The 144179-nt window shown below is 36.4% G+C and overlaps 1 pseudogene; it reads left to right on the top strand.

Moving 5' to 3' along the window:
- Positions 1-47295: 47295 nt before the first annotated feature.
- Positions 47296-129599, top strand: LOC123948671 (annotated as a pseudogene).
- Positions 129600-144179: the final 14580 nt, after the last annotated feature.

The following is a 144179-nucleotide window of genomic DNA, read 5'->3' as shown; positions in this document are numbered from 1 at the left end:
CAGTGTACTCAAACTCCTCTGGGGGGAAAAAAACAAAACAAAATAAAATAAAACAAAACAAAATCCCTGAATAGTCCTATACCTGCATTAGTGCACAATATCTGCCATGGCTTTCACATCAAAATATCCCCTGTTCCTCTATAACCTTCTAGATACTGATCTGTCAAAGTTGAGCAAAGTTCTACCTCTGTTACGACACCTTTCGTGACTATTCAGTCAGTTGTCTCTTCCTCGCTACATAATTTATTCTGTAAGATTCACCTGAGACTTAATTGATAACTCTCCTTTTTTGCTTCTTTGTTTTGGTACATGTATATCTCCTGCTTCTGGACTACGGGAATACTTTTTTTTTTTTTTTCTTTTCCGGTTTCAATTCGTTCAGATGGGCACATATATTTTCCATTTGAGCAGTACTACCCATCAATGTATACCCATTTCATTTTACTTATTTTCTTTCTGACCAGTGTGGGTGCTTAATTTGATGACTATTCTGTACCAATTCTTAGAGTACAGAAGGGAGATAAGTATTTCACTCAATTACACTTAGAGTTTTATGTTCACTTCTAGTCACCATTCAGTGAGGCAGAGATAAGAAATGTCTTGCCCACATTTCGGAAGTAAGAGTTTTCTTTTTGTCAACTTTGACTTCTCTTTGGATATGAAGAAAGCAAAAGACAAAAAGAACTCCAAAAAGAAGTCATAGGAAGAACATTTAACTTGCAAACGCTAACCTGTGTCAGGAAAAGTAAAAGAAACAGCAGGCTTCTAGCAAACCAAAGTTAACAAAGAACCTTAGAGAATGGGACCAAATGGAAAAGATCTATGAAAGAAGACAAAACTTTCCTATTTAGAAAAGACAACATAAGGCAATAAAAGAGTGAGGCTTCAGAAGAAGACACTGATTCCTCTAGTACCTTCTAAACTACTACTAGCCGGGGCACCTGGGTGGCTCAGTGGGTTAAAGCCTCTGCTTTCGGCTCAGGTCATGATCCCAGCGTCCTGGGATCGAGCCCCACGTCGGGCTCTCTGCTCCGTGGAGAGCCTGCTTCCTCCTCTCTCTCTGCCTAGTTGTGATTTCTCTCTGTCGAATAAATAAAATATATATATATTTTATATAAATATATATATTATATATATAATATATATAAAATGTATATATATATATATATATATATATATATATATATATATATATAAACTACTACTAGCCAATCTGCTTCACCGAGACATCTTTTGCTCTGGTACCAAGAACCGAAGCACCACAGACCAGAAATGAGATGCAATTAAATGACTCTGCGAATATGCTTACCCTGATTGAAAGATGAACATTCCTGTCACTGCAAAGGAGGCCAGGATTGTCACAGGGTCACAAAGGAGATCAAAGATGGATAATGGGGAAATGTCCCTGGAAAGTTTCTGGGGGAAAAGGGTATCTTCTGATGGAGATACCTTCATGAAGTAGCTACTCCCCCTGAGGATGGAGGGTGTCTGCCCTTGTTGGGTCTAATGATCTCCAAAAGAGAGTTGATACTGTTGTGACAGCTCCAGCTCCAGGGGCTACTTTTGCTTCCAGGTCCAGAATTGTAGCCAGGACTGGGAAGATGGAGACAGGGGAATCACCACAGGAAGCCTATGGGCTCAGGCAGTGCACAGTCCCTGCAGAGAAAAAGCATTGGGTTCACCTGCAATTTCATGCAGGACTAACCTGGGTGCCTGAAAAACAGGAGAGTGTGTATACCCTTCTTGCTTCTTACCTGTGATTTCTCATGTGCTCCCTCCCATCTGCACCTGGAAGACAATATGCTGTGCCCCAAATGTGTTCAGAAGAATAAGGTGTTAATGAAAAGCCTCCAATGAGATTATAGTAACAAGAAAAAGGGTACAACTGTGAGTATAATTCATGGTAGAAAGGGAAATACATTCAATTCTGCAACATCATTGACAGCTTGTCGGAAGGCTGCCCACAACTTCCACACGTCCTGCTTACAGGACACACAGGCTGGGGGATCCAGATGTTACCCTCACACCCTTAACACCACCTGCAGCTTCATGGGCTGGGATTTAGAGGCTCTTATTTATTTATTTATTTTTAAAGATTTTATTTATCTGACAGAGAGATCACAAGTAGTCAAAGAGTCAGGCAGAGAGAGAGGGGGAAGCAGGCTCCCCCTTGAGCAGGGAGCCCGATGTAGGGCTCTATCCCAGGACCCTGAGACCATGACCTGAGCAGAGGATGATTACAGAAATTACCATTCATTCCACTTAACAAGATGAAACGTCATTCCTACTACCAAATGTTTAGGCTTCTGAAATAGAAGTGACCTTAACAGTTCTTTTGAAGTGGGAGCCTGAGCTGAGCGTCGTGGAGGAGTGGAGGACAAAACCCAGGTGTACTTATGTGCTGGATTTCCCTTCTCTAGGGACTCTGACTCCTCTAGAGGCTGTATCTTCTCAGTTTCATGACTTCCAAATATTGAGTATTTTATTTATTTTATTTTATTTTTTAAAATGTTCAGTATTTTAGAACAAAAGTAAAGCTGTTATTCTTACCTCACTCCCCAAAACATACTCTTAATATACAAAAAACAATACTTACTGACAATTTCTTAATAACCTGAGACTGTTATTTGTGTGTCTCTGCAGTAAAAACACAGGATATTTTGCGGGGATTTTTCTGCTTAGAACTATTATGTATGTATCTGCTACTCAAAAATGTTTTTTTGTTGTGTTTTGTTTTGTTTTGTTTTTTTTCAGTGCTATATATATATTTTTTTTAATTAATTTATTTTTTCAGCGTAACAGTATTCATTGTTTTTGCACAACACCCAGTGCTCCATGCAATACGTGCCCTCCCTATTACCCACCACCTGTTCCCCCAACCTCCCACCCCTGACCCTTCAAAACCCTCAGGTTGTTTTTCAGAGTCCATAGTCTCTTATGGTTCGCCTCCCCTTCCAATTTTTTTTTTAATAAACATATAATGTATTTTTATCCCCAGGGGTACAGGTCTGTGAATCGCCAGGTTGACACACGTCACAGCACTCACCATAGCACATACCCTCCCCAATGTCCATAACCCCCTCCCCCTCTCCCAACCCAACCCCCCTCAGCAACACCCAGTTTGTTTTGTGAGATTAAGAGTCATTTATGGTTTGTCTCCCTCCCAATCCCATCTTGTTTCATTTATTCTTCTCCTATCCCCCTAACCCCCCATGTTGCATCTCCATGTCCTCATATCAGGGAGATCATAGGATAGTTGTCTTTCTCCGATTGACTTATTTCACTAAGCACGATACCCTCTAGTACCATCCATGTCGTCACAAATGGCAAGATTTCATTTCTTTTGATGGCTGCATAGTATTCCATTGTGTATATATACCACCTCTTCTTTATCCATTCATCTGTTGATGGACATCTAGGTTCTTTCCATAGTTTGGCTATTGTAGACATTGCTGCTATAAACATTCGGGTACATGTGCCCCTTCAGATCACTGCGTTTGTATCTTTAGGGTAAATACCCAGTAGTGCAATTGCTGGGTCATAGGATAGCTCTATTTTCAACATTTTGAGGAACCTCCATGCTGTTTTCCAGAGTGGTTGCACCAGCTTGCATTCCCACCAACAGTGGAGGAGGGTTCCCCTTTCTCCGCATCCTCACCAGCATCTGTCATTTCCTGACTTGTTAATTTTAGCCATTCTGACTGGTGTGAGGTGATATCTCATTGTGGGTTTGATTTGTATTTCCCTGATGCCGAGTGACTTGGAGCACTTTTTCATGTGTCTGTTGGCCATCTGGATGTCTTCTTTGCAGAAATGTCTGTTCATGTCCTCTGCCCATTTCTTGATTGGATTATTTACTCTTTGGGTGTTGAGTTTGCTAAGTTCCTTATAAATTTTGGATACTAGCCCTTTATCTGATGTGGTTTGCAAATATCTTCTCCCATTCTGTCAGTTGTCTTTTGGTTTTGTTAACTGTTTCCTTTGCTGTGCAAAAGCTTTTGATCTTGATGAAATCCCAATAGTTCATTTTTGCCCTTGCTTCCCTTGCCTTTGCCGATGTTCCTAGGAAGATGTTGCTGTGGCTGAGGTCGAAGAGGTTGCTGCCTGCGTTCTCCTCAAGGATTTTGATGGATTCCTTTCTCACATTGAGGTCCTTCATCCATTTGGAGTCTATTTTCATGTGTGGTGTAAGGAAGTGGTCCAATTTCATTTTTCTGCATGTGGCTGTCCAATTTTCCCAGCACCATTTACTGAAGAGGCTGTCTTTTTTCCATTGGACATTCTTTCCTGCTTTGTCGAAGATTAGTTGACCATATAGTTGAGGGTCTATTTCTGGGCTCTCTATTCTGTTCCATTGATTTATGTGTCTGTTTTTGTGCCAGTACCATGCTGTCTTGATGATGACAGCTTTGTAATAGAGCTTGAAGTCCGGAATTGTGATGCCACCAACTTTGGCTTTGTTTTTCAATATTCCTTTGGCTATTCGAGGTCTTTTCTGGTTCCATATAAATTTGAGGATTATTTGTTCCATTTCTTTGAAAAAAATGGATGGTATTTTGATAGGGATTGCATTAAATGTGTAGATTGCTTTAGGTAGCATAGACATTTTCACAATATTTATTCTTCCAATCCAGGAGCATGGAACATTTTTACATTTCTTTGTGTCTTCCTCAATTTCTTTCATGAGTACTTTATAGTTTTCTGCATATAGATTCTTAGCCTCTTTGGTTAGGTTTAATCCTAGGTATCTTATAGTTTTGGGTGCAATTGTAAATGGGATTGACTCCTTAATTTCTCTTTCTTCAGTCTTGTTGTTGGTGTACAGAAATGCAACTGATTTCTGTGCATTGATTTTATATCCTGACACTTTACTGAATTCCTGTACAAGTTGTAGCAGTTTTGGAGTGCAGTCTTTTGGGTTTTCCACATATAGTATCATATCATCTGTGAAGAGTGATAGTTTGACTTCTTCTTTGCCGATTTGGATGCCTTTAATATCTTTTTGTTGTCTGATTGCTGAGGCTAGGACTTCTAGTACTATGTTGAATAGCAGTGGTGATAATGGACATCCCTGCCATGTTCCTGACCTTAGCGGAAAAGCTTTCTCTTTTTCTCCATTGAGAATGATATTTGCGGTGGGTTTTTCATAGATGGCTTTGATAATATTGAGGTAGGTGCCCTCTATCCCTACACTTTGAAGAGTTTTGATCAGGAAGGGATGCTGTACTTTGTCAAATGCTTTTTCAGCATCTATGGAGAGTATCATATGGTTCTTGTTTTCTTTTATTAATGTGTTCTATCACATTGATTGATTTGCAGATGTTGAACCAACCCTGCAGCCCTGGAATAAATCCCACTTGATCGTGGTGAATAATCCTTTTAATGTACTGTTGAATCCTATTGGCTAGTATTTTGGTGAGAATTTTTGCATCTGTGTTCATCAAGGATATTGGTCTGTAGTTCTCTTTTTTGGTGGGATCCTTGTCTGGTTTTGGGATCAAGGTGATGCTGGCCTCATAAAATGAGTTTGGAAGTTTTCCTTCCATTTCTATTTTTTGGAACAGTTTCAGGAGAATAGGAATGAGTTCTTCTTTAAATGTTTGGTAGAAGTCCCCTGGGAAGCCATCTGGCCCTGGGCTTTTGTTTGTTTGGAGATTTTTGATGACTGTTTCAATCTCCTTACTGGTTATGGGCCTGTTCAGGTTTTCTATTTCTTCCTGGTTCAGTTGTGGTAGTTTATATGTCTCTAGGAATGCATCCATTTCTTCCAGATTGTCCAATTTGTTGGCGTAGAGTTGCTCATAGTATGTTCTTATAATTGTCTGTATTTCTTTGGTGTTAGTTGTGATCTCTCCTCTTTCATTCATGATTTTATTTATTTGGGTCCTTTCTCTTTTCTTTTTGATGAGTCTGGCCAGGGGTTTATCAATCTTATTGATTCTTTCAAAGAACCAGCTCCTAGTTTCATTGATTTTTTCTATTGTTTTTTTGGTTTCTTTCATTGATTTCTGCTCTGATCTTTATGATTTCTCTTCTCCTGCTGGGTTTAGGGTTTCTTTCTTGCTCTTTCTCCATCTCCTTTACGTGTAGGGTTAGGTTGTGTACTTGAGACCTTTCTTGTTTCTTGAGAAAGGCTTGTACCACTATATATTTTCCTCTCAGGACTGCCTTTGCTGTGTCCCACAGATTTTGAACTGTTGTGTTTTCATTATCATTTGTTTCCATGAATTTTTTCAATTCTTCTTTAATTTCCTGGTTGACCCATTCATTCTTTACAAGGATGCTGTTTAGTCTCCATGTATTTGGGTTCTTTCCAGCTTTCCTCTTGTGATTGAGTTCTAGCTTCAGAGCATTGTGGTCTGAAAATATGCAGGGAATGACCCTAATCTTTTGATACTGGTTGAGACCTGATTTGTGACCCAGGATGTGATCTATTCTGGAGAAGGTTCCATGTGCACTAGAGAAGAATGTGTATTCTGTTGCTTTGGGATGAAATGTTCTGAATATATCTGTGATGTCCATCTGGTCCAGTGTGTCATTTAAGGCCTTTATTTCCTTGTTGATCTTTTGCTTGGATGATCTGTCCATTTCAGTGAGGGGAGTGTTAAAGTCTCCTACTATTATTGTATTATTATTGATGTGTTTCTTTGATTTTGTTATTAATTGGTTGATATAGTTGGCTGCTCCCATGTTAGGGGCATAGATATTTAAAATTGTTAGATCTTCTTGTTGGACAGACCTTTGAGTAGGATATAGTGTCCTTCCTCATCTCTTATTATAGTCTTTGGCTTAAAATCTAATTGATCTGATATAAGGATTGCCACCCCAGCTTTCTTCTGATGCCCATTAGCATGGTAAATTGTTTTCCACCCCCTCACTTTAAATCTGGAGGTGTCTTCGTGTCTAAAATGAGTTTCTTGTAGGCAACATACTGATGGTTTTTGTTTTTTTATCCATTCTGATACCCTGTGTCTTTTGATTGGGGCATTTAGCCCATTAACATTCAGGGTAACTATTGAGAGATATGAATTTAGTGCCATTATTAGCCTGTAAGGTGACTGTTACTGTATATTGTCTCTGTACCTTTCTGATCTACTACTTTTAGGCTCTCTCTTTGCTTAGAGGACCCCTTTCAATATTTCCTGTAGAGCTGTTTTGGTGTTTGCAAATTCTTTCAGTTTTTGTTTGTCCTGGAAGCTTTTTATCTCTCCTTCTATTTTCAATGATAGCCTAGCTGGATAGAGTATTCTTGGCTGCATGTTTTTCTCATTTAGTGCTCTGAATATATCATGCCAGCTCTTCCTGGCCTGCCAGGTCTCTGTGGATAAGTCTGCTGCCAATCTAATATTTTTACCATTTTATGTTGTAGACTTCTTTTCCTGGGCAGCTTTCAGGATTTTCTCTTTGTCACTAAGACTTGTAAATTTTACTATTAGGTGACAGGGTGTGGACCTATTCTTGTTGACTTTGAGGGGGGTTCTCTGCATCTCCTGGATTTTGATGCTTGTTCCCTTTGCCATATTAGGGAAATTCTCTCCAATAATTCTCTCCAATAGACCTTCTTCTCCCCTCTCTCTTTCTTATTCTTCTGGAATCCCAATTATTCTAATGTTGTTTCATCTTATGGTGTCACTTATCTCTCGAATTCTCCCCTTGTGGTCCAGTAGCTGTCTGTCCCTCTTTTGCTTGGCTTCTTTATTCTCTGTCATTTGGTCTTCTATATCACTAATTCTTTCTTCTGCCTCATTTATCCTAGCAGTGAGAGCCTCCATTTTTGATTGCACCTCATTAATAGCTTTTTTGATTTCTACTTGGTTAGATTTTCATTCTTTAATTTCTCCAGAAAGGGCTTTTATATCTCCAGAGAGGGTTTCTCTAATATCTTCCATGCCTTTTTCGAGCCTGGCTAGAACGTTCAGAATCGTCATTCTGAACTCTTGATCTGACATATTACCAATGTCTGTGTTGATTAGGTCCCTAGCCTTTGGTACTGCCTCTTGTTCTTTTGTTTGTGGTGATTTTTTCTGCCTTGTCATTTTGTCCAGATAAGAGGATATGAAGGATCAAATAAAATACTAAAAGGGTGGCAAAGACCCCAGAAAAATGCGCTGTAACCAAATCAGAAGAGACCCCAAATTGTGGGGGGCATGGGGAGAAAGGGGATACAAAGAGGTTCAGAAAAAAAAGAAAAAAATTTAAAAAATAAAGCAAATAAAGAAAAAATATAAAAAAGAAAGAAAAAATATATATATTTAGATAAACTAGTCAAAAAACATCAAAAAAGAAAAGGGTAAAAGTTTTAAAAAATTTAGCAGAAGAAGAAAAAAGAAAGAAAAAAAAATTGAATTAACCGCAAGACTAAAGAATCATGGGGAGAAAGCTATGAGTTCTGTGCTTTGCTTTCTCCTCCTCTGGAATTCTGCTGCTGTCTTAGGAATTGAACCTGCTTTCCTTGATAGATGAACTTCGTCCTTGCTGGATATTTTGTTGATATTCTGGGGGAGGGGCCTGTAGTAGTGATTCTCAAGTGTCTTTGCCCGAGGTGGGATTGCACCGCCCTTACCGGGGGCCGGACTAAGTAATCTGCTCGGGTTAGCTTTTGGGAGCTTCTGTTCCCTGAATGCTTTCCGTAGAGTTCCGGAGGACGGGAATGAAAATGGCGGCCTCCCAGTCTCCGGCCCAGAGGAGCCGAGAGCCCGGGGCTGCACTCCTCAGTGCGCCCCCAGAGGACAGCACCCAATCACTCCCGTATCCCCAGCCTCTAGCCATGCTCTGAGCTCAGCCAGCCCGCGACCAGTCAAGGTAACCCCAAGCTGAGAGTTCAGTCCTCAGCTCTGTCTCTGTAGCCGGCTTCTCTGTTCTAATACCTGCGAGCTCTGTGACACTCTGACACCCCCGATCCTTCTGTGACCCTGCGGGACCTGGGGCCACGCTGACCCCGCGTGGGCTTCACCCCGGTTTAGCCTCTGGAGCGATGTCCCTCAGTGGAGCAGACTTTTAAAAGTCCTGATTTTGTGCTCTGTTGCTCCGCCGCTTGCTGGGAGCCAGCCCCTCCCCCCGCAGTCTATCTTCCCGTCGTTTTAGATTCCCTTCTCCGCCAGTCCTACCTTTCAGAAAGTGGTTGATTTTCTGTTTCTAGAATTGTTGTTGTTCTTCTCGTCGATCTCCCGTTGGATTTGTTGGTGTTTGCAATGTTTAGATAAGCTATTGAGCTGATCTCCTGCTCCCTGATGTAGTCTCAGCCTGCTACTTCTCCGCCATCTTGACTCCTCCCTCCAAAAATGTTTAAAGGCACTTCTGAATCATAAATACAAAATATATTGGATTTTAAATCTGTATATAAAATCATCTGTTGTATATAGCAGACTACATGCATTGCAAGCAAATTTTTGTTAATAGTCTTACATCAGGATTGAGCCAAAAATCATGATTTTCTTTGGCATGATTCTTTTTATAAAACCACTCAAATTAGTTATGATTAACATACAAAAAACTGTACATTTAATATACATAATTTGATGAGTTTGATTCATTTTTACTTTTTTGTGTACTTCCTGATCTTATTGTCCTGTCTTATTGACTCTTAGAAAAGATTTTTTTTTTCATTCACCTTGTGTTTTCATGGCAGTTTCCAACATTGTTTTATTGTTATGGGTTTTTAGATTATGAGATTTTTTTCCCCCTTCCAAAATGTACGGGAAAGAGTAGTAGAGTTGGGAAGTTTGTGGCCATCATGACATAGACAGATTTGGGCACCAATCCTCAATTAATGGTAAAAACTAGGGGGAAAAATGTCTTAGCCAAAGAAAGATACAGAGCAAAGCAGGTAAAAAAAGGAACTAAGGAACTAAGCAGGTTCAATGTGCTCCTTTTTATTGTTGTTCATGCTTTTAATACAGTGTTGTTCATCATATTACAAGTGCTTGTTAATATGTCCTGTCTTTCCATTTGAACAAAAGTTCTGTATTCAAACTGTCAGCTCAATGTCCAACATTTAGTAAGTAAGGGTTAAATTATTTTTCCAGTGTAACTGGTAGAAATTAATTTGCTTCAATGCTCTTCTTGTTCTCTCTGCTACCCCTTTTTGTTGTTGTTTGTTTCCATTGTTGAATCTCTTTTTCAGTCCTCCCTATATTTTCATTGACTTTAAGGTGGGAAAGAAATAAAATTTAAAAAGATCATTAATTTATTTGGGGCCTTTCATCATCTTGGTACATCAGCTGGAAAAGGCCAAATGCAAACCTGTTTGCCAAAACAGCTTATGTATTCCTGTCAATTTCTGCTTGCTGAAAACATACATCTTTCACAGCAGCCAGCAATGAAGAGATCTAGAGCCAAAAAGCATGAGTCTGCCTTCCTTTCCAACTCATATCATGTTGTACATTTGAAACCAAGAGCTAAGATGTTTTATTCCTCTCTTATCACCAAAAGAAGCTTAACTGTTTAATGGTGCATTTCAATGCAGGTGATTGGTGAAGCTCAAAGAACCAATATACATGATTTGACCATGAAGTCTTGACATAGTTCATCAAGTTACCTGAAGATGCACTATTTGTAAAAGGAATGATTCACTTAACATCCTTGGAAAAACAAATTCTATAAAACTTACTAATCAAGAAGAAAACAATTAGGCAGCAGGAGTATGTAAATCCCAAGCTAGACCATAGTTCCAACATCCCAATGACCTAAGACTTGTGGTCATAAGGATATAGGTAGTGTATCTATAATCTAACAGTAGCATGGATCCAAGACAGGTGTATGGTGTTCAGCATCCTGTGCCTCTGAGAATGACAGAGCTAAGTTTAACAATGAAAGTGTATTTGACACACATGCAGCTTTAACAATCATGAACTCTCTTCTAGGACCAGTTCCAGTAATTGCACCTAATACACAAATACACAGCAGGGCCACCATGTTTGCTAGTATATTGTGTACTGCTTTTGAGCACACTATTACTGCCTTGGAGCTTAGCAATGGGGTAGTCATAATGCACAGAAGACAGGATAAAAAAGTTTTTCCTAAATATTTTGGCTTTTAAAGATACACACTCTCTCAGACATCCTCTTTCTCTGTATCTGTATATATTATGTATATGTATGTGTGTGTAGGTGTAAGTGTATAGATACAGGTATAGAAATAGATAAATCTGTATCTTTATATCTATATACCTATACTTCTATATCTCTATCTCTATTTTTATATCTATCATCTATCATCTATTTGTCTATTACCTATTTATCTATCTATCTAATTCAATCTATCTATCTAGAGAACCAAGCATCTTGTGTACATTCCAACCTAGGGAACAGGGCCAGTAGAGTTTCTGTTTATAGTTTCATAAATGTAATGTAAGTTGCCATTTTATAATTTTTTAAATTTCCAAATATTTTCTTAGTTACTCTTTTAAATTAAGATGCCTCCAATTGTGTTCAATATATTGTTATCTTCGAGCAATAGTAAAAAAAAATTGATCCAAAATTTTAATGACAGTTATAAATTATTATATTTTAAAAAAGATATTTGTAAATTCACTCAAATGTTTAACACTTAATTTTTATTATACTTATCATTCATACCACTAGATTTCCCCTCTTTTGACTTTTGGTATAAATAAATAATTTTGAGATAAATAATTTAAGGATAGACTTAAGAACATTGTATGGGAATGAATCACTGAAATTTGGAAGAATTAAAATTGAAACAAATAAGGACAGTAACCTTATGTATACACTCAGGAATGTAACTCTTATGGGGCACCAGGGTGGCTCAGTCAGTTAAACGTCTGTGTTTAGCTCAGGTCATGAACTCAGGGTCCTGGGTTTGAGCTCCACATTGGGCTTCTTGCTCAGTGGGGAGTCTGCTTCTTTCTCTCTATCTGCTCCTCTCCCTGCTTGTTCTCTCTCTCTTTCAAATAAAGAAATAAAATCTTTGTAAAAGAAGAATGTAATTCTTATGAGTATTAAAACTGCTGAGACTATATATTAACTTTATTTCTCTTACAACTCTTAGGAACTAGTGTGTAAGTTCAGGTATTAACTTGCCATGTTTTTTCCAGTCTATAGAAAGATATAGGTTATTTTTTTCCAGTATTAAGTAAATGCTTAGTCCAATTTAAATATATAAAAATTGTTACATTAAAAAAGAGACTGTATATTTCACCTAACTAAGCAATCTAATCACCTAATAAAGCTGTATTTGATTTTTTCCCCATACCATTAATAAAGTTTTAATTTATATTTTTGGGGGTACTTGGGTGGCTTATTCAGTTAAGGGTCTCACTCTTGATTTCAGGTCTGGTCATGGTCTCAGGGTTGTGAGATCAAACCCCTCAGTGGGCTCCAAACTGGGCATAAAACCTGCTTAAGATTCTCTCTCCCTCTTCCATTGCACCTTCTCCCTGCCCCCCTGAGTGATATTAGTGGTTCTCAAAGTTTGATCTCAGACCACCCTCAACAGCATCACCTGCAAACCTGTGAGAAGTGCAAATTATTGGAATCAATTCAACACCTGTTGAGTCAGAAATTTTGAGGTGGGTCCCAGAAATCTTTCTTTAAGAAAAAAAAAAAAAAAGACTCTGATTTATAGTATTTGTCTATTTTGGTGGCATAGAAACTCACACCACAGCCAATTTCAAGATATAAATGCAACGTTAGTGAGTACAGAGATGAGAAGTCATTTACACCACTGCCTGTAGATGATGTCAATGCACACTACAGTTTTAAAAGCACTAAGCTGAACTACAGGGAAGTAGGTAACAGGACAGGTGTGGACAGCAGACATATTTGAGTTTGTTGGATAAGCTGTCTGCCACTTCCTAGCTTACATCTTTGGTCTTGGGCAAGTTACATTACTTCTGTATTCATTCATTTCCTTTTCATAAGGGTCAACGAAAGTGTCTGTATAATAGTGTGAGAATTGAATAGAATGGAGTTGTATCCAATACAGGATATAAGTTGTAAAGTCAATACTTAGGGCTTAATTCTCTATAGACCAAAGTCTCCCTACCAAATTCCTTAAACATGTCTAAATAAAGAGATCTTTTTTGGTCAAGCACCAGATGCTACCATTGGCTTGTATTTAGATTGCACTGTATAAAAACTTATTTTTAATACAAGACTAGCATAGAGTGCAGTGTGGCTCAGTCTGTGGGTGGTCCATGAACCGAGTTTAATGAAGGTGCAATTCACACTTTACATTCCTGGACACAATGGATTTAAAATTATTTTTTCTATTGTTATCATCATTGCTGTTGTTGGTGTAGTGGTATTATTATTTTTTGTTGTTGTTGCTTCTCTCTTTTTGGGAATGCAGAGTACAATTTTGAAATTAATTTAAATCCCAAATATTGGGATTCTTTATGCTGAAGTATTTAATACAGTTAAATTAATGCAGTTCTACTACAATTCAAAGGACCTATCATGGATCATTCATATATTCCTTAATATTATTCTTGTGTATGTGGAAGATACATCTTAAAATCTAGACTGAACAGGGTGCCTGGCTGACCCAGTCTGTAGAGCATATGACTCCTGGTCTTAGGGTTGTGAGTTCGAGCCCCACATTGGGTGTAGAGGTTACTTAAGAATAAAATATCTTAAAAAAATAAAAATTAAAAAGAATAGATTTTTTAAAATCTAGCATGAACAGATCTTCAGAAATTCTTGAAAGACCTACACCTCTCCACTCACACAAAAACTTGTCATGAAAACAGTAGCAATGAGAACATAAAACATCCAGTTTCTGCCACTCATTAAGTTCAACACATTTCTAGGAATGATGTTAGTCCATTTTAGTTTTACTACTTTCCCACAAGGACTGCATACAGCTTATCGTTTAAATTTCACCAAATATCCCCATTTCTATATTTCATCCTGACACTCCCAACTGTATAAGTCCTCTTTTAGGGAATGCAGAGTATAATTTTGCAATTAATTTAATTTCAAAATTGTATAAGTCCTCATACAAAAATAAATAAAAAAGTAAATAATTCCTCTTTTACCCTGACATTTGCTTTCTTCAAATATATGTACAAATCCCCACTTCAGTTTAGCTATAAATATGTATTCCCTTTAATCTTTCCTGATAAGGCAGCCTTCCAACCAATTTTGGTGTTCTCATTTCAGAGCTAAATTCAATACATTGTATAATTTAACTCTTATGAGTGAGTTGACTAGATTGAAAATAATGCTTTTTAGTCTGAATTGGAAGGTTTGGGGCACACTTAGAAAACCACTCACTACTGTAAATGTATAATGAAGATTAACCTGAAAGACATTGATTTTTATCTTGTTATATATTCTGAAGCTCACTGGTATTTGAACACTTTCAGTTCCTATGTACCTAAAAGCAATAATACATTTTCCCCCTGGCCTTTAAAGAATTAATGAAGCTTCCAATATCCATCATATTCCAACAAAATCAATAAGCCTTAGGTTTTTAAGGCTACTGTAATACCTGTTAGAGATATTGGCTATTGGGATGTTTCTTGTTTAATCACTGGATTTGATGGCTAATAATTCTCAAGAAACTGAGGGGCAAATACAACAAGGAAGCTTACGTAGTGATTAATCAAGCTTTATAATGAGATTTATATTCATTTAATTTTATAGGGGAGAAATTAGAAATGTTTGCAGATAGCTAATATTCCAGATCACCAAAACCATATAAAAGATAATTTCCAGTAACAGAGACTTCTTAAATTCCATATCTTTTCAACAAGAATTTGAAATTCTTTTATTTTTGTATATTTCATTTAATAACAGAATTTTTAAAAATACTTTAAAAAATACTTTTTCCTAGCCATCAGTCTTACGTACTTCCAACTTCTGTGTCCATTACATGTGAGATGCTGGGTAAGTGACCTTTTAACTAAAAGGCATGGCCTGATTCAAGGCACTGGTACAGAATAATTCTAAAAGACTCTAGTAATGGTAATCACTGGATAGAACCCTTTCACTTTTTTTCCCTTTTTTAATTAATTAATTTATTTTTTCAGCGTAACAGTATTCATTGTTTTTGTACAACATCCAGTGCTCCATGCAATACGTGCCCTCCCTATTACCCACCACCTGAGAACCCTTTCACTTTTATTGCACTGACCAGGTTTGAGAATGTCTAATTCTAGAGAGTAACAGAGCAATACTACGGTTACAATGGAGCAAATGTAGGGTTTCAGCCAGGCTGACCTACATCTGAATCATTCTTTCGTTCTTGCTGTTGTGTGTTCTTGGATTTTCAATGTAAGGGATTATCTGAGTTTAAGCTGCTTCTTTAAAAAAATATATGAATGATATCCTACCCCATATGATTGTTAAAGCGATAAGCAAGTGAAGGGCCCAGGATAGTGATTCGTCCTTGATATATAATTAACAGACAAGAATTGTTAATTTATCTCTGTCATATTGTATATCTTTAAGGAATTGGGGGCAGATTAACCATTTATTTATGTACTTGCTTATGTATATACAGTTGACCCTTGAATGATGAAAGGTTTGGGGCACTAGCTTCCCCTCATGGAGCCAAAAATCTGCATATAGCTTCTGACTCCAGCACAGACTTACCCACTAATAGCCTACAATTGACTAGAAGCCTTACTGATAACATAAGCAGTCAATTAACATCTATTCTGTATATGTATTATATACCATATTCTTACAATAAAGAAAGCTAAGAGAAAGAAAATGTTATGAAAAGCATAAGGAAGTAAAATACATTTTTTAGTACTGTACTGTATTTATAACAAAACATCCATTTATAAGTGAATCTGCATTCAAACCGGTGCTTTTCAAGGGTCCACTGTATCATGCATACATATGTGTTTTTACGGCCATGGTGAACTACAGCTTGTCTTGACATACACTCTACAAAAAAAGTTTAAGTATAATTTACATATCACAGAACTCTAAGTGAATATTTTAATGAATTTTTAAAAATACATACACTCATACATCCATCACCATAATTAATAGAAAATTTCCATTTCTTCAAAACATTCTCTGTGGTACTTTCCAGTGAATCCCTACCCCATGCCTAGTTGCATGCCACCTGATTATCTGCCTATATGGATTATATTTTTCTTTTTTAGAAAAATCATTATAAGTGGAATCCTACAGTAGGTGTTCTATGTTCAGTCTTTCAATTGGCATAATATTCTTGAAATGTATCCACACTATTGCGCATATGTTATTCATTACTTTTTATTGTTTACTGGTATTCCATTGTGCCAATATTCTACTTTTGTCTATCTTTTCAAGAGACTACGCTGCTTCCACTTTGGGGTTATTATGACTGAAACAGCTCTGAGCATTCATTCATGAATCTTGTATGGACATGTTTTGCAGTTCAGGTATTTCAGTAAGCAGAAGCTGAGATGGAGTTTGGAGTGCAAAAACTGTAATGAGGGGTAAAACCTGTGAAATATAAAGGGTTGGTTGGGTCAGAGGATCACGGAAGATGGTAGTGCAGATCCGCTTGCAAAGGAGAAAGGAAATAAAGCAAAATTAGGCAGGGAGAGCCTCAATGGGCAGAACCTGTGCAAAGAATTCCTGTGAGAGGAGTCATGCCCTATTAGTTTAGGTATTTCTGAGAAGCAGGTGCCAGGATAGGATTAGACATACAGGAGATTTATTGGACCTCCTGGGTCAGACGACAAGACTTTTCACTTCTGCCTGGGCCTGATGCAAAATTCTTTCAATGTCAACTAATATATGGGCTGGAACAAATTTCCTAGCTGTGGCACATATATTCCCAGGGATTTTGCTTCCCTCATTGTGGCATGGGATGCAGAATTCAGGAAATTTTCCTAATTTATAGGGGATATCCCAACATGCTCTTAATAATTGGACTGGTAAAAACTTTAGTTATGTTGCAGGTTCCTAGCTAATGATGGAGTTTATATTCCACTTTCTGGGGTCCATGTATTTTACTAAGGCTTCTCATATGCTAATCACTTCCTACTCATCGTGCCCAGTCATTACTTGTCATTGATTTAATAATACAATTTGATGTCCAAATCTCTTCTGCATATTATGACAGAGCAGATGTATCTAGACTTGGTGCAAAACTCTAAATGTGTACTGTTGACAATGCTATGCCATTATGACTTAGTTATTTTGCATTATTTTGTTTTCATTTTGATACACTATATTGAGTTATACTTTAATATAAGTAATTTTTCCAAGTTAAATGTGCAATTAAATAAATTTTGCAAATACATGGTCAGATAATCACCACCACCACAAAAGATATGTAACATTTCTGTAACCACAAAAAACTTTTCCCTTTAAATTCAACCACATTCCCCCTTCCCAGCTTCAAGCAGCCACTAATTCTATCAGTATGGACTTTCCCCAAATTTCATGTAAGTGAGATAATATAATATGTAACCTATTATGTCTGGCTTCTTTCACTTAATATAAAACTTTTGAGATTCATTAAGGTGGTTGCATCCTTTTTTATGTCTTTATCATCTTTTATTGTCTATATTATTCTATTGTCTGAGTATAACACAATTTCTTTACCAATTTATAAATTGATGGTTATACCAAAAAACGTTTACTGTTGTTCCCAGATGATTGATGTTTTTCCATTTTTGACTATTAAGAATACAACTACTGTGAACATTTGCATACAAGCCTTTGTGTAGACATGTATCATTGTGGGAAAATACAAAGGAGTGGAACTGATGAGTAAAATACTAAACATGTGTTTAACTTTCTAGTAAAATGCTGAACTGTTTATCAATTAGTTGTATATGATAGTTCTACTTGGTCCACATCCACACTAATACTTGTCATTGTCAATCCTTTTACTTTTAGTCTTTCTAATATGTGTTGAGGTATCTCATTATAGAATTCATTTGTATTCCTTTGGTGACTAAGGATCATGTTCATCTTTTTGTATACCAGTTTCTTAGATTTGCATCTACTTTGAGTAAGTTTTCAAATGCTTACCCATTTTTTTATTGAGTGTTTGTCTTCTTTGTTATTGAATTGTCAGAGCTCTTTATATATTACAGAATAATTTATATATGAGATACATGCTTTACAAAGTTTCATCCATCATCTGGCTTGCCTTTTCAACTTATTAACAAGGCCTTTTAAAGTATCTTTGCTGACGTATAATTGATGTACAATAAGCTACACATATTAAAAGTGTGCTATTTTATCAACTTTTACATATATATGTGTACACCACCCACAAACACTCAAGAACTATGAAACCATGAAAACAATCAAATAAACACTTCTATCATCCTCCAATTTTTCTTTTGCTCTGTTGAAATCTAGATCTACAACCACCCTTGTCAGCAAGCAATTATTTGATTTTTGCTGTTATACAGTAGCTTGAATTTCCTGAAAATTTATATAAATGAATTCATACTATATGTATGTATTTTTTTCCTGGTTATATTCATTGTTCATAATACTTTTGAGATTCATCCATTCAGTTTTCTGAATCAATACTTCATTATTATGCAGATTATTATTCTATTTTTAGGTATGTAAAAAATTTGTATATTCATGTACATTTTGATGAATATTGACTTGTTTTAAATTTTCCTAATATAATCCAAATTATGGCACCAAAAAATTTTTTTCTAATACAAATGATGGTGCATGAATATTTGCACACAGCTTTTTTTTGGGGGGAGGGGCAGAGGAAGAGGGAGAGGAACAATATTAGCAGGTTCCACACTCAACATGAAGTACAACTGGGGCTTGATCTCACATCCCTGAGATCATGACCTGAGCCTAAATAAAAGATCAGTTGCTTAACTGACTGAGCTACTCAGGCACCCCTGCATACAAGTTTTTTTTTTTTTTTTTTTTTCCTCTATGTGTATATGTGTTTTTTATTTGTGGAGACACGTCTTGGAATAAAATAGCATATGTTATATCATATATATGAATGTGTAACTTTTAAGAAACTCCAATTTTTTTTTAAGTATTGAAACCATTTTACAACAATGATAAATGGGACTCCCTTGTAAATACGTCATATTGTCTTTAAAAAATTTTTAACTTTATAATGAATGTGCACCCATATCTCTTTTTGTGTGCATGTATGTGTGTGTGTGTGTGTGTGTGTGTGTGTGTGTGTTTTCAGATTTGTTTATTTGTTTAACATTGATTTTTCTCCTTTTGGAAAAAAATCACCTTTGTTATTTTAACTGCATTTCTTTAATAATGTTGTGTGTCTTTTCATGTGCATATTGGCCATTTCTATATCTTCTTTCGTGAAGTAGCCAAACAAACCTTTTGCCAGTTATTTAATTGAGCTAGTTCTCTTATTATTCAGTTGTAAGAGGTTTTCATCTATTCTGAATTCATGTCCTTTGTGTGATTTATGGGTTTTGAATATTTTCTTTCAGCCTGTGGATTGCCTTTTTTTTATTATTGATGGTATTTACACTTGATGAAGTCCAATTTTTAAATTACTATTTTTTTTATCTGCTATTTTTGCTCTAAGGTCTAACCAAGGGTAGGAAAATTTTGTCCTACATTTGATTCTAGAAATTTTAGTTTCAGATATTAAAGTTTTGTTTATAATCCATTTTGAGTTTTTTTTTGTATAAATATACACTTAAGTGTACCCTTTTTTAAAAAATGTACCATTTCTAAGTGTGACATTGTGATCCATCCAAGTGTGACAAGTGATCCATTGATGGATCAGATAGTAGTTCTATTCTAGAACCTAATGTTATTCTATATGGTGAATATCATTAAGTTCTATTCTAGAACTTAATGGTATTCTATGTACTTAATGTCTATGAATGACATTAAGTACATTCATAATGTTGTATAGTCATCACCACTATTTCCAGAACATTTTCATCATCCCACACATAAATTTTCTACTCCTTAAATAATAGCTCTTGGGGCACCTGAGTGACTCAGTTAATTATCTGACTCTTAATTTTGGCTCAGGTCATGATCTCAGGGTCATAAGACCAAAACACATCAGACTCTGTGTTGGACATGGAGCTTGCTTAAGAGTCTCTTTCTCCCTGTCCCTTGTGCCTCCAACTTCAACCCCAGACTTGTGTACACACACACTCTCTCTCTCTAAAAATAAAATAAAACAAAATAAATAGAAATTAAAAAAAAATAAAGAGTAAGCCTCCATTCTCTCCTCCTATCAACCCTAGGAACTTTGATTCTATTTTCTATATTAGGAACTTGTCTATTCCAGGTAACTCACATATGTAGAATTATACAATATTTTTACTTAGATGTCTGGCTAATTTCACTTGGCATAATGTTTTCAAGTTTCATTCATTTTATAACATGTATTAAAATTCCATTCCTTTTAAAAGTGAATTAATATTCCATTGTTTGTATATTCCACATTTTGTTCATTCATATTCCCCTGGACATTTGCATTATTTTCAGTTTTGGGGTATTGTGAATAATGTTGGTATGAACACTGGTGTACAAGTACGTGTTTAAGCCATCCCTGCTTTTAATTATTTTGAGTATGTACCTCTAAGTTGAATTACTAAAGCATATGGTAATTCTATGCATAATTTAAAAATAGGCATCCTAATGAGTGTGTAGTACTATTTCATTGTGGTTTTATTTTTTTAAGATTTTATTTATATATTTGAGAGAGAGAGAAAGAGAGCAAAGGTGGGAAAAGCAGATTCCCCACTGAACAGGGAGCCAAATGTGGGACGTGCTCCCAGGATCCTGGGATCATGACCTGAGCCAAAGGCAGATCCTTAACTGACTGAACCACCTAAGCACCCTCACTGTGGTTGGTTTTAATTTGCTTTTCCTTAATAATTAGTGATCTTGATCATCTTTTCTTGGGCTTATTGGCTACTTTTCTTGGACTTGCAGGCTACTTGTGTATTATATTTGAAAAAAAAAAAAGTCTATTCAAATTACTGGCCCATTTTTAAATTGGATGTTGTTACTGTTGTTGACCTTTAGGAATTCCCCATATGTTCTAAATATTGACCCTTACCAGATGTATACTCTCCAGATATTTTCTTCCATCTTGTAGATTCTCTATTTTTGTGTGAATAGTATGAAGTCAGAAGTCAGAGTCAATTTTTTTTGTTTCTATTTCAGATAAGTTGCAGGCCTCTGCATACTTTCCCTAAATACTTCAGTATGTGTATTGTTACCTAATGTTCAATATTTATTTATAAATTCTGTGCAAAATTTACATACATTGAAATGCATGGATCTTATTGCATTTGCTTAGTTTCAAGAAATATATACACCTAGGGGCGCCTGGGTGGCTCAGTGGGTTAAGCCTCTGCCTTCGGCTCAGGTCATGATCCCAGGGTCCTGGGATCGAGCCCCGCATCGGGCTCTCTACTCTGCGGGGAGCCTGCTTCCTCCTCTCTCTCTGCCTGCCTCTCTGCCTAGTTGTGATTTCTCTCTGTCAAATTAATAAAAAATATTAAAAAAAATATATACACCTATTGTAGACAAAATGCCTGTCAAGATACGGAATATTACCATGTTCCAGGAAAGTTTCCCATTGTCCCTTTCCAGTCAGTTCCCACCATCTTGTCCCCACATGTAACGATATCACTCTCTTTTTAACCATTGATTTCATTTGACTTTTCTAGAGCTTCAGAAAAAAACGAAAGAAAAAAGAGAATATGCACTCTTTTGTGCAAGGTTTGTTCTACTTAGACTGATAAATTAGATTAGATTCATTCATGTTGCCCAAACCCAGTAGTCTGCACCTTCATCATGGTGAGTAATATTTCATTTTGTGACTATACCACCCTTTGCTCATCCTTTATTAGTTGACGTTTGGGGTATATTAAATTTTTGGCTGCAATGGTCATTTTGTATAGGTCTTCTTTTATGAATATACATTTTCATTTCTCTTGGATACCTAAATGTCCAATTCCAACACATATGAGTTTAAGTTGTTCCACATTTGGTGTTATTATATTTTTACATTTTGTCCATCTGACACCCTGAGAGGTGTGTAGTAGCATCTCACTGGTTTCATTTCCATTTCCATCATGAATAATGATACTGGAGAGTTGTCCAGGTGGTCATTGTCCATGCATATATCTTTTTTGTTGAAGATGTGAGATAGGAATAGAGGTGTAGTTTTTTGTTCATAGATTGCCCGTTCTTCCAAGATTATTTATAGAAATATTTCCTTTCCCTGTTGGATGGTTATGGTGCCATGATAAAAAATCAAATAGTCATTTTAGTTTGGGTCTATTTCAAGACTTTTTCCTATGTTCTATTTATCTATGTACTCATCCTAATACCAATACCATACTTTCTTAATTATTATATCTTTTTAGTAAATCTTGAACTCAAACTCTGCTCTTCTTTTGTAAGATTGCTTTGTATATAATAGGCTTTTCCTTTGTATATACAATTTAAAATCAGATTTTCAGCTTTTAGTAAATAGTTTTTAAGGAAAATGATTTTTCTTGCATTGAATCTGTAGATCAATCTGTAGAAATTGACATCTTAACAATGTCATGTTTGTCAGTCTATGAATATCATATATTTCTTCTTTCCTGAGGTACAGAACTCAATTATCCTGTATCCTACCTAAAGTTAGAGAGCAGTGACATTGGCCTGACTTTTTCTATTCATCTTTAGTGTCTTCTGCAGTTCAAAATAGATTCAAGTAATACTCCCAAGGAAAGTGCAAAACTAACATGAGTGACTTCAGAACCTTTTGGCAGTTGGCTCAAATCAAGGCTCAGAGCAGCTGGTCAGTCACACAGCGTCAGCAGGACTGCAGCCCTGTGAAGGCCAGGCAGGGCTGGGTGCACCTGTCTCCCAGATGCATCTGGTCTGGAGAAGTGTTAATGACCATCTGGACCAACATGGAGAGAACCCAAAGTGTTCCATTTACTTGGAGTTCCAAAATAACTGCAAATAACCACTTAAGTTGTTTTTGAATATGCCGCAAAACAAATTATCAATCTAAACAGAGAATCGCACTCTCCTCTTAGGGCATGCTGCTTTTCAGAAGCAAGAATCAAGATGGGCAAGTCATGATGTAATAAAGCCATAAGTGGATTTTTCAAATTTAATTCTGAGGTTATTCCTATATCATGGCCATTATGAATAATGCTGTCATGAACATGAGAGTACAGATTTCCCTGAAATAGTGATTTTTTTTAAAGACTTTATTTATTTGACAGAGAGAGATCACAAGAGCTGAAGGCAGCGGCTTAATCCACTGAGCCACCCAGGTGCCCCGAAATAGTGATTTTTATGTCCTTTGGATTCATACTCAGAAATGGGATTGATGGATCAGATGGTAGTTCTATTTTTAATTCTTGAGGAAACTTCATAATGTTTCCATAGTGACTGTACCAGTTTACAATCCCACTAAGGGTGCTCAAAGGTCCCCTTTTCTTCAAATCCTCAATAGCACTTGTATCACTTGTCTTTTTTACAGAAGTCATTCCAATAGGTGTGAAGCGATATCTTATTGTGGTTTTGACTTGAATTTCCCTAATAATCAGTAATATTTAGAATGTTTTCATGTACCTGCTGACCATGTGTATATCTTCTTTGGAACAAGGTTCACTCCAGTCCTTTGTTTATTTTTAATGAAATTATTTTATTTCATTTCGTTTTGTGTTTTGTTTTGTTTTGTTTTCCTATTGAGTTGAATGAGTTCTTTTTTAAAAACTTAATTTTGTTTTCAGTGTTCCAAAATTCATTGTTTATGCACCACACCCATCTTTTTGTCATTGAGGATGATATTTGCTGTGGGTTTTTCATAGATAGATTTTATGAAGTTGAGGAATGTTCCCTCTATCCCAATACTTTGAATCATTTTAATCAGAAACAGATGCTGTATCTTGCCAAATGCTTTTTCTGCATCAATTGAGAGGACCATGTGGTTCTTCTCTCTTCTCTTAATTGATTTGTTCTATCACATTGATTTGTGAATGTTGAACCACCCTTGCATCCCACGGATAAATCCCACCTGGTCATGGTGGATAATCTTTTTAATGTACTGTTAAATTCTATTAGCTAGGATCTTGTTGAAAATCTTGGCATCCATATTCATTAGGGATATTGGTCTGAAATTCTCCTTTTTGGTGGGGTCTCTGCCTGGTTTGGGGATCAGGGTAATAATGCTGGCTTCATAGAAAGAGTCTGGAAATTTCCCTTCTGTTTCTATTTTTTGAAACAGCTCCAGGAGAATAGGTATTATTTCTTCTTTGAATGTTTGGTAGAATTCTCCAAGGAATCCATCAGGTCCTGGGCTCTTATTTTTTTTGGGGGGGGGGTTTGATCACTGCTTCATTCTCATTACTAGATATTGGTCTATTCGGATTGTCAATTTCTTCCGAATTCAGTTTTGGACATTTATAGGTTTCCAGATATGCATCCATTTCATCTAGGTTGCTTAATGTATTGGCATATAACTGTTGATAATAATTTCTGATGATTGTTTCTATTTCCTTGGTGTTAGTTGTGATCCCTCCCTTTTCATTTATAATTTTATTAATTTGGGTCCTCTCTCTTTTCTTTTGGATTAATTTGGTCAATGGTTTATCAATCTTATTGATTAAAAAAAAAACAGCTTCTAGTGTCATTGATGTGTTCAACTGTATCCCTAGTTTCTATCTCATTGTTCATTTCTCTAATCTTGATTATTTCCCTTCTTGTGTGTGAGGTTTGCCTAATTTGTTGTTGATTCTCCAGTTCTTTAAGGTGTAGAGACAGCTGGTGTATTCTGGATTTTTCAGTTTTTTTGAGGGAGGCTTGGATGGCTATGTATTTACCCCTTAGGACTGCTTTTGCCATTTCCAATACGTTTTGGACTGAAGTGTCTTCATTCTCATTGATTTCCATGAATTGAGTTCTTTGATTTCCCAGTTAATCCAAACATTCTTAAGCAAGGTGGTCTTTAGCTCCCAAGTGTTTGAATTCCTTCCAAACTTTTTCTTGTGGTTGAGTTCCAGTTTCAAAGCATTGTGGCCTGGGAATATGCAAAGAATAATCTCAATCTTTTGATATTGGTTGAGCCCTGATTCATGACCCAGTATGTGGTCTATTCTGGAGGAAGTTCCATGTGTGCTCTAGAAAAATGAGTATTCTGTTGTTTTAGGGTGAAATGTTCTGTATATATCTATGACATCCATCTGGTCCAATATGTCATTCAATACCCTTGTTTCTTTATGGATTTTCTGCTTGGATGATCTATTACTGAGAGTGGCGTGTTAAGATCCCCTACTATTAATGTATTCATATCAATATGACTCTTTGTCTTGATTAACAGTTGTCTTAGGTAGTTGGCTGCTCCCATATTGGGGACATAAACATTTACAATTATTAGACCTTCTTGGTGGATAGACCCTTTAAGAATGATGTAGTGTCCTTCTTTATCTCTGACTCAGTCTTTAGTTTAAAATCTAATTTATCTGATATAAGAATCACTAGCCCAGCTTTCTTTTGAGGCCCACTGGCATGAAAGATGCTTCTCCATCCCTTCACTTTCAATCTGGATGTATTTTTAGGTTCTAAATGGGTCTATTTTAGACAACATATGGATAGGTCCTATCGTTTTATCCAATTTGCCACCCTGTGCCATTTTATGGGAGGGTTTAGGATAAAGTATTCTTGGCTGCATGTTCTTCCATTTAGTGCCCTGCATGTTCTTCCATTTAGTGCCCTGAATATGTCTTGCCAGCCCTTTCTGGCTTGCCAGGTTTCTGTGGAGAGGTCTGACATTAGTCTGATGGACCTTCCTCCATACATAAGGAATCTTTCCCCCCTAGCTACTCTCAAAAGCTCTCGTCTAAAATTATGAGTCATCAGTCTTGCAATCAGGTACTTCGAGGTCTTTCTAGATTCTTTCATCTTTGGGGGTGATCTTTCTACCTCCAGGACATGAACACTGGTTCCATTCCCCAGACTGGGAAAATTTTCATGGAGAATTTGTTCAACCATATCTTCTAGTCTTCTTTCCTGCTCCTCCTCTTCAGGGATCCCAATAATTCTGATGTTGGAACATTTCATGGTGTCATTTATTTCCCTAATTCTGTTTTCATGGCTTCTAAGCTGTTCCAGGCCTCCTCCTGATCCTTTTTCTCTATCAGTTTGTCCTCTAGGTCATTAATTCTCCCTCAGTTACCCTAGCTGTTAGAGTATTTAGATTAGATTGGATCTCATTGGTAGCATTTTTAACTTCTTCCTGGTCAGCTTTTGCTTCTGCCCTCATCAATTCCACAAATGGTTTTCTCCAACCTAGCCATTGCCTGGATAATTGTTACCCTGAATTCCCTTTCCAACATACTGTTTATGTCCATATCCAATAGCTCTGATGGAGAGGGCACAGTCTCTGAATTTTTCCTTTGTTGGGTGCTCCTCCTCTTAGTCATTTTGGTGAGAGGTGGTTGAGGGGATGTGTAGCTGAATATATCAGTCATGATCCAGGCAAGGTGCACCCTGGAACGCTTCTGAGCAATCAGAAGTCACCACCAAAGAGAAAGAAAAGAGAAAAAAGAGACAGACAGAGACAGAAAAACAAAAAACGAACAAACAAACAACAACAACAAAAAAAACAGAAGACCCAGCCAGAAAGGGTCCCAAAGGTAAGATTTATAAGTCATACAAACAAAATCAGACAAACAAAATGACCAACAAAAGAAAAAAAAAAAAAAAGAACCCAGTCAAAAACAAATACACAGAAACACTAACAGAAGAAAAAGATAGGAGGATTGTTATAAATCCTTGATGCAAGGAAGGTTATTTTGATTCTTCCTGGGTGTAACTTGATATTGTTGTTAAAGGACTCAACTTTCCAGTGATAATGGGAGATTAAAACTGGTTTATATATAGGGATAGTATTGGTTAGGGAAAAAGAATTACCTTGAAGCTTATATCTATACGTATATTTAAAAAAATAGAAAAGAAAATGAAAAATACAGGTATATGTATGAAAAAAGTTTAAGTTAAAAGGTTATTATGGAATATGTTGTATTAAACCACTAGTTATAATGATAAGTAGGTTAAAAAAATTAAAAAGAATAAGAATAGTGAGAACAAATTAAAAATAAAAGTTGTATCTATGAAATATACAGGTTTTAGGGCAATACCGACAACTAAATATATTGTTTTCCCCTGATATTGGGGTTTTACAGTTTTGTGGGGACACTGGTGGTTGTCCTATTTTTCTATTGGCTGGCTTTCTGGGGAAAGGGCCATGTTGTTTTTCAGTCATTCTTGCTTGGGTTGAGTCCTTCTGCTCCCCATCAAGGGGCTGGGCTCTGTGGAAACCTGTTCTTCAGGCATTTGTTCTCTGGAGGTTTTTGATCTTTGGTGGCTTTTTGCGACTCTTCAGCTTTTCAGAGGTTTAGTAGAAAGCAAAATGCACCCAGACCTCTGTGTCAGAGAGAAGCCTCAGTCTGCTCCCCTCTGGGTGGTCCAGAACACAAAGACTCCCTCTCTGCAAACTCTACTGAGCCGTGCAACCTCCCATAGGTAGTGCATGTCCCCAGTCATCGTCTCAGGAGTTGCCTGAAGCACCCACCTGTCCCTGCACCTTTGTGCCAAAACCATGAGTGAAATGGATCAGGGAGCCCGCTTCTGGTGGTTGCCTCTGTTGGGACTGCTGTCTGGGGTAGTTTCTTCAAGTCTGGGCTGGGAGTGTTCAGACTCTTGGTGGTCCTAGAGACTGCCAGCTAACACCTGCATGGACCACTCTCAGGCACTGTGGAGAGTGTGGTTCGGAGCCCAGTCATGCAGTGAGTGCGGAGTGCAAAAGGCTGTGGTTCTAGAGAGCACCCACCAGACACCCTCAAGCTGCACAACCCTGGGGACTGCAGGACCAGGAACTGGAGGATCTGTCGCAGCACTGTCTCTGGCACAGGTGGTCGCCGGCAGTGGCCATCCTGGGTCCGTGGGCTTAGGCCCATGCCCACAACCTCCCAATTCCACCAGTTGTCCCTTAAGATCTTTTGCTCTTTTTGAGTGCTTTTAACTAGACTCCAAGTCAATGCTGGTCCCCAATCACAGGACACTTCCATATTGAGGTGTTAGTTTTCAATGGGTTGTTTCTGGTGGCTCCCTCCCCCTTCTGTTTATCCTCTGATATCAGTCTGATCATTACCAGTATGCTTTACTTGTCCACTGGCATCTTCTGCCCCCATAGAGATCCAGAAGTGTATAATCCTACATCTCAGGCTGGTTTCATGGGTGTTCAGAGTGTTCTGATAGATAATTAGCTCACTTTAGGGGACCGGTTGAAACACAATCTCCTACTTCTCCACAATCTTGCCCCTCCTCTGAGTTGTATGAGTTCTTTATATATTTTGGATTTTAACTCATCAGATATGTGGTTTGCAAATATTTTCTCCCATTCCGTAGGTTGCCTTTTCATTTTCCTGATTGTTTCCTTTCTGTGCAGGAGGTTTTTATAGTTTGATATAATCCTACTTGTTTATTCCAGCATTTGTTGCCTGTGCTTTTGCCATTACATTTTAAAAAAATCATTGCCAAGACAATCATATAATCCAACAATCCCGCTTCTGGTTATACATAAAAAAGAAACAAAATTAATATCTTGAAGAGTTATCTGTATTCATATGTTCATTGCAACATTATTCACAGCAGACAAAATATGGAAACAACCAAGTGTCCATTGAAGATTAATGAATAAGGAAAGTATGATATATAAAAATGGATATGGGCACAATGGAATATTACTCAGCCATATAAAAGAAACTTTGCCACTTGCAACAACATGATGAAACTAGAGGGCATTATGCAAGACAGAGAAAGACAAATGCTGCATGATATCACTAATATGACAAATCTAAAGAAAAACAAAAACAGAAAAGCCAAACTCATTAAAACATAGGATGATTGTTTCCAGGGGCTGAGGAGTGGAAGAAATGGGGGAGAAGTTGGTTAAAGGATATACAAATTTCAGTTACAAGATAAATAAGTTTTCAGGGTCTAGTGTACCAACATGGTGAATATAGTTAATACCAGTGTATTGTATACTAGAAATTTGTTGAGAGTAGGTCTCAAACATTCTCATTAAAAAAAAAATAGCTATGTGAGTTGATGTTACTTAACTTGATTGTGGGAAGGATTTCTCAAGTACATACATATCAAATTATCAAATCATCACATTGTACACTTTAGATATATTATAATTTTTGTCAACTATATTTCAATAAAGCTGGGAGGAAACATAATTCTGATCTTACTCTCCATAACTCACTAAGGCTCATAGCTCTAATTATTGAACACCAACTCTGTACACCTCACCATCTAAGACACTGAAGATAAGGTTATAAAAACCCATCCCTAATTTTAACAATGCTTCCTATTTATTAAAAGATATAAAGCACCTATTTTAAAAGGTGATAATACACAAGGATGCATACATTAAAGCACCAATATTGACTGCACGGTTTTCACAATGAAATGATTATGTGATTGAGTGGATGACATCATAAGGTAAAATTGTAAGATATAAGATCTTTTAATGTGGATAAGGCATTTTGGGGGGAAATGATTTCTCCTGCATTGAATCTGTAGATCAATTTGGAGAAAATTGGCATCTTAAAATTGTCATTTCCCCAAATGTAAAATGAGGCCAGTCATCCTGCTCCCCTGTCCCCCTGGGATCAAGAGGACCATTGGAGTGCCTGGCAAAGGGAGAGGTGCTGGGAGGGGATGTCACCACCCATGACTCCTTCCCACCATGCACTGGAGCTGTCACTGTTTTCCAACAGTATGGGTCCCATGAATGAGATCCTCCATGCAGATGAAAACTGACAGTTTTCTCAGACACCACAACACCGCTAGTTGGGGTTAAGTATCTTTGGTCTTCAAGGTAACATGTAAGACCTGATGCTGCCAACAATGTGACCTTATCATTCTTAGGATTCATCCTTTCTTAATCTGCTTTGACCAATTCCACTGAATGTTTGACCTCTACTGATTTTCCATCTCACTTAGAGTCCCTGAATACCTGTTCACATATCTACCAGACAATTTTACCTGGTAACATCTATAGCAAATTTCTAAGAACCTACAATGCAAATAGGTAAATTGAAAGTTAATAGGTGAGTTGAAAGCAATTTTCTAGAAATACCATTTCTGTACTTAAAAAACAAGACCTGCTTTTAGACTACTTATAGACTATCTCAAAGCCTGCATTCAAAAGTAGCTGGAATCAGTGTTAAGTTTAATCAAGGGAACAATTTTTTTTTCCCCATTTTATTTATTTTTTTCAGCGTAACAGTATTCATTGTTTTTGCACAACACCCAGTGCTCCATGCAAAACGTGCCCTCCCTATTACCCACCACCTGTTCCCCCAGCCTCCCACCCTGACCCTTCAAAACCCTCAGGTTGTTTTTCAGAGTCCATAGTCTCTTATGGTTTGCCTCCCCTCCCCAATGTCCATAGCCCCCTCCCCCTCTCCCAATCCCACCTCCCCCAGCAAACCCCAGTTTGTTTTGTGAGATTGAGTCATTTATGGTTTGTCTCCCTCCCAATCCCATCTTGTTTCATTTATTCTTCTCCTATCCCCCTAACCCCCCATAAGGGAACAATTTTTAAACAATAATACATTAGCTGAAAATAAAACCATAAATAGAAGAGATGACCCAGGGGCGCCTGGGTGGCTCAGTGGGTTAAACCTCTGCCTTTGGCTCAGGTCATGATCTCAGGGTCCTGGGATTGAGCCCGCATCAGGCTTCTGCTCAGCAGGGAGCCTCTCTCTCTGCCTGCCTCTCTGCCTACTTGTGATCTCTCTGTCAAATAAATAAATAAAAATCTTAAAAAAAAAAAAAGAAGAAGATGATGACCTGGCTTTTAAGAAAATACCTTTGGGGTACCTGGATGGCTCAGTAGTTTAAGTGTCTGACTCTTGGATTCAGCTCAGGTCATGATCTCATGGTTGGGATGAAGCTCTGTGGCTGACTCCACACTCAGTTGGGAGTCTCCTTGATGGTCTCTCTCTCTCTCTCTCCTTCTGACTCTCCCCACCACCCCCACTTGCATGTACAGTCTCTAAAAAAATATAAATATCTGTATCTATATCTATAACTTTAATGTGGGGACAAGTGGAGGATTTGAGGGAGGGAATAAATAAATATTTATAAATAAATAAATAAATATTTATATATTTATATATAAATATATATATATATAAATAAAGGTAGGGACCATGTTCTTATTCATAAGCTCCACAGATGTGACATTCAGTGCAATGAGTCTGCTGATGTTAGGATGTGTAAGATTCTATCTGATTCTCTGTTTGCACCTGTTGCCTGTGCTATCACTCTACTAATATACTTTCAAAAGTTCATCTTGCCAGAGAATTTCAAGATGAAAAGAAGAAAGTATTAAAGTTCCTTATCTGAGGCAGGTACAAAAGTCTCATCAGTCCTCCCAGGAAACACTTTATAGATGGTTGAAGAGGAGGAAATTTCTAGTGTAAAAAGCAAAAATAAAAGTGTAATATTCTAGAATTAATAATTAATCTGGGGATGTAGTATTTTATCTAGATTTAAATGAAATTTATTTCCTTCAGAATTTTAATTTAAAGAGAAATAACATCACCAATTATTTTCTAGCAGCACCATGCAGCACAAGCAAAAAACAACAAAATCAGGGAATTTTATTTCATTTTGTATATTCTTATTTTGATTTTTATTCAAATTGTTACCATATTTAATGCTTGTGAATATTTTGTATACTGACATATGGAGGGAGCCCACTTTGGCTGCATTTCACTTATTGTTTTCCCACTAATAAAAACTATCACTTATTAATTCCTAATGCCAACTGTTTTCCAAGTGTACACATTATTTATTATATAAATAGTAACAATGGTTTACTAATAGGTTTTTAATGAGAAGTGAATAATTGTTCCATTAATAGAAGCACACTACTATTTATTTCTCACAAACTTAATCCTCAACTTGTCTTGCGATCTAGTTATAGGATTCTAAATTCTGTTTATTGGTTTCATTTTATATGCAAGCAATAATCTTATGAATACATGTAAGTTTGCAATCACTGTTTACATGGCTCAAATTGCTGTATTTTTTCCCAATCTTTGGAAATTGATCCTCTAATTATGTGATAATTACTATTCAGTGATGGGGTAATTATAGAGTAATTGTTAAGTCATTATTGAGTAATAACATTGTAACACCATGAAATTACAGGGTAGATAAATGCATGCCAATTTTTACATACTAAAGCACAGTCCAGAAAATCCAATAATTATATTTTATTGCATTTTAGGAAAGTATACAATAGATCCCACTAACCAGTTTCAACATTGATATATATTTAGTGAAATTGCTTCAAAATAAAACCTTTATTACTTTTCAGATGAAATCAACTGGCTTAATTTTTGTGGAAATTTAATGGTGGAGACAGAGAGTGTGATAAGACTTTATGTTTCTTTTTAAATATTACTGTGCATATTACCTTCTACATTTAAGTAAACTGTATTATAAGGCACAAATGAAATTTCTGGAGAAAATAAAAAACAGTGCTATTATTTTTAATGTAGTTATCTGCTGAATTGGGCACAAACTGAAAGAGCTAGCTAAGCTTTTATCATTCTAATTTATATACTATATTTACATACACATTTCCACTTGTAGGAAAGAAACAAACAAAAAAAACCCATGCTTCTGTGGGAAAAGCAGATTCTGAGGGTTCAATTACATACTTTTGCAAGACTTCAATGTCATGAAAGGCAAAAAATTCTTGGGGAATTATTCTACATTAAAAGAGAATTAAATCCATGACAAGTAAAAGTAACAAATTATTCAGCTTATGATTCTGGGCCATAAAAAAATAACAGTTATATATAGTATATTATTGAGATAATTGGGGAAATCAGACTTGGGTTATGGATTAATAAGAAGTATTACATATACGTTAATCTTACTGATTGTGTTCACTATATTCTTTTATGTTGGAGAATATACTTGTTCATTGATGACACATTTCACTATTAACCGGAATGTTCTACTATCTTGGGAAAAATAATGCGTGTCTACACACACACACACACACACACACACACACACACACATTCAAACATACTTATGGAAAGAGAGAAGGAGGAAGGAAAGGAGGGAGAGAGACAGCAGTAATAGTAAATGTCGACAAGAAGGAGAGAGAGAGAGAATTATATAGATGGTAGGTACATAAATGCTCATTGTATTCTTGTGTTAGTTTGAAACCTGAAGAGCTTCCTGGGTGTAATTTGAAACCATCCCCCATATGTGGAGAGCAAGGAAAAACTGGAGAAAGAGCTAGGCCACTCCAGACAGATCAGTAGGTGGCAGGTTTAATACGCAAAGGAACTTACACACCAGGCTTGTCTTGGGGGTGCCACAAAGATGTCTGCACCTGCCCACTAAATCCTTATACGGGGCCTTAACTGGGTCGTTACGTGTATCATCCAGATAGGTTCAGTACCATATTGCTATCTCAAGGCTATGTCCTGGGTAAGCAGATATGATGGCCAAATGATCATACCAGTGGAGAACAGAGCATGCCCATCTGGCCTTGAAAGCGTGAAGCTAGCAATTGTTATCATGAAGCAGATCATACCAGTGGAGAACAGAGCATGCCCATCTGGCCTTGAAAAGCGTGAAGCTAGCAATTGTTATCATGAAGCAGATTCTTGCCTGCACCCTTTAAAAATCCCAGATGCAGTAGCCCAACCACCCAGGGGGAAAACACGGCCAAAGATTCATGCCATGAACTACTGGGTTTCATTTGGGGCAACCCAATAAATATCTGGGCAGCATACTAGTCAGTGCCAAACCAGTCGCTATCCTTTAATGTGACAGAATGACTACAGAGTTCCACTGATAGCCACTCCATATTTCTAGTACAATTGGGTTGGCTCTGTTTAGAGTGATTTTTGTTGTTATTATTCCCAACATGGGGATGCCTGGGTGTTTAAATGTCCTTAACCCAGGGTAAGACACATAAACTCATCCCAAATCTGAACATAGACATCCCTGGCTCTGATAGTGGTATTTCTAGGACCTCTCTGGTCAGCAGTTTGATGAGATGCCTCTGCGGTTTGATTGTCATAAAAAGAATACTATGTCCAGTGTTACTGATAGTCTGTGCCACAGACCAGATTTCTGGATCGGATGAATTAATAGTACTCATTCTAGCTTGTTCTTCCTTAATGTACTGCTTTAAGGCTTCCCAATCCTCTTACTGGAGTGGTGATGCCCACCATGGTAATCCTAATGAGCTGGAGAAGAACACTGACCCACATAACCCAACAGGTGGATTGATTTCTTTGCTGGGCACACAGGTAGGCCCACTGTAGAAAGTTACTTCCACTAGGTGCCCATCCCATGAATGGTCACCACAGGAGCAGCTGAAATCTAGGGTCAAAAGACAGTTATTTAGTAGGAACTTGTATGGATAGGAAGAGTTTCCTCTTCTGTAAAATTTGTACTTGTGGACTGATGCTTAGATGTCAATGTGGCTGCAGCTTTAGGAATGTGACCCGGCTGTGCATACCATTCATGTTGGCCAGGGAAGACAGCACTATCAGGAGTGAGGAGATAGACTGGTGGAGGAATATGCCAGACCAGAACCCCTATCTTCTCTCCTCTTTTAGTAGTGCATGTTCCATTCCAGGTATAATGCATTTCAACAGATCCAGCTTTCAACAGGCAACAGGACCCCGGTGCAGACTGAGTAGTTCCACATCACCTATGAGTATGAAGTAACCCACCCATCCTGGTAGGACATCTAATTATGAATTCCAGTAGGAAATTCCTTTCTCCAGCATGATGGAGTTTGGTGTTCTCAACAGCACATCATGTTGATTTATAGTAAGAGTCAGGGCAATGGTTGTTTTCCACAACTTCTATACCTTTCCAGTATTGGGGATCTCAGCAGAAGTCCCCAGTCTGGCATATACGGAAATAGGCCCTACTCATTCATCATTCAAAATTATTAGAACCTGGGATGATACTTCAGTTATTCTAATCAAGGTGGTGTTACTTGTCAGTCATTTAATCTGCTGCTTTAATATTCTATTTCCCTTTTTACTGACCATGGTCTTTGCAGGTTATACAGGAGATGACACCTCCATTCAATGTCATGTTCTTTTGCCTAGTCTTGTATATCATGAGCTTTGAAACGTGACCACCAATTGCTGTCTGTTCAATGAGAGTGACCATACTCAGCTTCTCTAATCTCCTAATGATGGTAGCCTGCTTTGCTTGGTGACAGGAGAAAGCTTGAATCAGTTCAGGTGAAGTGTTCATACAATCCAAGGCATATTTAGACCCCTCACATCACAGGGAGTGGGGGGTCCACATAATCAATTTGCCAATCGCTCATTGATTGGGAACTCTGGTGGATGGCCCCAGGCTCCTTCTCTAGCTCCTTGGGCATTGTTTGGAACACGTAAGACACAATGTTACTGCATTAACCAAGTCACTGTATTTCAGAAACCATCAGGCATCCTTGGCAATTTGCCATTCCACCACTGCAGTGGCCACTCTTTCTATGTGGCTAATCTGTAGCATCTGTTGAAGAGTCAGTTGCTAGGGCTTGTACCTGAGCTGGAGCATTAGCTTTCTGATTGCCAAGAAGTGTCAGTGTCTCATGAGTCAGGACTTGGAAGACTCTTAGAGCTGCTCTTTCTGGCAGTCCCAAATGCCTTTCCACATATCCTGATCCTATAAGGGATTTTTGGTAATCATCCACCCCTCAGTTTGCCATTGTCCCAGTCATAGTGTTAATCTCTTTCAAACAGCCTAACGGTCAGAGCAATAGTTAGAGGCTAGGGCTCATGTGTGATCACCAAATAGCTCTTGAGTTCAGGCCACCAGCAGCTGAGGTTCATTGCTTTTTCTGTCTGGATGGTGTCAGTGTTGGGCCGAATAGTGACTGCAGCCCTTGTGCATGGATTGCCTCCACTAGACCCATCTATAAATCAGACACAAGGGGAGGTATTTCCCCTACTTCCACTCTATAGGCCTCAGGACCACAAGAATGGGGGTGGGGCAACTGGAGGATCTAATAGCACTTGTAGTTTGAGACAGAGTGGGCTAGGGGACAGGGTACTCCTTTACTGCAAATATGCATGCCACATAGTCAAAGTGAGTGGTGAGCCATGACAGAAGTTCATGGACATGAACATAATCCAACGTATCCCCTGATGGAAAGAAGTTATTACCTTGAGGATATTCTTTCCTAAGAGGCTCTTCTGCGAGGAGTTGTTGCTCTGTGAGGATATGTTGGGTTCCGACTCCTTTCCAAAACTGGGACCAAAATCCTGAGAGTATTCTCTCCTGTTGTCTCTGCCCCACTGCCCAGTTATTACTTCTGGAGTCACAGATATATTTAACTTAAATGGTAGCCCTGCTGGAGAGATACCTGGAGTTTTAATCTGCTTTACTAGTATTTCTGTCTTCTCCAAGACAAAAATGTCTGCTCTGATCCCCAATCCCACATGTGGTCTTTCTTTACCAAGTAGTATAAGGAAGGGATGGAGGCACTATACCAAGTGGGGAATAAAAGTCTTCTAAAAAAAAAAATCCTCCAAAACTTCAAAATCCCTACAAAAGCTTACACCTCTTTTACCTTCTTAGGCGTTGGACAGAAATGCACCTTGTCAATCACAGTTTCTAAGATAACACACATCTCCCCAGCCGTATGAAATGACTTCCAAAAGCTTTATGGTGGTGCCTGGGCCTTGAGTTTCTTTGGGTTCATTGTCCATCTTCTCCCTCACCGATGTTCCAGCAAATCCTGTAGCAGAGGCAAGTTTTCATGAGTAAACATTATATCATCAATGCACTGGTCCTATTTTATTGATGCAGGGAAGCAGAAAAGGGACAGATCTAGGGTTACCATCCCATAATATGTGGTGGGACTGTGCAGGCCAACATTGGCAAGTATGTGAATGGTCCATTGTTGTCCTTCCTACATGAAGGCAAATTGATCTTGTGACTCAGTGGTAAGGTTATACTGAAAAAGGCACTTACTAAGTCCAGCATAGCAATGCACATTCTTAGGACCATGGCCAAGTCTCTAAGATGGTGTCACTTTGGGCACAACCACATGAATGGGGGGGAGGAGTACTACCTTGTTTAATTCTCTGTAGCCCACTGTCATCCACCATGAGCCACCTGGCATTTTATTGTTTAGGCTGAGCTATTTAAGGTACTACAGGCAGGGCATACAATACCCACTTGGTACAGTTCTTGGTAGTTTCTCTTATCTCCTTATGTCCCCCAGGAAATTCATATTGTTTGATGGTTACCATTCTTCAGAAGGATACAGGTTTGCCGGTCCCCAAGTGTGTTTTCCCTCAGTCCTGGTTTGATTACACAACCCCAACTTCCAGTATTAAGAGGATCTTCCTGACCATAAATGTTTGTTCTCTGTAACGCATTGAAGGTACGGAGGAAACAAGAAAATTTTGAGGGTTACCACGTATTAAACTACTATCCATCATCACAATCACCTTTTGATTATTTCTGGAAGACCAGTTGATAGTGAGCTCATTTGAGGCCTCCAATCACCTCCAGTAGCCTCATCTGAGGGCAATCTTGGCTTCATCTTACATGTGAGGCATGGGATCCACCCTTTCTGAATTGAACTGTTTTCCTGAGGCCTCTGCTGGGCCAGGTAAGGCATCAGGGATGGTAGGAATAGATGGGGCAGGACTGAACTATTGATCAGGTTTTAAAGCTCTCCACTGGGCAACCAACACAGCACTGGTTTGTTGATCTATCTGTTCAGATGGGGTCCCTGTAGCAATGATGTCAAACCACATTTGCTTCCAGGTTATTTTTCCCAGACCCTTTACAGTGGTTGGAAGAGCCTTGTGGTTCTTTCTGTTTCCAGTCTTCCCATACCCACTCCTGGGATTTGTCAGTTTACCGGAGAACAGCAATACATTATCTAACATCATAAATATCTTGCCCCACAACTGGGCTCTGTGTGGTTATCAGCGTTCCATCAGGTGCTGGGGGAGGACCGCAAAATCTCAGCTTTCATTCCTGCAGTGAATGTGACCCAATCAGGGCTTTCAAAGATGGATGTAGATTACCTGTCTCAATCCCAATTCCCTAAGAGTTTGTTATATTTCCTCTATAGAGCAGTCCCACCAGCTCAGGGATGTCTCCCTCATTAAGCCGAGCCTCTCTTAGGCTGGAATTCCAATTTATAAAGGAATGGGTACCTTGAACCCATTGATATCACTCATTTTCTCTGTCTCTTGCCCAGTCAGAGAAATGCCATCCCCCTGAATCCCGTAAGCTGCACTGACCATGCCTGGATTCTTGCCCTGGCCTTTTGCTGGAACTTGGCAGCTGTACCAATAAACTCAGTGGGAGTACATTCTCTCATCATGAATGTGTCCTGCACTGGGGACTGTTCTGCTGGTTGAGGTTGTTGTTGCAGCGTTTTTGCTTTCCTTTTTTTGGGGCGGGGGGGGGAGGTCAGAAGGCACAGAGTGTTGAATCCCTTTCATTGTCAGTCTCCACTGCATCTTTCTTTTCCTGGGGATTCTACCTCTGAACGTCCCAATCAAAATGTCACACACCCTGGGACCTTAATCCATGGGATCTTACAATCCTCCTAGTTTTGCAAAATGGCACACTAAGCTCTACAATTTATTATCCAGCTCTCTGTCCCCCACCAAAGCTAGTAAAGGAGTGGAGGACTCCCACACATCCTTCTCTAATCTAAGCTCTTCTTCCAACTTTCTGACATAGATTTAGCTGGGCATTGGTGTCCAGATGAACCGCCCACAGTAGAGGCCCACTGTGACAACCATGGGTTTCCCTTCTTTGCTACAGTGCACTCTGTGCAGTTCCTCACATAAATGCATTAGACCAGCAGGGGTTTTCTAGGAGTCTGCATATTCACAAGGCAGTCCATATACAGCTAACATATAGGCCACCCCTCCTCACAGAGAGGTTGATGGCCAACTGGGGATTCCCTCACAGATGCCTCTTTGCTCTCCTGGCTGGCTGCTAATTGTTGGTTCACAACCTTGGGAGCTTCTAGAGTGTAATCTGAAACCGGCTCATATATGAGAGGTGGGGAGAGACCAGAGAACGAGGCTACTTCCATCTGGTAGGTGGCAGGTTTAATAAGCTAGGGAACTTATATAAAAGTCTTGTCTTGGATGGTCACAAGACATGCAAATCTCCACACCCACATGTTAAATCTCGAAAGTTTATGCAGATGCTTTAATGGGGCTCTGTCATGTAGACTGCACAGCTGGTCTCAACACCATGTTATTATCTCAGGCCTGTTTTCTTGGGCAGCTTACACAGGGAAAGTGAGCAGAGCACACCTTCCAAGGACAGGGGAAGGGGCAAGGAGTCTCTGATTGCCTTGGTCCAGCTCACAGGTCAACTGAGGATCATGTCCTCTTGATGCTTTTCTCCAGCATCTCACAACTTGTTTAAGATTAATTTCCTTTTTTCAAAATACAAAGTTAAGGAAACATTTCATGTATCTTCAAGCGTGTGAAAGTTTCACTTGGTTCAAACGATATGGTTTGATTGAGTAGGAAATACTCAGAAGAATAAGACAGGATCTCTTTCATTCAGGAATAATAGTTCCCTGATTAACACAGACATGGACAGAAATTACCATGTTATCCAGACAAATGCATTACTTATCTTGAATAAGCGAATCGCTTGCATGTGACCCCACAAAGAATTGATACAGTCTGGACTATGACTTAATAAATCTTAAAATTGTATTAGAAGACAAAAAACGAGAAAACGCAGGAGTTTCAACGATAACTATGATGTCAGTGATAGATAAGAGGGTGCCTCAATGTGCATTACACTTTATCTAGACTCGTTTGTCATGTGTTGTAGTGCACCCCTTAATCTGCTTCAGATTCATCCCCATATTCCACACACATACATGCACTACACAAATAGACATTTATATATGCAATAGATGTAGAGACACACATGCACTGGGAATTTGCTTTGACAAAATATTTAGTGAGTGTGGTGGAAGGAAATGGGTATGCATGTTTTAGGTATTTTTCTTCTTTTTCTAATCTTCGTATCTTTTTTGAGACTAAATTAATTCCCACCCCCAGCACAAATGCACACACACACACACACACACACACACACAGAAGAGAGAGACATATTTAAACCACGCAAAAAATCCCACCTATGTCTTGAAAGAGTAGCATGCCACTTTATAAGATCTCTGAAAATATAAGCCTCAAATTATAAAGAAATGTAATGTTGTTCAGTTGATAGCTCTAGCAAAATCAAACTTTGAACTATGGTTATTTTTTTCCTTTTGATCTTCATGGTGTCATTCAGTGAAAGGGCAAGACTGGATTCTAAATAATTCTGTATTTACCACTTGACAGAGATGTTCATATATTGTGGGAAAAATATATCATAAAGCTGACTTTCTATTGAAAATATTTTCAGAGAAAATAAAATCTTTAGAGTTTATGAAGCAACATTTGCTATCATTTGATATGAAAATCATTTTTCAAAATCATAAAACAGAGTTTGATAATAGAAACAGGCATTATAGGAAGATTATTCATCCAACTTCATATCAAATTTATTACATTGGAGGATATAAATATAAAATACATTTTGTTATTATGTAAAATCTTACATAGTGAATGCAACTTTAAAATATTAATGCTAATTGTGTTACTATCCCATTTAATGATTATTGATCAGAATATCAGATATTGATCAGAAACTTATTTAGTTATTACTTTTTTTCTACTACTAATATTTTTTAAAGAAAACAAGGATAGGGGTGCCTGGGTGGCTCAGTCGGTTAAGTGGCTGCCTTCAGCTCAGGTCCTGATCCCAGGGTCCTGGGATCGAGTCCCATATCTAGCTCCCTGCTCGGCGGAGATGCTCCTGCTTGGCGGAGATGCTCCGCGGTGAGCCTGCTTCTCTCTCTGCCTGTCTGCCACTCTGCTACTTGTGCTCTATCTCTCTGTCAAATAAAATAAGATCTTAAAAAAAAAGAGAGAGAGAGAGAAAACAAGGTTAGTTCTTCAAAAAAAGAAAGATCCCACATAAGCTGGAAATTATAAGTTCCAGTTTTTGTCCTTTGAAGGCAAGTCTTTCGTAGTAAACATGATGTCCTGAACTGTTAGTAATTACCATTAAAGTATTATTGCTAACATTCTGACTTAAATTATTATTAAAGTAGATATTTAATTTCATGTGGGTTCATTAAATTAATTTGATATTCTTTGGAAAATAAACTGACTTATTAATAGTAATAGCTATTCAGTTCCATTTTTCTTAAATTCTCTGTCATTTTCTCCATATAAAGATTTCCTTATTTTTCCCCTGTATATTTAATACTTAGCCTCTTCCCCCATTAACTCAGTGAAAATAAATTGACATTTTGATCAATTATTTTAAAATCATTTAAGACCATCATTCAGTTTTACAAAAATATCTTAATAGATTCAGTTTAATAAATAATATTATTTTCCATTCAAACTGACATTCATCTTCCACATACCGTAGAGATTATCAAGAGACTTAACGTGCCTAAACACTCTGATTATGGCAGTTCTGTGTTCTCAGAGAGGTTTTCTTCTTCCAAATACTATGTTTTCTTTTTATTTGTGACATACAGAGTTGTTCAATTTAGATTTTATCCATTAACCAAAAATTGACACCCACTATCTCAATATAGGTACATATACACACCACTATATATACACACTTATGTAGTCACATATCAAAAAACATTTTGCTGTGTCAACAAATATTGGATACTGTATACTTTTAGATAAGATATGAAAATCATTATCCTTTCAATCACTGCAAAGTATCTTTTAAGAATGATTAAAAGAAAACTAACAACTTCATTACTACTAACACTGCAACCACTCATACATATTTTTGCAAATTTCCAATCAAACTTTGATTAAGTTGTTTCTGTTTAGTCAGAAAAATAGCCCAATTACACTGAAAATGCTTATTTGGATTTTAACTTTTTTCAGATTTTAAAAATGAAGTCATTAAGTTCAGAGAAAATTATGTCAAACATCTTTTGTTCTTTCTTTGAAGATGTCAGCTTTTCTATTTGTACAAAAAGAGGATATAGTTTTGCCTTTTTCACATATTCTGCAATCAACATTGTGCTAGGCATTGTAACAATGAACAAGAACAAAGCCCATAGAAAACATAACCCTACCCTCTAAGAAATATAATTTATGTGGGGAAATAGCAATGAGAATGTACTTGAATTAGGTGGGCTTTGATAAATATTCAAATAAAAAATTATAATATTTTTTATTATTCACCTTGAATTCCTAATAAATTTTTAATATCCATTTTATGTTCCTTATTTTATGGATTGGAATGAGATCCAATAACTTTCCACAATCACAAAGTCAGTTATTAACATAGCTAAAGCAAAAACTTAGGTCTCTTCAATGCTGGGCAGAATGCATTCAGTTATATTGCTTTGAGATACAATTTAGCATCAAAACTTAATTCAACTGTGTATATGCTTTTGTTAATGTTATTGTTAATGTTCATAGCAGGAAATAAAAACTAATGAATTAATAAAATTCTGTTGTCTAGCATAGTTATATATTTGCTTAATAAAGCAAAGACTTATTCTAAGATAAAAATTATTACCATCCTTATTAGAATTTTTAAAAAATGAAAACCTCTTTAACAGAGTAAGATATCCTAAAGAATGAAGACTACATCCACCTCTGCATTTTATCCACAGTACATGGCACAAAGTAAAGATAAATATTTGTTGGCAACACTGTGCTTTTGTCTAAGCCTGGTTGACTCCTTATGAAATTCAAACACACAAAGTGCTCATAAGTTTTCACCAATAAGCATAATTAGTCTGACACACAAAAGGAAGATGTGTTTGCTTAGTTATTAGGTAAAATATTCCCTCCATAAATGAACAGAGTAAATGTTAAATATTCTTTGCTATTGATAACCAAGAAGGGTAATTTTATCAGTAGGTGGAAGAGATATTGCTTGAGTCATGTGATGACACCTGCTTTGTAATAAAGTATGTTTGGGATTTTTTTGATTAAAAGATATCTACCTCCTGCCAATAAGCGTCATAATAATCCATATCCATCATTCATGCCTCATGTCAGATCAAGAATTAGTTTCATCTTCATAATCACCCTGATCTATATAAGGTAGGAAAAGAACAGGTTTTGGAGAACTTGATTCTAACTGTTGTCCTTTTTTTTTTACAGCTGTTGCCTTCACTAAGTAACTTCATATCTTTGAGAAACAGTTTCCATACAAAACATAGAATATGAACCTACCTCTTTGATAATTTATATAAATCCTACATAAAGGATTTGATCGAGAGATGAAGAAAAATTATGATTTTTCTATAAAGGATAGCTACACGATGATGGTAAAAGGGCGTGGGGCAGAAAGTAAAAATTGCCGCTACATTAAATTTAATTTTTTTAATATTTTTGCTTTTTTAATTTTTTTTTAAGATTTTACTTATTTATTTGACAGAGAGAGACACAGAGAGAGAGGGAACGTAAGCAGGTGGAGTGGCAGAGGGAGCGGGAGAAGCAGGCTTCCCGCAGAGCAGGGAGTCCAACGTTCACCGGGATCCCAGGGTCCTAGAATCATGACCTGAGCCCAAGGCAGCCACTTAACGACTGAGCCACCCAGACGCCCTAAATTTTTCTGCGTTTGAACAGGTTTCCAGCCCATATTCGAGAGACACAATGGTAGAAGTTGAGGAATAGGAAAATTGGCCCAGGTATTCACCTTGTGATGTAGGGTGAGTTTTTTTTTTCTTTTGTTTTTGATTTTTGTTTTTTGTTTTTTAACATTTCTAAGCTACACTAGAAAAAAATATGATTATAAAATGAATGAAATATCCACTGTGAAATATAATTGAGATAATACATGTGAACCAACTTAGGTAGAGATTAATACAGAGCTGGTAAGCAAATGATTGCTCTTCTTCCATCTTTCAATTTATTTCAGATCTGTAAAGGATAGTATTTTCTTTTTCTTAAAAGTGATAGTATGTTCTAATTCAAATAAAATTAGGATTCAAATTCTGACCTTGAAGTAGAAAAAGGTCATCTGACTTCTATGTCTCTTAACCATATCTCCTACCACTGATATGACTGTGTAGTGTTGGTTTAGTGAATATTGCTGCTTAAAAATAATTATAAAGCAAATTTTTTTTTAAAGATTTTATTCATTTATTTGACAGAGAGAGAGATCACAAGTAGGCAGAGAGGTAGGCAGAGAGAGAGGAGGAAGCAGGCTCGCTGCGGAGCAGAGAACCCGATGCAGAGCTCGATCCCAGGACCCTGAGATCATGACCTGAGCCGAAAGCAGCGGCTTAATCCACTATGCCACCCAGGCGCCCCATAAAGCAAAATTTTTAAATAACTTTGTTTCCAGAAAGTTTACCCTATTATATTTTTTAAGAAGAACATATTGGATTAAAAGTTTCTTAAGTAGAGTCATGCTGTTATTTAAGGTAAAGGATAAAATAAACATTCTTCTTTACCTTTTTTAAAGTAGGCTCCACACCCGACCTGCAACTTGAACTCACAACCCTGAGATCAAGACCTGAGCTGAGCTCAAGAGTCAGATGCTCAAGCAACTGAGTCACCCAGGAGCCCCTAAAATGAACATTTAAAAAAAAAATCATAATTACTCAAGTGCAATTCAACTTTGGGTCCTCCCTTTCACCCAATAGCAACTAAAAATATTCTTCATTAATTTAATTATTTAACTACATTCCAGTTTCTAATGAAGCTACAGAAATAAAAAGGATTTGGGGTTAGGAAGAAAGAATTTTTAAATTTTTCCCTACTTATTTAATACTGTGTGCACAAAGGACAAATTGGTTGCCCTTTTGAGGTCTCACTTATCTTAACCTGCAGGGTAAAGGGATTTAAACCCTCAACACTTAAATTTCAGTTATGTAATATGAGTTTGTAGATAATGTAAAAAGACCCTAGCAGAGCACCTACCACAGAAGGAGCAAAGACTATAAATGATCACAAAGATTCTCATTATGATAAAACATTGTTGTTTTATGCAAATATTAAAGTTATATTGTACTATGTAAAAAATAATGAAGGAATAATATATAACTTTAAGATATTCCATATTTATATAATTCTTAAGCCTGGGAAATTATCTTTTGTTTTACTTTCTGGAAAAAGAATCTACAAACGTTCTATAAATTTAATTCATTTGGAATACACAGGTTCATATTAACAGAAAAGAGCTTACAATTCAAATACATAGAGATAATTTGAATCAGAAATAAAATGATGAGGGTAACATTGAAGTCAGTCTCACTGAGAGATAAGAAAGATTTTTCTATAAAGATAGTTATTGAGTTAGAAATTCATCAAAGAGCTATTAATTTAAAATTACCATAGAACTTCCACTTCTACTTATTTCATAACATAATTAAATCTTCTTTAATAAAATAAAGCAAAGAGTTAACAAAATAGTGAGGTATTTGTTAGCTTCAAATAAAGAGAGAAGGAGAATTGAGAACAATAAGTAGAGCATTTAAGCTTATCCTGGGGGAGCCTGGTGGCTTAGTTAGTTAAGTGTCCGACTTGACTTTGGCTCAGGTCATGGTTTCAGGGTCCTGAGATCCAGCTGTGCAGGGACTCTGCACTCAGCAGGGAGTCTGCTTGGGATTTTTTCCCTCTTCCTCTGCCCTTCCCCCTGCTCTCTCTCTCTGGTTCTCTCTCTGAAATATATCAATAAATTCAAAAAAAGATTACGCTTGTCCTGGGTACTGCTGATCCTAAAAAGCAGTGGAGATAAACTCTATTTTTGACAATGTCTTATTCCATTTGGGATGCCATACAAATTGCTACAGACTGGGTGGATTAAACAGTAACCGTTTTATCTCTCCCAGTTCTGGAGGAAGGGAAGTCCAAGGTCAAAGTGCTGGCCCTTCCTGGGTCATAGATAACTGTCTTCTCATTATGTTCTACATGACAAAGAAGAAAAACAGGAACAGTAAGCTCTCTAGTATCTTTTTTTTTTTTAAGGTTTTATTTATTTATTTGAAAGACAGAAATCACAAGTAGGCGGAGAGGCGGGCAGAGAGAGAGAGGAGGAAGCAGGCTCCCCGCGGAGCAGAGAGCCGGAGGCGGGGCTCGATCCCAGGACTCTGGGATCATGACCAGAGCCGAAGGCAGAGGCCCTAACCCACTGAGCCACCCAGGCGCCAGGTCACTAATCCCAATATCATGAAGACTGTACCTTTATGACCTAATTATCTTGCAAAGGTCCCACCTCCTAAATACCATCATGTTGGAGTTAAGATTTCAACGTACGAATTTGGAAAGGACACAAACATCCAATCTATAATATACAACCTCATAGAACTAAAACAACACAAGTAGAGGCAATGGTCAACAACGCAAACAAACGTCAGTAAACCATTTCCCTTCTGGACCTCCAAAGGTTCACTCCAAAGTTGAATGGAATAATGAACATGCATAATGAAGGTCAGTTTGGAATACTATGAACAGTGCAGAAAATCTCAAGCCATGCAATTACATTAAGTTAAATAAGGATTGCTGAAACCCACAGATAACAACCAGAAGTTAATGAGAATTCTTTTCTGGAGTAAAATACTATCATAGGCAACATGATCCTAATCCTCAAATTTCTTCTATAAATACTTTTTTCAATGAAAATATAGTGCACACACAATCAAATGAATCATGCAAGGAAAAGAAAAAGGTGGCAAGATGACATATGCAAGAAACTTCAGAAATGCGAAAAAATAAATACACAGATACTATAAATACAGATACATAGAAATTGAAAATACTGGAATTACCAGGATCAGACTGAGGATAGTATATATTTATGCAGTAAAGAAGATAAAAGCTAAGCTCCAGCAGGATACTAGAAACAATAGAGACTTAGCATACTGAAGAAAAATTTTCGTAGAATTTAGTGCAGGGATCAATGGACATACTGAATAACAGATTATACAAAGTGAAATAGCAATGATGAATTGGAAATTGTACACCAAGCAAGCAAAGCTAGGTGCAGCACTTAGAGACAGAAATTTGGAAAATTTTATCCAGGAGAAAACAAAGAGGATATAGGAGAAGTTGTGACATAAGTTTAATTAGAGTCTCAAACGTGGAAAAGCATAATGAGACACAAGTAATATAGGAGGTAGCATCTGAGAATTTTTCAAAATGTACAGATAGTATCAGTCCACAGTTTCAAGAAATTTTATGATGCCACGTAGGGTGACTGCAAAGAAGTCTACACATAAACCATCAAAATGAAGCTAGAGAAATCCCAGATCAGGCTCCCCAGTGGGTACTGGGCAGAAGGCCTGAAGGACAGTGACCCGGAATGGGAGTGTTGGTCAGATACAGAGGCAGTCCTCCAGCAACCAGACACCAGCCTGGCCAAAAGTAGCCTTGGAGCTGTAGCCAGAGCCTGCAGGTGGTCAGGAGGAGGCCCTGGTGCAGGATGGCATCGTGTGCTCCCTGAAAGTTTGGTGGATGAGGTAAAAAAAAAAAAAAAAAATGTGCTCTCAGACAGTGACAGCTAGCATCTGTGGATGCTAGCTTTGTCTTACTTTGTGCCCTGCAGGAGCCCTGGGGGTTTTTTGGAGAGGACGTGTCTCTAGCTGTTGGTTAAGGGTCAGGAACAGGACATGTGTTCAAGGATGCCCCCACCATGGACCAAAGCAGGCTGGACCCAGAGTTCTATTTATTGTCTCTCATAACTCTACTTCTCCTGTAAGGGACTAGAGGTCTCCTTAGACCCCTGCAATTGATACCAAATGCCCACGCCACCGTGTTCATTCCTTTCTGTCCTTCAAAGTACCTGACAGCCTTCCCCAAGGCCTTGTGTATGTGTCCTGATTGTGTTTTGTGTTGGTGAATGAAGTCAGGCTTGTGCAAATTTTGTGCAAATAAATGCATGAAAGTGAAAATAATTCATTGTCCAGGACAAGAAGGGGGTGGGGTGGGAAGGGTATTAAGCCAGATACCAAAGGAAGAAATATGACATAATCTCTGTTATATGAACTATCTAGAATGGGTGGATTCGTAGAGACATAAAATAGATTAGAAGTTACCAGGGACTAGGAGGAAGGGGAAAAAGGGAAGTAAGTCATTGCTTAATGGTTACAGAATTCCTGTTCAGGTTGATGAAAAAGTTTTGGAAATAGAGTTGATGTTGCACAACATTGTGAATGTGATTAATGTCACTGAATTGTACACTTGAAATGATTACTATGGCAATTTTTATAACATTGTACTGCACTAAAAATATATGTATATAAAATAGTCTTATAAGTATTTTTATAATTATCTGTAACTAAAAATCTTGCCACAGTGAAAACTCGGATAGCTTCACTGTTGCATTCTTTCTAATATTTAAGGAATAAGTAACGTCAATAATACTGATCTTACAGATTCTTCCAGAAAAGAGAACAACAATCAGATATCTTCTCCCATCATTTACAAGCTAGAATAACCTTGATCCTAAAACCCACAATGAATATAAAATATAGAGATTACATTGGAATGTCACTCAGAAAATTAGATGTAAAATTCCTAACTAAAATATCACTATGTAGGGGCACCTGGGTGGCTCAGTGGGTTAAGCCACTGCCTTCGGCTCAGATCATGATCTCAGGGTCCTGGGATCGAGCCCCACATCGGGTTCTCCACTCAGCGGGGAGCCTGCTTCCCCCCCTCTCTCTGCATGCCTGTCTACTTGTGATCTCTCTCTCTCTCTCTCTCTGTCAAATAAATAAAAATAAAATCTTCAAAATATCACTATGTAAATAGGACTACAACATAAGAGAAAATGCATCAGGATCAAGTTAGGGTTATCACAGGAACACATGTTTTAGTTAATATTAGGGAAGCAGTGAACAGAATTGTTACGGAACATGGACTGAATCTTGATGGATGAACTGAGTGACATTCGGAGACTGGAGGATTGGAGGCTTATCTAGCACTGGTGGGCTCAGAGGAGAGTGTTCTCCAAAGGTCTGAGCCCCAAGCATAAGCAGGGAGGGTAATTTATACCCTTCTACTTCCACATACTTGGTACTTTTGGCATGGGCAGGAAATGGGGTAGGAAAGAAGAACCTGGAAGGGCTTCGAGACAGGGACTGGAATTCCCTTGCTGGTTTGGTCGGCCATCTTACAGTACAGTTTTTCCCTTATCAGAATCCCCACATTAACAGAATAAAGAAAAAATTACAAACATACATAATAAATAGGGGAAAATCTTATAGCAATTAGAAATAGAATAGAGCTGCTTTATTTCAGAAAAATACATAAATTATATTTCCATCACTAATTTCAGATGATATGGCTGTGTAAGTAAACCTAAATATGAAAGATATAGATATTAGTTTTGATAATATAAAAATAATTTTATGAAGTAGGATGAGGAAGTACTACTTGTAAGAAAAATTTGATAATTTGGTGAAATATTAAGACTTAGCTCTCCAAAATGGCACCGTTAGAATTATTACAATTTCTTTTAGGACTGGGAGAAGATAGTTACAACATGTAACTAATAAAGAAATCATAACAACATTACATAAATTTTTTTGGTTTATATTTTAGGGATAAACTGAGCAGCAAACTTAGGCACTTACCAAGAAAACTATAAATGGTCAATAAAGATAACCAAAAAGTTCTCATAAAAGTCAAAATTGAAGTCACAATGATATACCACTACTCACCTTTTAAATAACAATGCCAAATGTAGGTTATGATATGTAACAACACAAGTACTCATCCATGGATGATAGGGGTGTAATTGTGCTAATTATTTGGGGGAAATAGCTTGCCATTCATATGGCAAATATACTTATGCTACACTCTTCTAACTCTATTACAATATGAGTAACCTATAGAAATGGATCAAGTTTTGTACCAGGCATAAATAGAAATACTCAAACCACATTATTTATACTAGCCCATGAATAGAAACAATGCAGATACATCTGAATAATATAATTAACAAATAAATAGTGGCTTATACATCTAGGTAAATACTTGTACAGCTATAATCATAAACAACCCAAAAGATAAATCTTATAAAAACGAAGTTTGGGGCACCTGGGTGGCTCAGTGGGTTAAGCCTCTCTGCCTTTGGCTCAGGTTGTGGTCTCAGGGTCCTGGGATCAAGCCCCACATTGGGCTCTCTGCTCTGTGGGGATCCTGCTTCCTCGTCTCTCTCTGCCTGCCTCTCTGCCTAGTTGTGATTTATCTCTGTCAAATAAATAAAATATTTTTAAAAATTTAAAAAAAAATGAAGTTTGAAGAAAAGAAGACAGGCAAAAGAGAATCCATAACATCATTCATATCATTTGCATAAACTTTAAAAATAGGCAAAACTTAAAGAATGGGTCTAAGGGTGAATAGTTAGGCAGTAAAATTGTAAAAACAGAGGGGAGGAAAATAATTAATATAAAATTAAGAATATGGAGGAAGAAGAGGGGCATGGAAAAGAGGCTTCGGAGATACAAGTAATATTCTTTGTCTTGGATGTGATTACCTGAGCATTCTCTTTATTACCTGTTAAGTGGTACATTTATGTTTCATACATTTTTGTCATGTACTATACTTCACAAAAAATGAAAATCTAGGTACACAACATCACATTCTACTTAAATACTTCAGAGTGTGTGTGTGTGTGTGTGTGTGTGTATTGTATAGTTTGTGTCAAACTATTACATGAGCAAGTTCCAAGAAATCATGAGGTAAATTTCAACCAGCATGTTTTTATTTTGGACAGTTCTTAAAGAGATAAATGAGTGAATTAAATTTGAGTCATGGGTAGTATATATTGTCTCTTATCAGACATGTCTCATTTCACTAGTCAGGGAATGATATTCACACTCACACACTGATTCTTCAGAAAATTTTTTTTTCTCTTAACGCTCTGATTTCAATGCATGGTGAACACCATGTCCCTAACCCATCCACCTAACGTCAGTCACTTCTGAATTTTGTATTTTGCCCTTATGTTGTTAAACGGTTCATAGCCATATTGCCTTTTTCTATATATTGTCCATATGGCATCATTTCCATCCTTTCCACTGCAGACATCATTCTTAGTTCAAATTCTCATCACCGCATATCTTAATTTCTACAATGGCCTTAATCCCTAGTCCAAGGTTCTCTCTACCAAGTATCCTATCTCAAAGTATCCTCCAGGCTAATGTGAAGTATTTTATTAATAGTAACAGTAAAAATATCCGCCATTCATTAAACTTTTATGCATAAACCATTGAACTAAGCCTTCATACACTTCATCTTATGAATCTTTATTTCTCCTTGTATCATCCCAAAGATGCTGTATTTGAAAAAACAGGCAAAGACATGTCAAATTGCCCAAATTCAATCAACTGGTAAGTGACAAAGCTGGAACTAAAACCCAAAACTCATGGCCTAAATAGTATGATAGATTTCTCACTACTTACAGAGTTAGATAAAATAAAGTAAAATTTTTTTCATGGAACCAGAGTTATCCTTCATGACTTGGTTCCAATCCATGATTTCAGCAATGTCTCCACTTATGTCCTTTCAAATAGACTCTTCATTCCTCATCCACGCTATATCCTCCTCTGTGCTTTTGCAACAATTGTTTGTTTCCCCTGTCTATCCCATCTCAGTTCTTCAATTAAAATGCTATTTCTCCATCAAGGTCCCACACCGATGTGAACTTCCCCCAAGAAGCCTTCAATCAACTATCGGTAAGAATGATCTCTCCTTGTGCACTCCTTCCTGAGGACACGCTGTTAGTGCCTTTTATGAACATTCTTTTTTATTTTTACTTTGAACACTCTTTTTTAATTGGCTTTGTAATTTTTAAATGTCTTTGCCCTAATTGTTGAAACATGGCCCACAAATTCTTCACGATCTACCACTGTCTATTCTTCCAGTCTTCTCTTAGACCCTACATCCATTCACTCTATTGAATCCCAAACTACTGATTCCTTTCCCATCCTCCAATACAGGTCTTCACCTCTAGGCCTTTGCTTTGCTTTCCCGCAACCCCCATCATCTTACCATTTCTTCCCCCACTCCTAGAGGACCCCTACTTCTCCTTTAGATCTTGGATCAAAGTACGTGTTTCAGGGCAGCCTTCCTTCTGGTCCCAAAATCTAACGTTACATACTCCCTTGCTATAGATTCACCTGATAATTTGTATTATTTCTGCACAGATTTTTATCACAATATATAAAGCACACTAATTTTCAGAATTGTTTAATTTATTTCCCCTTCACTATGCTATTGCTGCATGAGAATAGAGACCACACATTTTTCTAATTCAATCCTCAGTACTCAGGAAATATTTGAATGGTTAGTTTCTTGTGGACATGGACAATGTAATTTTTAGCACTGCTCTGAGACTTAGGGGCTTACAAATTGGTTTTCATAGTAACACTGTCTATACGTTCAAGTAAGGTTTAAGCAGAACAGAACTGTCCCTTCATAGGTTTAAAACTGCTTTAATCTCAGTTCTAACAGAAAATGTGCAGTCCTATCTAAATAGGATAAGACTTATTTATCTAAATGCTGTTGCATAGAGGACAATCTCCATGCATCAGGTTCTATTTATCCTGTTTTAGATATGCCCCTTCTAGTAAGGAAACATAAAGCTTATGCATCATTCTATTTTTATGTTTATCTAATTTTCCTCCATTCTGTTTATATCTACATTTCCTATATTTGCTAATATCTGCCTGCTTCTCTTTGCACTGTCAGTTACTAAGCAATATAATCTTTACTGCTTTGTAATAATTTTAATACCCTCCATACCTAACTTGCAGGTTCTGCTCATAAATTACAGAATCTGTGCCCCTGACATACTTGTATTAATACCATTTTTCCATCCTGGTTTCTCCATCTGTCTCCATCACCTGTCTTTTCCCTTTTTTGCCCTTCTATCTTGTCTGCCAGCTGGTGTTTTACTAATGTTTTTTTCAGTCTTTTCTGCCTTTCAGAATAATCTGTATATCTCTTCTTTGCTAGTAAATTGTCCAGCAGTGGATTTCTAAATAGCTAAAACTCAGTTATAGGCATTTTAACTTGAGGCCTCAGAGCAAAACTTGGCAGTAGAAACACATGCCCTTAAAATGTCCTTGGGCACACCTTCAGATACACTGGAGATCCTTGGGCAGAGGTGTCTCCAATTATTCCAGATTCGGTGTTTTTTTTTTTTTTTAAGATTTTAAAAATTTATTTATTTGATATATAGAGAGAACACAAGCAGGGGAAGTGGCAGGCAGAGGGAAAGGGAGCAGCAGGCTTCCCACTGATCAGGGAGCCCAACGTGGAACTCAATCTCAGGACCCTGAGATCATGACCTGAGTTGAAAGCAGACACTTAACCCACTAAGCCACCCAGGCAACTCATTAGTAGTGTTTTTTTTTAATTAGCTATTCATAAGACATGTTTCCAAAACTATGCATATACAGTATTTAACTGGAGCCTGTGTCTTTTGCCTCATTTCCTCTTTTGCTCCATTTCTCTCTCTCTCTTCCTCTCTCTCTCTCTTTTTTTCTTTTCTTAAAGAACAACAAGTTTTCCACGTTGACATAGAATGATCCAAATAGCACTCCATTAATTTCTGAATAGGCTTGATTTTTATATTTTCAAGAAAAAAAATTAGAACCATTCTAATACATCCTGTCCCCTCTAAGACTAAAGATGTCTAATACTTCAAGAATATGATGAAGAAATAAGTACATTTTCATCTCTTAAAGAAAGCATCAATTATTCCCATTTATTACCAGATTCTGAGTTTGGAACATAACTGCCATGCAGGGAAACTGGGATTAAAATATGCAAATGTAAGCAAACAAGAATTGGGGTCTCAGGTACAATGGATCTAATACTTAAGACATGTGAAAGACTCAAAGTTTACCATTCACCTGGGAACTAGACTAAAATATGGATCCATGAGAAGTCATAATTGCATTGTGGGTGTCAAGAATGTTGATCATCCATCACGCCTTTGAAATTGGGGAAAAGTTGATCTGCATTGAACAAATAGAAATCCCTGAGGGAGGGAGGTGGAAGAACAGATAAATTTTCTCTCTCCTTGTTTGTATTAGAGTTTTACCGAGTTTCATCTGGTATTACCTTCTGGGGGGGGCATACTTTCCAAAAGTTATTTACCATAAGGTTTAAATTGAGAAATAAACTGGGAGAAAAGTCTCTACCAATGTGGTTGATTTTCCCTGGGAAAATAGGTAATGTTACATTAAATATAAAAATAACTGTCAGTCAAATGTTGTTTTTATAATTTATTGAAATGGTTTAGTATTCTAGTGTTATAGGTTTCTCTTGTCTGTCAGTTGTTGATTACTGCATTGTCAGTTGAAAATGAAGCCAGCTGTGGCAATTAGCCTTATTTACTTATGGGTGATATCTCAATTGGTAAGCTTATATCCTATTTTCCTTCCTTTACTGGAATAAAATCCCTTTCAGCAAATACATGTGACTTTTTACCATCACATTGTTATTATTATTCAATTGTCTCAAGTAATTAATGATTTTTTTTCTGAAAACCTTTCAGAAAATGCAAGAAAAATTGAGACAATAATTACAGATATGTAATTTCATAGAGTAATCTTACAAATAAGACTTACTTTATCTAAAGTTAGTTTCTTTATACCTTTCCTCATAATTTCATTATAGTTTGTTATTTTTAAAAAAATTCATTCGAAAGTACACATTTAAAAGAAACACTGATATCAAAACTCATATAAAACTTCTAGATCTCATTTCTTTTGATGGCTGCATAGTATTCCATTGTGTATATATACCACATCTTCTTTATCCAGTCATCTGTTGATGGACATCTAGGTTCTTTCCATAGTTTGGCTATTGTAGACATTGCTGCTATAAACATTCGGGTACACGTGCCCCTTCGGATCACTACGTCTGTATCTTTAGGGTAAATACCCAGTAGTGCAATTGCTGGGTCATAGGGTAGTTCTATTTTCAACCTTTTGAGGAACCTCCATGCTGTTTTCCAGAGAAATAAGTCAATCGGAGAAAGACAACTATCATATGATCTCCCTGATATGAGGACATGGAGAAGCAACATGGGGGGGTAGGGGGATAGGAGAAGAATAAATGAAACAAGATGGGATTGGGAGGGAGACAAACCATAAATGACTCTTAATCTCACAAAACAAACTGGGGGTTGCTGGGGGGAGGTGGGATTGGGAGAGGGGGAGGGGGCTATGGACATTGGGGAGGGGAGGCGAACCATAAGAGACTATGGACTCTGAAAAACAACCTGAGGGTTTTGAAGGGTCAGGGGTGGGAGGTTGGGGGAACAGGTGGTGGGTAATAGGGAGGGCACGTTTTGCATGGAGCACTGGGTGTTGTGCAAAAACAATGAGTACTGTTATGCTGAAAAAAATAAATAAAATGGGGAAAAAAAAAAACTTCTAGATCTACAAAGAAAAAGCAAAACTTATTTTAATCTCACTGGCTCAGTTGTTGAGTGGATAACATATTTACACATTATATTTTTGCATTCATAGGGGTTAATATGGTAGCTTGTTGGGCAAATGGACAGGTGTAGAAATAGGCAGAGCCTGTATGTAAAACAAGTTTCTGGCAACATAGACTATCTTGACATTGCAGCAGGCAGAAATTCTGGTTAGTGGCTAGGACTCTGTTAGAGAGGACGAAGGGAATATTCTAGCACTATGGTACAGACAAAGATTGAGGAGATTTTAAGCAGAGATTTTTGATGTTGGAGATGTAATGGCACAATGAGTAATATATGAGTTAATTAATGTGCTCAGAAAGGCAGAAACTTAAAGTGGGAAGAAATTGGGTATCAAGCAGTGCTCCAGAAATAAAGGAAGATAGATGAAACTTATTTTTGTAATGAAATAAACTGAACCTTGGCAAGTTAAGTTGGCCATACAGCTATTATGTTATGTAAATCCAGCCCATATCTTCTAAATAGAAATTCCTAGTCAAAATCATTTGTGTCTGTTTTCTCTATTTAACAACCATAGAATAATAATAATAATTGTTACTGAATGAAAAGACTCTTTCCTACACATTTTATATATTCTGTATCTAATTTGTATAATGACTCAGGTATAAAACAATTCTTATGTCTAGAAAATAAAGAAACTGAAGATCAGGGATTAAGAATTAAACCTATGACCAACTGATTCCAGAAGCCCAGCTGGTAATCACTAATAAAAATTCTAATTAGTAAGTCTCTGCACTGGAATTTGAGTATATGGTCTATTATGAAAATCTAGTCTTTGATAGTGCCTTTTAATATTCTCTTTCCATGACTTGAACCAGTTTGCCTGGCTTTTTTTTTTTTTAAATATTTTATTTATTTATTTGACAGCAAAGATCACAAGTAGGCAGAGAGTCAGGCAGAGAGAGAGAGGAGGAAGCAGGCTGTCCGCAGAGCAGAGAGCCTGATGCGGGGCTCGATTCCAGAACCCTGTGATCATGACCTGAGCCGAAGGCAGAGGCTTTAACTCACTGAGCCACCCAGGCGCCCCTTGCCTGGCTTTTATAATGAGTAGGATCAAAGTCACCTCTTCAGTCCCTGACTATTATCTAAAATTGTCCAAGTAGCTCACAGTCTTTCAGTCTCATCAAGTGTTTGGTGGTTTTTTTGTTTTTGTTTTTGCTTTTTCTTTTTTTTACAATATTTTTTCTAACTAAAATCATCTAATTTATGACAGTACTTACACATTATCTGTCTTTCTCAACTAAATGTAAGCTTCAAGAAAATCACATTTGTTTCTTCACCATTCATGTATAAATTAGTGAGTAGCGAATGACAGGCAATCAATAAATATTTATTAAGTGAGTAAAAAGAAAGGAAATATAGAAGGTCAAAAAAGATAATTTTTGACTGAGCACTTTAGCAAAAATATTTTAAAAGTGCTAAAATTCAATGTCTGAAAATGTAGGAAAATGGATACTTTCATATCTTGCTGGAGATGTAGATTGGTTAAGTCATTGTTGTGGAAGTAATGCAAAAATACAAATTAGAATTGTTTAAATATCCATATTCTTTGACTTGACAATACTTTTTTCTTTCTTTTTTTCTAACAACTCCCTTTATTCTAAGAATCTTTTCAGAATAATGAATAACATTTTTAAAAAGTATAAAGCTGCATGAGAAATGTATGTGTATTAAAATAAAAATTATACTTATAATTTTGCAAAATTTGACATTTAAAAAGAAATGAAAATGTAATCAATGATAATCAAATGGAATATAGTTGAATAAATTATATGGACACCTATGCGACTATAAAAGAACAATAGGGCATCAAATGATACTATTTTTACTGCTCCATGGTTTTCTAATAATGTACAACACAGATAAAATAAAAACTATAAGTGTTCATGAGTAAGAAGACTATAAGATGCCAGGATACATTTCAACTAATTATGAAATTCATATTTTAACATACTTTTAATGTAAAATATTCTTATATCTGGGGCATAGCTGTGAGAGAAACACAAAAAGTTAACTATACAATTTATCTATATTCACCAACAGTATAGATATGACATAGTCATTAAAGAAAAAGAAAAAGAAATGAAAGAAATACTATTTTGGCTTAACATAGGGATGCAGGATAGATAAGCTCTAATATTATCAAAACTTATAAAATTAGATAATTTAAAAGAAATACTGGCATAAAATTATAGGAAGAAATGAATAGATTTGAACCAAATCATATTATATAAAATTCTCTAAAGTGATAGGTTTTAAAAATATTTCAGATATTTAGGGAAAAAAGTTTTCCTGTAAATGTTTATTTTAAAAATGAGACATTATATTTTATCAAAGATCAATTCTAAATAAAAAGGTAAATCAGAAACTATAAAACTTTGAAAGGTAGAAATATTTGAGTAATTATGAAATCTCTAGAGGAAACTGGCTTAAATTTAATAGTTATGAGGGAGGGGAGAATCAAATATGGCAGGGGAATTAAAGTACCCTAGGCTCCTCTGGTCCCATGAACACAACCAAATAACTATCAAATTATCATGACCCCAGAAATCAGCCTGAAGACTGACAGAACAAACTCCACAACTTAAGGGAAGGAAGAGGCCACATTGAAGAGGGTAGGAAGTACTGGAACTGGCTTAGGAGAGAAAGGGATTGTGGGTGCTATGGAGGGGAAGGAGCTGTGGTTATAGAAAAGGGTAAGAGAGGAGCACACAGGGGAATGCACAGGAAAACGTTTCACCAAAACTATTGACTCAGAAAGTGAGAGGGGCTGAATTTCATGAGTTCTTATAACCAGTGGAGCTTAAAGGATGGAGGTTTTTATTTGCTTGTTTTGGTTTTGTTTTGGTCAATTAAATATTTTTAAACATATAGTGTACTCTTTGTTTCAGGGGTCTGTGATTTGTTTCAGGTCTGTGATTCATCAGTCCGGCACAACACCCAACTCTCTCCACAACATATAACCTCCCCAATGTCCATCACCCAGCCACCCCATACTCTCTGTTCCCCTCCCCTCCAGCAACTCTCAGTTTGTTTCCTAAGAATAAGAGTCTTTTATGGCTTGTCTTCCTCTCTGGTTTCATCTTGTTTCATTTTTTCCTATCTTCCCATATGATTTTCTGCCTTGTTTCCTAACTTCTGCATATCAGTGAGATCATATGATAATTGTCTTTCTTTGACTGACTTTTTTTTTTAAAGATTTTATTTATTTTTTGACAGAGAGAAATCACAACAAGGCAGAGAGGCAGGCAGAGAGAGAGAGAGAGAGGGAAGCGGGCTCCCCGCTGAGCAGAGAGCCCGATGTGGGACTCGATCCCAGGACCCTGAGATCATGACCTGAGCCGAAGGCAACGGCTTAACCCACTGAGCCACCCAGGCGCCCCTGACTGACTTATTTTGCTAGCATAATACCTTCTAGTTATATCCATGTCATTGCAAATGGAAAGATTTCATTTCCTTACACCTCTACAAAATAGACTCAAAATGGATGAAAGACCTAAATGTGAGAGGGGTATCCATCAAAATCCTTAAAGAGAACATAAGAAGCAATCTCTTCAACCTTGGCTGCAACAACTTCTTGCTAGATACATCTCCCAAGGCAAGAGAAACAAAGAAAAAATGAACTATTAGGACTTCATCAAGATAAAAATCTTTTGCACAAAACCAAAAGACAACCAACAAAATGGGAGAAGCTATTTGCAAATGACATATCAGATAAAGGATAGTATCCAAAATCTATAAAGAACTTATCAAAATCAACACCCCAAAAACAAATAATTGAATCAAGAAATGAGTAGAAGACATGAACAGATATTTCTGCAAAGAAGACATATAAATGGCCAACAGAAATGAAAAAATGCTCAACATCACTCAGTTTCAGGGAAATTCAGATCAAAACCACAATGAGATACCATCTCACACCAGTCAGAATAACTAAAATTAACAAGTCAGGAAACAATTGATGTTGGTGAGGATGCAGAGAAAGGGGAACCCTCTACACTGTTGGTAGGAAAAAAAAACTAGTATAGCCACTCTGGAAAACAGTATGGAGGTTCCTCAAAAAGTTGAAAATACAGCTACCCTACAACCCTTTAATTGCATTACTGGGTGTTTACCTCAAAGATACAAATATAGTGATCTGAAGAGGCACATGCACCTGAATATTTATTGCAGCAATGTCCACAATAGCCAAACTATGGAAAGGGCACAGATGTCCGTCAACAGATGAATGGATAAAGAAGATGTGGTATATGTATATACAATGGAATGTTATGCAGCCATCAAAACAAGAACAAAAACCAAAACCCTGGAGTTCTATAGTTCAGCAGGTGTGGCTGGGATACAGCCTGGAGGGAACTGTGCTACTGCTGGAGAGAAGGCAGGCAAACAACTCAGGAGAGACAGCAAGGAAACAGCAATCTGTAGAATGCCTGCAACACAGAGTGGGGAGACTATTCACTATTCTAGAAACATTTCTCTGAGAGGCAGCATTCACAGAGATGGGAACAAAGCTGCTGGCTGGTCCATATCTTTCCCCCATCCCTCAGCATAAACTTGGAGCCACCTGAAGGAAACAGCTTAGTGCAGACACTGGCTGCTAACTCGCTTACACCAAGCCCCAACCCCTGTGCTATGGTGGGACTGCTCTTCTCAGTCAAACTTGTCTCATTCCCAGTATGGTGGGCCCCTTCTCCAGAAGACCAGCACAAAACCCTGCCCACACTACATCTCCTTACCAGAGAGTTCTGCAGGACCCCAATCCTGGTGGAGCTACTATCAGGTCATTTCATAAGCAGACCAGAGCACACCTAATGAAAACTTGCCACATTCAGTCCAGGGACCAATCATGACCCACAGCAGGCAAGGAGAACTTCTGCAGACTGGCCTGAAGGATAGAGCAGCCACAATGCAACAGCAGAACATATGCAGTATACACCAGAGACATTCCCGGAATCACCAGACCCTGGGTACAACATGACATTTTCTTCACAAGGACTGGCTTTTCTGATACACAGAAGACAGAGACACAGATAAAATGCCAAGATGAAATCCCAAGATGGAGGAATTCATCCCAAATGAAAGAGCAAGATAAGACCACAGACAGAGATCTAAGCAAAGAGATCTAAGTAACATGCCTGATGGAGAATTTAAGGCAATAGTCATAAGGATACTCACTGAGCTTGACAAAAGAATAGAATACTTCAGGAAGACCTTTACCACAGAGATAAAAAGTTAAAAAAGAATCAGTCAAAATGAAAAATGTAACCAATAAGATTGGAAACAGGCTTGAGCCCATGATCACAATGCTGGAAACAGAGGAAGGGATGAGTGACCTAAAGGGCAAAGTAATGGAAAATAATAAAGCTGAACAAGAGAGAAAGAATTATGCAACACGAAAATAGACTTAGGGAACTCAGTGACTGCATGAAATATAATAATAATCATGTTATAGAAGTCCCAGAAGAAAAATAGAAAGGGGGCAGAAAAGTTATTTCAAGAAATAACAGCAGAAAAATTCCTTAATCTGGGAAAGGAAACGGGCATCCAGATCCAGGAGGCACAGAGAACTCCCATCAAAATCAACAAAAGAAATTTAACAACAAGACATACTATAATTAAATTTCCAAAATATAGTGATAAAGAAACAACCTTTTCAGCAAGACAAATCTTACTCTGTAAGCAAGTAAAATTTGTAAAGCTAGCTGGAGATTTCTCAACAGAAACTTGTCAAGCCAGAAGAATGTGGCATGTTATATTCAGAATGCTGAATGGGAAAAATCTGCAGCCAAAAATATTCTAGCTAGCAAGGCTATCATTCAGAATAGAAAGAGAGTTTCCCAGACAAAGAAAAACAAAAGGAGTTTGTGACCACTACACCTGTCCTGTGAAAAATATCAAAAGGATGTCTTTGAGTGCAAAGAAGAGACCAAAAAAAAAAAAAAAAAAAAAAAAAAACCAAAAACAACAACAAAACAAAGACAACAAAGGATCAGAGAAAATCTTCAGAAATGACAAAACAAGTAATAAAATGACACTAAATACAGATCTATCAATAATAACTCTAAATGTAAATGGACTGAATGCTCCAAACAAAAGACACATGGTGTCAGAATGGATGAAAAAAATAAGACCTATTTATATGTTGCCTACAAGAGATTCATTTAGAGCTAAAGACATCTGCAGATTGAAAGTGAGAGTTTGGAGAAACACAAATGGATGGCAAAAGAAAGTAGGAGTAGCAATACTCACATGGGACAAACTATACTTTTCGTTTTATTGTTTTTATCTGCTGTGGTATCAGGGTAGTCCTAGCTTCTTAGGATAATTTCGAATGTATTCCCTCTATTCCATTATTTGTAATATTTTGATAAACATTGTCATTAATCATTTCTTTAAATGTTTGGTAGAATTCACCAATGAAACAGTAGTCTTGGACATTTCTGTGCTGGGAGATTTTTGATTCCTAATTCAACTTTGATTCTTCTTATTGGTCTAAGAAGATTTCCTATTTCTTGGATTCAAAATTCATGATTCAATTGCGGTGACTTGTGCATTTTTAGGAATTATCTTTTTTTCCCCTAAGTTATTTGATTTGTGAGTACATAATTATCATAATCTGTTACCACATTACATATTTCGATGACTATCTGTTGTATTGTTCTCTCTTCTATTTCTCATTTTGGTTTTTGAGTTTTCTCTCTTTTTTTCTTAGTTAATGTAGTTAAAGCATTGCCAATTTGTTTTTTTGTTTTTGTTTTTGTTTTTTTAAATCAATGCCTTTTTCTTTTTCTTTTCTTTTTTTTTTTTAAGATTTTATTTGTTTATTTGACAGATAGAGATCACAAGCAGGCAGAGAGGCAGGCAGAGAGAGAGGAGAGAGCATGATCCCCACTGAGCAGAGAGCCCGATGCGGGGCTCGATCCCGCATGTGGGGATCATGACCTGAGCCAAAGGCAGAGGTTTTAACCCACTGAGACATCCAGGTGCGCCCCCCCCCTTTTTTTTTTTGAAAAATTGGTCATTACTTTCAATGTTATGTTACTGTTTATTCTTGTCTGTATAAATTTATTTCTGACTTTTCTTTGTTATTTCCTTCCTCTACAAAATTTCAGCTAAGTTTCTTCTTTATCTAGTTTTTCTAAGTTGTTTATTTGAATTTTATTTCTTAATACATGCATTTATAGCATAAATTTCACTCTAAAATCTGCTTTTTGCTGTATCATATAGGTTCTGGAATATTGTACTTTTTCTTTTGTTTAGAGACACATTTTGATTTGCCATTTTATTTCTTCTTTAGTCCACTGTGCAGTAGTGTGTTTTTTAATATTTGCATGTTAAATATTTAATATTTACATTGTAGTTTTCCCAGCCTTTTTTTTTCCCCCCTGATCTTTAGTTTTGTACCAACGTGACTGGAAAATATTCATGGCATAATTTTAGTCTTCTTAAATTCATAATACTTGTTATGTCTCTTTTTGTATGATTTAACCAAAAGATTCTTCTATGTGTACTTAAAGAAAGTGTGTACTCTAGTGTTTTTTTTTTTTTTTTTTTGGTTGGAGGTTTTGTATATATTTTAGAAGCACATATTCTGAAGTATGCTTCAGATAAAAATGTTCTTGTTGAAAAAACAAACACAAAGTAAATATGATAAAACATTAAAGTCTTACAAAGTCAAGTGGTGGGTGGCCTACTACATATATTCTGTATGTTCAGAATCCTTTCTAACAAAAATAAGTGGAAAAGAAACTTAAAAAATAAAAGTAATGAGAGAAATTATAAGAAAAGTTTGAGATCATGCATGTCTAATATGCAATAACTATTATTAAATAGAAAAAAAAGAATATGAGAAATTTAACCAAAAATGAAACACATGCGAAAATATAACAATATAATTTCTTTCATAGAAATTACCAATGATAAAAATAAAGATATTCAGTTGATGTAAAGTCTCACATCACAGTGGAAGGTAAATTACGTATCACTTGGGAATTACGTATACTTGGGAAAACAATTTGGCATTATCTAACTTAGAGATTTGAGCTCTTAACTTCATCACATAAACACTATTCTAAGAAACAGTCTAGATCTAGGAAAAAATATTTATATTCAAATTGTGTTTGAGGAGGTTATTTATAATGAATAAAAAAATGGAAACTTCATTAAGTAGCCAACCATAGGAGAACCTTGAAGTAAGTTCTCACACAAAAGCATACTTGTACATAATTTATCCCAAATCCATAATTTTTAAAGAATAAATGTGCTTTAGTTTTGTTTTTTTTTTTTTTAAGATTTTATTTATTTGAGAGAGTGAGTGAGAGAGAGTGAGCAGGAGGGAAAGAGAGAGAGAATCTGAGGTAAACACTATAATGAGTGCAATGCCCTATGCAGGGCTCAATCGCACTCCCTGTAAGATTATAACCTGAGCCAAAACCAAGAGTCAGATCCTTAACTGACCGAGCCATCCAGGTGCTCCTGTGCTTTAGAGCTTAAAAAATAATAACAAAAAATAGGACTTAGAATTTTACATACAGTATAATGAAATTTTAAAAAAACTCTAAAACTGTATCAAAATGTTAACAATGGTTATCTGTGGAATGTGGAACCCTGATTTTTTTTCTTTTCTGTGCTTTCCAGACATTATATGGTTATGATTAAAATAATTTTTAATTCCAAAATTCTTAATTTTTCAGCTAACATTTCTAGTCAGAATTTATTCTTATATTTAGTCTCAGGGGCAACTTTTCATTTTGTGACCATAGTATGTCATTTTGTATTAAGGGCTCTGTCATAAACATATTATGGAGAGCTCATCAAGAATATCTTCTTATCTAAAGGCTTGAATTTCAAAGTTTATGATTTTGGCAAATAATTTTAGCTTATGCCATAAGGATTGGGCACACACAATATGCTACTCCTTCTGTTAATTTTTTTGTGTAAATGATTGTTTATCTTTTTTTATTATTATTACAATCAAGGTTAAGAAACATTGGCATCCCTTTCCTGAATCCCTGCCAATAGAAACTATTTCACACTTGCTTCTAATGTTCTTGTCTCTTAGATTTAGATAATTTTCTTTTAAAAAAATGAGCATTCTAGAACTTTATTAGGAAAGTAAATATAACACATGAGTTAATACACCTAATTAATACACCTATTTAGGATAGACTTGTCTTTTTCCCTCCACCCACCCCTTTTTTTTGTTCGTGATATTCACTCTAGATATCATCATTGTAGGGAAAAGGTGAAAAAGAAGCATATAGCATACCCAATAGCTATATTTTCTACTTCTACTTCTGATGAGGGATAGAAGCAGAAAAGGTTCACTTTTAGTCTAGAAGGTTGACCTAGCTGCATAGTCTCAATAAGGATCAAATACACACTGGTTGCTACATTACTCAAAGGGTCTCGGGGCGCCTGGGTGGCTCAGTGGGTTCAGCCGCTGCCTTCCGCTCGGGTCATGATCTCAGGGTCCTGGGATCAAGTCCCGCATCGGGCTCTCTGCTCAGCAGCGAGCCTGCTTCCCTCTCTCTCTCTGCCTGCCTCTCTGTCTACTTGTGATCTCTCTCTGTCAAATAAATAAATAAAATCTTTAAAAAAAAAAAAAAGGGTCTCATGACTATCTATAAATCTCACCTAATATTGAACTGAATGATAAGCACCATAGAAATCTCGCAAAAGTAGTTTTACAAGTATAAAATTTGAAGAAACACTTATGATCTAATACTCCCTGCACATCCTCTCCCTCCTGAGCACTAAGCATATAAATCACCAAGTTCATCCAGTAAAAGTTCACTTTCTGCCCATAGGGCCCATCCCCATGCTATTTACATAAACTTACCAAGTTAAACTGTAAAAGGTTTCAAGGATTCTTTCTTGACTGTTGTGCTTAAAGATCCTGCAACACTTATGTCCGTTGAAACTCACTGAATATTTGGAGCTACAATTCAAAAATAACCACGACATCTCAAGACCCTTTGAAAATTTCCTACAAACTAAATTATAAAAGCTAAAGTGGGAGAAAAACTATTTCCGAAAGTTTAGGGGTATAGTGGGTGATGGAAAATGATAGTAAAAAACTCAGAAATGAAATTTAAGTCTTTGAAAGACTGGAGGAATGAATGAAATGTTTTATAGAAGATACATGTAATGTTTATTTGAAAAGGGGAATGAGATGCTTAGATGACTGTTGATCATTGAAGTAAAATACTTTTATCTGAATTAAATTGGAGGTTAGTTTTCTTCAGACTCCTTAAAAATAAATAAGATCAACTCAACTTGGGGAAACAAATCTTAAAATTATGCAAATTATTCTTACTTTATGTATATTTTTTAATACTGAAAGGCTGTATTTTTACAAATAAAATAATAGATATGAACACTTCTAGGAATTTATGGGGCATAAATTTCAGAGTTGACTATCCAACTTATTCCTACCACAAATAAAACAACTAAATTGTACTCTAGATTGTTCACTTTTATGTCTGTAGAAATAACTTTCCAGATATAAGTGGTGTCATAGCAATAATTTTACAGACCAGGGAAGAGATATAAAATGGAATTGAATTGAAGATGTGATAAATGACAATTTGACACACAATCAAAATAGCTAGTTTATATTTGAGAAGAGTAGAACTTAAATATGTAGAAAAAAGAATACTCAAAACAAACATACCACCTTCCCTACTTAATCTGAAAAAGGCATAGAATAGGGCCCAGGGGAATTTATAGACATATTTTAAGAGGCTCAGTAAGAGTTTATCAAAGACTGAGGGAAATTAGCTGTCGAAATGGCCTCTATACAAGCTCATAGTTCTAGAACTCAAACATTTTAACTCTTCTAAGTCTAGTGGGAGTTCTGAATGACAATAGAAGTCATGGAATAAGAACCAAGGCTGTTGTGCTATGTGGCTATTAGACTTTAATAGAACTGATAGATATACAAACTAACAAAGAAATATTTTACTTCACTGGAAAGTTTATTAGTATTTACAATAGCTATGCTTAAAAAGTGACTGAAAATGTAAGTAATAATTCAGAATATTTAATTTCGTGTTTCTTAGAGGGACAGTTCTATGTGCATAATAAGTGAGAGCAATTTGGGACAAACTGTCTACCTCAGATTATTTACTTGTGTTTCTTAGGACTTCCTCTATCTGTTCATTAGTGAAGCATTATATACTGAGCCCTTCAGAAAACTAAGTAAATGAAGTTCATGCTGGTATGTTCTATCTGATAGCAATGTTGACAGTGATGATAGTATTGTTTTCAATTACATGACAAAGGGAAACATACTGTAATTCTACAATAAGTAACCAAAAGAAGACTCATGGTCATGCATGGCAGAAAATACCAAGAAAAATAGTTTGAATTTTGCTTAAGAAGTTTCCTTCATGTAAAAGCAAATTTCATTTAATGGTATGTAGGAAAACCTTGACTCCTGCAGTCTTAAGCCAAGGAAGGAAAGAGGTCAATTCCAAAGAAAGTAATAGTGATGAAGACTATTGTGATCTTAGGCATTTTTATCTTCTCAAGCATGTTATAAAAATTTGAGGGTTTGAAAATTTGACAAGGTCAAAGGAGCTTTGAGAACTGTTACATGAAACTCTGACTAAAGGAATAGAATCAGTGAAATCTGGAAAGCAGTTTCACAAATAGAATTAAATAAATAAGTAAATAAAGTTCTCTTTTCTTGGGGAATTTCACTAAATGAGAATCTAGGTTTTCAGGAGAAAGATATGCAATTTGGTGACTGGTCTCAGAAGAATAAAAATAAAAGACTTAACATCAAGAAAGAAAATGTGCTAAAGGAAAGCCATGTAAATGGGAAGAAAAAAAAAAAAAGAGGCATGAAGCCACAAAAGCTACAAACACACACACATACACACACACATATAAACACACACAAAATCAGGAACGATAGCATCAAAGTAAGGAGAATTTATTTCAAATGCCAGTCTTGAATTAAATTGACATATATTAATTAATATTATAAATGAACTTGGTAATAGCATACCTGTCCTGAATTTTAAGTATTACCTGGAGGGCTGAGGGAGGAATATATGCCAACTCTGCAACATTCAATAATACTAAAAAGTTTGCAGGACACAAGGTTAATTTACAAAAGGCAATCACTTTACCGTATAGCAGCAATGAACAAATGGAATTTGAAATTAAAAATACAATGTCGTGGGTATTATGGAGGGCACGTATTGCATGGAGCACCAGGTGTGGTGCATAAACAATGAATTCTGGAACAGTGAGAAGAAATTTAAAAAAATAAATAAAAATTAAAAAAATACAATGTCATTTACATTAGCATCCAAATAACATGAAATATATAGATATAAATCTAACAAAATATGTACAAGATCTATGTGAGGAATACTACAAAATTTTGATGAAGAAATCAAAGAAGAACTATGTAAATGGAGAGTTTCATGAATAAGAATACTCAGTGTTGTCAGGATGACAATTCTTCCCAGCTTCTCTATAGATTCAGTGCAATCTCAATCAACATAGCAGCAAGTTATCTTGTAGATATAGACAAACTGATTCTAAAATTTATATGGAAAGTCAAAAGACCAAAATAGGCAATACAATATTAAAGGAGAAAACCACAGTTGGAAATTGATACTATCCAACTGCACCACTTACTATAAAGCTACAATAACTAAGACAATGTGATTTTGTCAAAAAAAGGAAGACAAAATAAAAGAAAAATAGAGAATGGAACATAATAGAAAAACATTCATATAATTATGGTCAACTGATTTTGACAAAGGAGCAGAAGCAATGCAGCGGAACAAAGTATTTTCAACAAATGGTGCTACAAAACTGAACGTTTTCACATGCAAAAAAAAAAAAAAAAAAAAAAAGAGAGGAATCTAGACACGGATGTTACACCCTTCACAAAAATAAGCTCAAACGATTATAGATCTGAATGTGAAATGCAAATTGAAAAAATTCCTAGGAGATGGCATAAGAGAAAATCAAGTTGACCCTGGGCTTATTAAAATTAAAGACTGCAGGACGCCTGGGTGGCTCAGTGGGTTAAGCCGCTGCCTTCGGCTCAGGTCATGATCCCAGGACCCTGGGATCCTGACCCACATGGGCTCACATGGGCTCAGCAAGTCCCACATGGGCTCCTTGCTCAGTGGGCGCCTGCTTTTCTCTCTGCCTCTGCCTGTTGCTCTGCCTGTTGCTCTGCCTGCTTATGTTCTCCCTCTCTCTATGACAAATAAATAAATCTTTTAAAATAAATAAATAAATAAATAAAATTAAAGACTGCTCTGCAAAAGACAATGTCAAGGGACTGTGAAGACAAGACACAGACTTGGAGAAAATATTTGCAAAAGACTTAGCTGATAGATAAGGGAGTTGTCAGGGAGAAAGACCCTTCTCTGCCTTGTGGTCCTTCTACTGGGCTTAGAACCAAATTCACATGAGACAGATTAACAGGAGAAAATAAAATTTAATAAGTCTATGCCCAGGGTATCCACATAGACATGAGATTCCAAAGACAATAGAGCAACATGCAGCTTACAGGGGCCAAGGGCAAGGGTAGGGGCCCAAAGACACAAAAGGGAACAAGAATGTGAAAGGAGATGATGTTTGGGGAAACAAAGCTTGCCCTATTATTCAGGTTAAGTTCCTTAGGTAAAGGGAAATCTTTATTAATAGCTCTCTTCCTGTTATAGGCTGTCTTTTCCAGTGTAAATTTAGGCAGCTGTGGGGGAGGCAAAATTTTCCCTTATCTGTTTGGGTTTTTGTTACTTTCAACTCAAAATAATCTTTATGTCATGTGCCTGGGTGGGTAAGTTGGCTAAGTGTCTGCCTTCACCTCGGGTCATGATTACAGAGTCCAGGGATTGAGTACCACATCAGTCTCCCTGATCAGTGGGGAGTCTGTTACCCCCTCTCCTTCTACCATTCCCCTCTGCTTCTGTTCTCTCTCTGTCTCAAATTAATAAATAAAATCTTTTAAAAAATAGTAATAATCTTTATGCCAAAGTGGCCCACTTTGGGGCAGCCTGCCTGGGTCCCTATAGAATGGGACCCAAAATATTCCAACAACTCTTAAAACACAAAAAGAAAGTTTTTTTGTTTGTTTTTTAAGATTTTATTTATTTATTTGACAGACAGAGATCACAAGTAGGCAGAGAGTCAGACAGGGGTGGGGTGGGGAAGCAAACTCCCTGCTGAGCAGAGAGCCCAATGAGGGGCTCGATCCCAGGACCCTGGGATCATGACTTGAGCCGAAGGCAGAGGCTTACCCACTGAGCCACCCAGGTGCCCCAAAAAGAAAGTTTAAACCATGATTTAAATATGCTCCAAAGACCTTAACAAGCATCTCACCATGAAGGGATACAGAAAACAATCATATGAAAAAAAGGCTCCAAATCATAGGTCGTCAGGAAAATGCAAATTAAAGCAACAATGAAATACCACTACACACCTATTAGAATGCCCAAAATCTGGAATGCTGACAACACTGAATTCTACAAGATTATGGAACAAAAATAACACTAGTTATTGCTGGTGAGAATGCAAAATGGTAACCATTTTGGAAGACAGTTTGGTGTTTGCTTATAAAACTGAACATACTCTTCTGATATGATGCAGCAATTATGCTAGTTGATATTTTTTTAAAGATTTTATTTATTTATTTGACAGAGATCACAAGTAGGCAGAGAAGCAGGCAGAGAGAGAGGAGGAAGCAGGCTCCCTGCTGAGCAGAGAGCCCGATGTGGGGCTCGATCCCAGGACCCTGGGATCATGACCTGAGCTGAAGGCAGAGGCTTTAACCCACTGAGCCACCCAGGCACCCCTATGCTAGTTGATATTGATGTAGTTTTGGAATGTAGGTGAGGTTTGGTGGGGTGGAGTCTGGAGCCAATGACCAAGAAAGAATTCTTGAGCGGTCTTTGGTGCAAAGTGGTGGTTTTATTAAAGCAGGGACAGTACACATGGGCAGAAAGAGCTGTTGCCCCCAGATTGTGAGGGGTGACTGATTATATATTTGGGAGTTGGGGAAAGTAAGCCAAAGGGAGGTTGCAAAAGGATTTTCGTATGTTAAAGACTCACAGGATACCCAGAGGCCTTGCCATTGCCAAGCTAAGGTTGTTTTTCCCTCTAGCAAAGCATTAACATTAAGATAATTGGAAGTTTCCTGGAGGAATGCCACACAAATTCCACCCAGGAGTGTGTGTGTGTGTGTGGAGGAGGGGGAAGGTGAAGGTTGTCATCTTGTGCTTTGTCTTCAGCTAGACTTCTGCTCCCTCATCAATATGTACTCAAAGGAATTGAAAACTTACATTCATGTAAAAACCTGAATATGGATGTTTAATCACAGTTGACAAAATGAGGAAACAACCAAGGTGTCCTTCAGTACATGAAAGGGTAAATAAAAATGGTACATCTGGACTTTATCCGTGTTATTCAGCACTTAAAAAAAAAGAAAAAGAAAAAAAAAAAGAATTCTCACAGGGGACCTGGCAGGTTCAGTCAGAAGAGGACACGACTCTTAATCTCAGGGTCATAGGTTTGAGTTGGACAGAGAGGAAAAAAAAAAAAGAGAGAGAGAGAGAGAGAATGCTCTCAAGCCATGAAAAGACACAAGGGAAATTTAAATGCATATTACTAAGTGAAAGTATCCAATGTGAGAAGACTATGTACTCTATGATTCCAGTTATATAACATTCTGGAAAAGACAAAACTATGGAAACAGTAAAAAGGTTAGTAAGTGCCAGTGGGTGAGGAGTGGGAGGGATGAACAGGTGGAACACAGAGGATTTTTAGAGCAGGGAAAATACTCTGTATGATATTATAATAATGGATACATGTCATTATATATTTGTTCATACCCACAGAATGCACAACACCAAGAGTGAACAGTGAAGACGTAAACTATGGACTTTGGGTGATAATGACGAGTCTTGTAGGGTCATCAATTACAACAAATACACCTCTGGTGGCAGATGTTCATAATGGGAAAGACTGTGCATGTCTGGGGGACAAGGGCATATGGAAAGTCTCTGTATCTTCCTCTTAATTTTTCTTTGAAAATAGTCTCCAAAAATGTTATCATTGTCACTTCCCATAGACATCTGCTATTCTACCAGTGATATTTTCTATTCCTTTATCTTGTTGAGTTTGCCTACACTGGAGCTTCAAAAAGAAGATGTCTAAACTCAGGGAGGATATTTCCATTTTATAGGTTGAATTGTGTTGCCTTCAAATTTGTTATGGTGAAGTCTGACCCCCGCAGTGCTCCAGTGAAGAAGAAAATTACCCAGAGCAGACTCAGGCCAGGAGGTCCCAGAAGATGGAAAGTTACTGACAATAAACTAGAGAGAACCAGAAGTCCTACTGGAAGCAAGAGATAACCAGACGTTTCTGCTTCTGTAAACAGGCTTCCTGCCATAGGCTCCCTGCACTACTGTTCTGCCTAAAGCAGCCCCCACAGTCAGCACAGCCCTTAGAACCTGCTTGCCTGCCTGCCTGCAGTCCCCTATAAAAGCCTTATAAACCGATTACCCAGAGCCCAGAACTTTGTGCTCGAGCTCATCTGGGTCTGCCGGCATAAAATAAATCTGAGTTCTCCTACTGCTCTGAGTGTCCCTTGATCTCGCGCAGGTCTGATTGTTTTCCACAGCATCAGAGCCTGACCTTTTTTTTGGGGGGGGAGGGAGGAAGCAGGGTTGTTGCAGATGTGCTTTATTAGGGGCGCCTGGGTGGCTCAGTGGGTTAAAGCCTCTGGCTCAGGTCCCGGGGTCCTGGGATCAAGTCCCACATTGAGCTCTCTGCTCAGCAGGGACCCTGCTTTTCCCCTCCCAACCCCCCGCCTGCCTCTCTGCCTTCTTGTGATCTCTGTCTGTCAAATAAATAAATAAAATCTTAAAAAAAAAAAAGATGTGCTTTATTAAGATCAGGTCTTACTGGAGTAACAATAGTCTCTAGTCCAATGTGACAAAGTGTCCTTAAACAAGAGGGAAATCTGAAGACAAATACATGCACAGGGAGAACCTTACTTAAAGGTGAAAGCAGAGATCTGCAAGGCAAAGAATGCCAAAAATTGCCAACAGGTCACCAGAAGTACGAGAGAGAAACAGGACAGATTGTCCCCATAGTCCCCAGGATCATCAGCAGCAGCAAGTCTCAGATGCATTCATCCTGGGCTTCCAGCCTCCAGAACTGTAAGACAATAAATTCCTCTTATTGAAGCCACTTGATTTGTGATACTTTGTTATGGCAGCCCCAGGAAATGAATATACTTCCTCTGCCCCCTTTATTTCTTGCCTTGAATTCCCAACTGTCCAAAGAAAAAAAGTGTGACTTCATAACAATTGTAAGCGCAGTTACCATTGCTGCAATCTGTAAGGTTAAATGTAACTTCATTTGTGTAAGAAAAATGCAATGCCACGTGAAATGCTAGTATTGAATCCTGCCCCATTTGGAGAGAAATTCAGGAATAGCAGGCTCTCGCCGCCAGCCATTTCAACATTCATCCTTGAGATTTGCTCTCCCTCCATCTCTCTCTCTCTCTCTCCCATGCAGGCCGAGAAAATTAAGGCCATCCCACTTCAAGTTTAGCTGATGTGGGAAACAGAGGCAGAAGAAAATCATTAAAATTCCTTACTTACTGACAAGCCCTTGAAACAGACAGAGTGGCTCTCCCCTGGGGACTTAACTGCCCTCACCTTGAGATTTTGCTAAGGACAATCCTAGCCTGACCAACCCCCTACCCCAACAGGTCCGACCAGGATCCTGTAAGTCTACTTTAACAATTCCTTTATCTCTAAACCTCCAAGATAGTGCTGAGAATCATTCCCAAGCATATGGCCCACTGATAGACATCTAAAGGGTCTCCTGAGAAGATTTTTATTATTGGTAATAAATAACCTTTTCCCCAGACAACAGCTAGCCCCTCAAGGCCCTGGAGACCTCACTTCCAAAATTCCTGAGAGACTTACATCATCCATAACCCCCTTTGTCCTCACCCACCACCGAGTCCATCCCTACTCTGCCTTTAAAAACTCTGACTGTAATCTGGTTCAGGGTCCAAGTCCCTACTCCGCTGTGTTGGGTATACTTGGGCCCAAGCTTAAGCTTGTCAAATAAACCCTCCTGTGATTGCACTGGTGCTTGGTTCCTTGGTGGTCTCTTGGATGCGAAAACTCGGGCATAACACACTCTCTCTCTCACACACACACACACACACGCACACATCCTAACAAAATCTGTACAAGCTGGAGAAATGGAAGCGTTCATTTGAGAATTGTGTTGCTTCTTTCACAAGGATGAGGTGCCCATGTCCTGCCACAAGGACATGGGGCAAAAACTAATAAGCTGGCAGAGCCAGACTGAGGAACTAGGTCTGCAAGCCTGCTAGCTTGACAGCATGATACTAAGTCTCAAATTAATCCTTTTAATGTCAGAGATTTCTGGGCACTATAGTTTCATTGCTTAACATGTGTAATTACTAAAAATAAATTACAGCTATAAAATAAGACAAGCAGAGAGGTTTTATATGGCTAAAAGTGCAGTTCATTCCTAAATAAAAGGATCTGTCATATCACTTAAGGTGGGGAAGAAATGTACTCACTGCTTCCCCTTCTGTTGCGTCAATGTGAGCTGTTTGCAGATTCTCTCCATCTGAAAAACCAAAATGAGAACTTCTTAATCTTCTATTTTCTTCAAGCCATAGATCTAGAGTCCATTCATAATTGCAGTGGTCTAAAAGCAACTGAAGCATTTCAAGTCACCTCAATAACATTTAAAATTTACTTGATATTTCCATCCTATATTTTTCCTCTAAGGAGTTTAAGCCACTTTCACAAGATTCAAGCCTAGGTTCATTCTTGTAATGATGCTGGGTTGTATTGAGGCAGCACACCTTTAAAAAATAATAAACTATATATTTATAATTGTTAATTATTTCATATATTTCTTATCACAAATTCAAAAGGATCTGTAAAGACTAGAGTGCAGTATATATAAATGTTACATACTAGTGAAAAGGAGACTATAAAGTAAAGTAAAAAGATGACAATAGCAGAAAACAAAATTTTACATATAACGTGTTTATAATTATATGCTATATTAGTTTCTTAGATTACTGCAAATTACTGCAAACTTAAAACAACAGAAATTTATTTTCTCAGAGTTCTGGAGGTCAGAAGTCCAAAACCAGTTTCACTGGGTCAAAATAAAGATGTCAGCAGAGCCACACTTCTTCTGGGAGCTGTAGGGTTGAATTTGCTCCTTGCTTTTCACACTTTCTGGTGGTAGTCAGCTTTCCTCACCTTGTAATCACTTTGTTCTAATCTCTGCTTTCATAGTCACATCACCTTCTCTGTGTGTCTACTCCTTCCACCTCCTTCTTCATGTGCAAGAAGGTATATAGGTGATTGTGTTTAAGGTCCATCTGGATAACTAAGGATAATCTCCTCATCAAAAGATTCTTAATTGAAACATATGTGCAAAGTACTTCTTTTATTCAACATGTAAGGTAATATTCACTAGTTCCAAGGGATAAGGATGTGGTTATGTTTTGGGGAGTCTTTTTTTAGCCTGCCACAAATGATATTTGTGTGTGTGTGTGTGTGTGTGTGTGTGTGTGTGTGTGTGTACGTTAAAATACTTCTAAGAAATGCTATCTGTTGTGTTTTTGTTTTTGTTTTTGTTTTAAGATTTCATCCATTCATTAGACAGATAGAGAGATCACAAGCAGGCAGAGAGGCAGGCAGAGAGAGAGGGGGAAGCAGGCTCCCCACTGACTCAATCTCAGGACCCTGAGACCATGACCTGAGCCGAAGGCAGGGGCTCAACTCACTGAGACACCCAGGAGCTCTGAAATGTTATATGTTTATATTGCTATGTGTAGGTGTAGGGATTTGGGGGATTTTTATTTTTTCATTTTATTTTTATTTGATTATTTTCCCAAATTTTAAGTAGCTGTTAATTTTCTAATTCTAATAAAGGGAAACATTTTTACTTTCAAGAATTCCTTTAACATTCAAGATCCAAATCTACTGGTTAATAGAACTAATGAAATTCAGATAAAGTCATGTGACCCTTTTGTTACAGTGGTTTAACTAATATGGAAAGTTATAAAAATCATATGAACATATTTATTTTTAATATAGAATTCTGCCTTTAAAGTAGCTTAACCAATAGAGTGTTGAAACATTTATTCTAGATTAAAACAGTAAAAATAAAATGATTCTTACTGAATCTTACATACCATAAGAAAAGGAAAAAAAAGAACAGGATATGAGAATTGACAAACACAGACACTGTCATTAAAAAATCAACCAAAATTGCTACATTTTTACTTTATGTTAACTTCAAAATCCAATGTACATAGAGAAGGTTTTAAATATATAAAAATCAAATAAGATTTTTTCTAATTTTTGAACTATGCTTACAGCAGAATTTTCTTCAATGACCTTCACCAGAAAAATACTCCTAATTATACCTGAAACAACGTGCAGGTGAAAAATATCTAATCTTATTGCTTCAGTACCTCAAAAAATGGAGAATGGAATTTCACCAAATTTTCACTGAAAATCCTCATTTAGGAGTGGGGAGAAAAATGATGATGAATTTCAGGCTGATGCATTTTTGAAACCTGTAAGTGGCTGCAAATAGGACTTATTAAGAAATGCCTCCTCAGCTCCTGCAATGGAGTGATGGCATGAAGCTGTAATAAGCACAATCAATTTTTATTAAACAAAAATGAAAAAAAAATTAAGTTCTTTTGTCAATCACACTCTTGCCAGATCAGCCCCAAGATATATAATCCTTTGAATGCAGATGGTTTCTCCAGTTTTACTTAATAGTATAGATTTCACTAAGCTTTTTCATAAGAAAACAGAAAAGAGAAACCCACTCACTTTTTTAGTAAATAGAACCACTGTTATCTTTTAATATTAACATATTGGTATATGAATAACAATTTGTCATGACTTCAATCTCTTTTTATAGTATACATGGTTTCTTGTTACCTCTCTCAAAATAGCAGCATAGATAATGTAAGTTGTTGGACATTTGAACTGAAACATAATATGTTTATGTGTTTATTGTTTTATGCCTTATACAAGTATCAAAAATACTTTTCCTTATCTAGTATCAACATCATTGTCATTACGATCTTTATTATTGAAGTACTTAAATCATGTTCTACATATTTGCAAAGCACCTCAAAAATTGCTTCTATTTGGTATCAAAGAAGAATACTAATGTCATGTTTCCAGGACTTTATTTGTAAAGGTCAAAGAGATACCAGTGAAAACAGTTGAGTTAAATTTACATCTTACAAACAGCAAACTTATATCAAGGGTCAAAGGAAAAAAATGTACCAGGCAGAGTTAAATAGGACAGGAAGACTTTACTCAAACAATTTCAGTGGTGCTCAGTATTATTGCAATAGGGGTGAGAGACTGAACTCAATCCCTGTGAAATAAAACACAGGAGGATTTTTAAGTGCTGGGGTAAGCTAGTGGAAAAATACTGGAGAAGTTGAGGGGTAAGGTTGGTCAATGTGATTATATATTTGCATTTGCTAACTGGTGTTATGGAAGTTGGGATCCTACTTTCCCCACAGAGACTAGGATATAGGGGTCCTGTTTTTCCTGATGATTACTTACCAAGGCATAGCTTACAGGTCCTTGAGAAAGATATTGCTAAGTCATGAAAGGTTTATGTTTTTAAGAGGTAGGGAAAGAATGTAAAATTGCAAGATTTCTAAAGTAAATGTTCTGTGGCCAGGGCCTCTAATAAGAAAAAAAAGCTATCTAAAGTTTAGTCAAGCTGAGGAGAACATTAAGGACACCTTTGTAACAAGATAAAAATTACATTTGGTTGTTAATAAGAATGGCTAGTCTTTCTTCCAAAATATAAGTAAAATACTTGGTAATATTAACTCTATTTTACCAAACAATTTTTCTGAATATGTGTGTGTGTGTGTGTTACTTAGGTTAAATAAATACCCAAATCATTGACTAGATAACGTGTCACATAAAACTGAGTATGCTGATAGATCAAGACAAATAAGCTAGATATGTCTCTCTTCTTTCTCATTTTTTAAAGACAGATTATGGTTAATCATACTAGTTTATCAAGGTACAGAGTAAGACCAAAATAATACTTATGATCAAACTGTGATCAAAATATTAACCTTATATTTTAAAAATCTTATAGTGTTGCATATAATATAAGCCAAATCCCTATGGAATTAATTTTTTTCACATTCACAAGGGAAATATGTGGATAAAATTTGTGTAGTAGATTTCTAACAATTAGATCATAAAGATAAGACTTCCCAAATGGTGTTTATTCTGTGTGTGTGTGTGTGTGTGTGTTTTAAATAACAGCCATTGGGGCACCTGGGTGGCTCAGTGGGTTAAAGCCTCTGCCTTGGGCTCAGGTCATGATCCCAGGGTCCTGGGCTTGAGCCCCACATCGGGCTCTCTGCTTGGCAGGGAGCCTACTTCCTCCTCTCTCTCTCTACCTGCCTCTCTGCCTACTTGTGATCTCTGTCTGTCAAATAAATAATAAATAAAATCTTTAAATAACAGCCATTAATTTTTATGGTTTCTAAGAAAACTGTAGGTCTTAGAACTAGACGGACATGAATTTGAGGAGCAACTGCCATCCACTAGCTATAACATATTGGGCAGTTCATCTACTCTCTCTGAGATCTACTCTCTTTATCAGTAAAATGGTGTGGATGATTATGGTGTATTTTGTGTTCTAGAGATGGCTACACTTTCTCCTATCCCATATGCTTTCTGTAATGTAACCTGCCACACCCACACTGAAAAACAGAATCCCTCTCCACCCTTTTGAAAGTGGGTAGGCCTTATAACTGCTTCTATAAATAGCCAGCTCTGGGCAGAATCCTCATTTAGCCTGGTAAACTTCTTCTTCCTCTTAGAAGCCTACCACTGTGTCAGAAGTATGACTACCTGTAGCATTAGCCCTGACACTTGGCTTTTCTTTTTTGTGATGCAGTGACTAACCTAAGCGTTGAATGTAGATGCATCCACTTGAAAAAGATATCTACTTCTAATAAGCTAATCGGCAGCCACAGATATCATATAACCAGCCTTAGCATGCAAGATAAAGAGCCAGGCCATGCCCCACCCCTAATTCCTTTGTTTTAAAGATCCTGGTTTATTTCCATAACTGAACACTTGTTTTTCTTCTTTCTCCACTTTAAATTCCCCCTCTTATGCTATAATCCACCAATAAAGAGCAAGACTACAAAGCCCTAGACCCCCACCCTCTACCCCAATAAGCAGAATGCCAGAGGCATACCCTCTCTCTCTGTCTCTGCCTCTGTCTTTGTCTCTCTCTCTCTTTCCCCAGTGACCTCACTGTGTAGCCTCTTATGTGCTGTGTTATTTCTAGGACTTGTAAGTAATAAACCCCCCACACATACACACACAAGTTTCCTGATGGTTATTGCTGATCATGTGTTATAATCATAATAGCAACCAAAAGGGCTGGCCCAGCCATAACAATGGTTATCGGCAGGCTGAGACCAGCACAAAATATGACCCTGGGATCACTTTGCTCTGAGAAACTCAAGCCACATACACAAGATGAGATCCCATGTGGAGAAAAAGAGCAGCTAAGGAAAGTCAGTGTGTCAGCTGCAAGAACAAAGGGACCTTTCCACTAAGACCAGTTGAGCCTTAAGTAATCATAGCCATAGCAGTTTTCCCATTGCAGCTGCATGTGAAATCCAGAGAGAGCTATCCAGCTGAGTCCAGTCAAACCAAAGAATTATAAATATTAATCCTAAATTTTTGTTTTCAGCCACCAAGTTTTGGGTAATTTGTTATGCAGCAAGATATAATTGCAACAGTGTCTAATTACTCATTTGTGCTATTAAAATAATGTATGCAAATTATTTTGTATATGGGATACTATTATTAGTCCTGGGTACACTTTATAATTTTGAGATGGCTATCTTTACTAAATCGAAAATAATAGTAGTATTTTTTTCTCAAAATATTAATTTTCTTGTTATTAACTATAATTTTTCATCCTCTTTATGCTTTTCAATATCCTTTATTACAAGTGATTTAAACTAAAATTATGAATTTTGAAGTATTCCAAACAATGAACAACAATAAAGAATGAAAATAAGTTACATAGAGCATGCATTAGTTTGCTAGGGCTGCCATAACAAAATGTATACATTGAGTGATTTAAACAGAAATGTATGGAGGAGCTAAGAGGTGGTGGATAGGAGGACCCTGGGCTTGTCTATTTTTGAACACAACTAGATAACTATCAAATCATTCTATATACCCCAGAAATCAACCTGAATACTGACAAAACAAGTCACACAACTAAAGGAAGGGAAAAAGCATATTGAAAAAGGTAGGAAGGGATGCCTTGGCGGTTCAGTGGGTTAAACCTCTGCCTTCGGTTCAGGTCATGACCTCAGGATCCTGGGATTGAGCCCCACATCGGGTTCGCTGCTCAGCAGGGGGCCTGCTTCCTCCTCTTTCTCTGCCTGCCTCTGTCTCTATCTCTCTCTCTCTGTGTCAAATAAATAAATAAGTAAATAAAATCTTTAAAAAAAAGAAAAAGAAAAAGGTAGGAAGTGTGAAGATGTATTTTAGGGGAAAAATGGATAAGAGGTTCTACAGAGGGGAAGGAGCCCTGGTCTCAGAGAAACGTGAGAGAGAGAGAGCACACACAGGGCAATCCACAATCTCCATAGAGAACATTTCCCCAAAACCACTGGCTTGGAAAATGAGAGGGGGGTAATTGTTGTGAATTTTTGCAACCAGCAGGAGTTGGAGTTTTAAAGGTCAGCAGGCTGAGCTGCACTAGAGCCCTGACGGCAAGGCCTTACTCCTGGACAGAAGGCAGATAAACAATCCAGGGGCAGACAGTGTGGAAACAGCTCACAGAACCCCTGGGGCACACGAAAGAGATTATTCGCTATTCTAGGAGCACTTCCCTCTGAGGCAACATTCATGGAGTTGCCTCTCTAGGGACTAAGGAGCTGGCCAGTGCCATTTCCCTTCCCCATTCTCTCAGCATAAACACAAAGTCACCTGCTGGAAGCAGTACAGGGCCCACACTAGCTGCCTAACCTGCTTACACCAAGTCCCACGGCCCTGTGCTCTGGCAGGACTGACCCTCAATCAGCCTTGCCTCAACCCCAGTGCAGTGGGCCCTTTGCTTGGAAAACCAGCACAGACTCCTAAACATGCTACATCTTCTGACCAGAGAGTTCTGAGGGACTTCAGTTCTAGTGGAAGTAGTACCAGGATTGTTTTCACAAGCAGACCAGAGTACACCTAGTTAAAACTCTCCACATTCTGGCCAAGGACCAAAACGCTTGCCCAGAGCAGGCAAGGAGAACCTCTGCAGATTGGCCAGAAGGATAGAGCACCCAAAACACAACAGCAGAACACAAGAAGCACACTCCAGAGACACTCTTTGAAGTGCCAGGCCCTCCTTTTCATAAAGCCATTGCTCTCAGAAGCAGGGAACATAACAAGCTTTTCTAACACAGAAGAATGCAGAGACTTAGACAAAATGCCAGGATGGAGGAATTCATCCCAAATGAAAGAACAAGATAAGGCCACACTAAGAAATCTAAGAAAAACAGATATAAGTAACACGAATGATGGAGAATTTAAAGCAAGAGTCATAAGTATACTCGCTGAGCTTGACAAAAGAATGGAAGACTTCAGAAAGACTTTTATCACAGAGATAAAAGAATTAAAAAAATCAGCCAAAAATGAAAAATGCAATAAATGAGATTGCAAACAGGCTTGATGCAATAAACACAATCCTGGAAGAAGCAGAGGAACAAATACGTGATATAGAAGACAAAATAATGGAAAATAATGATGGTGAACAAAAGAGAGAAAGAAAAATTTGGAAAAGGAGAATAAATTTAGGGAACTCAGTGACCCCATGAAATGTAATTACATTCATATTATAGAAGTCCCAAAAGAAAAAGAGAGAAAGGAGGCAGAAAATTTATTTCAAGAAATAATAGCAGAAAACTTCCCTAATCTGGGGAAGGAAACAGACATTCAGATCCAGGAGGCAGAGAACTCCCCAAAATCAACAAAGGCAAGCTAAGACCAAGATATATTGTAATTAAATTTGCAAAGTATAATGATAAAGAAAAAAAATCTTAAAAGCTGAAAGACAAAAGGAGTCCTTAACTTACAAGGGAAGATCCCTAAGACTATTTGGAGATTTCTTAACAGAAATTTAGCAAACCAGAAGAATGTGGCAAGATATATTCAAAATTGCTAAATGGGAAAAATCTGCTGCCAAAGATACTCTAACCAGCAAGAATTATTATTCAGAATAGAAGGAAAGAGAAAGTTTCCCAGACAAACTAAAACTAAGGAGTTTGTGACTATTAAACCCACCCTGCAAGGAATATTAAAGGGGACTCTTGGAGTACAAAGAAGAGACCAAAAGCAACAAAGACAAGAAAGGATCAGATAAAATATGCAGAAACAATAACAAAACAAGAAATACAATGGCACTAAATATACATCTATCAATGGTAACTCTGACTATAAATGGACTAAATGCTCCAATCCAAAGACATAGGGTGTCTGAATGGATTAAAAAACAAGACCCACCTATATACTGCCTATGAGAGACTCACTTTAGACCTAAGGACACCTGCAGATTGAAAGTAAGGGGTTGGAGAAATATTTATCATGCAAATGTATGTCAAAAAAAAAGCCAGAATAATAATACTTATATTTGACAAACTAGACTTTAAGTCAAAGATTATAACAAGAAATGAAGAAGGGTACTATATCATAATAAAGGGAACAATCTAAGAAGAAGGTCTAATAATTATAAATATTTATGCATCCAACATGGGAACACTCAAATATGTAAAACAATTAATGACAAACATAAAGGAATTATTTGATAATAATACAATAATAGTAGGTAACTTCAACACCTCAATTACATCAGTAGGCAGATCATTTTAACAGAAAACCAACAAGGAAGCAATGGCTTTGAGTGACAGACCAGATCGACTGAAAAGACATATTCAGAACATTTTACCCTAAAGGAGCAGAATACACCTTCTTTTCAAGAACACAAGGGACATTCTCCAGAATAGATCACATATTAAGTCTTGACAAATCAGGCCTCAACAAGTACAAAAAGATTGAGATCACACCATGCATATTTTCTGATCACAATGCTATGAAATGAAGTCAACCCCAAGAAAAAAATTGGAAAGACCACAAATACATGAAGGTTAAACAACATGCTACTCAACAACTAATGGGTCTACCAGAAAACCAGAGAAGAAATTAAAAAACAAAACAAAACAAACAAACAAAAAAACCATGAAAACAGATGAAAATGAAAGCACAATGGTCCATAATCTTTGGGATGCAACAAAATCAGTCCTAAAAGGGAAGTATATATACTCTGGTTTCTCTTCAAATCGCATAAATCTTTCGCCTTTTACTAAAAGGGAAGTATATAGCAATACAGGCCCATCTCAAAAAGCAAGAAAAATCCCAAATACACAACTTAAACTTAAACTTAAAGAAGCTACAGAAAGAACAATAAATGAAGCCTAAAACATCAGAAGAAGGAAAATAATAAAGTGTAGAACAGAAATAAATGATACAGAAATGAAAAAAAAAAAAAAATGGGCACCTGGGTGGCTCTACCAGTTCAGCATCAGATTCTTGATTTTGGCTCAGATCATGACCTTAGGATCCTGGGATCAAGCCCCACATCAGACTCTGTGTTCAGTGGAGAGTCTCCTTGAGTGTTCTCACTCTTCCTCCCTTTGCCCTCCCCCTGTTCACATATGCTCTATCTCATTCTCTCTAAAATAAATAATCTTTAGAAACAAACAAACAGCAATATAACAGATCTATGAAACTAAGAGCTGGTTCATTGAAAAATAAATAAAATTGGTATTCTTTAGTTAGATTTATCAAAACAAAACAAGAGAAAGGACCCAAATAAATTAAATCACAAATGAGAGAGGAAAAATAACAACCAACATCACAGAAATACAAACAGTTAGAATATTATGAAAAGCTATATGCTAACAGATAGGGCAACATGGAAAAGAAATGGATAAATTCCTAGAAACATAATCTACCAAAACATAAACTACAAAAACAGGAAGAAATAAAAACTTGAATAGACTGATAACCAGCAAAGAAATTAAATCAGTAATAGAAAAAAATCTTCCAATAAACAAAAATCCAGGATAAGATAGTGTCACAGGTGAATTTTATCAAACATTGAATAACTTTTCTTCTCAACTATTCCAAAAAATAATGAAGGGAAACTTCTAACCTTATTATATGAGGCCAGCCTACCCTGATACCAAACTAGGTAAAAACTCTACTAAAAAAGAAAACTACAATGCAAAAATCACAATCCGTGATGAACATGGATGCAAAATTTTTCAATAAAATACTGGCAAATGGAATTCAATACATGAAAATAATTATTTACCACAATCAAGTGGGATTTATTCCTAGGCTGCAAGAGTGGTTTAATATTCACAAATAAATCAATGTGATACATCACATCAATAAGAGAAAGGATAAGAACCATATGATGCTTTCAATAGATTTAAAAAAAAAAGAAAGCATTTGACAAAGTACAACATCCATTCATGATAAAGGCCCTCTAAAAAGGGCTAGAAGGAACATAGTTCAACACAATAAAGGCCATATATGAAAAACCCACAGTTAGTATCATCCTTAATGGGGAAAATCTGAAGGCTTTCCCCCTGTAGTTAGGAATAAGACAAAGATGTGCACTCTCACCACTTCATTCAACATAGTCCTGGAAGCCCTAGCCATAGGAATCAGAAAATACAAAGAAATAAAATGCATTCAAATCAGCAAGGAAGAAATCAAACTTTTATTACTTGCAGATGACATGATACTGTATATAGAAAACCCCAAGACTCCACCAAAAACTGCTAGAACTAATACACAAATTCAGTAAAGTGACAGGATATAAAATCAATGTACAGAAATCTGGTACATTTCTGTACACCAACAATGAAGCAGCAGAAAGAGAAATTAAGGAGTCAGTCCCATTTACAATTGCACCAAAACCAGTAAGATACCTAAGAGTAAACCTAACCAAAGAAGTAAAAGACCTCTACATTGAAAACTATACAATACTGATGAAAGAAATTGAAGAAGACACAAAGAAATGGAAAGACACTCCATGCTCATGTTTCGAAAAACAAACATTATTAAAATGTCTATATTACTCAGGTGATCTACACATTTAATGCAATCCCTATCAAAATACCACTAATGTTCTTCGCGGAGCTAGAAAAAAATATATGGAACCACAAAAGTCAAATAGTCAAAGCAATTTTGAAAGAGAAAAGCAATGCTGGAGGCATCATAATTCCAGACTTCAAGTTATATTACAAAACTGTAGTGATCAAGATAGTACGGTACTGGCACATAAATAGACACACAGATCAATGGAACAGAAAGCCCATAAGTGAACCCCAAATTACTTGGTCTTTGACAAAGATGGAATGAATATCCAATGGAAAAAAAGAGCCTCTTCAGCAGATGTTGTTGGGAAACTGGACAGCAACATGCAAAAGAATGAAACCAGAACACTTTCTTATACTATCCACAAAAATAAATTAAAATGGATGAAAACCCTAAAAGTGAAATAGGAAACCATTAAAATCCTAGAAAAGAACACAGGCAGTAACCTTTTTGACATTGGTGATAGCAACTTCTTACTAGATGTATCTCCTGAGGCAAGGGAAACTTTATTCAGCATAGTACTGGAACTACTTGGGATTCACCAAAAACAAACAAACAAGAACTTCTGCCCAGTGAAGGAAGCAATCAACAAAACTAAAAGATAACTTTGAAATGGAAGAACATATTTGTAAATGACCTACCTCATAAAGTGTTAGTATCCAAAGTATATAAAGAACTTACGAAACTCAACACCCCCAAAACAAATAACCCAATGAAAAATGGGCAGAAGACATGAATAGACATTTTTCCAGAAAAGATATACAGATGACCAACAGACAAATTAAAAGATGCCTAACATCACTCATCATCAGGGAAATGCAATCAGAAACTACAATCAGATATCACCTCATGTAAAAATGGCTAAAATCAACAACATAAGAAACAATAGGTGGTGGGGAGGGTGTGCAGAAAGAGGAAACCTCTTGCACTGTTGATGGGAATGCAAACTGGTATAGGTTCTCTGGAAGATAGTATGGAGGTTCCTCAACATTTAAAAAAAAGACCCAGGAATTGCCCTACCAGGTATTTACCCAAAGAATACAAAAAATACTAATTCAAAGGGATGCATGCACCTTAATGTTTGTAGCAGCATTATCTACAATAGCCAAACTATGGGGACATCCCAAATGTCCATTGGGTGATGAATGGATAAAGAAGAGGTTGTTTATATACATACAATGGAATATTACTCAGTCACAAAAAAGAATGAAGTCTTGCCATTTGCAATGGTGTGGATGGAGTGAGAGAATATTATGCTAAGCAAAAATAAGTCAGTCAGAAAAAGACGAATACCACCTGATTTCACTCATATACAGAAGTTAAGAAACAAAACAAATGAACAAAGGGGAAAAAGAGAAAGAAGATGGTAAACCAAGAAACAGACTCTTAGCTACAGAGAACAAACTTATGACCAGAGTGGAAGTGGCTAGGGATGGGAGAAATAGGTGATGACAATTACGGAGTGAGTGTACTTGTGATGAGCACCGGGTGTTGTATGGAAGTGTGGAATCACTCTATTATACACCAGAAACTAATATTACAGTGTATGTTAACTATCATTTAAATAAAACCTCAAAAACAAAGAAAAATGAAAAAGAAAAGATATTATTCTGTGTTTAATAAAAATAAACAGAATGTATTTTCTCACAGTTTTGGAAGCTAACTATCTGAGATCTGGGTGTGGCAAAGTTGAGGTCTTCTGAGACACTTCTCCTTGGTTTGTATGTAGACAGCCATTTTCTCCCTGTGTCATCACATGGTCTCTGTGTGTGCCTGTGTTCTAATCTTTTCTTATAAGGCCATCAGTCGTATTGGATTAGAGCCAAATGTAACCTCATTTAACTTAGTTACAAATGTAACCTCATTCAACTTAGTTACCTCTTCAAAGGTTCTATTGACAAAGTCACATGATGAGGTATTATTGTGAGTTAGGACTTCCACATACAAATTTTAGGAAACACAATTTGACCCATAAGATAACATAATTTGAAGGTGATCATCTTGACTGAACAATAACAAAAACACAGTTAAGTTAAACATAACAAAAAAGGAGTTGAAGCTAACTGTTGTTTGGGGTAACTAGGGAAGACATGACAGGTTTTCAATGGCACGGTCATTTATTATTCCTGGCCACTTAACTTGAACTGGATTCTCCCTCCAAATTCTCTGCAAAATATAGAAACATAAGAAAACAGGGGCGCCTGGGTGGCTCAGTGGGTTAAGCCTCTGTCTTCGGCTCAGGTCATGATCTCAGGATCCTAAGATCAAGTCCCACATTGGGCTCTCTGCTCAGCAGGGAGCCTGCTTCCCTCTCTCTCTGCCTGCCTCTCTGCCTACTTGTGATCTCTGTCAAATAAATAAATAAAAATTTAGAAAGAAAGGAAGAAAGAAAGAAAAAGAAAATAAAAAACAGAACATCTCGGCCCATATACTAATGCTGAATCCTGGTGATGTATGGATGTTTAAAGCTCCTATTAACTGCCCTGGAAGTTTGCACATTGGCAACAATATTTTGCAACTATTCCAGTTGCAGAGTAGAGTTTTGTTTGTTTCCCCATTTCTTATACTGCCTGGTCTGTGACTTGCTCTGGGTTTATAGAACATCACTCTTGATACATTTTATTTTTAAGCTTTGCAACTTCCGTTTTTGATGTTTCTGAGAGCCCGGAAGCCATCTAAATAAGCCTGGAAGAGCCTGCTGGTTGTTGTTAGAGAAACCATGTAAAGCATTTGGAGAAGTGCATCCTAGGGCAACTAGTCCCCATCTAACCTGATGGCTGACCCCAGACTTGATTGAGCCCATCCAAGAAACTAGCCAGGCAACAACCCAGATGAGGCCAGCCCCACTTGTTAACCCACAGAATTGCAATCTAAATAAAAATTACTATTCTTAAGCCACTAAATATTATTATGGAGCAAAAGATGACTCAAGTATATTACTAATTAATCAAAAAATGTTTAAAAATTGTGAGCATATTGAACCCTTTTATTTAACAGGCATTCATCTCCTCTGAGGAAATACTGATGATTTTAAATTTTTTTGATCAACATATCAAGTTATAGGTGAACAGGTAAATTGAGTTTTAATAAAGATTAGGGAAAAATAATTGAACATGTAAACATAAACTCTTTGTAGGGGCCCCTGGTGGTGCAATCGATTGAGTGACCGACTCTTGGTTTCAGCTCAGGTCATGATCTCAGGGTCCTGAGATCAGGCCCCGTGTCAAGATCCGAGCTCAACAAAGGCTCTGCTGAAGTTTCTCTATCCTCACTCTTCCCCTATCCACTCCCTCTCTTTCTCTCTCTCTCAAATAAATAAATAAATCCTTAAAAAAATAAAAACTCTTTTTAGAATTACATTGAAGGGTATCTGGGTGATTCAGTTGGTTAAGCATCTGACTTTGGCTCAGGGCATGATCTCAGGATGCCCTGTCAAGAGATCAAGCCCCATGTCAGTCTCCATGCTCAGGGGAGACTCTGCTGGTCCCTCTGTCCTTCCCCCCCTTCTTTGCTCTCTCTTTCTCAAAGAATTACATTCAACCTATGACATCAGGTTTTTGAGTGCCCTTGATTCACAGCAAAGGGACTGTTTATGAGTTGGAACATCAATTGCTTCAAGCCAGAGTTAAAAACTTAAAACTTTTGTCCTAGGTCCAGATTTGTTCCATTTCAAGACAGGTCCTTAAGCTGTTGTTTGGTATTTTATGCTTTACATACTATTATGTTATTTTGGGAACAATATTTACTATCCAAAATGTTTTTAAATATGTCAAACCAATGAGAGTCATGTTGTACAACATACAGGAAGTTTTAAATGAAAAACATAATTGCTATGGTGTTTATCCTGCAGAACTTGAGTTAAATCAAAATTAGATCAAAGATTAAATAGTAAAATGTAAACGTTAAGTGTTTTGAGCCATTATAATGAATATCTTTAAATGGGAGTATTCTTATACTGTATCAACAGTAACAACTTTTCTGTCTGGGTAAATGGCAATAATTATTTTTTTTTCAATGAATAATGTATTTTTCACAAGGGAGATAAAAGTGGCACTATAAAGTTCAAACAAAATGAGGCATACACTGTTTTGCTTTCATCCTGCCTTACAAGTTAAGAGATTCATTCAAATGAAAAGAAATAAGGAATGGACATAACTCTCAGGGGATTAAAATGTTCAGTGTGATGATATCCAAAGAGCTCTAGTGTGTCCTGAGGTGGCGACAAAAACACTCAGATTCTCAACCCAAACTGTGGGTGTCCACACAATTTGTTTGCTTTTAGGTTTTCATTTTAGGTTTTGGTATTTGGTGCTCATCTATCATTTTTTTTTTTGAAAAAAAAATCATAAAAAAGAAACAAAATCCCCATGCTCTTCAAAAGGCCCAGCACAGTTCCTTGAGAATGTACTGTTCTTTATTGTGAGCTGTTGTTTAGAAGAATTTCTTTCTTTCTCTCTAAATGTCGAGTCTTGGCAGAAGGATAATAGCAATACCTCTGATAACCATGGTGGAGTACATCTGTAACTGCAACTGACACTCCCTCATACTTCACAAGTTGAGACTGGGGTCAGCTTTGCCATCGCACGTCAAAGTGGTCACCTGTGTTACCGTGTATGTTACATAACCGCCCAGTATGTCGCCAAGTCAGCAGGTTTACCTTTCCTCCATGCAAGTAGAATGTTGGTGGAGAGGCAAAAATGGAACTCTTTTCATAAACTAAATAATATGTTAGCCATAATTCTTCTCTAAAATTTGTTTTCTCTGTCCAGAAGGACAAATGGCCATTGACTTCTGTATAGTATATGACACTTAGTGACAGGGGTAAAAATGAGAACATGGAGATGGCGTCTTTGCTTATATTTTCCTCAATGTATCATTTATTTGTGTCTTAAGGATTCATTAGATGTGGGAGGTAGACTTCTAATGTAAAGGTTATGAGAAGAAAGATGTAAAGGCCAGCCCCATTGTTCATGAACTGATGAAGGGATAAAGAAAAAGATATCTATATCTATCTATATCTATATCATCATCTATATCTATATATAGATATATATGAAGTGGCATATATACACACACACACACATATATATAAATAAGTGGCATGTATATACACATATATATGTATATATATATATGATATTACTCAGCCATAAAAAAGTCTTGCCATTTGCAATAACATGGATGGAGCAAGAGAGTATCATGCTAAGCAAAACAAGTCAGACATAGACAAACTCCGTGTGATTTTAAGGAAAAAAAATGAACAAAGGAAAGAGAGAAAGAGGAAAAAAAAATCAAGAAACAGACTCTTGACTGTAGAGGATGCACTGATGGTGACCAGAGGGGTGGTGGTTGGGGAGATGGGGAAAAAAAAATAAGTGATGGGGATTATGGAGGGCACTTGTGATGAGAAATGGGTATTGTATAGAAGTCTTGAATCACTATGTCGTACACCTGAAACTAGTATTTGACTGTATGTTAATTAACTGGAATTTAAATTTAAAAAATGTAGAGACAGTGTGTAGGGGAAAAAGAGAAAAGAGAGACACCATGTTTCAGGACCAAAATATATATATATTTATATATTATATATATTTATATATTATATATATATATATGCAGAGTAGAAGAAGAATGTCTACTTCTTTATGTGAGCTTAGTAATGCTAAAGGATAGTGCTGACCACTGACATTCTTCCCTGATAAACCCTGGAAGTGAGAACCAAACAGCGGCAGCAAGTCAGAGTACCGATGCTTCCAGGCATTTGAAGAGACACTGCCGAGGATTTTAGCTAACTTCTGCATGGGCTGAAATAGAAATTAATGAGGAAACTCATATGGGAAAATTATTAGCAAAGGAAAGGTAGAAGGTTTCTGTGGCATATTTTAAGATATATAAAAATAAATGAATTCAAGAAAGCTACATGTCTCTTATGAGTCTGAAAGAATCAGATAGCATTATCACAGTTGAATTTCTTGAATATGTGGATGAAATACTCTAAAGTATTTTAATACTTTTTCTGCAGTAGTAGTTATTCACATTCCTTTTTAATTCTATCAGCATGTTCTCTCTAGTCTTACAGGTGTAATTTTCCCCACTTGCAGGTATAATTGTCACAGAAGACACAATTAGAGCAATAAGTTTCCTTTATCAGGCAGGTTGGGTCAGAACACGGGCCAGGAGCATGAGCTTTAAGGTTTGTACTCTAGATTGTGGGTCTAAGTTAGGTGGAATCATTATCCAAAAGTGGCTTAAAATGGAAGAATCAGAGGTTGAGTGAATTTGGGAAGGGAATGCATAAAATCTGACACTAAAAACATCACTCTAATCATCAAGCCTAAATGAGAAAGAAGAGCTAAGTATCAAAGTCATGGTTAAACAGTTGAATTCTAGGGCAATACTTCAAAAAAAAAATAGAGTGTGGATAAAATCAAAGTCAACTGTTTTAAACATGACTGAAGTCTTTCAAGCTCATTTCTTCCATTGCCTTATGATGTATTTTAAATGTTTGAGCTGAACTAAATAGAACAAGTTTTGTTGTGTTTTCTGTTGGGATATTTGTTTTTTGTTAGAATCACTATAGCACAGTATCATCTGTGATGAGAAAGACAACTTTTGTTTTTTATGAGGTGCTGCCTAGAGTTAAACCCACAAAAAGTTAATCACCTCCACGCCATCCACCTTTGAGGTAATAAATCCTTGCTACCCTGCTCTCTATCTCCAGATGGCTCATCATCTAGGATGGAGGACTGCCCTTTTTCCAGGACACTGCTCACTCCTGCCCACCCAACCCCACTTATGGAATTTGTAAGTAATAACACTTGTGACTTTACTTCCTGTCTGTGGATGTATTGAAACTGTGCCTTCAATCAAAAGGATGCCCAGGGTTTTCACTTCTCTAGAGTGGAAGTTCAGATGCAGAGGAAGATACCGGCCAATCACCTCTGGATTGTTTGTGTCTACTTAACCAGCTGTTCATCATCTGCATATTCTTTTTCTTTTAAGTTTATTTATTTATTTATTTGAGAGGGAGAGGGAGAGCATAAGTTGAGGGGGAGGGGCAAAGGAAGAAGGAGAAACAGATGCCCCACTGAGCAGGAATCAAACTGAGCCAAAGACAGACATTTAACTGCCTGAGCCACCCAGGCACCAACCCCCCCACCCTTTTTGAAATTTTTTTTAAAATTATAATTGCATATTCTTAATTCAGTACATCAGCTCCAGCATCCGAACATATCAAGGCGCTAGAATTGTATCCTATATAGACCTACCTGAAGAGCCTTTAACAAAGACAGATACCTGTACCCTATCTCCAGAGATTTTAATTCAGCAGACATAAAATCTGCTTTTATTTAATAAAGTCTTTAAAATTCTTGGTGCCATTGTCCCATCAAGTATACTGAGAAAAAATGGTGTCATTGGTAAAGGTATAAACTTTGAGATCAGATTGCCTTTGACCTTTAACTTCATCACCTATTAAATATGTGAGTTTGGACCTTTCTAAATGATTTTCATTAACTATAAAATTGGTTAAATAATAACTGCTTCATTATTTTAATGGTGAAGTTAGGTGACATGCATGCGTGGCATGGAATATGGTTTACATTACTATTATTTTTAAAAGATTTTATTTATTTATTTGACAGAGAGAGACAGTGAGAGAGGGGACACTGGCAGGGGTAGTGGGAGGGAGAAGCAGGCTTCCGGTTGAGTCCCTACATGGGGCTTGATCCCAGGACCCTGGGGTCATGACCTGAACTGAAGGCAGTGCTTAAAGACTGAGCCATCCAGGCACTCTGGTATACATTATTTTATAGATAGCTATGAACATAGGTGGATCAACCTTGTTCAACAAAATATAAGGAGAAAAAGAGGACACATGGAGGATGTAATTCTTTAACTACCCCAAATCCATATCCTGAGTTTGCCTGATTCCTTTTCAGTATTCCTTCTAGGTGTCATTTATCATATCCTTCTACTTGTAGGGCTTCTTATAAACTGGATTTTAAATCTGAAGTTTAATTAGATTATGTTCAACATTTTTGGGGGAACACTGAAAATTTAACAATATAGGAAAAAATAATTTTAATCATCTTTCCCATGTGTTTATTAGCAGTGCATTATGAAGTATCCATGAACGATTATATATCTCACCATCAACAGTCACCTTGCCTCCTCCTTCTAGAAAAAAACACTTAGTCTCTGATGCAAAACAATAATAATAATGATAATAGAATTTGGTAACGCTAAGAAAATATTACAAGTTCCATAGAATCATAGAATACTCACCAAACACTTTTTCTTTCCAGTGTTTTCTTGTATTTGAAGTGAAAGGAAAATCAAAATGGTCTTAAGATTCATGGTAGGGGGTTCAAGTGACAAAAATATGTCTCAAAAAATCAGTGTAAACAATTAAGTGGGTGTGGAGTCTCCTTGCTATCCGTATATAAAGGAATTGTTACTTTTGTGTATGTACATTAGCTTGTTTTTACCTAATCATGGGGTTGTAAATGATAATTTCTTTTTTTTTCCATTTTATTTATTTTTTCAGCGTAACAGTATTCATTCTTTTTGCACAACACCCAGTGCTCCATGCAAAACGTGCCCTCCCCATTACCCACCACCTGTTCCCCCAACCTCCCACCCCTGACCCTTCAAAACCCTCAGGTTGCCCCAACCTCCCACCCCTGACCCTTCAAAACCCTCAGGTTGTTTTTCAGAGTCCATAGTCTCTTATGGTTCGCCTCGCCTCCCCAATGTCCATAGCCCGCTCCCCCTCTCCCAATCCCACCTCCCCCCAGCAACCCCCAGTTTGTTTTGTGAGATTAAGAGTCATTTATGGTTTGTCTCCCTCCCAATCCCATCTTGTTTCATTTATTCTTCTCCTATCCCCCTACCCCCCCATGTTGCTTCTCCATGTCCTCATATCGGGGAGATCATATGATAGTTGTCTTTCTCCGATTGACTTATTTCACTAAGTATGATACGCTCTAGTTCCATCCACGTCGTCGCAAATGGCAAGATTTCATTTCTTTTGATGGCTGCATAGTATTCCATTGTGTATATATACCACATCTTCTTGATCCATTCATCTGTTAATGGACATCTAGGTTCTTTCCATAGTTTGGCTATTGTAGACATTGCTGCTATAAACATTCGGGTACACGTGCCCCTTCGGATCACTATGTTTGTATCTTTAGGGTAAATACCCAGTAGTGCAATTGCTGGGTCATAGGGTAGTTCTATTTTCAACATTTTGAGGAACCTCCATGCTGTTTTCCAGAGTGGTTGGACCAGCTTGCATTCCCACCAACAGTGGAGGAGGGTTCCCCTTTCTCCACATCCTCGCCAGCATCTGTCATTTCCTGACTTGTTAATTTTAGCCATTCTGACTGGTGTGAGGTGATATCTCATTGTGGTTTTGATTTGTATTTCCCTGATGCCGAGTGACGTGGAGCACTTTTTCATGTGTCTGTTGGCCATCTGGATGTCTTCTTTGCAGAAATGTCTGTTCATGTCCTCTGCCCATTTCTTGATTGGATTGTTTGTTCTTTGGGTGTTGAGTTTGCTAAGTTCCTTATAGATTTTGGATACTAGCCCTTTATCTAATATGTCGTTTGCAAATATCTTCTCCCATTCTGTCAGTTGTCTTTTGGTTTTGTTAACTGTTTCCTTTGCTGTGCAAAAGCTTTTGATCTTGATGAAATCCCAATAGTTCATTTTTGCCCTTGCTTCCCTTGCCTTTGTCGTTGTTCCTAGGAAGATGTTGCTACAGCTGAGGTCGAAGAGGTTGCTGCCTGCATTCTCCTCAAGGATTTTGATGGATTCCTTTCTCACATTGAAGTCCTTCATCCATTTGGAGTCTATTTTCATGTGTGGTGTAAGGAAGTGGTCCAATTTCATTTTTCTGCATGTGGCTGTCCAATTTTCCCAGCACCATTTATTGAAGAGGCTGTCTTTTTTCCATTGGACATTCTTTCCTGCTTTGTCGAAGATTAGTTGACCATAGAGTTGAGGGAGGAAAACTTCCAAACTCATTTTATGAGGCCAGCATCACCTTGATCCCAAAACCAGACAAGGATCCCACCAAAAAAGAGAACTACAGACCAATATCCTTGATGAACACAAACGCAAAAATTCTCGCCAAAATACTAGCCAATAGGATTCAACAGTACATTAAAAGGATTATTCACCACGATCAAGTAGGATTTATTCCAGGGCTGCAGGGTTGGTTCAACATCCACAAATCAATCAATGTGATAGAACACATTAATAAAAGAAAGAACAAGAACCATATGATACTCTCAATAGATGCTGAAAAAGCATTTGACAAAGTACAGCATCCCTTCCTGATCAAAACTCTTCAAAATGTGGGGATAGAGGGCACATACCTCAATATTATCAAAGCCATCTATGAAAAACCCACCGCAAATATCATTCTCAATGGAGAAAAACTGAAAGCTTTTCCGTTAAGGTCAGGAACACGGCAGGGATGTCCATTATCACCACTGCTATTCAACATAGTACTAGAAGTCCTAGCCTCAGCAATCAGACAACAAAAAGAAATTAAAGGCATCTAAATTGGTAAAGAAGAAGTCAAACTATCACTCTTCGCAGATGATATGATACTATATGTGGAAAACCCAAAAGACTCCACTCCAAAACTGCTACAACTTGTACAGGAATTCAGTAAAGTGTCAGGATATAAAATCAATGCACAGAAATCAGTTGCATTTCTGTACACCAACAACAAGACTGAAGAAAGAGAAATTAAGGAGTCAATCCCATTTACAATTGTACCCAAAACTATAAGATACCTAGGAATAAACCTAACCAAAGAGACTAAGAATCTATACACAGAAAATTATAAAGTACTCATGAAAGAAATTGAGGAAGACACAAAAAAATGGAAAAATGTTCCATGCTCCTGGATAGGAAGAATAAATATTGTGAAAATGTCTATGCTACCTAAAGCAATCTACACATTTAATGCAATCCCTATCAAAATACCACCCATTTTTTTCAAAGAAATGGAACAAATAATCCTCAAATTTATATGGAACCAGAAAAGACCTCGAATAGCCAAAGGAATATTGAAAAACAAAGCCAAAGTTGGTGGCATCACAATTCCGGACTTCAAGCTCTATTACAAAGCTGTCATCATCAAGACAGCATGGTACTGGCACAAAAACAGACACATAGATCAGTGGAACAGAATAGAGAGCCCAGAAATCGACCCTCAACTCTATGGTCAATGATAATTTCTTAAACTGACATCCACCTTTATAATTTTACATTCCCTGGATCTCTAAGTATGGAATCAATTTCCTTAAACATTTGGTCAATTTAGTGAGAAACGTGACACTGAAAAAGAAAGAATTTAAGAACAGTTTGAAATCCTATAGAAGAGTGAAAATGAACTTTTGTGACTTTATCAAGATCAAAAGCTTCTGCACAGCAAAGGAAACAGTCAACAAAACAAAGGGGCAGCCCATTGAATGGGAGAAGATATTCGCAAATGACACTACAGGCAAAGGGCTGATATCCAAGATCATAAAGATCTCCCTGAACTCAACACCCAGAAAACAGATAATGTGTCAAAAAATGAGCAGAAGGCGTGAACAGATACTTCTCCAAAGAAGACATATAAATGGCTAACAGACACATGAAAAAAATGTTCATCACTAGCCATCAGAGAAATTCAAATCAAAACCACATAAGATACCACCTTACACCAGTTAGAATGGCCAAAATTAACAAGACAGGGAACAACAAATGTTGGAGAGGTTGTGGAGAAAGGAGAACCCTCTTACACTGTTGGTGGGAATGTAAGTTGGTGCAGCCACTTTGGAAAACAGATCTACCAAAAAATTAAAAATAGATCTACCCTATGACCCTACAATTGCACTACTGGGTATTTACCCCAAAGATACAGATGTAATGAAAAGAAGGGCCATCTGTACCCCAGTGTTCATAGAAGCAATGGCCACAGTCACCAAACTGTGGAAAGAGCCAAGATGCTTTTCAACAGACAAATGGATAAAGATGTGGTCCATATATACAATGGACTATTATGCAACCATCAGAAAGGATGAATACCCAACTCTTGTATCAACATGGATGGGACTGGAGGAGATTATGCTGAGTGAAATAAGTCAAGCAGAGAGAGTCAATTATCATTTCACTTAATTATATGGAACAAAAGGAATAACATGGAGGATATTAGGAGAAGGAAAGGAAAAGTGAATTGGGTGAAATTGGAGGGGGCGACAAACCATGAGAGACTGTGGACTCTGAGAAACAAACTGGGTTTTAGAGGGAATGGGGAGGAGGGATGGGTGAGACTGGTGGTGGGTATTAAGGAGGGCACGTATTGCATGAAGCACTGGGTGTGGCACATAAACAATGAATTTTGGAACACTGGGAAAAAAAAAAAGAGTGATTTTCAAAGTAATATAAAGGCCCATAGGTGGACTTCAAATTCCCTCCTGATAAAACTCCGATTGGATAAATAAGCATATCTTTTCCATTTTTACTGGGAAATTATGCATAATTCTACAGTCATCCATTCATCATATTACAAAGATCTGCCTTCTGGTGAACTAAACAGTTAATGGTTGCTAAAATATAGTATTCTTAAGCTAACATAGTCAATTAAGTGCTTATGATTATTTTTGTGTTTTAAATAATATAAATCCTACTATATAACTTATATTATCTTACGACAAATATAAATTTAATAAAATTAGTAGGTTGTTGTTTATGTAGCATTGTTTACATGTAAATATATGAGTTCAAGTTTTCTAACAGTATACATATTTAATAATTCATGTATGTTTCTTTCTAATTTATTTTTCTACTGAGAGAAAGGTATACATGGGATAGATAGGTCTTTTGAGTTTGAGAACTGACAGACTGAAATCAGGGTATCCAGGGTTTTTTTCTAGACCTGACCGTACCTCTATGGGGTAGTGTGAGCCTTTGGGCAAATAGCTTTAATTTCCCCCCCTTTAGGAGTCAGCATTTGCACCTGCAGTTTGAGGGGACTGAACTGAATGATCTTTGTTTATTGCAGACTTATATTTCTGTGACACGACAGATTCATAGGAGATGTATCAGGTGAAAAAAAAATGATCAAGATAGCTAATTCGATCAGCCTAATGAGAGAGAAACATCTGTAATGTGTTGTGTTCACAGTTGTGCCACTGCTGCCACAAGCTTCTTCTCCCTTTTAATAAAACTACTTGATTTCAAGTTCCTATAAAGACAGCAATACTGTGTTTCACTGCAAAAGATAGCCCACATTTAAATCCTGAAAGCTAGGGGTGCCTGGGTGGCTCAGTGGGTTAAGCCGCTGACTTCGGCTCAGGTCATGATCTCGGGGTCCTGGGATTGAGCCCCGCATTGGGCTCTCTGCTCAGAAGGGAGCCTGATTCCCTCTCTCTCTCTCTCTGCCTGCCTCTCTATCTACTTGTGATCTCTTTCTGTCAAATAAATAAATAAAATCTTAAAAAATCAATCAATCAATCAATCCTGAAAGCTAGTGAACAAACCTGGAGAGGAAACATGTAAGAAAGTACAAATGGAAATATCAATTAAAACCAAAACAAAACAAAACAAAAAAAACTATACTAGCAACCAAATGTGACACTTTTCAATTCTCATCAAAATATTATGAACATTAGTAGACATTTTGGCAATAGTTTAATGTCATGCATCTCAAACTGGGGCAACATCCCCAGAAGGAACATTAAATTACAATATGGAGTATCAGCTGGGAACATCAGATTTTCAATGATTCTGTGATGAAATTTTGGACTTCTGCACTCTTAAAATTAAATCAGGAGTTGAAACTAGTCAAGCTTTCTTCTTCTTTTTTGGGGAGAAGGAGGGTATGGTGGGATAGATGTTGTCTGTATATATCATGAGTAATGGTAAATTTGGTACTTCTATGCCTTTGGGGAACCTATTGGAGCTAATGTCTCAGAGAGAAGATAATGTGCCTCAACAGTTTCAGAGGCTCATCTAGCTTGTCACTTTATTAACCTGTGAATTATTCATTTTTTTATTATACAAAATCTACTGCTCCTCAGAAACCAATTTATTTTCTTGTTGAACTAATGCTTGATTGAATATTGGCTTACAAAGATGGGGCTAACTATATAGCTCCATCTCCCAACACAGTGAATTCCTTGATAAAATAAAAATAACATAAGTTCTAGGAGTTATTTATTTTTGTAATATTCTTTATTTAACCATTTATAGAGTAGTATATCTTAAATTCTAATTTCAGTTAGAAACACTGAAAGGCAAAGAGAAGAGAAAACAGAAAGGTAGTAGCATAAGTTTGAGGTCAATTTAAAGGAAAAGAAAACAGAAGCACCAGGGTGACTTTGTCTGTTGAGTGCCTGACTCTTGTAATTTGGCTCAGACCATAATCTCAGAGCCCTGAGATTGAGCCCCACTTGGGCTCCACACTCAGTGGGGAGTCTGCTTGAGTCTTTCTCTCCCTCTGCCCCTCCCCTGCTCATTCTCTACAATAAATAAATAAATCTTAAACAAAACAAAACAAAAAAATGACCTGAAACCAGTGGAGAAATTTGATAGGCACGGCATTGTCCCTGAGACTCCACACAGTGATTTGACAATGAAATGATGGTATTCACCAGAGATAAGTCTGTATTAAGTCTAGCTGTCACTCCAAAAGCTTAGGATATACCTGTCTACTTATTTTAGATATGGATTTTATATTTGAGAATATTCAAGTGAGTCTAAATCTCGCCAATTTTTGTGATCTCTCCTGCAGTGACTTTTAAAAATCACATATACACATTTTGAATAAAAATTATTAGAATTATTGGCAGCTAAAATGAGAATTTTTGGCTAGGGACAAAGCAAAGATATTAAAACTAACATATAAACATTGATCTTTTTTTAATATCACTATCTGAATTATCTATAAGATGAAATTCAAGTCATAGGAGAAAATTTGGTAAATCTTGAGGCTTTGTGATATGCACAAATATTTTTTGACTCAAGAGGAAGCATATGTTGTTTTAATAAGTTGTACTCATCACAGAACACTATAACAATATAACTTTTATGTGCACAAAGTCATTTTGGAAATTAGTGAAACTGGATTTAATTTATCTTATATTTGAATGAAATAAAGACATTCATTTTCATTGGTCAAAATGATGAGATCTATAAAGATATGTTCTTTTTCTAGTATTTCATAATAAAATAATTGGTAAAGAAACTTTCAGGTATATATCAATATCACACACTGTATCTTCTAGAAAAACACACATAGACCTATACAATGATATACAAAAGTCATGAGGCAGCAGCTTGAATCAATGGAATTACACAGTTTGAAGACATTTTCAGTCATTCCATTGTTCGTAAGTACTTTGTCTCAAAAATCTCTCTTTCTATTTTCTCAACGTGCTCTATGGAATGGAAATGATGATAAAATTATTAAAAGAATCAGGAGTTTGGTTAGAGAACAAACAGATGGTTACCAGAGAAGAAGTGGGAGGGTGAATGGACAAATAGGTGAAGGGCATGAACAGTACACTTACCTGATGAGCCCTGAGTAATATATGGGAGTGTTGAATCACTATATTGCACACCTAAAATTAGTAGAACACTGTATGTTAACTACACTGGAATTAAAACACAATTTTAAAAATTAATAATGAAATAATGAAAAAATGATTTGTGCATATTTATTATAGGCTAATCTGTAATAAATAGGAGCCTTACTCTGTTAATCAAATGTACAATGCTTTAGCTGGGGAGATTGAGTTTTCGAGATCAAGTTTTAATTGTTAATTTTCTTAAGAAAAAAAATCACTATAGTAGGTAAACATCTATATTAGTTAAATAAACACATACCATATTAATGAGATAGTGGCTCACAGAGTCATTAAGATATTTTCCCCCAAGTCTGGAAAATCTCATATTGGGGTTAATGGAGAGCATGAAATCAGCCATAATATCTGGCTTGCGAAAATGTAACTCGGAGGCTGCTGGGGGTGAGGAAGGTTTTGGAGAAAGGCGTAGGCCTTTGGACTGCTGGATCCTGCCTGACCACTCCTTCCCAAAGAAGCTTTCTTAGCCCAAACAGCCACCCTGTGATCTAAGAGAGGTATGCATTGTCCCTTAGGCTATGTTGAGTAGAACACGGAGATTAGCATATTTTATCTTCTCATAAACAGATGTCCTAATTTCTAGTAAGACCTCTTGTCATACATCCTGTGCCTGAGAAACAGTGATAAGGATTTGTGATTATCCTGAATGACCAATAAAAGTAGGAGCAAAGAAGAGCAAAGGGCCTTCGTCTCTGAGCGTTGACCCCCTTGCCTTCTCCTCTCTTTCACAGCAAAGTTTAGAGTAATCTTTCGTCCATCAGCACAGGGATTGCGGGCCATTCCTGGCAATCTTGAGCTAAATCAACATGGCAAATATGTAAATTTTTGCAACTCGATGGAAAATATATATTTTTAAGAGTTGGATAAAGGGAAAAATATTTTATTAGGAGCTCACCAAGTGTCAGGCTCTGAAACAGGCATTCAAAATAGAAAGTTAATAAAATACAACTATATCAAAGAATAGATTTCTTCTGTTTAATATGAGAAAATACTTAAAATTAACATATTTATACAGAATTGAAAAAAGTGCTTAAATTTTTAATATAATACAATCAGTATAATGATAAAAATAATTTTAAACCCAAGTAAAACAGAGCTGATTGTTATAAGCTTTGTCTGCAGAAACAACCCAATGAAAGCTTCAAAGTAGGGAAAAAAAAAAGCTTCAAAGAAGCAATTATAAGGAGATGATTTTGAAGGCTCTGCTGAACTTCACCAGGAAGATGCCTAGGAGACTGTTTTGCATAACTGGATCAACAAAAGAATTAAACAGCCAAGTAATTTTAGTCAGTGCAAATTACTATTACTACTACTATTATTATTATTTATTATGGACTAGTGTGCTTGGGAATAAAAGCCAACTAGACTTTTGGGAATTGAGTCTGAAAAACCAGAATGGTAGTCTAAATATCTCTGACATGCCAAGGCAGCTGAATCTTAAATGTGATGGGAAACCACTGACTGATATAAGAAAGGAATAACAGAATTAGATTTGCATTTTAGAAAGATGGTTTTGTCAGTATTTAGAAGAGCTTAAGGAAGGAGCTTGTTCCAATCATCCAGTTAAGTCCTATGAACGACCTCATTAGCCTTAAAGATGACAATGGGCTTATTTACAACCATCACAATGGCCATAGAGTATATCATAAAAAACAATAATAATAATAATCTTAAGGACTCTCTCACATGGTTACACTTTACTCCAATGCCTCATGGAAAAAGATGCATTGCTTGGTAACCTATATAAGATATAAATCTCATGGCATCAGCTTAGATGGCGTTGATTATGAAAAGTGCTTTACAGTATTAAGAACTAATATTGGGGGTGTGGTATGATAAATGCAACATGTATCATAATCTTTATTTTTGTCTTACAGTCTTGCATGGGAAGTTCAAGGGATCAATATATAACACAACCCCACCCTAAGCAGTCTTTTCCCCCTCATCTGCCAATCCAAATGTTACCTTGTAGAAATAACAACAGAATGGCACACTTAGTAGTCAGATTATGCCAGTGTTTTTTCAACAAAACACAAATTATTACTATATAATGCAGTAGACACCTGGTATTCAGTCTGGGAAAGCAAAGATTTGAAAAGGGAGAAGTGAGAACAAAAAAAGGGGGAATTGAGTAAATGCCATAAAAGATATTAATTTCAGAATATCAGATTTCAGTGTTTCTTTCTAAAAATAAAGTCACTGTAAACTAAGTGAGCCTTCAGTCCAGGAGAGAGTTGATATAGGTCTGAGGCATGGACTACACAAACAATCCATTTTCAGGTCCTTTGAATCTTGCATTGAGCTTAAAGCTGTAACAAATGTTGGATTTTTTTTTTTCTTTTTTTTTTTTTCTGAGAGATAGAGAGAGCAAGAGCTTGTGAGTCAGTGGGGGAGAAGGAGAGAGAATCTGAAGCAGGCTCTATACCCAGAACAGAGCCTGACACAGGGCTCCATCTCAGGACCTTGAGATCATGACTTGAGCCAAAATCAAGAGTCAGATGCTTAACCGAAGAAGTCACCCAGGTACCCCAACAAATGCTGAAAGATTCTTAAGTGGTGGGTAGTGGGAGAGGGGCTGCCTTGGCCCTTGATCACAGCTGCTCCTTTCCCTCCCGCTGAAAGCAAATAACCTACATATTTCCAGGTGATAGGTGTCTGACTACTCCACTAAGAATTCCATCACAACATGGGGGCAAGGGAGCCGATAGCTCACATCAAGACAGGTGTGAGCCAAGAATCATACTGAAAAATTTCTCATATTACTGACTTTCAGTATTTTGGAAATTACTAACTGTAATGGAAAAAATCAATGAGAAGACTTGCATTATAGTTCTAAATCTGGTCTTCTACTTTCTAACTTTGTATCTCTGAGAAAGAGAGATATTTGTACATCATTTACTTTGTAGCACAAAAAACATATCCGTAAAACTTAATGTGATTGATTTTAGCTCAACAATTTATCTCTGCATGTATATTTTAGATACCAAGAATGTGCAAAGATATGCTTATAATTAAATGACAGAATTTTTATATCTTTAATATAATGTTGAACCTCAGTTTTAAATATTAATATATTTGCTAGTTATCATAGTGATTTCATACTGAGCAAAGGTAAATCCTGATATAAAATAAAAGATCCACAAAAAAACACAAAAGCCCTCTAAAAAGCATAACTGAAAATTTTTCAATGCCTCATTGAACTTTGAATTTTCTTCATAATAGTTTCACAATCCATGAAATATTAGGAGTATTAATTAATTCTTTCATTTATATGCTTCTTCATTCACTCAGTCACTTGCCAAATTCTTGAGCTTTCCATGTGCTGTCACTGATACAAAACTGAATAATATATTTTCTTTGATGAAAAGCACATTGGCAATTCTGACAAAAGAAAGCTGATAGCAAAAGAACAGAGACAAAAAAAAAATTAAAATTAGGAACGAGACACAAAGAATGTAACAGAGTGCTTAGTACAAGGACAAAAAAGGTGTTCACATGTCAATACATTGTGAGGGTAAACTTTCATATAAAAATGTGTTCAAACAGTTCTTAGCCTTGCATTAACTTCATATAAATGTGTAAGGAAAGTTGCATTTAATTAGAATATATTAGCACAGAATTATGATTCTCAACTTACTGAGTTTCAAAGAGGTTAAAAAAACTTGGCTAAAGTCTCAAAACTACAAAGGATGGTCAACTAGTATGAAACACCCAATTTTTCTAATTTCAGAGCCTCTATCCCTTGAGCACTACAGCTTTTTCAAAAGGAAGTAAGAAATTGTTAGGTGTTTGTCGTTATCAGAAGAATGCACTTAGGTAGAATACCTTTCCCTCTGGCACTGCCAGATAAAAGAAGGCTACCATATTGGTTAATCATGTCAATACTAACAAGGATTTTTAAAATGTCTTAAGGGAATGTTTGTCAATGCGAACACTTACGCTTCTTCTACATCTTTGAGTACAATGTGAAAGGTTTCACTTAATCTCCAATTGGCTTCTGCTCTGACTTCTTTTCCTCTCTCTCACCTTTTAATATTCCAGTAATTTTAAAATATGGAAAGTTCATGAAAACAGAGTTCCTACAAATGCTTCCCTCAGTTTGCCCTAATGCTAGCATTTACCTAACTGTAGTACAAGGATCAAAACTAGGAAAGTAATGTACAGTACTGCTCATGACTAAACTACAGATCTTATTCAAAATTCCCTGGTCTTTCCAATAGTTCTTTTCTTTGTTATTTCAGGATCCCACGTTGCATTTAGTTTTCATGTCTCTTTGGTCTACCCCAATCTGTGATAACCCTTCAGCTTTCCTTGCCTTTCACAAATGACGCTGATGCTTTTGAAGAGCGCTGGTAGATATCAAATTCTATATTGTAGAATTTTTCCACAATTTGTGTCTGTCTGATGTCCTTTTCATTAGACTGGCTTTACACATTTGAATAAGAATACAAAAGATGTCATGTTTCATCCTTTTCACTACATCACATCAGATGTCTTACTACTCCCGACGTTAAGCTTGATCATTTAGTATCATTTAGTTAAACTATCACTTAGTATTTGGTGTATCAAGGTATTGTTTTCTGGATTTCTCCACTGAAAACTTCTATATTCCCTTTTTTATTAATAAATATCTTGGGAGTGGGGCACCTGAGTGGTTCAGTCAGTTAAGCCTCTGCCTTCGACTCAGGTCATGATCATGGAGTCCTGGGATGGAGCCCAACCTCAGGCTCCCTGCTCAGAGGGGAATCTGCTTCTCCCTCTCCCTTTGCCCCTCCCCCTGTTTGTGCTCTCTCTCTCTCAAATAATAAATAAAATCTTAAAAGAAATAAATATCTTGGAAGAAGATATTTTGAGACTATTCAAATATCCTATTTTTCCTCCAAATCTCCATCTTTCAGCATGTGCATAACATTGGATAAGTTCCTTAAATTCACTGCCTAAATTTCTACATATTTAAAATAGAGATAATAATTATCACATAGAGTTTTATAAATATTAAATAAAGCATAAAGAGCGTAGAAAAAATGTTTAGCACATAATAAGTATTCATTGTTTTTCTTTTAAATGTCAATGTTGTACAATCCGAAGGATAAAAAAAAAGTTAAAAAATATAAGAGCACTAAATTCTGATAGGTCTAGGAATTGTGAGCAGTAGGAATCATGTCATCTTTGAAAGACGGAAAGAAAGCTGGAATGATGGGAGATAGAGCAGAGAGAAGAGAATTCGGAGATGAAGCTGCAGAGTTCAGAAAGGCCTTATAGCAATGCCTTGGCCTAGGGCATTATTTTACCCTAAACAAATATAAAAGATCCTAAGGATGGCCATTGAACACTTTTTTTAAAATTTTCTTTTAAGATTTTATTTATTTGACAGAAAGAGAGCATGAGTGGTGGGGAGGGGCAGAGGGACAAGCAGGCTCTCCACTGAGCTGGCAGTCAGATGCCAGGCTAGATTCCAGGACTCTGGGATCATGACTTAAGCCCAAGGCAGATGCTTAACCAAATGAGCCACCCAGGCACCCCAGCCTTTTAACAATTTTTAAACCCAGCAGTAATATGGTCTGATAGTTTAAAAATATTCTGTCTAGGGGCACCTGGGTGGCTCAGTGGTTTAAGCCTCTGCCTTCGGCTTGGGTCATGATCTCAGGGTTCTGGGATCAAGCCCCGCATCGGGCTCTCTGCTCAGTGGGGAGCCTGTTTCTCCCTCTCTCTCTGCCTGCCTCTCTGCCTACTTGTGGCCTCTCTCTGTCAAATAAATAAATAAAATAAAAAATATTCTGTCTATAATCTGGGTAGTATTTTGAAAGTACAAAAGAAGACCTGGCAAGATCAGTTAGGACATCAAAATGTTGGATATTGGACAGGAATGGCTACAACAGAGATGAAATGTGAAACAAAACTAGCCATCTTCCATCATAATGCATTCCTCTCTTGGCATTTTCTCCTTTACAGGAAAATGCCAGCTCTTTGCCAAAACTGAACAACCAGATGTTACCCTAGTATAACTCTTTCTGGTTATAGAATGTTAAATGTCTGATTTTTCCTATTTTACCTTCATAGTAATCCCATGGCACAGTATTGTTATTATATGGATTCTACAAATAAGGAAACTGAAGTTCAAAAGGTTAAGTCATCCAGTACTATCCAGACCAAACCAAGCTAATCAATCTAATCAATCACCAAATTTTGTTCATTCTGTGTCTGAAGTATTTATTTCTTTTTCTTTTTCTTTTCTTTGTTTCCTTTTCCTTTTCTTTTTCTTTTCTTTCCTTTCCTATATATTTTTTCTCTTTTTCTTTTTTTTTTTTAAGAGAAAGAATTTTAGGGTGCCTGGGTGGGTCAGTGGGTTGGGCCTCTGCCTTCAGCTCAGGTCATGATCTCAGGGTCCTGGGATCAAGTCCCACATCAGGCTCTCTGCTCAGCAGGTAGCCTGCTTCCCCCCTCTCTCTCTGCCTGCCTCACTGCCTACTTATGCTCTCTCTCCCTCTCTGTCAAATAAATAAATACAATATTAAAAAAGAGAGAGAGAGAGAGAGAGAATTTTATGCAGGCTCCATGCCCAGTGTAGAGCACCACACAAGGCTCAATCTCACACCCTGAGACCATGACCTGAACCAAAACAAAGAGTCAGTTGCTTAACCAATGGAGCCATCCAAATGCCCCTGTATCCTCAGTATTTCTTAAATAAAGTCTCCTTCCCTTCATCTCCATGGCCATTAGCTTGGTTTGGGTTTCCCCAATACATCCTCCAATATTCTTCTAACCAAATTACTTCTAGCATTGCCGCTCTCCAGTCCATTTCACATTCGAAACCAGAGTGATTAACATAAAGATCAAATCTGAGTATCTTTCTCCCCTCCTTAAAAACTTCTTGCTTTTCCATGGCTCACAGGGCAAACCACAAACAACTGTAACGCTGATGAATTCACTCAGACCCTCTCCAGCCTCCTCCACCAGCAACCTGTCTCCCCACTTTTCCTTTTATCCCCAACCCTCTCACTTTATCATTCTGTGCGACAACCAGTCACAAGAACTTGCCCTTTCTCTGAATGCACCCTACTCCCAGCTGGTGGTACTTGTGCACACTGGTAACCCTGTCCCTGGTACTTCCTCATCCCATTTCTTCACTCAGGCACATCGTTTCATTGGCCTGGGTTTAGTGATGATTTTTCCTTTTCTAGGAAAGCTTCCATTTCTCAAAAAAACTAAATGTATGCCTCTTAGGTAATCCCCTATACCTTGTACTTACACCTATGACAATGCTTAATATTATATCTTCCCTATACATTCTTCTAGGAATCCTATTCTCTTTCCTCTAAATGGTAGCTTCTTCAAAAGCAGGATAGTGTCTACCTTGTTCATCATTGTATTATTAATGTCTTATACAGTGTACGTTCCACAATAGGTGCTAAATATAGAACTCTAATTGGTTTCAACTAGGATGGCTGAATAAGTCATTTAAATAATAAATACACACACAAAATAATCGCAGTGTTGATTTTTCAATAACAGCATAAATAGCAAATATTAGTGAAGTTAAGGAAATTTCAGAAATGTTTAATATGATAGGCATATCTCTATGTGTATAAATCAGTAAGTTGCAAAAACCAATTTAAAACATATTTACCCATCTGAAATAAGATGTACTTTTCTATTTCTCATTCTCATCTAGTTCATGAATATCTATACAATGATGACCACCATTAAAATATGACGCCAGGCTCCAATTGTCCTTTTATACGGTTTATAGAATGACTTTCTGTTAGCTCCAAATTCATGGCTTTCTATTTTTACTGGATTCCCCTTTCCAGATGCAAGAGCTAGAGTGTAATCAATCATGGTTACTGATCTTTAGCTCCAGCATTCCATAATTTGGTTGCTAAAAATGCTTTTATTCCCCTGGAACAGGTAGATTATGAGTGTGTTCCTTGGCTCATTGGACATGAGCATGAAGTGGTGTGAACAAGAGGGTAACATGGAGAGACAGCAGGTCTGGCATTAGAAGTGGCAGCATCAGGAGTCTCAGCAGGGGTGACAGCATTTCGAGACACTTCACAAGCATCATGTCATGAGTCCAACCTGTTCAGGTCTCTCCTGCCTAGGCAGGCTGGTTCTTGATTAATATCAAGTCAAGTGTTTTGTCCTTGTAAGGTTTTACTTAGTAAGCCTGAGGTTAAAGATGATTTTTCCTTTTATCTGTGGATATTTTATCCTTCATTTATAGACGGAGGGTCTTTTCTCCCACAAGAAAATGCCAGTATGCTAAACCTCTTTTGATTTAACAGTCGTTGACTAATAAGGATTAGATGAACAAGATAAATTCAATAAAATTATAGATGAAGATAAAATAATTTATATTCCATGTCTATATCTAAGAGTGAAATTGAATTCTTTTTCTAGGGTGGATTTTTAACATGCAAAGAATTGTAATCTGTCACTGAGGCCAGGTGGAGCATGTCCCCAAATTGTCATCTTGATAGGTTAAGTAGCTGTTGTATGATATGCATGAACAGAAGTCCTATAAGTTAAGATATTAGGTTTGTGACGACTGTCACCCCTACCTGTGTGACCTTAGCCAGTTCACTCAAATGCTTCGAGCCTCAAATGCCTTGGCAATAATCAACTATGTTCCTGTTGCCAGAAACAGACAGACACAGTTTCCCTTTGATGATAGGAGTTTAGTATAAGGCTATGTGGTGAAATGTCATGGAATGGGAAACTGTGTTAGCAATTTTATAATAGCACCGGTTCTGGAGTTTCAAAACTTGAATGATAGCTGAGAGAGGAATAGAAAAATAATTAAACGTCACATAGGATGAAACCAGTATTCTTATCATTAATACCTATTATTAATATCGTCAAAACATATGATATGGCTAGGTGAGTTTATCACCATGCAGTAGGACCATCCTCATCAGAGACGGTTTTATACCAAGCCATCTCATAGGCTATTGGCTTTTAGTATAATCTGTCTAAACAGGTTGCCTTTGACTCACAAATATATTCTTCCTATAATCAGTTGTCGCCAGAACAGTAGCTTCAAATTCACTAATTGAACCTGATAGGTCATTGTAATTTGTTCAGAAAAACAAAACAAAACAAAACAAAACAAAAAAAACAAAAAAAAACATTTGGGGACAGTTTCCTCAGAAAGGGCTGAGTATGTTTTCCTTTTGATAAAGGTACCAAACTCATAGGTTGGCCATTGATATTTATATATTTTTATATATACATATATATAATTTTATATATAAAATTTTATATGTATTTTTATATATACAATTTATTCATATATTATGCATATATACTTAATTGTAAAATATTAGGGGAGATACGAGTGATTATTACATCATGCTAAACAAGAGATTTTTAAGAGTTTTATGTTTTTTCTAATGTATTATCAGCTATAAACAAAGAATCTCATTTAATGGAATAAAATATATTTAATTTTAATTATTAAGAACCCAACTAGAATCACATTTTAAGTGAAAAAGATTTTATGGAAATCAGTTATGTGATGTTATTTGCCCAATGTAATAAATCCTCCTTATTCATGATTTCTATATTTGCAAATTCATCTACTCACTAAAATTTATGTGGAACTCACGCCTCCCTCCCTCCCCCAAGCCCCTGCTGCCCTGAACACATGAGTTACTCTCAAGTCACTTGCAAGCATGCCCAGAGTAAGGAAACTTTTGAGTTGTCCCTGGGGGATGCGTTTCCAGCTGAGGTCAAACAAGGCTCTGCCCTCTTATTTCAGCTCTCCTGGGTGACCAAGTGTCCTTTTTGCAGTTTATTTATTGCCACACGTTTTGCTTGTTTGTGCTTTCTCTTGGTGATTTTGTTGTTTAAAGTGGCCCTCCTATGTAGTACTGAGGAGCTAGCTACTGTTCGAAGCACAGGGTGTCTGTGATGTGCCTTATAGACAAATATGTGGATCCACTTTGTTCAGGCATGAGTTACAGCACCCTTGGCTCTAGGCTCAATGCTAATGAGTCAACCACATACTAAATAAGGTCTTTAAGCAGAAACACATACAAAATAAGGTTACGTATTATTTGGTTGGTGAAAATGTGACCAGACCCTCACAGGAAACTAATCCCATATCTTCCCTAGCATAAATGACTCAGCATTCACTAAGTCACTGTTTGCAGTGATTTTATATATCACAACTATCACATTTTTTAAATTGACTATATTAATTTCATTCAAGTATGTTCCTGCATGGCACGGAATAACAGAGTAAGCAAATGGTGATTCGTAGAATGACCTTGCCATCATGAACTAATATTTAAGCTTAATTTATATAATGGCAATCACAGTAATAATAAAAGGAAATTTGGGGGTGAGATGGAAAGAGCAGAACAAGTTAGAGTGTTGAGAATGAGGAATGTCACCTCCTCGTCACTGATTGAGTTCCAGGTGAACTTTGTGTAGAACTCAAGAACAGAGCCATGTTTTAAGTAAGTATTTTCCTGTCTGTCTCACTTAAGAGACCATGGATTTCTTAAGAAAGGGAACCATGCCTCACTTAGAAAATTGAGTATATACAAAGCCAAGACATAAATGAAGTCAGCAGAATTATGGTCATCATCCATATTGCAATGGCTCTTCCATGCCCTGCTGAAATAATCCCTCCAGGGTTTCTGAGACTCCTAGTGGATATGGAGTCACTTAGCAAGAGCTCCTTAACTCTTCTAGCTCAGTTGAGTTTCCATGAGGCCGAATTTATTTCTTGTTCCCTTATGTGGCTTTGATCCTCTTTCCCTGTGGACCATACCATCTCTTGACTCTGCTAAATTTCCACACATCACTATGGATTCTTACTGACATATCTGACCCCAGCACTGCTTGGTTTGGGCAGTAGTCCCCCCACCCTGGGCACTGTTGAGGAATTGGCCCAAACCCTCTGCCACTCTCTGTGTTGGACACTGTTGCTCTATATACCATGTACTACTCTCCGGCCAGACACTACACCAACAGCTGTCTTCTAGGTGTCGATGTTGAGTGGTATTCTGTGGTTCGGGAAGGAGAATACACTTCTCATTTTGCTTCTACATTTCAGTAAAGAGGCAACATCGAATTGCTCCCTGAATACCAGTCTTACAAAGTTTTCAGTAAAACAAAAACAAAACAAAACTCCTTGCTTTTACTCATACTCCTCTTTCACTAGAACTCAATAGAAGTCTATGGGCCATTGATAGTGAAAGAACAAATTATCTATACTATCCAAAGAAACTTTTTTTCAACCTTGGATTATGACATCTTGTTCCGGGTCCAAAATGATACAGAATTGTGGTTTGGAATGTAGATTCTCAGTCTTACTGACTGTATTTCAACACTGGCTCCACAACATAATTGTTGAATGATCTTTGGCAAATTACTGAATTTCTATGGGTCTCACATTCCGTATACCTAAAATCAATATTATAATGGTACCACCGATGGTACCATTAAATTGACGGGCATGATTACATGAGCAGCATTTAAGACAGACATTATTAAACATTCAGTAGATTTTAAGTATTATTTTTCCTTTTAGATATGTCCTTACCTCATACAAATTGATGTGAATTAGACTTACTCCATCAGTTTGCCAGACATGACTAGGTATGTCTTAATAGTAGGTTTGGACACACACATCTCTAAACTTTCAGTACCTAGCAGCTAGCACATATTAAGGGAGATTTTTGTTGAATACGTGATAAGTACAGATAGAAGCATCAAAATGTGCAGAAAGAATATAGGTCATTAATAAATACACAATTGTGATTATAGTAACCAAAAAGAGAGGAGAGCTATATCCTGTCCGGTAATAAGCAACGTGCTTTGTTGGTGCTCAATAAACATTTCCTGGGGTGCCTGGGTGGCTCAGTCAGTTAAGCACCTGCCTCTGGCTCAGGTCATGATTTCAGGGTTCTGGAATCAAGCCAGATTCTCCCTCTACCTCTGCCGCTCCCCCTCACTTTTGCTCACTCTCACTCTCTCTCATAAATAAATAAAATCTTAAAAAAAACATTTACGTGAAAAATATTATCCTCCACTTACTAATTCTTTATGCCATGCACTACTTATTCCTGTAGTATGTTCCTTCTCCTAAACCCATTTTGTGGGAAGAACTGAGGCAGAGAAAGGGTAAGTAATCTGTCCAAAACGGTATGGCTAAAAATGGGGCAGTGTCCAGAATGACATGTTGACAATCTGAACATGAAAGCCTGGTCTTAATTTTATTCTCTTGTTCTTTCTTTTTTTAAAAATTACATTCTTAGAAAAAGGAAAAGGTAAATGGACAGAGGAGAATTTAACAAGGGTGTGCATGCTCTTGTGTCCACATGCCTGCATTTGTTACCAGAGCCCTTGTTACTTAAATGATTATGGGCATCTACATAATTTTCTGTGCCTCAGTTTGCTAGCCAAAGGGGCTAAACATGATAAATACATCCTAGATTGTTACAAGGCTTAAACGGGGGGATAAACATGATAAATACATCCTAGATTGTTACAAGGCTTAAACGGGGGGCAGGAGAATATACATCACAAATTCAGTGCCTGGCATGTAGAAAGTGCTTTATTAAATAGCTATAATTATCATTATTTTCCTTGTGCTTGATTTTATTTTTACTTATAGTTCTTATTTTAATAACTTATTTGCTCAAAGACAAAGTGAAAAGATGAAATTGCATTAATGATCCATATTTATTTTACATGTTACCCATTCAAATTGGTTCTAAAATAATTTGGTAGATAAAAATGTCAGCTTCTGTTCTTTGGAATATGAACTTATCTGAAACTTTTCATTATCTAATTATTTTACAGAAAGGGGGGGCTCTATTCAACTCTTACCGACACAAGTATAACAATAGAAGAAATACCGACATACTGCTCAGGCACTGTTTGCTTTTGAAAGAACTAGAAAAATAAAACAGATTCTTCCAAGAAACCGTTGTATGAGAATAATAGCAAAACCTTAAGATGTCTCTTATTATGGTCATGACTGTTCTTATAATGGCACCTTGTATGCATAAAACACATTTTGCAAAATAGACTTAAAATATAAATAATATCTTTTCTTCTGTGAATTGCACAGAACAAGAGAATGTTAATTATCTGTTATTAAGTACTTTGATCATTTCTCTGTACATTATAGACATCAGCAAAGATGCCAACCTGCAACAGATAATTCAAGATACTTCCTGATTTTAAGCAGTAGGGCAATTGTTCCAAGTTGTTCTGAATATGGCCTGCAAAAATAAGCAGTTCTTCCATGAAAGATCATAATTATTTCTGGGCTACTACTGGGAAATTGTACCATAATTAATATGTTTTGAAAATATAAGTTCACATATACTTATAAAATTTTGTATAAATAGATGTTCCTATTTAAATTCAAAATTCTAATTCTAAATTGAGAGCTATTTTTTTAGAAACTGCAAGTCCTTTTTAAGCCTGCAATTAAGAGTTCTCATTATACCTAATCATCAAGGTCTCCACAATCACGGTCTTTTAAAATTTGTATATAAATATATATGTTTTCTTAGAGCTCTGTTCATATCATTAGTTGTCAGTTGTGTTCAATAGCTTTCTCCTATTCCCCTAAGAGCACCCCGGGGAAAGGAGCCTGTTTTTTTCTTTTTCTTTTTTTTTAATTTCAATTTTATTTATTTATTTGACCGAAAGAGACACAGCAAGAGAGGGAACAAGCAGGGGGCAGGGGAGAGGCTGCTCATTGAGCAGGGAGCCTGATGTGGGGCTTGATCCCAGGACTCTGGGATCAGGACCTGAGCCCAAGGTAGAAACTTAATGACTGAGCCACCCAGGTGCCCCTGAATTTTTCTTCTAAGACCTATCCTCTTGTTTGGCATTTGAGGTGTGTAATAGCTATTGAAATGAAATCAACAATGTTACAATTAGTTCATTTATGCACAATAGTAAACTTATAAAAATTGAGGAAAATATACTTCTTTAAAATACTGAACATTTCATGATAATTCTATATATGTTTATATTTATACTATATTTTTTCATATATATATTTAATCAACATACATTTACTAAAAGTAGGTATGTTCTGAAAGCTGATGTCATCCTATGTCTTGGTCAAGGTACAGCTAATCCTTCATATTATTGATCTGCTGGTTTTCCCAGGACCCTGGGATCATGACCTGAGCCAAAGGCAGACGTTTAACCGACAGAGCCACCCAGACATCCCTGATCTGATAGTTTTAAAGGTCAATATTCCAAAAACATTTTCCAGAATAGTTTTATCTCTCAAGGTATGGACATCCTCCCTGATGATCAGGAGACACTTCTGGATGAATAAATATATCAGCTAACTTAAAGTCGGAATAAGTGATACAAAAAAAGAACAAAGCAAAGTAAGGAAACAGAGTGGTGGAATTGTGGTGGGTTTTCTATTTTGTTTAAGGTAGTCAGGGAAGGTCTCTGTGAGGAGGGGATATTTAAGTGGAGTCCTAAAGGAGGCAAAGAAAAGAAGGAAGTCAGGTGGGGAGGTAGAAGAACATTCTAGTGTAGGAAACGCAAGTGCAAATCTCTGAGGCAGGAACGGACTAGATGTGTTTTAAGGAATTGCAGGAAGTTCCATGTGATCCAAACAGAATAAACACAGCTGCAGCAGAAGGAGTGCATGATGAATATCAAATCAAAGAGGCCTTGCGACCTGAATTAGGAAGTTGATTCTTTTCTAACTGCGATAGAAATCACCAGAAAATTTTGACTATGGAAGTGGTATGATCTTCTCTAATGTTTTAAAAGATGATTCTGATGGCTACATAAGGAGACTGGACCAGATTAGGAAAAAAAACAAAAAACAAAAAACAAAAAACAAAAACAGACAATTAAGGTTAATTTTCAAGTTCTTAGTTGTAAGGTCCTATAGCATATCAGGCTATATGTTTGAGAATCAACGGTAATAAAGCCAAACAGAATCACACGGAAGGAAGATCCAAATAGAGAAGGAAGGTGGTTATAAAATTAAGCATGAGCGACTCTGGCATTTACAGATAAGAAGAGAGACTCTAACAAAAAAGATGAAGAAGGAGTGGAGCATGGAGGATAAAACCACATCGGAGAGAGGCATAGAGTAAGCCAAGTGAAAAAAAAAAGAATATTAAGAACAATGTCATCAAATTTATTGAATACCTCTAAGAGATAAAACAAGTAGTAAGATTTGATCACCGAATTTGATAAATGGTTATTATTGATGGTCTTGATTAAATAGATATAGAAAATATTAAATATTCCATTCATAAGTTTTATATAAAGGGAAATATATAAATGGAACTATAGAGGAGATATGTAGTCAATAAAGCCATATTGTTGAATTTTGTTTTCTGTGATTATGTGTTTTCTAAAACTGAAATTTGTTGGAAGCTTTTAAACTTAGAGGTTACAGTTGATGCACAAAAAGTATGGCATGTGTTTTAGATTTCAGAAAGAATTTATAGATGATTTTTATTAGAACAAAAATCATAAGCCAATTTATTCTGGACACTTGAGTAAGAATGTTCACAACAATATTCCTTTATGGATCTACTTTTTTAGAAAATAAATGTTCTTAACTCAAAATAAGCATTCCGGTGTAGAATCGAAAGGTATTCCATATGGGAAAGATTTACTGCAGGAATTAGAGAACACCCATAGTGACAATGGCTGCTATCCTAACCCAGCCACAATTTTTATCCACATAACTCAAGTTGTGAAGAAGGTCTAACTTTTCCTTACAACACTAAAAAAGAGTTTGCCACCTGCGTCTCACCACATATCTGTAAATAACAGATTGCACCAATTATGTTAGTGTTGTGTTGCTGTGCATTAAAATAAAATGCAGCAGTGGGAAAGATTTATAGGCAAATTCCTCCTTTAGAATTCTAAAGCTGATAAGCAGAGAGGTATGAATTATTAAACTGAATAGAAGCTTTATAGAAAGGCTTGTAATCAAGCTTTGCTTGCACAAAACAAGAAACCTGTGACTAATTTCAAATAATGTTGTTTGCCTAACAAAATGGGACATTTAAAGGTCAACTTTATAATGAAAATCTGATTTCAAGGAAAGAAAACACTTACTTTAGTCTTATATTTCACTTAGAATAGACATCATATTGCATAAAATAAAGCACAGTGTCACAGCTAGAAGTTAAATGTTTCTGATGATAGTTTACAATGACTTTAAATATATGCTAGGGTGGCAACTGAAAAAAAAAGCCTAAAGGTTAGAAATTCAAATTGTAAGTTTAGGTAACCAAAGTTAGATAAATACCAGTTTTTATCTTAACTTTGATTTTAAAAATACAAACTTCCAGACAATTGTGCTCTTACCTTAATATGATTATCCCCTCTTCAGCTTTCTCCTAGGAAAAATAAGTTGAGGCAGTTAATTAATAATGGAGATTAAAAAAAGGAGCTCAGAGCAATCTGAGATTTCATAGCTTTGAGTATTGCATTATATATATTTATTTAGGAAAAACTTTCCTTTTTTTCATCAATGCTACAAGTTAATTCTCTTTTTAATTTAATGTGTGGAACAGACAATATTAATTACTTTTTTAAAGAACTCACATTAAAAAAAAAACAACTCCTCCTCTATTTCTGATTTCAGAAATGGAAGAAGGCAAGTTACAAATCATACCACATACAAAGGATCATAAGGGATCTTATATCCTCACAACTAGGACAATTATACACACACAAATTGGACAACCTAGAAGAATGAATAAATTCCTAGAAACATACAATCCCCCAAACTGAATCATGATGAAATAGAAAATTTTAACAGACCAATTATTAGGAAAGAGATTGAATCAGTAATCAAAAACCTCCCGACAAACAAAAGTCCAGGACCAGATGGCTTCCCTGGTGAATTATAACAAACATTCAAAGAAGAATTAAAATACCAATTCTTCCCAAACTTTTCAAAAAAATAGAAGGGAAGGAACTCTTCCAAATTCATTTTATGTGCCCATTATTACCCCAAAACTAAAGTCAAGCTAGGATCACATATAAACACACACACATACACACACACAGAATTACAGGCCAATATCACTAATGAACATAGATGCAAAGATATTCAATGAAATATTAGCAAACTGAATTCAACAATACATTGAAAGGATCATACACCATGGTCAAGTAGAATTCATTTCAAGGATGCTCAAGAGTAGTTCAATATCCATAAATCAGTCATTGTGATATATCATACTAATAAAATGAAAGATAAAAATGATACAAGCATTTCAATAGATGCAGAAAAAATTTGATAAAATCCAACATCCATTTATGATTAAAAAACTGCTAATAAAATGGGTATAAAGGGAATGTACCTACACATCATTGAGGCCATATTTGACAAGCCCACATCATACTCAACAGTGAAAAGCTAAAAGCTTTTCCTCTAAATCTAGAAAAAGCCAAAGATGCCCATTCTTTCTACTTTTATTCAATCTATTATTAGAAGTCCTAACCAGAGTAATAAGGGATGAAAAATAAATAAGAGGCATCTAGAATGGAAAGGAAGACATAAAACTATCACTATTTGCAGATGATATGATACATAGAAAACTACAAAGACTCCATGAAAAAAACTGTTAGAATTAAGAAATGAATTCAGGGGCGCTTGGGTGGCTCAGTGGGTTGGAGCCTCTGCTTTCAGCTCGGGTCATGGTCCCAGAGCCTAGGATCGAGCCCCACATCTGGCTCTCGGCTCCGCGGAGAGCCTGCTTCCTCCTCTCTCTCCCTGCCTGCCTCTCTTGCCTACTTGTGACCTCTGTCTATCAAATAAATAAATAAAAAAAATCTTAAAAAAAAAAGAAATGAATTCAGTAAAGTTGCAGGATACAAAATCAACATGAAAAAGAAAAATTACTGCATTTCTGTACAATTACTGCATTTCTGTACATTAGTAGGAAACTATCAGAAAGAGAAATTAATTAAAAAATCCCATTTATAATTGCATTGAAGAGGAAAAAAAAAGTGTAGGAATAAATTTAATTAAGGAGATAAAAGACCTGTACATTGAAAACAGCAAGACATTAAAGAAAGGAATTGAAGAAAACACAAATAAATGGAAATATATTCCATGCTCATGAATTGGAAGAATCAATATTGTTAAAATGTCCATACTACACAGTTAATGCAATCCCTGCCAAAATTCCAGTGGCATTTTTCACAGAAGTAGAAGGTACTAAAATTTGTATGGAACCATTAAAAAAAAAAAAAGAAAAAACAGAATAACGAAAGAAATCTTGGGAAGAATGAACAAGGCTGGAGGCATTATGCTTCCTAATTTAAAAATACATTAAAAATCTATAGTAATAGGGGCGCCTGGGTGGCTCAGTGGGTTAAAGCCTCTGCCTTTCGCTCAGGTCATGATCCCAGGGTCCTGGGATCGAGCCCCGCATCGGGCTCTCTGCTTGGCAGGGAGCCTGCTTCCTCCTCTCTCTCTCTCTGCCTGCCTCTCCCCCTACTTGTGATCTCTATCTGTCAAATAAATAAATAAAAAATCTTAAAAAAAAAAAAATCTATAGTAATAGAAAAAATAGGGCATTGGCATAAAAACAGATATGTAGAACAGAATAGAGAGCCCACAAATAAACACATGCAGGTATGGCTAATTAATTTATGACTAAGGAGCCAAAAATATACAATGGGGAAAGAAAATCTCTTCAATAAATTGGAAGTTAGACAGCCACATGCAAAAGAATGAAACAACCACTATTTTATAACATACACAAAAATTAACTCAAAATGGATTAAAAACCTGAAATTAAGACTTGACACCATAAAGTTCTTAGAAGAAAACAGAGTTGATAAACTGTTTGACAGAGGTTTGGCAATATTATTATTATTATTTTAATCTGTCACCAAGAGCAAGAACAACAAAGCCAAAAATAAAAAATTAGGACTATGTTTTTTTTTTTTTTTAATTTTTTTCCCTTTTTATTAATTTTTTCAGCGTAACAGTATTCATTCTTTTTGCACAACACCCAGTGCTCCATGCAAAACGTGCCCTCCCCATCACCCACCACCTGTTCCCCCAACCTCCCACCCCTGACCCTTCAAAACCCTCAGGTTGTTTTTCAGAGTCCATAGTCTCTTATGGTTCGCCTCCCCTCCCCAATTAGGACTATGTTAAACTAAAAGTATTTTATACAGCAAAGGAAATCAAAAAATGAAAAAGCCAACTTACTGAATGGGAGAAAATATTTACTAATCATATATCTGATAAACGGACAACTAAAATATGTAAAAAATCATATAACTCAGTGGCAAAAGAAAAAAACAAGACATTCTGATTAAAAATTAAACAGAAGATCTAAACAGATGTGTTTCGAAAGAAGACATACAGATAGTCAATAGGTGCATGATAAGATGCTTGACATCATTAATCATCAGGAAAATGCAACTCAAAATCATGATGAGATATCCTTATACCTGTTAAAATGGCTATTAACAAAAAGACAAAAAAAAATCACACATGTTGACAAGGATGTAGAGAAAAAAGAGAACCCTTGTGCCCTATTGGTGGAAATGTAAATTATTGCAACCACTATGGAAAACAGTATGGAGGTCCCTTGAAAAATTAAAAACAGAACTAGTATATGATCCAGCAATTTCACTTCTAGGTATTTACCCAAAGAATACAAAAAGACTAGCTTGAAAAAATATATGCACCCATACATTTATTGCAGTATTATTTATAATAGCCAAGATATGAAAGCAACCTAAGAGTCCATTGAAGATAAATGGATAAAGTTGTGTGTGTGTGTGAGAGTGTGTGTGTGTGTGTGTGTGTGTGTGTGTGTATACACACACCGTGGAATATTATTCAGCCATAAAAAAGAATGAAATCTTGTCATTTGCAACAACACAAATGGATCTACAGGTTATAATGCTAAGGGAAATAAGTCAATGAGAGAAAGACAGATACCATATGAATCCAGTCATATGTGGAATTTAAGAAATAAAACAAATGAACAAAGAAAAAGAGACAAACCAAGAAAAATACTCTTAACTACAGAGAACAAACTGATGATTACCAGAGGAGAAGTGGACAGGGGAATGGGTGAAATAGGTGAAGGGGATTAAGAGTACACTTAACACGATGAGCACTGAGTAATGAATAGAATTGTTGAGTCACTATATTGTACACCTGAAACTAGTACAACACTGTAGGTTAACTATACAGGAATTAAAATAAAAATAAAAAATAAAAAATACATGTCTTTCTTCCACATAGGATATATCCTTATCTTTAAATTTATGATAGAGTATTTTGGTTGTTCATATTTAATATCATTGATGTATTTACATTTATAAATAACATCTTATTGTTTATTTTCTCACATATTCTACCTTCTTTCCTTTCCTTTTTCTACTAAAGTATCATAATTTTCTCATTTTCTCAACTATTGGGTTGTTATAAAATATTTTCCTATTTGTTTAATGGTAATCCTAAAAATGTACAATATGCACTCTTGACTTACTAGCTTCTCCTAAAAATAAGAATTATTATTACTTCCCAGACAATTGTATAACTTCTTTCTTTTTCTTTTTTCTTTTCTTTCTTTTTCTTTTCTTTTTTTGTTTTGTGTTTTGTTTTGTTTTGTTGAGAGAGAAAGAGAGAGCAAGCACTTGTGGAGGGGTAGAGGGAGAGAGAGAGAGAGACTCTTAAGTAGGCTCCATATTCAGCATGGAGCTGAAGCAGGGCCCAATCCCATGACTCTGAAATCATGACCTGAGCCAAAAATCAAGAGTTGAATGCTTAACTGATTGACACACTCAGGCACCCCAATTTTATAACATTTGAACACATACCTCTTTTTTTCTTCCTCCTACCTTTGGTGTTACTATTTTCATGCATTTTATTTCTACATTTATTTTGAACTCCATTGTGCATTACGATTATTGTTTTCTACAGCCAATATTTATTTAGATTTACCATTAGTTATACTTAGTTACCATTAAATTTACCATAGTTATCATTACTGTCTCTTCCTTTCCACATTTCCATGAATCAATTTGGCATAATTTTTATGTCTGAAGAATTCATGTTAGTATTATTTTAGTATGGGGTTGTTGGTGACGAATTTTATCTCTTTATCTTGTTGCTTTTCTTTGTACTTACTCTAAGTGGAATTTGCTGTGCTGCTTGAATATGTGGCTTATGGCTTGACATCTTTTTTCAATGTAAAAAAAAAAAAATCATTGTAGCCATTATCTTTTTGAACATCAGTTCTCTCTCTTTCTCTTCTGCTAATTCTTTTGCTAAGTTATAAATTTTACAATTTCTTGTATGTCTCTTGTACTTCTCTCTTAATCTTTCTTTCTTTCTTCTTTCTTTCATTTTTTTGTTTTGATTTGTTTTCTTTCTCTGTGTTTCAGTCTGGATAATTTCTACTAACATGTTTACCAGTCAGCTCTTCAATTTTTCCAGTATAATTTCTATAATTATCTTAAACTCATCTATAATTTCTTATTTTCATAGTATTCATTTATTCAATTCTAAAATTACTGTTTGATTATTTTTATATATGGAATATATATATTCCAGTAATCTGGTAAATTTCTCCATCTTGTCATTAATTTTCCTTAATGTATTAATTACATTTATTTTAAAGTTCATGACTGAAAAATTCAGTATCTGGGCCATCTTAAAACTTTTTCTGTTATCAATTGTTTTTCCTAGTCCTTCTCTTAGATTGTCTGTTAGCATTTCACCATGTGTGGGACAATATGTTATAAAACATGATAGAGGCTTTGGATATCTTCCTCCAGAGAACATTCACCCAATCGTGTCTCAGACTACTTTCTGCAATAGGGGAAGATCACCTTAGTCCACAATCAGCTTCATTAATTGGAGCCTGCTTGTCATATGGATCAATGCTTGATCTATTTCAGGCTTACCCCTTTCCAACTTCCCAGGTCCTGAACTCCAATTTATTTTCAGAAAATCTAAATATTCAGTATTGTGAGACTGTCAAAAGCCCCATTAAACACCTTACCCACTTTCCACTAGGATTTTTAGCATCTGTCTCAGTGTATAATAAGAACTGGAAAATAATGCGAGGAGAAAGCCACACAATGTCATGTTCAACCTTCTCTGTACAGCTCTTCTCTTGAGGATCTTGGTTACACAAGTTTTGTCCGCTGAGGCAACCTGGCCAAATTCCATTTTTCTCTCTCTGTTTTCTGAAATTGTCAAATGCTTCACATTTGTATGCATCACATTAGTTGTCCTCTACCAAACTTTTTAGCCCATTACTCTATGCCATGCCAGACTTAAAAAGAGCCCTAAGGAGAAAAGTGAGATGGGTTGTTTGCATTCATCTCAGTAAATTTCCCCTCTTTCAAGAGTTGTGGCACCTCCTGTCTCAGATGCCCCAGGAGCACTTGCTGCCTTCATCTTATGTGTAAATTTTTTTTTTTTTTTTAGTTTTGTTTTGTGCTTTTCCAACCTTTCTTATAACAGAAACCTTGCAGTAGTCTAGCTCTTGGTTTGGATGGTATGTTCAAAAATGATCTTATATATGTAAATAATTAAGGCATCTTAAGAGAGTGTCATGCATGTTGTGTTGTTAATTTATAATTATGATTAGTCCAATCTGTGCAACTGAACTTCAAGACAAAAAGTAAAAAGAATTAGATGACAAGTGCCATGTACACTTTAACCCAACCTCCTAATTACATCAAGCAGGACTTTTAGGTTTAATTACTGCAATCCTAACAATCACAGAGGGCATGTTGCATGTGTTGTAAAATTACAGAGTTTTAAAATTAGGAGTAGCCCTGATTAGAATAGCTAGAATACATCTTACGTGCCCTCCAAAAGTATACAATAAACCACATTCTCTTTACTATTTTACTGATAGTAAAGACAGGCCTGTGATTCGAGTCCTATAGCTTCATATGAAATCAATGTCCAATTCCTCTAGAAAGGACTTAATTTGTGTGCCAATCTCAGGAATTTAAGAATCGATCAGGACATTCTAGTGAATGAAGAATGAGCGCTCTCTCCTCCTTTTCCCCTATAAACACGCACGCTGCCTAAAGGCTTTGAAAAATGACATTAAAAGAGAGAAACTTGGATGATTGTCCCATCCTTTGCATAGTTAAGGATTTGTTTACTATAAAGCATTCACGGCTTTCCATATGTGTACCCAACAGACATTTCAGCATTTTTTAACTTTGGAAAATGTAATATGACCAAAACTATTAGATGTTTAGGAGTACTTTCAAGTAAAATTGTACTTTAATAATAACTATATTATTTAGATGTATGAAATGTTAGAACATTTATGTAAGAGACAAAAGCTTATTGAACCTAAAAATATTCTTGATACTCAGTACCTCAAACTATAGAAACAAAATCCCTTCTACCTTTTGTAATTAGAGTAAATGAAAGTGACTGTGTAGAAGAATGATAAAAGTCAGTGCAGAAGCCCTGTTGCCTCCTTATTTATCAATATTAATTTCATGAAAACTATAACTTTTTACCAACTGGTCAAAAACTTTGGAAGAGAATAGTGAGTCATATCATCAATGAGCTAAAACAACAGTGTACACACACACATATGTACAGGTAATCAGTAAAAACATACAATTTCATAAGACAAAGTGTAGAATTCTATATCGAATTAAGAGAAAAATGATATTATTCTTATATTCAAACTACTTACCTAACATTATATTTTGGTTTATAGAAGAAATTTTAAGTGGAACATCTTAATATATTTTGAGACATATTTTTTATCAGAAATATTATAAATGCTGTCAAAATGTTGGAAAAGAATAGTTTAGGGCTTAAAAAACAAAAAGATCACTCCATACCAAATGGATATTTAATTTTCCCACAAATTGTTGGCAATTTTGCACTTATACTTGGTTTGGAAACAAACATTTCTAGCTCCAAGTGGAACAGTGTGCTGAAATAATGAAATGATTTTTTTTTTTTTTAAATAAGTGCTCTTTTTTAGGTTGGATGCCAAAGCACTTTGTTAAGATGTTTTTGTTTTTGTTTTGTTTTTAAGAAGGGCAAAACCTTTCAGATTTTAAAGCTTTTGTTGTACTTGCTAGGGATTTTTTTTTTTTTTTTTTTTTGGTACCACTTTTTGTTTAAACCTTGTTGGAAGTTGATCCACTAGAATGCTATCTAGCTATCAAATCCATGGAATCAAAAATTTTAGTCTCTTGATTAGCTATAAATGATAGTAAAAATAAGGACCATATGCCAATTATTGAGTGATATTGAGTCATATTAATTAACCTCCCCTTCCCTTACATTCCCATTGGATTTCTTTAAATCTATATTCTAATAACTAATAATTTCAACTTCTATCTACTTCCATTGGATTAAAAGCTCCACAAATGTTGCAATAGTACTTCTGTGCTTTTCACAAAGTAGTTGCTCATTAAACATTTATGGGAGTTAATTAATCAATATTTTTGTTATAATCTAGTTTGGATAACCCAAAGAAACAGTTGATACAATTACGAGGACACAAAGGCATTCCAAATTCCAGTGTGAATTAATCCCAAATGATTTCTGTTGACACAGATTCATAAAGTAGTCTGAAATTCTTAGAGGAAAGGCTTCCTCAACTTATACGTTTGTATACTTGTCCCTTACAAGTTCTGCTATATAAGGCCCTGAGTTTCTGATTATGGGTTTAGGAAGAGAGCTATGATCATTGATTCATAGGCAAAAGTTGTGGACTAAATATGATTTTACCCATATTACCATTTTTTCAAGTACCAAATAATGAAAAAAATATATTTATTGTGCTGTTAGCATGTGCTATGCATTATTATATGGTTACATAATTAACTTAATTCATTTATAGAGATGGTTACTTTGATTAATACATGTTCTTCTGTGGTTTCAGAGAACTTTTGGATCATTAATTTTTCTATTGATGGATATGAAAATAATATAAATGACTTTAAATAATATGCATGACAAAAAGAAAGGAATCTCATATTCAATATATTGGAAGGTACTAGAACTGTCCAATGGCTGCTATACAATTTGAGGTACATGAAAGAAATACAACTTCTTTCAAAGAAATTCATTTTTTAAACTTTTTAAAAAATTTAAATTCAATTAATTAATATATAATGTATTACCAGTTTCAGAGGTAGAGCTCAGTGATACGTCAGTCTTATATAATACCCAATCTAATATAAGACTGAGTGTTCATTACATCACTTTCCCTCCTTAATGTCCAAGAAATTCATTTCCTAAAACCTAAATTGCTATGTTGCAGTCTTTTATCCCTAAAGTACAGCTGATTAGATGCCATAAGCTAAGTTAAATAATTACCAAGAAGAAAAAATTCAGTTACTGGGCACCTTCTAGAATAAACTGGATTGTATTTTTCTTTTCTAGAACCCAACACAACAAGAAATCCAAACAAATATACGTCTTTAAGTAACAGTTACCCTAAATCAGAAGCTTTTGAGTTTAGACTCCATTTGGTATGTCCTGATTTCTTAAGGTAACTATGTATCAATTAAAACTTACCCATCTTCCAAGCAGAAACTGCCTAAAATATTTTTTTCTTCTTAGGGAAGGAGTGCATGAATCACTAATTACAAAGCATTTCTCAGCTTTCCCACTTACTTTCATCTTGTGAGGAGATTAATAGCCATCCTTGAGACAACAGCTGCTTTCTATTTATCAAAGAGAAGCCATTGGCTGGCAGCTCTCCTAGAGGACCAAGGGAAGATAGTCCATGGACTTAACTGCATGGTTCATAACCTGGATGTAGAGACAATACAGGGAGCTTCGGCCTCTGTAGAATCCCGAAGATTGTGATTGATTTTTCCCATTTGCTTAATATACCCATCATATCTTTAATTGTATGCTGCTCCTTCTGCTTTCTGTGTTTATGCTCTAAAGCCACAATAATCCTACAGAGAGTTGTGCCTCACATTGCTTTCCTGAGAGACCATATCTAAGCAGTCTAGGAGCTGATTTTATCGTTATTAGCAGTGTCATTCGTCCTCCCTACTATTTTAAAAAAGAAATTAATTTCTCATTCTCAAGATGATGCAATCTTAAAAGCTGAACATTAGGAAAATAATTTTAACTACATTCTACCGTCAACCTTTTAAAAAAGATTTTATTTATTATTTGAGAGAGAGAGAGTGAGCAAGAGAGAGAGCACCAGCTGAGGGATAGGCAGGCAGAGGGAGAGGGAGGAGCAGACTCCCTGCTGAGCAAAGATCCTAATGCACGGCTTGATCCCAGGACTCTGGGATCAGGAATGGAGCTGAGGGCAGTTGCTTGACTGAATGAGCCACCCAGGTGTCCCTCTATAGTCAAATTCTTGCTAGAAATTTAGCTGTAATGCCTGTGCTATAATCATTTCAAAATATACTTGTTAAAAAGAAATTCATAAGATTCTGGGAAGAGGGTATAGTAGGAAGCAGCAGAGATCTGTCACCCCACCTGACAAAAAGTATTACATGGCAGAATTTGTCTGATGTAAGGAACTCATGACTCTATTAAAGGCTTGCAACCTCCAAGGGAAGACTTAGTAAATCGTGGTTAATTTGGGGCAATTTAGGCTCAACACAGTAATAGTCACCCATTATTCCCCACTCCCCTGGCCAGCAGAGCCACTCCCTCTGCAAACAGCAGCCTACAAGAATATAAATGAATGAATGAATGCATGAACAATTAAACAAAAAACACAGGCCCAAAATGGCATGACTTAGGTTAAGATCCCAAGTGAGTAAACCAAGACTTCATACCTAACCTGACTGCAGTTTCAACCTCCCAGAAATGTCACCTCTGACATGTCAACATGGGAATTTCCTGATCAGCACTAGGAAATTACTGATAATTACTGATAAACCCCTTAGGAGGGCAACTGTGCCTAAAACAACACATTCTTTGCTAATAACTTCCTTTTTTTCACTTCCTCTCTGAAAGGTCCCCCACTAATAGGTCCATGATCAAAGGAGCAAGACTGATACAAAGTCAAAGTCAAACAAAGCTTTATTTCTCACCAAGCATCGAGAATCAAACCGACCCTTCGGGGCCGCTTCTTACAGAGAGGGCGACCCCTCCCAGCCTCACAGACTAACTTTTATAGAGCAAAGGCCACGTGGTTGAGCCTGGCCACACACAGGTGGCCAATGAGATTGTAACACACAGAGAAAGTTGCACAGTCATGCTAGGTCCCACACAGGTGGCCAATTGAATTACATTCACCCTATAGTAGCTATTTGAACTAGCCTATCACCTTGGTCAGAATTGGTGCCCAAAAGACGCCCAAAAGGCGGGGCCCACACTCCTTGGTAGCTAGGGAGACAGTGTGCGTGCCCCATTGATTGGATGTCTCCACCTGGCCTGACTCATCCCTGCATTCGGGCTCTGTTATCTCCACCTGACCTGACCCACCCTTGTATTTGGGCTCTGTTATCAGGGACTGGTCAACCATATTATACTAGTTTCCCGGACTTGCTTTTAAGTAAGTCCCCTGGGGGGAGGCAGGGTCAGTTTAAGTTTTACTGCATAAACAACAAAATGGCTGTTTAATCCAAGATGGAATTGCTCTGGCTAAATAGGCCCTTACACTCTCTACCTTTAAAAAACTTTCCTTCTCTGTAGCCCTTTGAGGCTCCCCTCTACTTGCTGGATGGGATGCTGCCTGATCCATGCATCAATTAATAAAGTCAATTACATCTTTAATATTTACTTGGTTGAATTTTTTTTAACAGTATATACTTGGGCAATTATAAAATGTAATCCCCATGGTAACCACAAAAAAGGGCTTTCATAGGAAAGAATTCACATAAGGACAAAGGTTTTTTAACCAGATAGATCCAAACTTGTTGCAAGTTCTTAAGTAGATAGATCCAAGCAAATAGATCCCAAGATCGTTTGGGATATATATGTCAATCTCTTGGTTATTTTTTTCAATGCCTTCCTCATTGGTGATTTGTGAATATCTTACATTCTTCTACTACAACCAGGTAAGTATCATCTTCTCAATCCCTCCCCCCCCCCCCCGGAAAAAATTCCCAGCACAAAATTTACCCAGTCAGCAAAGAAGGGCAGTCATAGAACACAACATTTAAGCTGTTTGGGTGCAAAATTAATGCTCACTTGCTCTCTGCTTCTAAAGTAGAAATGGAGTTTCTCCAGCATTTACCATTACATCCCCATATTATTGGGAAATTAATCCTGAATTTGCCAAAAGGGACTAAAAATATAGGTAACAGGAAAAGCCTGGTAAATAGACTTTGTAACTCAGATTCAAAGAATTAACCTAGGCAGAGAGGTTTGAGAGGACCTTAAATTTCAATAGCTTTCTTACCTGCTAAAATCTAACAATTGGAGAGAAAAACATAATGTAATTGAAATACACTGTTTGAGTACTATATACTACAACTAGGGGGTTCAACCATCATTTGCTGGCATGTACATAAACGTGGAAAATGGAAGTTAAAGAAAGACTTACTAGAACACATAAACAAGAATTCAAAAGCTACCTAGGAGCCAGCTTTCCGAAGGTCACTAGCACCAAGATCTTCCCTGTGACAATGTATTCCATGAAGATTGAGTTTTGCCAGAGAATTGCTAGTGCTGTGAATCTCCAGTGCAGAAGGTAGCGTCCTACTCTCTGTTCTTCCTAGATATTCCTGCAAAAAAAGTTTGCCAGTGGGATTCGCTCAATGAGTGCAGCCAGTGAGTATGGATGCCCCATCAGTTCTGTGGCCCTTCACCAGCCAGGAGGCGATGTAGGTCACCACCATTAGAACAAAGTTCTGCACTTTGAACTGGGTAGATAGGTCTGTAGTCATTCTGGGCACAGTAGATAAAGACAAGAAAAACAACCGAGTCAATGACAGGAAGGTAGATCTTGCTGGGACATACTTTGGGGGCAACCCGGTGGAGGAGACAGCCCCAGCCATTCTGGGTCCCTGTACTACCTCTTGCTTGACCACCACGTGGACAGTATATATATACTTTGATCAGGTGGACATCTCCAGTGGGCTGGATTGGTCCTTGGACCCCAAAATCTTTTGTTAAATTCACAGCCTGTCCTATTCTCTTGGATGCCTTTGGCTATGACCGGTAGGCAGGAAAGACCTGTGTATGCCTTTTTATTATTCCTCTTAATACTGCTGGTATTTTTTTCACACATAGGTAACTAGTAAGCTGCCTCTTCTTCAACTCCTACAAAAAGGTCTTTCTTTGTCGAATAGAGAACTGTGTGATGTTTAAAATCCAAAAAAAAAAAAGCTGTTTAGCCATAGAACTCAATCTGGATGTTAACTATAATTTAGAAGAAAACATTTAATTTTAAAGATCCATTTTAAGCATAGTTGTATATTATCCATTTGACAATATGGAATGCTGTCTCCTAAAAACTAAAGAGAAGAAAAAAGAGGATGATACAAAAGGTTTTTTCTTTACCTAAAATCTTTATAGTAGATGTGTTACAGTTCTATAATCCTATAATCACATTAGAGTCACTCAAGACTGAAACTACATATACATATCTGCTCCTACAGATATAAAATTTATAACATCATTGTATAAAGTCTCACAGGTGGAGAACTTACATCAGAAAGTCAAGAAAAACATACCTTCTGTGTCATTTATGTAATTTTTAAAAATATGTGAAAACACTACTCATGGAAAGGAATATCAAATAAGGTATAAATTTTCATGGATTCAGATTCTATTTGTTTTATCATATATCCTTGATGGCGAATATTTGAAATTCATTCTATGTGATGTATTTGCTATAATTATATATATAACATCATTTTAAATTGTACTTGGGATTATATAGTAGGATGTGTATTTCCTGGTTTTGGAATCATACCTACATTGGCGGATTTTAATAATCTGTTTCTATGAAATAATTTCAGTTCAGCTCATATAACCTATGAGAATAACTCATAGGTTATAATAAAAAAGAAATATTGGCTGTGTGCTGTTTGGTAAAGGAAAACTCTGTTCCAAACGGATTCTAGACCCTGTCTGCTAGTGCAGAATTAGCTTTGTAACCACTAGCCTTGGACCCTGTCCCCACATTGACTAGAAAGTACTACATTGAGGTAGGCATCTATTATTGTTATAGGCTAAGGCAAAAGTGAGAGAAATTGTAATAATATCACCTTATAAGACACCATTATACTTTAGAGATTAGTAAACATAGCTCCCCAAACTTAAATGACTTATTTGAAGATAATCAGTTTTAGCTTTGAAACGAAATCATTTTATCTCAAGCTTTATTATAGTCGTCTTTTGCAATTGCATTTGTAGACAGTAAAACGTGAAATTTTAACTCATTCTAGTTCTTCTGTAAAATGTTAATGAGAAACGTAAATATGTTTGTAAAAATTCATTAAAATCTCATATATTCAAATCTTCCTCTCTTAAGATAGAAAATTTTGCTTAAATAATATATATATATGTATATATTAGAATATTTTCTAATTTTATTTTTTCTTTTCATTGTCAGGGCATAATTTTGTCACTGAATCTATTATTGTAGCGCATTCTCCATTGGAATACAGTGCACAGAGTGGTCAAAAGCTTTCTTCCTAGATCACTACACTGAGCAATTTTTTTCCTAGAATTCTAGTTTGAAATACAAAGGGTAGTGGGTCAGTAATTCAAAAAGGAGTCTCTGAAATATATTTTTCAAGCTCATCCTCCTGAGAGAAAATTTCATGAGTTACTAGAATGCCATGTTTAGACCTAATTGGAATTAAGAAAACAGTTGTTAAGAGGAATGTGTAAGTTTATTCATTTCTTTGATTTTCTCTGAAGGGAATGTTTTGTACGTAGACATGAAGTCAATTGGTCCCTGTCATCTGATTAAGTTTGAGCCCCTCAGTCATGAGTAATGTCCACTGAACTGCAGATTTTCATCAGAGAACAAGGTCTCCTGTGAAGACAAAGCATGATGAATAGTTTGGTACTGTTACCCTGAGGAGCTGACCTTGGCATTGGTGGGACCCAAATTAGTATAAAACCATAGCTCATCCTTCATTAAATATCATTCCTCATGGGTCACAGCTTTGCCCAGATGTTTGGCAGCTAAAGGAAATTCGAAACAATCTCTTATCTTTAGCAACTATGAAGTCACCCATATAAAATTTTTACAAACAGAGAATTACAGGGGGAAAAAGGGCTTAATCTAAGGTTATTTTTCTTTCTTTTTTTCCTTTCTTTAGTACTCAGCTCCTTAAATAACTCCACTGTAATATTACCAATTACATGATTCATGGCATATGATTTTAACTTTCTTGGTTGTTATACAACAAAAACAGAAGATCTTGCAAATAGATTCCATTATATTTGAAGTGGCCTTTACTTAATAATTTTTTTACAACAAATTCTAAGAAGAAAATACTTACATAGCTTTTATAAAACTGTTCTGGTTGATCTATTCTCAATGGTACCCTCTATTTACCTTCTAAATGCATCCTAGAGAAATAAAGTTGGGACAATTTTATTTTGTCTGTGTACATGTATATTCCTTTCTAAAATCATCTTTGTGTTAGTCCAATCTTAAAATGTAATTAGAATTCTGGAACATATCTGCACTGCAACTTCTATGGTGAATCCATTTCTCTAACCCTTTGGGATTATGCATGTATTTTTCCTTTTCAAACAAAACATGTAAATATGATAGACATACTGTTTCAAATACCAGTACTACAAGTTAAAGAAAAAGTCTTTACTGATATAATTTGGACTCAACTATTTATAAATTGTCCAAATTTATTCTCATATATATTCCACTTATTCTTTCCAATTCCTATCTACCCTGATTCTAATAAAGCAGAGCTGGTTAAAATCTTGGCTAATCCAAAGAAATGTGCTTCAATCCATAACCAGGAAATCAAGCTTATTTCACTAAATTCAACTGAGATGATGTGCCAATACAATATGAATAATAATTTGTTATCCCAATTTTTCCTCTCAAACTTTTTTCCATTATAAGTTCTATACATTTGAGATAATATCTTCATGATGAAAACCCACAGAGGGCCTAGTAAAGTTTCTAAAAAGAATAATAGAGAAAAATACTTTTGCCCAAAGCTCTGAGTTAGGGATTAACTTTAGATTTAGATTTAGTAAACTTCTCTGTTCGTAGATCAGTGTTCCAAGTTAAAGACATATATGTATGCATATATATATATATATATATATGTATTTTACTGTGCATATATATATATATATATAAATAATACATCATGCTAATCTCCTTGCATCATCATGCTGAAGATGCAGGGAGAGTTCAACATGGATCCTAAGTCAAGGAGGGGGAGGAAATGCTTTCAGACTGTGATCACAACTTTATTGAGCATACAGTCAATTTATAGGTTCAATCTAGCATTTTAAAAACACAAAATAAGAGTACTTTGATGGCTCAGTCTGTTAAGCATCCCAGTCTTGACTTTGTCTCAGGTCATGATCTCAGGGCCATGAGATCAAGCTCTGGGTGGAACTCTTCACTGGATGTGGGACCTACTTGGGATTCTTTCTCTTTTTCTACCTCTGCCTCCCACCCCCATGTACACTCTTTCTCTTTCTCTCTCACCAAAAAAAAAAAAAATATATATATATATATATATATGCATATATGTGTGTGTGTGTGTATATATATATATATGCATATATATATATATACACACACATATATATATATTAGGATACTGGGTTATATGGCAAAACAGGTGGAAGAAAAGAAGAAACTGGGATAGGACAGAATAGATGAGGGTAATGGTGGGAGGTTAAATGGACTACAACAGAATAGAATCACACTCATTAGAGCAGCTTGAATGATAAAGGCAAAGATAAGTGTATATACACTGGATAACTCTGTAAATTTTTTTAAAATTGAAAATATCAATCAAAAGAGTTTGGAAACTACCCATTGTGAATAAAAATAAATAAATACAAATAACCATAATATAAATAAGAAAGTGTTAAAAGTTTTAAAAAGTTGACATAGAGAAATTCAGAGATGGGAAGAGATTTCATCACTTAGGAAAATGTGAAGATTATTCAAATAACTCTGTAGACTTTTTGTGACTAGAAAAGACTTTCTTCAGAGAATAAAGGGGAGAACACAGAGGGATAGTTGGAATGAGATATGAGGTGATGGCTCTGTGAATACTTCCTTAAAAAAAGGATTTTTTTCCCCTACAAACATCAATAATGGCAAATATATATATTATACATAATATGTATAGTTAGACATGTGTAATTATATCTATAAATATATGTAATTTATAAATATGATAGATATATAATATAATAAAATATAATATAAATACATCTTATCTATATATAAAATAAAATTTATGATTTGGTAAAATTTGTACTTCTTTAAATTTTAGGTCCACTTTAAAATAATAAGGCTGTTGCTAAAAATAACTCTGACTTTTCCTTCCTAGCACGTCAAAGATATCATCGTAGGTACTTTCTGTCATCTAACCGGTGCAAAATATCACAAGGTAGATATTCTTGTTGTTCCCACTTCAGAGAATGAAAATGAACTCCAAGAGGGTAGGGAATTTACTTCTTGGTTTGCATATAGTTTATGAGTGACTGAGCACAGAGTTACTCCAGGCCATACTATTCTGAGCTGCTGGTGTAGAAGAACCATCACTTTCTCTTAACCCTCAGAAAGTATAATGATATCTGACAAGCGGAAATTTTTTACTAAATTTATGCAGATGCTTCACTATGAAGCATCTTTCAGGTATAAAGAAACTTTCAAAAATGCGAGTGTTGCCTACACCATCTAAAGCATCTCACAGTAACAAAATAATCTGTGCCCTTTTCTTTCTTCCTTCCTTCCTTCCTTTCTTTCTTTCTTTTTCTTTCTCTCTATAGGTTTTCCAGGTTGGTTCAAACCAATGTGAACTTTCTGGATCTGATCCAGTGATCCACAATGCACAATACAAGGAATAAAAGCTTACCCTCACTTTTCTCCAGATGGATTTCTGGATATGAGTTTCATCTCTTTCAGCATCGAATGCTAAAACCTCCAGTAATCACAATGCAGATGTACAACAAGACAATTTTAGCTACAGCCTCATGCATAAAGTACAGCTCGATTTGTATGAAAAAAAGTTTGAAAGAAACACATTGGGATGCCTGTCTATTTACATTTTAATGGGATATGGGTCTGAGGCTATATTTTCTATTATATGGAACTAGTTTCCTTGCAAAGCATTGTGAATACTGCTGACATTTTGCCTTAGTGGTTCTCAATCATTTAAATATAACATTTGAGTTTACATAATCTTCCAACATATTTAATTTTGTTCTGAAGTTCACAAAATTAGCCCCTAGAGTATAAGTGCAACATGTAAATAAGTGTTTTACAAAATGCCAGAAAGAAACGATCAATGCCAATAGAATGAGAGAGTGTTTTAAGAATTTTTATAACTATTTACAGAGCAGTTGGTAAAGAGCAGCCTGATGACAACCCAGTCTTTTCTCTTGCATTATGTTCCTTGAATCTGAGGGAAATTTAAAATGATGATGTAGCTAATATTTTTAAAATATGCTCCACTCCAGTTAGAGCCTTCATTTTTTTCTTCAAAATGATATAAACCTATAAAATCCTCTTTCATCTAATCATGCTTCATTTTACCAGATAACATTTAAGAATTTAAACAATTTATGTAGTATACATCTGCATAACTTCTCCACGGCACTTGAAGCCTTACTATGTGCTCTCTCTTTATTACTTCTTCTTCACATCTCCCAGAGAAATTCAGTCTTGAATTAGGTGCTTATCATTACCTGAATACCTTTATAATTTTCTTATCTATATTGTTTTGAATGTTTTAATATTATTTTTAGCCAGGGTAGTGTTTTATGCATATATATATTCTGATATATATATATGTATATATACATATACACACATATATATAGTAACTTTACCTTGTGTTTTTAAACAATTAATTTCTAGGATCTGTCCATATCACAGCATGCAGCTTTAATTTACTTATTCTAATCCATGTGTGATATATTAATACAGGAATATTCCTGATATTAATGAGTTCTCTTTTTGATGAGAAATTAATTTTTTCTAGTTTTTTAGTAATGTTAATTCACTTTCATATTAATGAATAAGCAAAATGGAATTGCTGATTCGAAGACTATATTAATGTACAAATTAACTGGATATTGTTATATGTTGGTGCTAAGTGGGGTGCTGTTATAACAATACCAAAGAAGTGTGGAAATAGCTTTGAAATTGGTTAATAAGTAGGGCCTAGAAGAACTTTGGCTATAATTACACACACACACACACACACACACACACAGAGCCTAAATTGCCATGACTAGTCTGTTAGTAGAAATATAGAAGTTGAAGACCCTTTGTGAAGGTTCAGAATGACATAACTTTTAACTACCATGATCATCATTATTTCATTCTTCAGAATGAAATAATGATGATCATGGTAGTTAAAAGTTATGTCATTTATGGATGTTGAAGGCACTCTCAGTGACGGCTCAGATGGAGCCATCTGTCTTCCCCTCTCTCTTCCTTAGTAATCCGGGTATAGTTAATATAATCACGACATTCCTTTTTAAAGGGAACCAACACACACCAATTCCAGATATCTCTTCTGTAAAATTAAGAAAATATTTTATCTACTTCTCTCAAATTAAAATTTTAGGTTTTCTTTTGAGACATTTTATTAGCAATTAGAAGACATTGTGGAGGGTAACAAAATTAATAGCATCAATATTATCAAAATTAAATAATAGAGTTATAAGTTTCTATATAAAGTATTATTTATTAAATCATACATTACTTATTGATGAGATTAAATGTTATTGGGACCTTCTATTACTCACATTCTGGTGGAGAGAGATGGAAAATAGCAAACAAGCAAACAATTTACGGTGTAATAGATGAGTACTTTATGGAAAAATAAATTAAAAAATTGGAAAGAACACTGCACGGTTAAGGGACTTGTTTTTAACTGCATTGTTTAACAGAATGGTTATGACAGTTTTCACTGAAATATTAGCCTGGATTTCTTCCATGAACAGGAAAGGTATACAAATTCATGGAAGATATCCAGATTAATATTTACTGTTCTGAAATGCATTTTCCAAAATGCACTGCAGTAGATAATTTTTCTATATGCGAGAAAGACAAGGGTCAGATATATGTAGCCATCTGGGGGAAGAGCATTCAAGTGGGAGGGAACAGCATGTGCAAAGACCTTGAGGCAGGAACATGCCTACTATATTTGAAAATCACCAAAAAACCACGGTAGCTTAAAGAGAAGGAACAAAGGGGATAGTAGTAGGAAATGAGGTCTGAGAATTAAGGTAATGAGGCAAATCCTGAAGAACTTCTGAGGGGTTCACACAACTTGGGCTTTTACTCTTGGTAAGCTAAAAAGTGTTAGACAATTTTGCATAGAAGGGGGACACGGTATGACTTATATGTTAACACAAGCCTGTACAAGGGCAGGGGAGGAGCATGGAAACCAATATAAAGGACATTATTTCATCTGTGTGAGAGAGTGGCTTGGGCCAGGGTGGTAATGGTGGAATAAGTGACCAGCCAGATTCCATGTGCATTTTCAATAAGTTTTCCTAATGATCATCATATAGGGTAGGAGACAGAAAGAAACCAAGAATACCTTCAATGTCTTTGACCAGAGTCAAAGGATAGATTTGAGGTTTACTGAGCTTAGAATGATTGCATAAAATGTAGGTTTAGGGAGAAAACCAAGATTTCAGTTCTGAACAGCTTGTGTCCTTGACACCTAAGTGAGGATATCAAATATGCAGCTGGAGCCTGAAATTTAGCAAAGTGATCTAGAATAGACTTTTTAGTCCTTAAAAGAGCATTTTTCTAAAGGGCATTCCATATTCTTCAAAGTCTGTACCAGGTTAATAAATAATAAATACCCAGCGTATGTAATCAAAATTTCTAGGAAATGTTGAGTTAATATAAACAGATTTTCTTACATTAGTATTTCTCAGAATCATTAATATGCTAATGTAATTTTGATACATAAAAATTAAGACATAATATTTAGAATTTTCCAACTTTGTTCTATCTGGACCCTCTCTTTTCACAGAAAATATTGGGGGCTGTTGTCTTGAAAGGAACATGATGCACAAAAACTATGACAACTCTGAAAGTATTATTCTTATTTTACAAGTGAGTAAATCAAGGATAGAAGAATTTGAATATTGTTCAAGGTCACAGAACTGGGATTCAAACTCAAATCAATTCATTTCATTGTTTAATTGAACTCATGAAAAAGAAAGAAGGGTGGCAATGTAGGTGCATAAGATTTTCATTTTACAGACTGGGAGAAGCCGAGGAGGCCAAGCAAAATGCCCAAGGACTCGATATGAGATCCCAAATGGAGAGAGCAGAAAGTGATCGTCTCAAGAGGAGTAAGCCAGAGCATACTGTTTGATTCTACCTAGTTCTGGATTGAAGTATTCTAACTATAATGGCTCTATAACTCAGAATAGCATGGAGAGGTTGGATAATACCTTTAAATTAACATGCAAAATATTCCTCTAATATATATATATATAAATACAAACTCTGGATTATGGGAAGTTTTTCCTAGCCCAAGTTACTCTGTGTCTCTTCAGCCACAGTCATCCTGAGATGTGAATCAACAGGATAAATTGTATCCAATTAGATAAGGATCAGATGGTGGCAGAGTGGTGGGAAGCAATAAATATCCTTGCACCTAAAGAAAATAATGAGCCATTTGAAAGGAAGTTTTGTGGAAGTTGCTGTTCAATGGTTTGAAATTGTCTCTGAAGTTTGGGTTGCCAAATGAATTGAATCTCAAATACGACCTGAGATTCCATAGAGGTAGAAGGACATCAAAATGGGCTCCAAACTGAGCACACACACCCCTCCCCCCAGTGGCTCTTAACTGTTGCTAACCACCATTTCCATAGACTGTAAATATGTATCTTGAACTTCTGGCTATTTGCTAATAATGTACTTAGTGATGAAGGATTACTAAAATTGTTATTCATAAGCTAAAGTTTAGCACCTTACTAACATTTGCTGATGGCTTTAATTCCATATTCTATAAACAAGATGAGCTGCTGTGCAATGTTTGGCAAGGCAACAGAACTCTATCTGTGCATGTATGCATGCAAGCAACAGAAGTCACAAGATAGCTAGCTTGCTGTCTAAGTTATAGGAAGCAGTATCTTCCAAATTATATCATACTTTTGAGACAGTGTAGGAAAAGCAAGAGCAGCTTAACTCCTATAAAGCCACTAGTCTGAGGCAAGGGTTAAAACTTTCCATAAACTTAGAGATAAACGCCTCTTTCTGGGAAGAAGAGGTAACAGTGTTAGTGGGTAATGGTTGTCTGGGCAAAGTTAGAAGTAACAATCTAAAAGTCTGCTTGCATAATTATTTCTATTCTCCAAGAGCCCTGAAAGAATGTCAACCATGGGGAAAGGTATGCTGTGATTGTCTTATGTCCACTAAAAAGTAAGGATCACAAGATAATGACCATGGGACTGAAGGATGCTTCCCCACTCCCAACCCTCTCACCCTTTAGAAAAGTGCCTTTATAAACCCTGCACATTAACCTTCAGGGAGCAACCTCTCTCTTTCCTTGCTGCTCCTTTGGATCCAAGCTATCTCCAATAAACTTCACTCTTTTCTTTCTCTTGAGTTCCGTGTTCATTTCTATGACCTTGAGGCTTAAGAACCTGGTCTTGGGGGCCTGGTAACACTACTTTTAACCCCAAGACTGTTCAGACTCTCTGGGATGGTTAGGATAGCTGTTATATTCCCCACCCATCACTTTACGAACTCTACAAATTCACCTGACCTTCTAAATGGTTCCAGGCTCTACTTTCTTTACTATCGTGATGAAGTAAGGAATCTACTCTAAAAACATACTCTCCAAATGATGTTCTTGACCTATATGAGATGATGGATATTGACTGCTAGAGCTAAAGAGAGGCAGTCTTAACACTGCAGTTAACAGTGGGAGTTTTGATGTCAAGAACATGTGAGTTTAAATTTTGACTTTATAATTTATGATCTGAGACTTTTTAGGAACAGGATAGTTACTTTACTTCTTTATGTATCAAATTTCTGCCTTGTAAATGCCAATAAGAACAATTGCCTCATACAGTTTTGGAGTAAAGGAGAGAAATCATGCAAAGCACTTAGCACATTATACAGGAAGCAACTGGTAGATGTCAGCAAAGGAAGAAATCTTGTTTTACATGGTAAATTTTGAGATTCTTGTGCAGCTGTATTTGTTGGTTCTATCTAAAGAGAATTTAAGGCACTTAAATGTATTCAATAAGCTCATGAAAATTTCTATGAAAATGGCCCGTTTAACATATCTCATCTCTACCCCAGATAGTTTCCATTCCTGAGTCAAAGATCATGTGGCCCTGATACCAATAGACATTTGCTTCTAGATTTTGACAAGGTCAACATCCTATAGCTCTACCAATGGGCTGCACAGCCTGAAGAGAGAAGCTATCCCTTATGTCATCTGTGTCCATTGCAAAGTCATAAGCTACCATGGCAAATTTCAATAGAACTATATTTTCCTTCCTGAAAGATAAACAGCAAAGAGGTAGAAAACAATGGGAAAAATTATACTTATGAGTATAATAAAATAAATAAAAGTTAATTTGATGTGTTAAAGAATCAGAGTCAAAAGTTAATTTGAAATAATGATGCATCTGCTTTTCTCAGTATGACACAAATAAAATTAGTATTATTTTATTTCTACCAATTTCGAGGCAGTAGATAGTTTTGGGTTTAGATCTTAAGAAGCTGTTAAGACTTAGCTTCTAAAGGAAATGATTAGTAGATTCAATCATTTTGGTTTACTTGTTGAAATATTTATTTAGATATTAATTAAATCCCATGCTTAAGGATAAAATCAGCATGGGTCCAAACAAATGGCCTAGGAACGTATAGGCTTAAAGTTAGAGGGAGGAGAGCAAGAGAACAAGGTTCTTAAGTCTCAAGGTCATAGAAATGAACACGGAACTCAAGAGAAAGAAAAGAGTGGAGTTTATTGGAGATAGCTTGGATCCAAAGGAGCAGCCAGGAAAGAGAGAGGTTGCTCCCTGAAGGTTAATGTGCAGAGTTTAAAAAGGCACTTTTTAAAGGGTGAGAGGGTTAGGAGTGGGGAGAGAACAAAGTTAAGACAAACACCAGACCAGATGAAGATAAAGCAGAATCAGGAAGGATTGAGTGATAAGTGGCCTCTCAGGCAGTGGTCAAGAAGAAGAAGGAGAAGAAGGAGAAGGAGAAGACATATCTAGAATAAAGTGTACAGGGAAAATTAAAATAGTTGTGAAGAGCACAAAAGGAAAAGAAAAAAATGTTAATGGAGATAATTTACACATCACCCGTATAAACTTTGTATGATTCCTGATAAGTTGAGAATCAATTCTGATTGTTAATTAGCTTTTAGAGATGAGTCGGTGTGAAGATGTGAGGTTAGCTGGATGGCACTAAGGTTATCATGAAGCAGGAACAAAAAGGGCATGATAGCAAGAACAGGACTGAGAAAATAATTTATAATTAATTATAGAAATGATTCAATTTTTAAAAAATTATTAAAATTTGCCATAAATATTTCTTTTGTTTAACTTTGTGTACTTAAGTAAAATGATGATGTGATTTATTAATGAGGTGAGAATTGCTCTTATGACTTCTATACAAATTTAATCAGAGAAAAGGGCTTATATAATTCAACTTTTCACTGAAACTCATTTGTATTATTTTCTAGGGACTGTATCAATTAAGTGAAATGCATGCAAGACCACTTGATCAATAGAAACCAATGTAAGAAATGAGAGGCTAAAAAATCATTCATAAAAATTGAAATATGTACCAAAATAGTTTGCCATTGAGACTTAGCTGAACCCTGTCTCTGATTCATACACACTCTCACTACAACCTCAATATTGATCTAATAATAAACATTTCAGTTGAAACAAATAACAAATCATTGGTATTATTAAATTATTGGGGGTAAAAATCTAGCAAGCTGCCTCTATTGAATTATGTCAGGCCTTAAACATCTCTTTATCAGGTTACTATTGAATAAGGTAGATGGTGTACATGCCATACATCAGGAGACAGCCAATGGCCTTCAAGCAGGTGAGATATCAATCTTCTCATTTTACACTGAGACAGGAAAGGCTCAGAAAGATTAATAGGTTCAAACCCTCCAGCCTATGGGGCTTGAATCTAAGTAGTATTCCTAGCTAGTTTGATCAGGTAAATCAGAGATTTCTCAAAGCATGGCAGGATGAGGTCAAAGAACTAAATAGACACAGATAAAATAAAATAACAATGTATAAAATTCCTTTTATTCTCCAATTTTTATTCTAAACTTTTGCAGAATCAATCAAAGGAAACTCTTACTGTGATAGTACTTACATGTCATAGTCAGGAATGGCTTGAAGTTAGAAGAGAATTCCATCTCTCAAGTTGTGTGCCCTTTTTCGGTAATTACTGACATTTTGTTACAGAGAAATAAAAGTCAATGTCAATATTTAACATATCTGTCCATCACTACGAATGCATCTTGTTTCCTTAGAACAAGCACTTCCTAAACAGCATGAAATTGGGGCCATTATTAGATGAGATATTTCCTTGCATAGAGAAACATGAATATTAAAAAAAAACACTTATCTAAATATGATGTAGAAGCATCAATGGATTGTTTACATGCTGCTAGCAAAGAATTTTGGGGGGGGAAGCAAAATAAACAAGTATTAAGCAAAATTTAGGGAGAACATAACTTTAGGATATAGAAAAGAGAAAGAGGAAGAAGAGAAGAACAAAGATGAAGATGTTAAAATAAAGAGAGGTACAAAGGGAAGAAAATGGAATAAGATGCAGAAGACATTGAGAGGGAGAAATTAGGAGAAAAAAAAGAAATATTAAGACAGATAAGGCAGACATAGAATTTGAAGAATATTTTAAGAAACTAGAATTGGAGAATTATTTTAAAAGTCATAGACACAGTATCTTCTAAGACTGAAGACCATGAAGGAGAATGTAAAAAAGTTCAAGCTGCAAGTTTCTAATTCACTGTCAATTAAAAATAATAAGATATAGTAAAAAAGTTTCAATTACTCATGATATTCCTTAGTTAAAATCTGATAGTAAGATTGAATGAGGTAATCCAAGCAAACTTCTCAGAAGAGTGCTTGACACCTAGTAAATGCTTGATAATTGTTGGTTGTTAGGATTCTTTAAAATCTAGTTTAAAGGTTTGCCAGACTGTGAAGAACCAAGGTAGAATATATTTGAGGTCTAATAAATTCTAAGCAATAATCTGCATGTCAAATGATAACTCTAAATGCTCTTGTAACCCATGATACATTTTAACCTTCTATGTTTTTCACGCCCTGCCCCCCACATCATATAGTTTCAAGATTGAGGCAATTTTTTTTTTTTTTGAGATTTTATTTATTTATTTGAGAGAGAGAGAGAGCATGAGCAGTGGGTAGGCAGTGGTGGCAGAGGCGGAAGGAGAATCAGGCTTCCCACTGAGCAGGAGCCCTAGGGCAAGGGTGGATCCCAGGACCCTGAGATTATGACCTAAGTCAAAGTTAGATGCTTAACTAACTGAGCTACCCAGGCACCCCATGACTGAGGCAAAATTCTTAGTTTACATGGATCTGGTGGTAGAAAGTATGTAAGTTTTTATTTGTTATGTAACATAAAGAGTTATACACTATCCTGAAATAAGCCTATCTTTCACAGAAGAAATCACCAAAATCTCTGGGCAGGCCTAAGTGACTCTCTACATAGCTCTAACAGAATCTCTTCTTCATATTTTAGAGATCTCTTCAAGGAAATGGATAACTTCTATTCTAAGAGGGTATTTCTTCATAGGACTAACATTTGAGTTGTTTTTCCAATGGAGGTGAAGGAACGTCTTTAGAGTTAAGAATTATGCAGGTATTCTAATGACTGTTATTTTCAGCAGTATCATTCACATTTTGTATGTATCAATTCAGACACAGGTGCAAACATTTGCTTGTCAATTATTAACAATCAGTGAGTGTTCTTCAAGCCCCATTTCCTTACAGAATTTTAAATATAGAAAAGAAAGAACTAAAGGCAAATAGTAATTTTCTTTTGTTACACAGGTAATTCTGGGATAATAAAATACATGATAATACAAATATTACTAATGAAATTACCATCAAGAAAAGTATAAGCCATTTTAGAATGGAGAACTGCACTGATACCACTGTGGTTCAAACTCTTCAAACTTAAAAACAATATATTACTTCCCCTATTGGAGTTCATTGAAACACACAACACTCACATCTTGTTCGTTCGGTTTTTGTGACAGCCACAAAATAAAAGATTACGGCTTTTATTCAACTAAACAGAATCTCTAAGTAGATGTTTCCTTGTGTTTACCTATGAAGTTTCCTGGAATCACATCTTATTCCGTATGTATTTAGCAGCACTTTTTTGTGTTCTGAATTATCAGGTGCTGTTTCAGTTTTGTCAGTGCAAAAGGAAAGGAAACAACTTTTAACTGGACACTGTGGGGCCATCCTGTTGCTATTTAATTCTCAAAACCACCTTGCTACGTGAGAAGTTTGACCCTTTTAACATGTGAGGAAATGAAGTCTGGGG

This window comes from Meles meles, chromosome 8 (genome assembly GCF_922984935.1).
Source record: "Meles meles chromosome 8, mMelMel3.1 paternal haplotype, whole genome shotgun sequence".
In the NCBI taxonomy this organism is placed as follows: domain Eukaryota; kingdom Metazoa; phylum Chordata; class Mammalia; order Carnivora; family Mustelidae; genus Meles; species Meles meles.
This window is presented reverse-complemented; position numbering and strand designations above follow the sequence as displayed.